This window comes from Ursus arctos, unplaced genomic scaffold (genome assembly GCF_023065955.2).
Source record: "Ursus arctos isolate Adak ecotype North America unplaced genomic scaffold, UrsArc2.0 scaffold_20, whole genome shotgun sequence".
Taxonomy (NCBI): Eukaryota; Metazoa; Chordata; class Mammalia; order Carnivora; family Ursidae; genus Ursus; species Ursus arctos.
The window spans coordinates 50,042,276-50,186,454 of NW_026622875.1; the positions used below are offsets into that span (position 1 = coordinate 50,042,276).

At 41.6% G+C, this 144,179-nt stretch overlaps 1 protein-coding gene across 3 annotated transcripts; it reads left to right on the forward strand.

Annotated features, from left to right (window-relative positions):
• The first annotated feature begins 1,483 nt into the window (after positions 1 to 1,483).
• Positions 1,484 to 104,805, forward strand: SCN10A (sodium voltage-gated channel alpha subunit 10). Of its 3 annotated transcripts, none has more exons than XM_026496747.3 (27): positions 1,484 to 1,753; positions 3,013 to 3,146; positions 6,115 to 6,195; positions 35,483 to 35,611; positions 36,182 to 36,273; positions 38,346 to 38,537; positions 38,961 to 39,027; positions 42,914 to 43,055; positions 43,196 to 43,393; positions 44,110 to 44,280; positions 49,479 to 49,772; positions 52,139 to 52,250; positions 61,667 to 61,905; positions 64,084 to 64,257; positions 75,207 to 75,566; positions 77,091 to 77,537; positions 78,911 to 79,051; positions 80,700 to 80,823; positions 81,875 to 82,029; positions 85,157 to 85,330; positions 89,436 to 89,558; positions 90,796 to 91,080; positions 91,817 to 91,870; positions 92,719 to 92,856; positions 95,220 to 95,324; positions 100,575 to 100,845; positions 103,598 to 104,805. In XM_026496747.3, exons 1-27 carry the CDS (start codon positions 1,484 to 1,486, stop codon positions 104,803 to 104,805), a joined length of 5,880 nt encoding a protein of 1,959 aa, XP_026352532.1. The 3 variants fall into 3 exon arrangements, with proteins under 3 accessions (XP_026352532.1, XP_026352533.1, XP_026352534.1); XM_026496748.3 differs by having other exon boundaries at positions 78,914 to 79,051; XM_026496749.3 differs by lacking the exon at positions 49,479 to 49,772.
• Positions 104,806 to 144,179: the final 39,374 nt, after the last annotated feature.

The window sequence follows — 144,179 nt, forward strand, 5'->3', positions numbered from 1 at the left end:
GATCCTACTCTGATCTTGTAACCCTGACCTTCACTCCATCTCACGTCTACAGTTGCAGTGGCTTCCACTGCCTCTCAAAGGTAGAACACCTTCAAAAGCTTCAGCTATGAGCCTATAAAATGCCACTTCCTAGATCTCACCTTAGACCTATTGAATGAGAATCTCTGTAGGTAGGGGCCCAGCAATCTGTATCTTAACTCACACCCCCTGTGACAATGACACAGCTGGTGCAGCACCACACTGTACACTGGCATTTAAAGATCACTGCACTAGAGTAGGTGGGAAAACTACATTATCCACAGAACTAGTGGTGACTGCAGAGAACTAAGAGGATGGATGCCTGTTGCAGAGCTTCAGATCTAGCTTCCCTAGAGTAAGTCAGGAGAATGCCACATAGATACTGCTCTATCTACCTGTGATGGCGAGCCATCCTGTTTGCTTCCAGACTTGTGCTAGGGGTGTTAAGGGTGATAAGCTTCCTGAGAATATTGTAGCCCATAGAAAACCTAGTCACTGGGGTGCCTTCCAATCTTTGTATGGACCACGGTGGACCAGAGTGCCAAAGACCCTGTCTGGCAGCATTAGAGACCAAGTATTAGATCAGGATTTTACAAACTTATGAACAATTTTTAAATCATCATGACCTGTTAAGTCATCAATAGGCTGTCAGAAAATGTGGGTGCACTTAGATTAAAATAAACAGCAAGAATGGGCTCGTGAATCAATCATTTGAAGAAAGAAATAATCAAAATTTTTTCATATGATTTTTTAAAGAAAAACTTTACATTAGAAGAAAGAGCAACCAATTAGGAAAATTAAATAATGTATTTTATTAAGAACAGAAAAAATACAAATATGCTACCAAGCTTAAAGCATTCAGCAGACAGCACACTCTCAGCTGGCTGGTACTGGGCCTTCTCCTCTCGCTGTCATGTCCAGGAATGGCTGTCACTTCTTAAAAGCATATCATTGCATAATAAAAGAACAAGAAAAATGCTAATGCCTCCCATACTTTTTAACAAATGCTTATCAATGGGGGAAATTTTACTAGCATTGTTTTTGCCACAGACCACACGAACTAGTCTTTGATGAATGCAGGAGAGTACTTGTTGCTCAGTGGTCCTAAAACTGAGAAGAGAGGGCAGTATGGCTAATTCTGGTGGTAGTGATGGTGGTGGCGAAGGAGCAATAGATGAAGGAGCCATGCCATAGAAGCTCATGGAGAACATAGCTCAATCCCAAGGTGCCCGGAGGAGGATGGAATAAACAGCCTTCCCCCAAGAGTGCCACAGGGGCAGTGAGACTCTGGGGAGAGCTCAGTGTGAGTTAAGGAGGGAACTGGGGGAGGGAGGGTCTGTTCCAGCAAGGAAGTGTGAGTTAAGGAAAGAACTGGAGGGAGAGGGCCAGTGGGCAGGCTGTTACCTCTCTGTGGTGGTGTCCACTCTCATAAGAGTATAAATTCTTCCTGAAGAAGAATGAGAAGATGGAATTCCCCTTTGGGTCCCTGGAAACTACCAACTTCCGTCGATTCACTCCAGAGTCCCTGGTGGAGATTGAAAAGCGAATTGCCGCCAAGCAGGCAGCAAAGAAAGCCAAAGATAAGCACAGGGAGCAGAAGGACCAAGAAGAGAAACCTCGACCCCAGCTAGACTTGAAAGCTTGCAACCAGCTGCCCAAGTTCTATGGTGAGCTCCCGGCAGAGCTGGTTGGGGAGCCCCTGGAGGATCTGGACCCCTTCTACAGCACACACCGGGTAAGGGTGATTGCCTGGGAAGGCTGTTCTCAGCTCTGGGAGTGGAAGCCTCTGCCATACTCAGCCTAGGGAGTTCTCCTGACCTGGGTGATGTGGTGGGGAGCTAGACTCAGTTAATGACAAATATATCCAACTCACCTCTTTGATATTGTCTTCACATTTTTATAATATTTATGGTGAGACTAATTAACCTCAAATCCTCAAAAGCAATAATAACTGCTTGAAATTTTTAGAGGTAGTTGGCCGTTCTCTTGGATGACCACTGGCCTAGGATCTCCAAAGATGTTGGCTGTTTTTGCAAGTGGGGAGCAGAGATCCTGAGTCTGCGGGTGGGGGGTAGAGTAGAGAAGGGGAGCAGAAATCAGGATGATTTAATGAGTGGTCCTCAAAGTATAATCTCAGAATCCCTGGGGTTCCCAAAACCCTTTTAGTGGGTTCAGGAGGTCACACAAAACTCTCTCTCTCAGACACACAAACGGTATAAGCAAAAGGATATAAACAGTAACAAAAACTCTTTGGGGTTCTCAATAATTTTTGAGAGTACAAAAGGGCCCTGAAATCAAAATGTTTGAGAACCACTAGTTTAAGTGAGAGCTGTTTCATGACAATTCCCCCATTCGTACTGTGTCTTAGATGTTCCACACAGCACCACCACCCCCCCAAAAAAACAAAGTGTGCATGTTTGGGAGTTGGGAGGGACAGAAATCATCCATCTCAAATATGGTTTGTAGAGAAAATAAAAAGACATTAAAATGTCTTTTGCCCTTCTCTCATGGGCCAAGGGCCCTCACCTTCCAAGATGCTCAGAGAGAACCAATAGAGAGAGGGCTTAAAAGGGGAGACCTGGAAGGCACAGAGCAGAGGGAGCATCCCAGCACCAGGGAAGATCCACTAATCAGAAGAGGAATTTAATGCAGCCAGAACCACATCCTCCTGCTGCCAGATTCCTGGCCTTAGGGCTGATGCATCCTACCAGGCCCAGGTCAGATCCCCGCCCATTGGGCACTCTCAATGGGCTCATCTTGATGTACAGTCACTGACAAGGTCTGGGGTCTTGCTAGGAGGGTGAGGATATGGCTCTCAGTCCCTGATCCCCACTAACTCTGCCCCTCCACTTGGCTCTCCACTGATGAATGCATGGTTCACAGAGCCCTTCTTGCTCATAAGTCTGAAATGATACCATTCGTGCTCAAAAACATGATTGTGTGAGGATGTGTGCTTCTTACATCAGGACCACCTTCTGCTTTGTTTTGTTGTAGACGTTTATGGTGCTGAACAAAGGGAGGACCATTTCCCGGTTTAGTGCCACTCGGGCCTTGTGGTTATTCAGTCCTTTCAACCTGATCAGAAGAACAGCCATCAAAGTGTCTGTCCACTCATATCCTTTGCACTGGTGCTTCTTCCACATGATTCCTTTTAGAATCAGGCTTTGCCCACCGTGTCGAGTACCTTCTTCAGAGGGTAGCAATATAGGTGTCCTCTAATTGAATCCTGAAACAATGAAATCATTACATTGAAAGAAAAATGTTTGTGGCTTTAATTTATCCAATACGTGAAAGCAGTCCCAAGACAGAGGAGGTGCTCATGAAAGCCACAGATGGGTTTGGGTTCACCTAGACTAGTCTGGACACACCTGTGCGTGCACTACCTAAAAAAATGTCCTTCTTATGAATGAACTTTGCTGATGCACCCTGGCACATTCTTACCATATGAAACCTGCTCATCTCACAACATAATAAGCAATAAGAGGGCCCCAGGGCTTCTTTGGGCAGATGAAATAGGCATGGGTTGTTACTCTGTGCCCTAGCCATGATGAGGACCAGCTCTTTATTGGGCAAAAGAGCAGCACCTGCTGGAAGACAAAGAGGACAGACCACAATGGGCAGAGCGTAGATTGTCTCAGTGGGACCACATTGGTCATGGGCACTGCCAATATCCCAAGTTACCCCCAAATTACTAGCAGGTTACAAAGGTCAGTAGTCGAAAAAAGTTAATAGTTCAAGGTTCATGCCACTGGGGAATATAGTAATGATTAGAGACAAATCGGCCAAATGTCTGTATTACATTAATGGCTTTAGGTAGCTTCAGATTCTGCCTTCAGTTTTTGTTTTATTTTGTTTTGTTTTTCAAGGCAAGCCAAACTAGGACAAAAAAAAAAAAAGACTTTGGCTTGGTTTCCAAGGATCTTCCCTGGTGACTGTCCAAATTGGAAGTTCCTAATGACAAATTCAGCCCTGGCTTCCAGGAGGTTGATTTGCAAGAACAGCCTTGCCTCAGCTGCCTGACAGATGGTAGCCAGCCTCTTCTTGGGAGGCTCCAGTAAAAGGAGCTCTCTCCCCCGACTCTGGGGCAGCTTGCTAGATTGCTGGACAGCACTCAGTGAGCTGGCAGCTCTGGCACCAAGTCAGCTCAAAATGAAACTGCTCTGCTCCATATAGTTGCATTACATTTTCCTTTTACATGTTTTATCTTTATGGCCAAGCAATGGGAGTTATGTTTTCTTAATTCAATCTTGGATTTTCTGATCCTATAGAAGGATATTTAACAATAATAATAGGCTACCATTTGCTAAATACCTTCTAAGTGTCATCACTGTCATAGGTATAGAAACCTTTGAAGAAGGGATTTGCATCCCCATCTTACAGATGATGAAACTGTTACTCAAAGGCATTAAATAAATTGTCCAAGTTCACAGAGCCAGTTAAGAGGTCCTGCCTGCCCCCTGCTTAGAACAGTAACAGCAATAAGGAAGTAGGCAGTTAATGGAAATGAACTGAAGTAATTTATTTTCTCAGTATGTCATCTCTACTTGGGTGTTGTTTTTTTTAATATATCCAATTACATAAAAATTACAAATAAAGAAAAACAGCAAATATACAAACTCCTCTCCACACATCCTGGTTGAGTTATATCTTAATTAACTGTAAGAAACAACTAATTAGAAATAAAATCCCTTTAAAGAACCAAGTGACCAGTGAATATTCTTTTCATCTTGAGATTTGATGAATCATAATTGCTGGATGGAGTCATAACTGGACAGAAAAGCTGTTAGGTGTCTCCTTCTCACAAAAGCCTGCATTTATATATTTAAATCTTATGAACTTGGCAGCTCCACTCCTAAAAGATATTCTTCAAGGTATGGAATTCTCAGTGTCCTATTATTATTATTTCACCAAAATTATATTTCTAATCGAATTTGCTATGAATGTTTCCACAAGTAATATTGTATATAATATATTACTTTTAAAGGTTTGTGGAACTGGAGATATGATTTTAATTTAATCCTTGGGTTAACATTTTCCCCCCATGTGAACACATTTCTTAATTTAATTGCAAGTCAACAGGAAAATGTGGTTTAATTAGCAGAATTTCCCATTTCAAAATAGATGTGTTCCTAAGTAACTGTAAAACAGGGCACATTAAAGACATTTACAGAAAACTAAAATAGATTTAAATACTTCTGCTCAAACTGAAATTATGAAAGATGAGTGGTTCACTCTCTCTGTAGGTCAAGCTTATCTTCAGGCTTTGTTTTTCTTTAGGACATAATTGTTAGGAACCCAAGCTAGTCCTGAGAAAAAAGTCCAGTGGGAGAAATTTCTCTGGGTTTTCTCCACCAACGTTTCTTCCCATCAGTTTACTCCTTTCCACTCACCTTCTTCAGTGTCTCCTTCCCCTTGTGGTAAACCCTTGTTTCAACCTTGAAAATTCTTCTCTCTGGTTAGACAGAGTTCTCCACCCCAGCCGAATTCTATCTGGAATTTTCTCCTTGAGCCAGCATTTTATGGGCCTACCATTCCTAGCCAGGGGCCCCTTTCCTCAATGTGACTGAAAACAATCCAACTCATTGAATTCCCATGGTAGCTGGTAACCCTCCCTTTACCTCTAACTTCCTAGAAGTAGTCTCTTTGTCTTTTAGAAAAAAAAAGAGACACTTGCTGGACAAAATTTCAGGCTATATTGTATAGTGAAGTGAAGGTGTCAGGGCAGAAGGACATTTTGGAGAAGGGATTCTTGTGTCCTTCCATCTTTCTGAGGGTTCTGTTATCAATCTGAGGTCACATCTCCGCATCATAGCTGACCAGGTTGTATGACCTTGGAAAAATTATTTAAGCTTTTTCAGCCTGTTTTCCTAGTTGCAAAGTGTAGATATAATATCTATCCGCAGGTCCAGTTGTATTAGAAATAATGTGGATGAAGTAATCGGCCCAGGATAGGCACTCAGCAGCCGTTATGTGACAAGACCAAAAAGCTGATCCTAGCTAAAAGCTATGAATTTAATCATTCAGCATCAAGGTGATCATAGGTGACATCAGAGAAACATGGCAACTCTCCGCTTTTCCTTAATACAGTCCTCTCAGGTGGTTCAGTTTATTTATTACGGTCACTATTTTGGTCAATTGTGTGGGCATGACCCAAACCGAGCTTCCAGAGAGAATCGAGTAAGTAGATTTGCTGTCACTATCATTCCTGTGCTTCCTCTTTCTGTCCTCCTTCCCTTCCTTCAGTTGGCAGCTTTTTTCTTTTATTTTTCCTACTGGTCTCATTGGAGTATTGCACACATTGGGGTAGTTAGATATTTCCTTCTCTGTGGACTTTGTTCTATAAACATGTGATTTTCAACTTTGGAGAACTATCGATTAGTGGTTCTCAACCTTGGAATCCCCGGGGGAGATTTTAAAAATATTAATGCCTGGGTCTCAGTCCCAGAGAGTCTGATTTCATCAGTCTGGGTGGTCTGGGCAGATGAGCTTCCCCCATCGATCCCCCACATTCACCTGCTAGGCGCACACATGAACCAAGTTTAGGGACAGCCTACTCTGAGAGGCAGGAGCAAAACTGAGTCAAAACTAAGAACAAATGGTTCTGGAGCATATTCAGAAAATTACCCATGAATAAAACTGTTCAAAGTGATCTTAATATTCCCAAGAATATTCTATTTCCCTGGGTTAGCAGACAGAACCTCTGTAGACTTTCCAAAAACACCTGCACCAATACATCCAGGAAAGGTGCCCCCAGCTCAGGGCAAGACTGACATACTTTGCCTCAATACTAGGAACTCTGTAGAACTTTCTTTTTCCACCTTTTAAATTTTTAAAATTTTTTGCTGGTCATAACATTAATACATGCCACAACAGAAAATATAGTTGACCTTTGAGCAACATATGGGTCCACTTTTACATGGATTTTTAAAAAATAAATACACTACAGTACTGTGAATGTATTTTCTCTTCCTTAGGATTTTCTTAGTAACATTTTCTTTTGTCTAGCTTATTTTACTGTAAGAAGACGGTATGTAATACATATAACATACAAAATACGTGCTAATTGACTGTTGAGGTTATCGAAAAGGCTTCCTGTCAACAGTAGGCTATTAGTAGTTAAATTTTTGGGAAGTCAAAACTTACATGTGGGTTTTCACTCTATGGGAGGGGTGAGTGCCTTTAACCTCTGGGTTGTTCAAGGGTCCACTGTACATTGTATTTCTATTAATAGATAAAAGAAAAATAATCATGTGGTCACCTTAACTGATGCTGACAAATCATTCCACAAGGTTTGGTATCTGTTTGTAATTAGAAACACCTAGAAAAGAAGGAATAGAAGGAAATTGCTGCACTCTGCTAAAGAGTAATTACTTTGAAGGAGGTAGCAAACATCATGCTTAATTGTGAGATATGGCCAGCTTTCCCTCTGAGATCAGAATCAAAAAGAAAAAAAGGAAAGATGTCTGTTTCATCAGTTCTATTTAACTTTGTAAAGGAGAGCCCAGCCAGCATAGTAAGGCAAGGAAAAGAACGAAAAAGAATAAGAAAAGTAGCAAAGATGCCATGATTTACAGATAATACAACTGTGTGATACAATAGCCAATATAATCTAGAGATAAACTATTAAAGTTAACAAGACAGTATAGAAAGGTAACTGGGTGCAAGTTAATATACCTAAATTAATTGCATATCTATATACTAGCAACAAACAGAAAGTAGCATGGTTTTTTAAATACCAGTTATGCTGGTGTTTTAAAATATGAAGTATCTAGAAACAGGATTATCAAAGTATGAGTAAGATCTCTACAAAGAAAATTATGAAAAATTCTGAGTAATATTACAGAAAACCCAATAAATGGAGAGATGTATTATATTCCTGGATTCAAAGTCACAATATTATAAGAATCCCCAAAATGACTAATAACTTTAACATATGCCCAATCAAAATCCCAATAGGCTTGTTTTTTTTTTTTAATTACTCAACAACCTGACTCTAAGATTTATATAAAAATGCAAAGAGCAAATTATAGCCAAGACATTTTTGAGGAAGAAAAACAAGGTGGGAGAAGAGAACTCATCCTATGGGATGCTAGGATGTACTGTAAAGCTCTAATCATTGAAATCGTGTGTGACTGGGGTAAGATTAGTCAGATTGGCGGGACAGAATAGTTGGCTCATCAACAGGCCAGTGCACATACAGACATTGAATTTGTGCTGAAGGTGGCACTGTGGAGCAGTGGGGAAAGGGCATTTCTCAATAAATGATGCTGAAGAATTAGGAATCTAAGGAGAAAAATTACTTTGCTCATCACAAGTGTCCTCCTTAATGCCCATCACCCAATAAGCCCCTCCCCTCATCCACCTCCCCTCCAACAGCCCTCAGTTTGTTTTCTAGAGTTCAGTGTCTCTTATGGTTTGCCTCCCTCTTAACTTTCATCTTATTTTATTTTCCCTTCCCTTCCCCTATGCTCATCTGTTTTGTTTCTTAAATTCAACATATGAGTGAAATCATATGGTATTTGTCTTTCTCTGACTGACTTATTTTGCTGAGCATAGTACCCTCTAGTTCCATCCATGTCATTGCAAATGGCAAGATTTCATTCTTTTTGATGGCTGAGTAATATTCCATTGTATATATATATACCAAGTCTTCTTTATCCACTCATCTGTCACTGAACATCTGGGCTCTTTCCATATTTTGGCTACTGTGGACATTGCTACTATAAACACAGGGGGGCCTGTGCCTGTTTGAATCACTATTTTTTATCCTTTGGATAAATACCTAGTAGTGCAATTATTGGGTCATAGGGTAGCTTTATTTGTAACTTTTTAAAGGAAACTCTTTTATGTTTTCCACAGTGGCTACACCAGTTTACATTCCCACCAACAGTGTAAGAGGGTTCCTCCTTTCTCTGCATCCTTGTCAACATCTGTTGTTTCCCGAGTTGTTAATTTTAGCCATTCTGACCAGTGTGAGGTGGTATCTCATTGTGGTTTTGATTTGTGTTTCCCTGATGCCATGTGATGTTGAGTACTTTTTCATGTGTCTATTAGCCATTTGTATGTCTTCTGTAAAGAAATGTCTGATGAATCACTAAATTCTACCCCTGAAACTAATAAGACACTATATGTTAATGAAATTGAATTTAAATTAAAAAAAAGAAAAGAAAAATTACTTTGAACATCCAACTTTATGCCACATGCAAGAATCAATTTTAGGTAGATTAACATCTAAATTTCTTTGTGAAAGACAAAAACAAAGATTTTAGCTTAAAAAAAGAGAATTTCTGCATGCCCTCAGTTTAGGGAGAGATGTATTGCATGTGGCACAAGAAGCAGTAACCATAGAGGAAAAAACTGATACATTTTAGCATGTACAAAAATTAAGTATTTCTGTTCATCAGAAGACAACTTTGTAAGAGTGAAAAAGAAAGCCTACTGAGTTAGAGATACTTGGAATACATATACCTAAAAAGTGATTATATTCAGAAGAGTGAGCCCCTACAAATCAATTAGAAACACATCAGAGCAACTAATTTTGAAATGAGCAAAAAAAATTGTATAGATATTTCAGAAAAGCAGAAACCCAAATGGTCAATAAACATAAAAATATTCTTAACCTTTTTCTTAATCAAGGAAATGTGAATTAAAACTACACTGAGAGATTATTATATATTCCAAGTATTAAGAAAGATATGGAATAATAGAAACTCATATACTGCTGGTGGGAATGTAAATTTGTACAAACTCCTTGGAGATCAGTGGATAAAATTAAATACAGGTGAAGACACACATATACTGTGATTCTTCTTTTTTTAATGTTTTTTTATTATATTATGTTAGTCACCATACAGTACATCCCTGGTTTCCAATGTAAAGTTCGATGATTCATTAGTTGCGTATAACACCCAGCGCACCATGCAATACTTCCCCTAATTACTACCCATCACCAGCCTATCCGATTCCCCCACCCCCCTCCCCTCTGAGGCCCTCAGTTTGTTTCTCAGGGTCCATAGTCTCTCATGCTTCATTCCCCCTTCTGATTACCCCCCCTTTCTTTATCCCTTTCTTCCCCTACCGATCTTCCTAGTTCTTATGTCCCATAGATGAGAGAAATCATATGATAATTGTCTTTCTCTGCTTGACTTATTTCACTTAGCATTATTTCCTCCAGTGCCGTCCATGTTGCAGCAAATGTTGAGAAATCGTTCTTTCTGATAGCTGAGTAATATTCCATTGTATATATGGGCCACAACTTCTTAATCCAGTCATCTGTTGAAGGGCATCTCGGTTCCTTCCATGCTTTGGCTATTGTGGACAATGCTGCTATGAACATTGGGGTGCATATGGCCCTTCTCTTCACTACGTCTGTATCTTGGGGGTAAATACCCAGTAGCGCAATGGCTGAGTCATAGGGTAGCTCAATTTTTAACTTTTTAAGGGACCTCCACACTGTTTTCCAGAGTGGCTGTACCAACTTGCATTCCCACCAACAATGTAGGAGGGATCCCCTTTCTCCACATCCTCTCCAACAATTGTTGTTTCTTGCCTTGTCTATTTTTGCCATTCTAACTGGCGTAGGGTGGTATCTCAGTGTGGTTTTGATTTGATTTCCCTGATGGCTAATGATTTTGAACATTTTTTCATGTGTCTGTTAGCCATTTGTATGTCTTCATTGGAAAAGTGTCTGTTCATATCTTCTGCCCATTTTATGATTTGTTTATTTGTTTCTCACGTATTGAGTTTGAGAAGTTCTTTGTAGATCTTGGATACCAGTCTTTTATCTGTAGTGTCATTTGCAAATATCTTCTCCCATTCTGTGGGCTGCCTCTTAGTTTTTTTGACTGTTTGCTTGGCTGTGCAGAAGCTTTTTATCCTGATGAAGTCCCACAGTTCATTTTGTCTTTTGTTTCTCTTGCCTTTGGAGATGTGTCATGAAAAAGGTTGCTTTGGCCGATGTCATATAGGTTGCTGCCTATGTTCTCCTCTAGGATTTTGATGGATTCCTGTCTCACATCTAGGTCTTTCATCCATTTGGAGTTTATCTTTGTGTATGGTGTGAGAGAGTGGTCAAGTTTCATTCTTTTGCATGTAGCTGTCCAATTTTCCCAGCACCATTTATTTAAGAGACTGTCTTTTTTCCACCGGATGTTTTTTCCTGCTTCATCAAAGATTAGTTGCCCAAAGAGCCGAGGGTCCATTGCTGGGTTCTGTATTCTGTTCCATTGGTCTATGTGTCTGTTTTTGTGCCAGTACCATGCTGTCTTTGTGATCACAGCTTTGTAGTACAGCTTGAAATCTGGCATTGTGATGCCGCCAGCTTTGTTTTTCCTTTTCAACAGTTTCTTGGAGATTTGGGGCCTTTTCTGGTTCCATACAAATTTAAGGACTATTTGTTCCAGTTCTTTGAAAAATGTCATTGGTATTTTGATTGGGATAGCATTGAAAGTGTAGATTGCTCTGGGTAGCATGGACATTTTAACTATGTTAATTCTTCCGATCCATGAGCATGGAATATTTTTCCATCTTTTTGTATCTTCCTCAATGTCTTTCAAGAGTGATTTATAGTTTCTAGAATATAGGTCCTTTACGTCTCTGGTTAAGTTAATTCCAAGGTAACGTATGGTTTTTGGTGCTATTGTAAATGGGATGGATTCCCTAATTTCTCTTTCTTCAGTCTCATTATTCGTGTATAGAAATGCAACTGATTTCTGAGCATTGATTTTGTATCCCGCCACATTACTGAATTGCTCTATAACTTCTAATAGTTTGGGAATGGATTCTTTTGGGTTTTCCATATAGAGTATCATGTCATCTGGGAAGAGAGACATTTTGACTTCTTCTTTGCTGATTTGGATACCTTTTATCCCTTTTTGTTGTCTGATTGATGTTGCAAGGACTTCTAGTACTATGTTGAATAATAGTGGCGAGAGTGGGCATCCTTGTCGTGTTCCTGATCTTAAGGGAAAGGCTTCCAGCTTTTCCCCATTGAGAATGATATTTGCTGTAGGCTGTTCATAGATGGCTTTTATGAGATTGAGAAATGTACTCTCTATTCCTACACTCTGAAGGGGCTTAATCAGGAAAGGATGCTGTATTTTGTCAAATGCTTTTTCTGCATCAATTGAGAGGATCATATGGTTCCTGAGTCTTTTCTTGTTGATATGATGTATCACACTGATCGATTTGCGAATGTTGAACCATGCTTGCATCCCAGGTATGAATCCCACTTGGTCATGATGGATAATCCTTTTAATGTACTGTTGGATTCTATTAGCCAGGATCCTGTTGAGGATTTTGGCATCCATATTCATTAGGGAAATCGGTCTGTAATTCTCCTTTTTGATGGGGTCTTTGCCTGGTTTGGGGATCAAGGTAATATTGGCCTCATAGAATGAGTTTGGTAGCTTTCCTTCTGTTTCTATTTTTTGAAATAGCTTTAGGAGAATAGGTATTATTTCTTCTTTGAATGTTTGGTGGAATTCCCCAGGAAAACCGTCCGGGCCTGGAGTTTTGTTATTTGGAAGGTTGTTTATCACTGACTCAATCTCTTCATAATTAATTGGCCTGTTTAAGAAATCAATTTCTTCCTGTTTCAGTCTTGGTAGTTTATAGGTTTCCAGGAAGGCCTCCATCTCTTCCAGATTGCTTAATTTATTGGCATATAGCTGATGATAAAAGTTTCTAATAATCCTTCCAATTTCATTGGTGTTGGTTGTGACCTCTCCTTTTTCATTCATAATTTTATTAAATTGGGTCCTTTCTCTTTTCTTTTGGATAAGTCTTCCCAGTGGTCTGTCAATTTATTGATTCTCTCAAGAATCAGCTTCTAGTCCTGTTAATCTTCTCTACTGTACTTCTGGTTTCTAATTCATTGATTTCTGCTCTAATCTTGGTCAACTGCTTCCTCATGCGTGGATTAGGCCTGTCCCTCTGTTGCTGTTCCAGCTTCTTGAGGTGAGAATATAAAAACTGCATTTTAGATTTTTCTATTCTTTTGAGTGAGGCTTAGATGGCTATGTATTTCCCCCTTAGGACTGCCTTTGCAGTATCCCATAGGTTTTGGACCATTGTGTTTTCATTCTCATTGGTCTCCATAAATTGTTTAAATTGATTTTTGATTTCCTGGTTTATCAAGTCATTCCTGAGCAGGATGGTTCTTAGTCTCCAAGTGTTTGAGTTTCTTCCAAATTTTTCCGTGTGGTTGAGTTCCAATTTCAAAGCGTTGTGGTCTGAGAATATGCAGGGGATAATTTCAATCTTTTGGTATTGGTTGAGACCTGTTTTGTGTCCCATAACATGGTCTATTCTTGAGAATGTTCCATGGGCATTAGAATAGAATGAGTATTCTTTGGTTCTGGGGTGTAGTGTTCTATATATATCTATGAGGTCCAACTCATCGAGTATGGCATTCAAAGCCTTTGATTCTTTGCTTAGTTTTTGCAAGGGTGTTCAGTCTATTTCTGATAGTGGGATGTTGAGGGCCCCTACTATTAATGTATTTTTATCTATATGTCTCTTTATTCTGGTTAAGAGTTGGCTTGTGTATCTTGCTGCTCCCCTGTTGGGGGCATACATATTTATAATTGTCATATCCACTTGTTGGATACATCCTTTAAGAATAATATAGTGCCCTTCTGTGTCTCTAACTATAGTCTTTAGTTTAAAATCCAATCTATCTGATATGAGAATTGCTACCCCAACTTTCTTTTGAGGTCCATTTGTGTGAAAGATGGTACTCCACCCCTTTACTTTCAGTGTGAATGTATCTTTGGGTTCAAAATGAGTCTCTTATAGACAGCAAATGGATGGGTCATGTCTTTTTATCCAATCTGCAACCCTGTGGTGTTTTATGGGAGCATTAAAGCCATTCACATTGAGACTGAATACTGAGAGATATGATTTTAATGATGCCATGTTGCCAGTAAAGTCTTTGTTTGTATCGGTTGTGACTTTCTGTTCTGTATCACTCTTGGGGCCTTTTTACCTTTATAGAACCCCCCTTAATATCTCCTGTAGGGCTGGTTTTGTGGTTACAAAATTGGTTAATGACTGGCGATTCTGGAAGGTCTTTATTTCTCCATCAATTCTGAATGACACCCTTGCTGGATAAAGGATCCTTGGCTGCAGTTTTTCTCAGAAAGAGTTTTAAAAATGTCCCCCCCAACCCTTTCTCTCATTCCAGGTCTATGTAGACAGGTCTGATGTAATTCTGATATCTTTGCCTTGGTACGTGAGAAATTTCTTTGCCCTAGCCACTTTCAATACTGTATCCTTGGATCTAATATTTGCAAATTGCACTATGACGTGACGTGGCGTAGGTTTGTCATGGTTGAGCTTGGGAGGGGTCCTTTCTGCCTCTTGGACACGAATGTTTGTTTCCCTCGCTAGATTAGGGAAGTTTTCAGCTACAATTTGTTCAAATATCTCTTCTAGACCTCTGTTTTTCTCCACCCCGTCGGGGATGCCAATGATTCTGACATTGGATCGTTTCACTGAGTCAGTAATCTCCCGTAACCTACATTCGTGGGTGTGGATTTTTTTAAGTCCAGCTTCTATTTTCATTTTTTCTTCTACTAACCCATCCTCCAATTCACTAATACGTTCCTCTGCCTCATTTACACTGGCCGTCAGAGCCTCTAGTTTTGACTGCATTTGGCTCATAGAATTTTTAATTTCTGCCAGATTTGCTCTCATTTCTGCTCTTAGAGATTCTATATTCTCATTAACATTTTCGTTAATACTTTTTTCAAGTCTACACATCATCTTGACCATTGTTACTCTGAATTCTATTTCTGATAATTTGGTTATATCCATATCTATTAGTTCTGTGGCAGAGGCCACAGACTCATTGTCTTTTCCTGCTGGGGGGATTTCTCCTACTCATCATTCTGATGAGGAGAGGTTGTGGGGTTGTCCAGAGCCCAAATTATTGACCAGGACCCAGGCCATGCACCCTTGTTTTATAGGGGTCTTAGGGATGTGGGCTTCTTGATTTTTCAGCCTGCCTTCTGGGGGAGGGGCCTGCCGTGCTGATACTCAGGCTACCCCTTTTGGGTAGAGTCTCTGTGTCTCCTGGGAGGGGAGATGGGGATGAGCATACTGTGAGCCGGTATTTCCAGGCTTTTGTTCTCTGGCAGGTTTCCCTGGCAGTTTGCTGTGCCTTTTCTGAGAGACAGCAGCAGTGGCCGAATCTCAGCGTCTGTCACAGAACAGAGGGGATCACGGGCCATTCTCCACTGATGATCTGACCACTTTAACTCTGTTTCTGTTGGTGCTGCTCAACCCTGCAGCGTCCCGGGATGTGCTCCCCACACCTGGCGTCCCAGCCCTCACTTCCAGGGCCAGCGCTTCTCTGTCCTTTGTGTTTCTAACACCACCAGCTGCCAGCTGCAAGCTGCCCCTGCATGCTCCCGGAGCTCCTGGTCTCAGTCTGGATCCAGTGAGCACACCGGAGTCCCGAGTTCCGTGAGAAGTCTGGTGGCACGCGCTCCCTGCTCACGGTCACAGTCTGTTTTCTCACGGGTGCCATCCGTGAGTCTGCCCGCTCCCCCGTGCAGGTGGCTACCGCTTCCCAGTGCCCAAACGCGGTGGCTCCCTCCCCTTTCCATTTATCTTCCGATATCTGTGCGTGGTTTCACGGCTCCCCACTTCATACCTCAATACTCAGCGCTGGAGATGTTCATTTGTAGAGGTCCAGATGTATCTTCCTGTGTCTCAGGCTGATTCCGTGGATGTTTAGGCTGGTCTGGTACCTATCCAGCTCGACTCAGGGGACCGGCTACATATACTGTGATTCTTAATTATACCCTTAGCTCAACAGAAATATGTGTGGGCACCAAAAATACAACTATGAGAAAGATTATGAACAATGCCCATAGAAGCCCCCAATTGGAAACAGTCAAATGTCCAAAAATTTTTGAATACATTAAATATTTCTCTTACATTCTTAAAATGGGATAATGTACAGCAATGAAAATGAATAAACTGTAGTTCTACAAAACAAGGATGAAAAAAGCCAGACACAAAAGATTGCATAAGTATGACTCCATTTGTGCAAAATTCAAAAACAAGCAGAACTTAACTATTTTGTTTAGAGATTCTTACTTAGGAGACAAAAAATGTGAATAAAACCTATAGGGCAGAGGAAGGAGGACATAATTGGGAAAAGGCTTGTGGGATGACTATAATGTTCCATTTAGTGACATGAGTAGTTGTCATATGGCCACTATGGACTGGATTATGTCTCCCAAAATCCACGTATGGAAGGCCTAACCCATATGACTATACTTGAGAAGGGGCCTTTAAGGACGGCACTATGGTTCAATGAGGTCAGAAGGGCAGAGCCATGATCCAGTAGAACTGGTGTCCTTGTAAGAAGAGGAATGGGGAGTCCAGAACTCTCTCTGCTATATGAGGGCACAGCACAAAATCAATCCTTAGCAAGCCAAGAAGAGGGCTCTACCAGAGCCTGGCCAGGAAGCACCCTCGTCTCCAATTTCCAGCCTCCGGAACTGTGAGAAGTCAGTTTCTGTGCTTTAACCATTCAGTCTATGGTACGTTGTTATGGTAGACTGAGCTAATATACAAGTGTTCATTTTTCAGTGAATTTGTGTTTCACGTGCATTTCTATTATGCACATTACATATCATAATAAATAGCTTAAAAACAAAATGATTTTTTAAAAAGTGGCCATTGCATAAAATGCAGACTACTGAAAAATATAAATCAGAAGAGGAGAAATCACTGTTGGTTTTTTTTTAGCTAGCCAATTTTTAAAAATTTTTTTATTATATTATGTTAGTCACCATACAGTACATCCCTGGTTTCTGATGTAAATTTCGATGATTCATTAGTTGCGTATAACACCCAGTGCACCATGCAATACGTGCTCTCCTTAATACCCATCACCAGCTTATCCCATTCCCCCACCCCCTCCCCTCCGAAGCCCTCAGTTTGTACTGTTGGTATTTTAGCTTATTGTCCTCCCTCCCTCTCTTAGTCGCTCTCTCTCAATCTCTCTCTCTATGAAGATCTAATTGGCTTTATCAAATGATTCATGCAGCAGGCAGCAGCCCATCTAGCAAGTAGAGAGGCATTGAGAGGAGTTTTACAAAATGGAAGAGTTTTATAGGTAGGAGGGTGGGGGCAAGAAAGTTATTACCAAAGAAAAGGATTCTTCCAGAAGGGGCAGTTTGCTAGGGGAAAAAGCAAGGTATCTTCTCAGGCAGATTACCTCATCTTTCTTTGGGGGATGGAGGGGACTCAAGTGACAGACTCTTTGATGCCAATGGAAAGAACAATTTCCTGATTGACCAGTCAAGGCCACATTTTCAGGAGAGGATGAAACTGCCAATAGATTGGGTTTTAAGCCCCCGTTTGGGAACTAGGTCTAAGTGACACCATTTTGGGTCTGCAGTTTTCTTAACTATATATAAGCTGAGATCATATAGCATGTAAAATCTCTATCCTTATTTTGAACTTTTAATGCAAAGCATTTTCTCTCAAAAGTAAGAGTTATTTGGGGATTCTGGTTAAATATGGAAAATAGCATGCATATGTTTTACCCCAACCCTCTCAGAACGCCAATAAAATGACAGCATGGGAAAAGAACGGTATAAATATACAAGAACAAAGAGAAGGAGAAAGAAAAGCGCAGAGGACAAAGATGTCATAACAATCTCAGAAGGCCAAAAGTGGGCGGGGGACTGGCAAATGACTCAGCACACCGGGACTTGTTAACTGAAATGCCTGCAGAGAGGGATAAAAATGACGATCAAGGCATTTTACCTCTAAAACCTCAGAGACCCTGAAAATGTGGACATGATACAAATAATAATAAGAGGAAAGAGGAGAGAACGTGGGAGCAGAGTATGCTCACTTACTGCTGCTTCTATAATAACAAGGAGTTAAAGAGTATTCTTTAAAGTAGATAAATCAAAGAATGGAAAATAATTATATTTAATGGTACAAAGGTTAGCCCAAAAAAGATACAACTAAGTACAATCAGATGATGCATAAAACAGGGGCGCCTGGGTGGCTCAGTCATTAAGCGTCTGCCTTCGGCTCAGGGCGTGATCCCGGCATTCTGGGATCAAGCCCCACATCAGGCTCCTCCACTATGAACCTGCTTCTTCCTCTCCCACTCTCCCTGCTTGTGTTCCCTCTCTCACTGGCTGTCTCTCTCTTTGTCAAATAAATAAATAAAATCTTTTTTTTTTATTTTTTTATTTTTTATTTTTTAATTTTTTTAAGATTTTATTTTATTTATTTTATTTTTATTTTTACCAAGGGCAATACATTACACAGTTCTAGTTATAATTATGAATTTATACTTATAAAGACAATCTCTAGAACTAAAATAAAAACTATTCTAAATTTAGAATCATACACACACAAAAAGCAAATAAAACATACCAGACAATGAAATAGTTTTTAAAACTATTAAATACACAACTTAAAGTTATATATACAAAGATCAAACAATTCTATCACATCAATAAATATAAATGGATTGGACTCATCTGTTTAAAAAAACTCATACATATTCATATATAACAAAGCAATATCCAACTTTATGTTGAACAAAAATACACTGCTCCAGGTCTTATGGAAAGGTCAAAATTAAAGAATGGACAAAGATATAAGCCTAGGCATATAGGAAGAGAGCAGGAAGTCAGATTTAAATATTGAAGAAGGTAGTGTTCAGGCCCAAAACCATTAAACAGGATAAAAGTGACACTTTGTAATGCTAAATAATCCAAAATAGTAACATATATCTTTGCAATAAATAATATGGCAACAATGTTTATAATTTGAAAATCATAAGAATATAAGGATAAATGGACAAACACATTACAGGGACCAAAAAGTGTAATTAATTTCTTTCAGCCCATGACAAATCAAGTGTATAAAAAAGTATGTAAAGATATAGATGACCTGAATAATTAATAAGACACATCTGATTCATCTATATCAAACTGTATTCCCTAAAAAATATAGAATATACCACCATACAAATTGACCAAATATTAAATCACAACAAAACCTAAGTTCCAAAAAGTAAAAATAATACAGGAAACATTCTCTGATCACACAGTGATAAAGTAAAAACAAAATTAAGAAAAAAAAAAGAAAGCCCTTTCCATTTGGTAATGTTAAAAACCTTTCAACTCTTTTTTTTTTAAAGATTTATTCCACAGAGATAGAGACAGCCATTGAGAGAGGGAACACAAGCAGTGGGAGTGGGAGAGGAAGAAGCAGGCTCATAGTGGAGGAGCCTGATGTGGGGCTCGATCCCATAACGCTGGGATCACCCCCTGAGCCGAAGGCAGACGCTTAACCGCTGTGCCACCCAGGCGCCCCAAAAACCTTTCAACTCTTAGATTAAAAAAAATACTACAAACTAAAATTATAGAATTTCTAGGGAAGAAAAAATTTAAAAAGCACTTTAATCAGAACCTACAGGGTACAGTTAAAGATGTGTTCAAGGGATAATCCATAGCATTGAAGCAGAGAATATTTATTTCAGGACAAAATGAAAAGAATTATTTAAGCACCTAGTATAAAAAATGAAAAAGAACAATAAATGAAAGGAAAATGGGAAGAAGAATTATTAATTTCAAAGAAAAACTTAACAAGTTAAGAAATAGAAAAACAGGGTCACCTGGGTGGCTTAGTCAGTTAAACATCTGATTCTTGATTTTGGTCAGGTCGTGATCTCAGGATCCTGAGATCAAGCCCCACCTTGGCCTCCATGCTCAATGCGGAGTCTGCTTGGGATTGTCTCTCTCCCTCTTCCTTTACCCCTTCCCCTGCTCATGCTTTCTCTCTTTATCTCTAAAATAAATGAATAAATAAAATCTTTAAAAAAATAGAAAAACAGTAGAACTAATGAATCCAAAAGCTGTTAAAAAATATACGTGCAAGACCTTTATTACTGAAAGATGACAAAACACAACAGAGAGAAATTTTAAGGTATCAAATAAATTTAGTGATATCTTGTGTTCAGAGATTAGACAACTCACCAGCTGTTAAAATGCCATTGCTGCCCAAATTAATCAACAGATTCAATGAAATCCCAATGAAAATCCCAGCAGCCGATGTTCTGTAGAAATTGAATAGATTTCACTGACATGGATGAAGCAAAATTTATTTAACTCTTATCCTATTGACAGGCATTTATGTTGGCCCTAATCAACATAATCCTCATATTCTGTGATCATGATTCTTCAGTGAGTATCCTTCCTTACACACACATCTTTGAACAGATAACACGGGTACCTGTGAGAGATGAATTCTCAGAAGTGGAGTTGCTGGGTTAATTTTTGAAATATTACCAAACTGTTTTCCAAAGCTGTGCCAATTTCCATTCCCTACTACTAAATTCATTCTTTATCAGGTTTTGTATGAACTGAATTGTTGACAAAACTTTCTTTATAAACACACTTTGAAAAAAATATAAAAGATAAAAAATCTACTTATCTGGTCTCATTTCTAGAAATGCATGTGGCAGGTACTGGATTATGTTCAGCATCTTTGGCCCCATTAAAATGATCAGATTCCAGATTTTATTTTTGAAAGTCAAACTGATAACAGCCATTGGTTGTTTACTATGTTGCTGGGAGCCCAAAGGAAAAGGGTAAATGTCCCTGGCGTAGTCTGGGACTACAAAGATCATGCTGTGTATTCTTGAGTAGAAATGAGATCGTAGCCAGAGAAGAATCAGAAGCCAGTCCTATCACCATGTTCTTGATACAGTGCTTTGGACACAAGCAGTTCCCATCCCTTATCTCCCCTCCCAGCCATGATAGCTCCCTGAAACATTAGCTTTGCACTGCTACCTTCTGGTAAAGATAGGTCCTTGCCTCTCTGCCTGCCTGCCTATCTGTCTGCTTGTGGGAAGACTTCATATACATATTTCATTTTTAAATCCTTTCTTCGGCTCCAAAAGAAACTAGAGATTTACTGCAGCCAAAGAGGGGAAGAATAGATCAGATTGGGGCTCAGCTGGAGATGAAAAATGCAGAGGGATGTCCTACCATCCCCACCCCTTGAGCTCACAAAGAATAACTGAAGGAATTCTTTGATGGCCCTAGGACACCCATCACTAACCATACTGAGAATCTGGAGAAACACATGACAAAGTACTGCAATTTGGTTGCAGAGAAAAGCACAGTAGAAAGATAAATGTTTTCTCACCTGGAAAAGAAACATGAAAAGAAATGGAACCTGTGGCACACAGGAGAAGGGGTACTTGGCACTGCATGCATGAAGTACTGTTTTGTATCTTTTTAAATGTACATGAATGACATCATATTGTATGCATGCTCTTCCTGAAGCTTTTTAAAAATCAACATTGTGTTTTTGAGATTGGTCTAAGTGGATACATGTAGACTTATTTCATTTATTTTTTACTGCTATATAATATTCCATAAAGGTTTTCTGAATTTTCTTCTAAAAGTCCTAATATTTCTTTCTACATTTAGATATTTCATCCCCTCTAGAATTTAGTGTGTAGGCACATGGCTAGAGATAGGCTTCTGGTATTTTTCTGTATGGATTATCCCAACACCATTTTTTTAATAATAATTTTTTATTATGTTATGTTAGTCACCATACAGTATATACTTAGTTTTTGATGTGATGTTCCATGATTCATTATTTGCCTATAACACCCAGTGCACCATGCAATATATGCCCTCCTTAATACCCATCACTAGCCTATCACAGTCCCCCACCCTCTTCCCTCTGAAGCCCTCAGTTTGTTTCCCAGAGTCCATAGTTTCTCATGGTTCATTCCCCCTTCTGTTTACCACCCCTTCATTCTTCCCTTCTTTCTCCTACCCATCTTCCTGCTATTTCTTATGTTCCATAAATGAGTGAAACCATATGATAATTGTCTTTCCCTGCTTGACTTATTTCACTTAGCATTATCTCCTCCAGTTCCGTCCATGTTGCAGCAAATGTTGAGAAATTGTTCTTTTTGATGGCTGAGTAATATTCCATTGCATATACGGACCACAGCTTCTTAATCCAGTCATCTGTTGAAGGGCATCTCGGCTCCTTCCATGATTTAGCTATTGTGGACAATGCTGCTATGAACATTGTGGTGCATATGGCCCTTCTCTTCACTATGTCTGTATCTTTGGGGTAGTGCAATTGCTGGATCATAGGGTAGCTCTATTTTTAACTTTTTGAGGGACCTCCACACTGTTTTCCAAAGTGACTGTACCAACTTGCATTCCCACCAACAATGTAAGAGAGATCCCCTTTCTCCACATGCTCTCCAACATTTGTTGTTTCTTGTCTTGTCCATTTTTGCCATTCTAACTGGTGTAAGGTGGTATCTCAATGTGGTTTTGATTTGAATTTCCCTGATGGCTAATGATTTTGAACATTTTTTCATGTGTCTGTTAGCCATTTGTATGTCTTCATTGGAAAAGTGTCTGTTCATATCTTCTGCCCATTTTTTGATTTGATTATTTGTTTCTCATGTATTGAGTTTGAGAAGTTCTTTATAGATCTTGGATACCAGTCTTTTACCTGTAGTTTCATTTGCAAATATCTTCTCCCATTCTGTGGGCTGCCTCTTAGTTTTTTGGACTGTTTCCTTGGCTGTGCAGAAGCTTTTTATCTTGATGAAGTCCCACATTTTACCTTTTGTTTCTCTTGCCTTTGGAGATGTGTCATGAAAAAATGCTGCTGTGGCCAGTGTCAAAGAGGTTACAGCCTATGTTCTCCTCTAGGATTTTGATGGATTCCTGTCTCACATCGAGGTCTTTCATCCATTTGGAGTTTTTCTTTGTGTATGGTGTGAGAGAGTGGTCAAGTTTCATTCTTTTGCATGTAGCTGTCCCATTTTCCCAGCACCACTTATTGAAGAGACTGTCTTTTTTTCACTGGATGTTTTTTCCTGCTTTGTCAAAGATTAGTTGACCATAGAGCCGAGGGTACATTTTTGGAGTCTCTATTCTGTTCCATTGGTCTATGTGTCTGTTTTTGTGCCAGTACCATGCTGTCTTTGTGATCACAGCTTTGTAGTATAGTTTGAAATCCGGCAACAAGATACCCCCAGCTTTTTTTTTTTCCTTTTCAACAATTCCTTGGCGATTTAGGGCCTTTTCTGGTTCCACACAAATTTAAGGACTGTTTGTTCCAGTTCTTTGAAAAATGTCATTGGTATTTTGATCGGGATGGCATTGAAAGTATAGATTGCTCTGGGTAGCATAGACATTTTAACTATGTTTATTCTTCTGATCCATGAGCGTGGAATATTTTTCCACCTTTTTGTGCCTTCTTCAATGTCTTTCAAGAGTGATTTGTAGTTTCTAGAATATAGGTCCTTTACCTCTCTGGTTAAGTAATTCCGAGATAACGTATGATTTTTGGTGCTATTGTAAATGGAATGGATTCCCTGATTTCTCTTTCTTCAGTCTCAGTGTTCATGTATAGAAATGCAACAAATTTCTTTTTTTTTTAAAGATTTATTTATTTATTTATTTGACAGAGATAGAGACAGCCAGCGAGAGAGGGAACACAAGCAGGGGGAGTGGGAGAGGAAGAAGCAGGCTCATAGCGGAGGAGCCTGATGTGGGGCTCGATCCCACAATGCCAGGATCACGCCCTGAGCCAAAGGCAGACACCTAACCGCTGTGCCACCCAGGCGCCCTTGCAACTGATTTCTGAGCATTGATTTTGTATCCCGCCACATTACTGAATTGCTCTATAAGTTCTAGTAATTTGGAGGTGGAGTCTTTTGGGTTTTTCATATAGAGTATCATGTCATTTGCGAAGAGAGACAGTTTGACTTCTTCTTTGCCGATTTGGATACCTTTTATCCCTTTTTGTTGTCTGATTGCTGTTGCAAGGACTTCTAGTACTATGTTGAATAATAATGGTGAGAGTAGACATCCTTGTCGTGTTCCTGATCTTAAGGGAAAGTCTTTCAGCTTTTCCCAATTGAGAATGATATTCGCTGTAGGCTTTTCATAGATGGTTTTTATGAGATTGAGAAATGTACCCTCTATCCCTACACTCTGAAGGGTTTTAATCAGGAAAGGATGCTGTATTTTGTCAAATGCTTTTTCTGCATCAATTGAGAGGATCATATGGTTCTTGACTGTTTTCTTGTTGATATGATCTATCACACTGATAGATTTGTGAATCCCAGGGACGAATCCCACTTGATCATGATAGATAATCCTTTCAATGTACTGTTGGATCCTATTAGCTAGGGTCTTGTTGAGAATTTTGGCGTCCATATTCATCAGGGATATCAGTCTGTAATTCTTTTTGATGGGGTCTTTGCCTGGTTTGGGAATCAAGGTAATACTGGCCTTATAGAATGAGTTTGGTAGTTATCCTTCTGTTACTATTTTTTGAAACAGCTTCAGGAGAATAGGTATTATTTCTTCTTTGAATGTTTGGTAGAATTCCCCGGGGAATCTGTCAGGCCCTGGACTCTTGTTTTTGGGGAGGTTTTTGATCACTCCTTCAAACTCTTCATAATTAATCAGTCTGTTTAAATAATCAATTTCTTCCTGTTTCGGTCTTGGTAGTTTATAGGTTTCCAGGAAAACATCCATTTCTTCCAGGTTGTTTAATTTATTGTCATAAAGCTGTTGATTAAAGTTTCTAATGATCCTTCCTATTTCATTGGTGTTGATCGTGATCTCTCCCCTTTCATTCATAATTTTATTAATTTGGGTCCTTTATTCTTTTGAATAAGTCTGGCCAGTGGCTTATCGATCTTATTTATTCTTTCAAAGAACGAGCTTCTAGTTCTGTTGATCCGCTCTACTGTGCTCCTGGTTTCTAACTCATTGATCTCTGCTCTAATCTTGATTAACCGCCTTCTCGTGTGTGGGTTAGGCCTGTTCTTCTGTTCCAGCTCCAGCTTCTTGAGGTGAGAATATAAAAACTGCATTTTAGATTTTTCTATTCTTTTGTGTGAGGCTTGAATGGCTATGTATTTTCCCCTTAGAACTGCCTTTGTGGTGTCCCATAGGTTTTGGACCTATGTGTTTTCATTTTTGTTGGTCTCCAAAAATTGTTTAATCTCCTTCCTAATTACCTGGTTTACCCAATTATTCTTGAGCTGGATGATTCTTAGTTTCCAAGTGTTTGAGTTTCTCCCAAATTTTTCCTTGTGATTGAGTTCCAATTTCAAAGCATTGTGGTCTGAGAATATGCAGGGAATAATCTCAGTCTTTTGGTATCAGTTGAGACCTGTTTTGTGACCCAGTATATGGTCTATTCTGGAGAAAGTTCCATGTGTATTCGAAAAGAATGAGTATCCTGTTGTTCTGGGGTGTAGTGTTCTGTATATATCTATGAGGTCCATCTGGTCCAGTATGTCATTCAAAGCTCTTGTTTCTTTGTTGATTTTCTGCTTAGGTGATCTGTCTATTGCTGAGAGTGGAGTGTTGAGGTCCCCTACTATTAATGTATTATTATCTATATGTCTCTTTATTCTGGTTAAGAGTTGGCTTGTGTATCTAGCTGCTCCCCTGTTGGGGGCATAGATATTTTTAATTGTCATATCCACTTGTTGGATACATTGTTTAAGAATAATATAGTGTCCTTCTATATCTCTAACTACAGTCTTTAGTTTAAAATCTAATCTGTCTGATATGAGAATTGCTACCCCAGCTTTCTTTTGAGGTCCATTGGAATGAAAAATGGTTTTCCAACCCTTCACTTTCAGTCTGGATGTACCTTTAGGTTCAAAATGAGTCTCCTGTAGACAGCAAATGGATGGGTCATTTTTTTTTATCTAATCTGCAATCCTGTGGCATTTATGTGACCATTTAGGCCATTCACATTGAGAGTGATTATTGAGAGATATGATTTTAATGATGTCATGTTGCCTGTGAAGTCTTTGTTTCTATAGATTGTAAATCTCTGTTCTGTATCACTCTTGGGGTCTTTTTACTTTTATGGAACCCCCCTTAATATTTCTTTTAGGGCTGGCTTGGTGGTTGCAAATTCCTTTAGTTTCTGCCAGTCTTGGAAGTTCTTTATCTCTCCATCAATTCTGAATGACAGCCTTGCTGGATAAAGGATCCTTGGCTGCATGTTCTTCTCAGTTAGAGCTTTGAAAATACCTTGCCAACACTTCCTGGCCTGCCAGGTCTGACGTTATTCTGATATTCTTCCCTCTGTATGTAAGGATTTTCTTCCCCCTGGCTGCTTTCAATACTGTATCCTTGGAACTAATATTTGCAAATGCACTATGATGTGATGTGGTGTAGGTCTGTTCTCATTGATCTTGGGAGGGGTCCTCTCTGCCTCTTGGACATGAATGCTTCTTTCCTTTGCCAGATTAGGGAAGTTCTCAGCTACAATTTGTTCAAATATCTCTTCTAGACCCCTCTTTTTCTCCACCCCCTTGGGGATGCCGATGATTCTGACATTGGAATGTTTCATTGAGTCAATAATCTCCCGTAATCTACATTCTTGAGATTGGATTTTTTTGAGCCAAGTTTCCATTTTTACTTTCTCTTCTACCATCCCATCTTCCAATTCACTAATTTATTCTTCTGCCTCATTTACCCTGGCCATCAGAACATCTAGTTTAGACTGCATTTGATTCATAGCACTTTTAATTTCTTCCAGATCACTCTCATTTCCACCCTTAGAGATTCTATATTCTCGTTAATATTTTCGTTCGTATTTTTTTCAAGCCTACACATCATCTTGACCATTGTTACTCTGAACTCCATTTCTGACAATTTGGTTATATCCATATCCATCAGTTCTGTGGCAGAGGCCACAGTCTCTGTGTCCTTTCTTTGCTGAGGGTTTCTCCTCCTCATCATTCTGATGAGGAGAAGTTGCAGGGATGCACAAAGCACAAATTATTGACCACGACCCAGGCAGTGTGCACTTGTTTTATAGGACCTTAGGGATGTGGGCGTCTTGATTTTTCAGCCTGCCTTCTGGGGGTGGGGCCTGCCATGCTGATACTCAGGCAACCCTGTTTGGGTAGAGTTACCCTGTCCCCTGCAAGGGAGGATGGGGATGGGCACAATGTGAACCAGTATTTCTGGGCTTTTGTTCTTTGGCGGCTTTCCCCGGTGGTTTTCTTTGCGTCTTCTGAGAGTCAGAGCAGCAGTGGCCATATCCTAGCCTCTGTCTCAGAACAGAGAGATCGCAGTCCGCTCTCCACTGAGCTCTCCTGGCCACTTTAACTCTGTTTCCATTGGTGCTGCTAAAAACCCTGTAGCGTCCTGGGATTTGCGCCCCACAGCCACTCTCCCAGCCCTCCCTTCCAGGGCTGGCATGTCTCTGTCCTTTGTGCTTCTAACACCACCAGCCACCCCTGGTTCCCGTGTGTACTCCTGAGCTCCCTGTTTCAGTGTGGTTCACGCCCTCTCCAGAGCGACGGTTTTCAGTCTAGTTGTGTGCACTCCTGAGCTCTTGGTTTCAGTCTAGTTGGAGTGTGCACTCCGGAGTTCCGGTTTTCGGTCTGGTCACATGCACGCTCCTGAGCTCCCAGTTTCAGTACGGTTCCAGTGAGCGCTCTGGTTTTCAGTCTGGTCCCACACACGTTCCCAGGCTCTCGGTCTCAGTCTGCTTTCTCCTGGGTGCCAGTCCCCGAGTCTGGCCCACTCCCCAGTGCAGGTGGCTACTGCTTCCCAGCGCCCGAGCATGGCGGCTCCCTCCTCCTTCCGTTTATCTTCCAATATCTGTGCACGGATTCATGGCTCCCTGCTTCGTACCTCAATACTCAGCACTGGAGATGTTCATTTGTAGAGATCCAGATGTATCTTCCTACGTCTCAGGCTGATTTCATGGGTGTTCAGGATGGTCTGGTAGATATCCAGCTCAATTCAGAGGACCAGCTGAAAAAAGGGTCCCCTACTCCTCCACCATCTTTTCCCCCCTCCCTATTCCTTTAAATCTTCCCAACAGCATTTTTAATGGATCATTGTTCCCTGAGTGATTCCTTCTACTAACTGTTATGCACCAGATTCTCATGCATACTCAGGTCTGTTTCTCCCAGTCATTGATTTGTTACTCCATCAGTCAACACCACACTGGTCTAAATGCTTGGTAATAAAATTTGACCCGTTGATGAGAACACCCCTCCTTATTTGTCCTCTTAAAAATTATCAGTTCTTCCTTCTCTACTTTTCTATATCAATTTAAGGGTCATATTTTCAAGCTTTTTTGTTACAAATCTGCTGAAACTTTGATTGTGAATCTACTGAATTTATTTGTTACTACTGGAAGAGTTGCCACATTTATGATATCAAGCCTTCCCTCACATCATCATGGGATATCTCCCAATTTATACAGGCCTTTCTTTTATATTCTTCTTTAACAGGATCTTATGTAAAGTTCTTACATTTCTTATCCCTAGGTACATTATCATTTTGGTCACCCTTTCAGTATTTATTTTTATTGCTAAAATACATTAGTGTTATTAATGTCTACATACTGCTTTTGCACCAGTAACCTCACTGAACTCCTGAGCCAAGTTCAACATTTCTCTATAAATTCACTTGAGTTTTCTATTTAAACAATTATATCATCTGCAAATAATGATGAACTTGTTTCTTTCTTTATGAGTCTTATATGACTTGTTTGTTTTTCCTATCTTGTTGAACTGGCCAGACATTCAGCGCATTGCTGAATTAAAGCTACAATAGTGAGCATATTTCTTTTGCTCTTGATTTTAAGGAGTATGCTTCTAATTTGTACTATTATCATGATGACTATAAGATTCTTATAATTAGCCTTTATCAAGTTATGGAAATTTCTTTCCACTCTTGGTTTGTTAAGAGTTTCATTATGAATGGATATTGGTTTTTATCAACATGTCTATTTCATTAAGATTATCATGTGGTCTTTCATCTGTTAATATAGTAGGTTACATTAATAAATTTTCCAATCTAGTTTTAATAGTTCCAGCTTGATCATTGCTGGATTCAACTTGCCAGTATTTCATTTGATCTGTCTTGGTAAATGAGGCTGACTTATAATCTTCTCTCATAAATTGTCCCTTTGGGTTGCTTTTTCACATCTCTGCCTCACTGTCTTCCTTCTGTATGTTCCCTGGAAACTCCAAATTCTTCTCACTCTGTTTTGCATAGTAATTCAGGTATCTCCCTACCCTATAATGTTTCTCAGTAAGTTATCCAAGGATCTCTTTCAGTCACTAGTCTCTCAGTAGCCTCTAAATCATTTGACAGATACAGAAGGAAAAGCAATGCAAACCTTTCATGCATAGATAATTTAAAAATCTGAAATGTAAGATTGATCATAATTTTCATAGAATTTCTGGCTTTTTTATGTTATTAAAAGCAGTGTATGTGTTTCATGGACTGACAGTTCATACTGGTTAACATGAAGTTAATAATCCTAACATGAAGTTAGGATAACGTAGTTTATCATAACTAATGTGCTTTATTGTCACCCAACAGTTCCTGTTTACATTTGTTAAACTTGAATTTGACACTGTTACCATTGCATTGTCACTGTCACAATTGTCACTGTTACCATTGCATTGTTACCATTGCATAATATCATATTTAAAAAAGTGAATCATTTCAAAAGTGATTTTCAGAAATACAACAATGGTGAGGAAAATAGAAAAGTAAACCTTGCAATATGAAATAAGTTCACAAATATAAATAATGAATGGACACTGCCATAAATACAAACTTGAATCTGAGACAAGTGGACAATGGATGTGGATAATCTCAAAAAGGCAGATAAAAAAATAAACAAGATGGGATAGGCCCATGATGGGTATTAAGGAGGGCACATATTGCATGGTGCACTGGGTGTTACACGCAAGTAATGAATCATGGAATTTTACATCAAAAACTAGGGATGTACTGTATGGTGACTAACATAATATAATAAAAAATTATTATAAAAAAACAAGAAAACAGGCAGCGTTACAATGAAAATGGATCATTGAATGTGATTGGATCGATGAAATTTTGTCCTAGCACCCCGTTTATTATCCACTCATAACATTTTCATCAAATAATAATATACAGTTACCAAAACTTCCATATTATTTTCCAATAAAGTTAATCAGCCTCGCTTTTAAACCAGTTGACTATTTCTAGTACAAAAACAAAATTAGGCTTTCCAGTACAAATTATCAAAACTTGATATTAAAGGTTGAAAAGACATGAAAACTATAGTGTCCTCATTCCTCCTCACAGGAAAAATGAGTACAGTTTTGCCCTTGCTTGTAAGACATGAAACCAGCTTCCAAATCAATGACAAATATTGTAGTTGGAAAGAAAGCAGGAAACAATTGGTGGAATTGTTTCATCGGAACTATGGGATTTCTTATAATGTGACTGGCATTTAAAATCAATGACTATTATGTATGTAAACAAGCAGACATTTTATTTTACAGTTTAATAAAACTATGGATATATCAGTTTTCAGTATACACTCACCATACATGTGAAAGAGAAGTGCTCAATGACTTTTTGTCTTATTTATCATGAAGCTAATTTTAAAAGAAGAGTTTTCTGGTTTAATTAATTAAAGATTAGCTTGTAAACTTAAAAATGAATATTAGCTTGTGCACCAAGGTTCATAGCAGCATTATTCATGAGAGCCAAAAGTTGGAAACAATCCAAATGTCCATCAACAGCTGAAAGGATAACAAAATGTGATAGATCTATTATATGGACGATGGAATGTTATTCAGCATTAAAAATGAATGAGATTCTGACACACGTTACGACATGGATGGACCTTAAAACATTATGCTGAGTAAAATTAGGCAGATACAAAAGGACAAATTGTATGACTTGTCTGATTCCACTTATATGAGGTACCTAGAATAGGTACCATGGAGGCAGAAAGTAGAATTGAGGTTGCCAGGGAATAGGGGAGGGAGGACTGGGGAGTTGTTTGATGAGTACAGAGTTTCTGTTTGGGATAATAAAGAAGTTCTGGAGATGGATAGTGGTCATGATTGCACAATACTGTGAATAGACTTAATGCCACTGAACTGCATACTTCAAATGGTGATGGCAGTAAATTTTATATTATGTATATTTCACCACATTCGGGAAAGGAAAAAAAAATACGTTGAAGAAGCTCCAGCCATGTGGTCAGCAAGGAAAGACATCACTATACAAATGAAAGATGTTGCTTCCAAATACACTATGTACCTCATTTGTGGAAAACAGTGGGGGTTGATTGCATGCCTTCAGACACTGAATTGCCTTTGAGGGACACGGTGGATATTGTGAATACAAACTGACCGTGGCCACTTCATATGAGTCTCCTCAGCCTACAGGGCTGAGATGAAAGTGTGTATAAAATGCTGCTTTCTCACACTGAATTGCTGTGAGTGGCAAACAGAAAAGGCTTATAGTGTTTTAAAACAAGGAATGGAATCTTTTAAAATTACCATTTCTGCTAATACACATGGTGTGCCTCAGCGATACATTCAGGATTTTGAATAGTATGGATCTTTGACTTTGGGGACTAAACATCAGGATTTTTTGATGATTAGACACCAGGATTTCTTAAAACTGAACAGTGGGGCAAATGGCTTGATGGCTGAGAGTTTGACTTTTTCTCAATACCCAGTGATTTTCTTGCTCCATCAGGAATGTCTTTTGCATATTAAAAATCACATCCAAATATTGCAACAGAACAAGAAGATATACTTTGTGAGCCAAATGCCACCAGAAAGAGGATGTGACTCTGTCAGCTACTGTCCCCCGAGTTGAGACCTTTAACCCTCCAGCTTTGGGGGGTGCTAAGCCTCTACTCATGTCCTCTAGTGAAACACTGAAAATAGTCCTCAGAACTCTCTTCATAATTTCTGGATCTGCATTTGATCTGAAAAGCCAGAAATACCCGTCAAAGCTTCCCAACAACCTATAATTCTGAGTTAAGATTTTCTAATTTAGAAAACATAAAGAGCTGGGGGGGGGGGAACCAACAAGATATGAAAGCTGACAGCTCAAGCAGCCATCCAGCCAGATATAGATTTCTTCGTGAATAATTTCAAACACTATTTCCCTCTCGCAGATATGAAAAGACATTACTGCTATTTTCTTTTTAATGTGATTTTTACTTTTATGTAAGATACACAGGTTTATGGTTTAAAAGGTCACAGAGTTCTACAAAAATTCTAACAAAACAACAGCTTCATGCTTCTCATCTCCTCACCCCCAATCCTGTATTTCCAGAGGCAAGTGCTCTCAGCCTTTTTTTTACCTCTTTATTCTGATACTTCCCTCTCTCTGATAAGAGAGAGTACTATATTTTTTATTCTTCCACTTTAGATATTATCTATTGGCTTTCTGTAACGGAAAAAAAAAGAATTAGATGCATGTACCCACACACAATTCCTCTCACACTTCGTATTGTAGTTATCATTTTGGGTTAGGTATTCAGACGATACATACGTCATCTGACTACAGACATGATTACGTAATAGTATTGCATGATTACGTAATAGTATTGCCAAGCAAATGACATGACAGCTGTGTCATGCAGTGTTCTTTGATTACATCCTCCTTTTTGCTTTCTCTGGAGTTAATAAAGCTTTCATTGCTCCATTTGCTCTGTTCTCTATGTCTTTACCCTAATTTGTTCCCAAACTCTTTTCCGAAGGTTTAATCATTTCTTCAATATAGTCAAACATATCAGGCTATCTATCAATTTCCATTTTTCTTGGGAAATCACTCCTGGAGTCCTCCATCTCCCGACTCAATATGGCCTAGGTGTTCTCACGGCATGATGCACAGCTCTTTTCTGGAGACTTTCCCTTCCCCATTTTCTTTTGGATTCCATTTGTCTCTTCCCTGCATCCCCAGATCTTCCTCTTTATTGATTACTTTCTTATTTGGGTGGAGTATCCTATGGTAACTTTCTTAGAAGGATAGATGGAAAGTACATTTTCTGAGACTTGGCATATCTGTAATTGTCTTTATTTTGCCCTCATCATAACAGTTTATCTGGGGAAGAAATTCTATATTAGAAATTATTTCCCTCAAAATTTTGAAGGTATTTGTTCTATTGTCTGATACCTCCCAAGGTTGCCATTGAGAAATCCGATGATGTTTTGATTCTTTTTTTTAAGATTTTATTTATTTATTTGAGAGAGAGAAGAGCGTGAGAGAGAGAGGGAGAGAGAGAGAGAAAGAGAACAAGCAGGGGGGAGGGGTAGAGGGAGAAGCAGGGAGTCCGATGTGAGACCCGACCCCAGGACCCTGGGATCATGACCTGAGCCGAAGGCAGACGTTTATCCACCTGAGCCACCTGGGCACCAGATATTTGGATTCTTAATCCTCTGAATGTAACCTGTGAATTTTCACTCCCTCAAAAAAAGTTAGGGCCTTCTGTCTGTGTACAATGTTCTGAAATTTGGTGATGTTATGCTTGGCATTCATTCATTTTCCTGAACACTTCTGGGTGTTTCTAACTGAATACTTAGATCCTTCAGTTTGCAGAAATTTTCTTGAATTATTTCTTTGATAATTTTCTGTAGTCTCTTTGTCTATTTCTAGATCTCCTATTGGTCAGGCATTGAATCTACTGGTCTGACTCTCTAATTTTCATGCTTATAAACCAATTCTCATCATTTCTTTTGGTCCTACTTCCTGTGAGATCTGTTGACCGTTATCTCCAGCTCTTCTATTAATGTTTTACTTTTGCTATCACATTTTCATTTTCAAAAGTTATGTTTTATTCTTTGAATAGTCTTTACAGCCTTCTGTTCTTGTTCTATGTATCCCATATCTTCTCATCTCTTAACTCTCTAAAAATATTCATGATAATTTTTTTTTCTAACTTTTATTCTGATCCCTGCGTTGTCTCTTGCTTTTCTTTCTTTCCTGTTTGATTGCTTTAGTCTTTGGTGTTAGAAGCATCCTTCCAATTCCTGATGTTCATTGCCTAGCCATTCACCATCTTCTGGGGCTATTAACCTGACTAGCCAAGCTTCTAGAAACTAACTGAAAGGCAGGAGGGAGTAGGTGGGTGGGAAGTTTGCCTGCCTTTCAGTGTATAAAGTCTCCTTTATACTTCTGTTTCAGCATGCAACTCTCTCTCCCTCTTGTTCAACTCTTGAAAGAATGAACATCCAATCTATCTCCAGAGCAGAGGAGGTAGTTCTTCACTGAATGGGTTCCTCACTTGTAAAGACTTTCAAGCAATATCCAGCCCACCTGACAACCATTCCCCAAACCCCACTTTCAGAGGTATTTTGTGTCTCTAAGTCCTAAGCAGTCCTGCAATGTGAGTTGGCTTGCTTCTGGGAATTCTCTACTTCCCAACTCAGGTTTTAGCTTTCTTGGGTCTGCTCTGTCAGTTACTACCCATTCATCTGCCCCCTAGTTCCAAAATGCTGTTGTGTTCTCCATTATCTTCCTCCTAGTGGGTTTATGCTTTTTAAAAAAGGAAAAAGAAAAATCCTTCTACTAACATTTAAGAAGGATTTCAGACAGGGTAGAGGTAAATACATATGTTCAATCTGCCATATGTAATCAAGTCTTTCCATTTTTAATACCAGTGTTTATGTTTATGATTTTACAATTTAAAAAATTGACTGTACCCAAAATCGTGTGTGCATCTGAATCCCTTTGGTTCTGGAAGGGTAGTTCCCTCTGGCTAGCAGCATTAGCATCAGCTGGGAATGTGTTAGAAATGGACATCCTTAGGCCCTATGCTTGATTTACTAAATAAGAAACCCTGGGGATAGAACACAGAAAGCTATGTTTGAACAAGCCTTCCAGGTGGTTCAGATGCTTGCTAGAGTTTGCAAATTCCTGCTGTAGACGACTGAGGGATTCTGAACATTTGAGAAACACTACCTTACTCTCAACCTCAGCTCTAGATCTATCTCTTCACCTCCAAACCCACAAAGTGCCCAGCAGACTAAAAGGACTATTTGAGATGACTTCCTCTGGCAAGACCCATCCTCCAGAGAAAATGTTTATGGATTTATATGCATTTTTTCTTCCATAACACCTAGTTGTTTCCTGCCTTATATGGTACTTAGACTGGGATTCCTGAGTCCAAAAACACTTGCAGACCTAACATGGTGGGAGAAGAAAAGAGAGTTGGAAGTAAAGAAGTTTGGAGAGGAGGGACATAGCAGGGCCTCTACCTCTTCCACATGTCAGCCAACCATAGGTTGGGAGAGGAGCCTTCAGCTACCCTCTGGGCACCTCAGGGAACAGGAGTATCCTTGTTCTGAACCTTCTGGTGGTTCTGCACCTGCCATTGCCCTCTGCCCACCTTTCAAGCCAAAGATGCTGCCAACCTTCTCAGCTGCACACATCCATCCCCATCTGTGTGACTTCTCTGAGTTCCCCAGTCTTGCCTCCTTACCCTAACTTTTTCCCTTTTCCCACCTTGCTGATGATCTTTGCACATTTCCCTATGGAGCCATCCTAGTAGCTCCCCTCTGAGCTCTCTCTATGGCACAATTAATACTCCTTTCCACCTTCCCTCCTAGGTATGTCTTCACTGTCATTTACACTTTTGAAGCCTTGATAAAGATACTGGCAAGAGGATTTTGTTTAAATGAGTTTGCTTACCTGCGAGATCCTTGGAACTGGCTGGATTTTAGTGTCATTACCCTGGCGTGAGTATTTCTCCATGCTGATGTGTATGTCTGCATGGGGCTTCTGGGTGGCTCACACTCTGGGGATGTTTCCTCATCTCTATCCAACTTCCTCATATGAAACTGCATGGCCTGGGGTTTCCCTGCTTTTAAGTGTTACATTGAGGGCCACTTTAGGATTAGTCTCATACCTTCAGGTAGAAGTCAGAGACCTCAACTCTGAGCTGATAAACAGGCTGTCAAAGTGAGCAGACAAGGCTCAGCCTTGCACAAACCTGACCTGAAAGTCTTTGCCTGAGGAACCAGTGTCTGAGAAGACTGATTGGCCAAGCCCACACACTTGAACACCCATCCATACATGTAGTACAGAGAGCCCTCAGAATCATAACATATCTTCTCAAAGGAGCCATTTTAAAAGCTATTGCTATAATTAAATCAGTGTGTCAGTCTATAGGTGGAAGTGCCATTAGATTTTGTGTCTATTCTGGGTCCTTCTTAGGCTCTTGTTACCCAAAATTGTCCTTATTTATGCTGCATACATTCCCAGGACCCTCTCCTTGCAGAGATACTGACCAACTTCTGGTCCTACAGATACATTGGTGAAGCAACAGATCTCCGAGGGATCTCAGGCCTGCGGACATTCAGAGTTCTCAGAGCTTTAAAGACAGTTTCTGTGATCCCAGGTGAGCTGCTTTAACCATTACATGTTTTCATAGAGCATATGCTGGTTTACACAACCGATTGTCCTACTTTGATTTTTGCATGAGTCCTATAAAGTTCCAGGGCATGAACTATTGTCCCCATTTAAAAGACAAAGAAACTGAGGCCCCACCACTAATTAGGCAAAGTGTGACCTGGAGACCTAGTGTCCCAATTCTTAGGCCAGGGCTCTGTGCACAATACCTCATGACATCACCATCAATAAATGACAAGAAGGTCATGTCCCTGTTTTATGTTCTTGTTCTGGGGTTCAGGCAAGCCTCCAGTTGGAGGTTCTCATTTATACCCTAAACTAAAGGTATAAACTTGGAAATAGGGAGGAAGGGAGTAGGCAGTACTAAGCTCTAGTGAGTGTCTTTGCCATTTCCAAATATCTGAAAGCTTGAGCCTCAGTCCTGTCTTTGGACTCACAGAGGAGAAAAGAATTGGGCAATTATTGATTACAAAGAATTCAGAAACAAAAGTGTTCCACCAGAACTTATCTTATTGGGCCTTCAAGACTTCTGTTGTCACTAATATCTCAGGGATACACCTTACCCCTCACTGGGTCGAGGGAAAGGATGGTGAGGCCAGAGCCCAGGCAAACCATTGAGACAGCTTCCAACTTGTGGCTTGATGGATTATCTCCCTTCCCTCACCCCTGACAACCCATGCTCTCATCTGGAAAACAGAAACACTCAAGCCATGGGGGAAGTCCTTTCTACCATCCTATGTCTGGCTCTGCAGGGAAGGATTAGAAAGCTTTTGCCAACTTCCACTGGACAAGCTTCCTTATGAAGAGAGCCATAGCAAGAAGGAGTTAATGATGCCACTTGCTATCTCTCTCACCTACTTTCAGCCAGGAAGACCCTGAGTCTTGTTTATTAAGACCTGTCCAGTCCAGACTCCCTCACCAATCTCATCTCATTCCTGTACCTGCCTTGCATCATGTTCCAGAATCTGCCTGTGGTTCTACAAATAGTCCTTGTCTTTGCTCATCTCCCAGGCTTTGGCCATGCTGCTTCTCTACCAAAGAGTCCTTCCTCTCTTCATTCAACTCATACTCATTCCTCAGGGTCTGCTAAGGTCTGACCTTCTCAAGGGACTCCCTGGTCTCTCCCAGCTTCCCCACATTCCACCCTATCCCATCCCCAGCCTAGGCTTCAGTTAGGAGTTGCTCCTATGTGTGCCAACCTGCTTAATAATGCAATGGCATTTCCCCTCAGTTGTTAACTCCACAACATGCCCTTGCCTTAGCCCCCTCCTCAGCTCCCAGCCCAGGGACCAACACAGCTAGTACTCAGTAGGTTATTTGTTAACCAAAATGACAAGACAAGGACCAGTCTCAGACTGCTTCCCTGTTCAGAGCTCTTTCTTCTACCTATGAATATGCACTCTGAAAGAAGCTGATATCATTCTCCACAGCCACAAATCCTCCCTCCTTAAACAAGCAGAGCCCCCAACTCTACTGCCAGCTGTGCTTGTCCAAATATCTCTCGTGGTCTCATTCTATTGCTGCGTTTGTCTCTCTGTGTCTTTGTGTTTCTCTCTTTCTCTGTCTCATTCTGTCTCCCTTGCATATCTCTCTTTCTCTCTCTCTTTCAACACACACACTGAGGTCCATGTGTTTCCATCCTCAAGCTGCCTCCCAGGACTGAAGTGAGTGTAGAAAAACAGATGTCAAATTACTAGAATCAAGTGAGTAGCCTTATATCTAGCATAGTGCCTGAAATGTAGCAGGTACTCAACAATTATTTTTTAAATTGAACTGCTACTGCCATAAGTTTATTAGCTTTACAACGATAAAAAAATACATCACCTGGGTCTCAGTTGTCTCATCCTTACAATGGAACAAAAATCTCTGCCTCCACACTTAGGGTTATTGCAAGGTTCAAATGGGGAACCGCACTTGGAATTGTCCTAAAGTTTGTAAAGTACCTCACACCTACGTGTACTGAAAGGATAGGATGGTTAAGATGCAGACATGCCAGGCACATGTGTGTGCTCTATTGTGGTACTTCATCCATGTGGGAGTATTGTTGTTATCTTCCTGCAGGACTGAAGGTCATTGTGGGAGCTCTGATCCACTCGGTGAGGAAACTGGCAGATGTGACTATCCTAACTGTCTTCTGCTTGAGTGTCTTTGCCCTGGTGGGCTTACAGCTCTTCAAGGGCAACCTCAAGAACAAGTGTGTCAAGAATTGTGCAGCTCTCAACGAGACGGGCAATTACTCCTCTTATGGAAAACAAGAGTGGAATTTCTGCCATAGGGACAAAGGTCTGGTTGGCAAGGATTGTGAAGCCCCTGTATACCTATATATAAATATATTTTGATTCCTCTTTCCTGCTGAAATGCTTCTCCTGAGCTGTTTTACTTTTGGGTCCCCATTTTCTGTTGTCCAATGTTCTTTTTACAAGGAAATGAGCTATGAATCTAGGGGCAAATCATTCTGCTGGGGGAGGCTCAGAGCTGAAGTTACTGCTCAGCTTTTCTCTTCCCAGATGGGATTTTACCCCTTCCAAATGTCCCAGCATGCCTACTGAGAGCACATAGCCAAGGGAACACACCTTGCTCAGGAAGAAAACTTAGGAGGTGTTGCCTCCACCATATAAGGCTTGAGCTAGAGGGTTCAGAACTATATTCATGGCTTTCATTTCTTCCTTTCTCCTGCAGATTTCTACTATAATAAACCGGGCACTTCAGATCCCTTACTGTGTGGCAATGGATCTGATGCAGGGTGAGTGCCCAACCCATGATAAAGCATCAATGCCCAGCAGTCCTCTCTCTTTGTCATTATCATTTTCTGGAAAGATACTGGTTTGCAGACCCCAAGGATGATGTAGAAATGAATAAGTCATGGCTTTTGTCATCCCAGGCTCATGGGGAGGGAGTGTAGGAGTTAGCTTTTGCTATGTAACAAACAGACCCAAGATTTTGTGGCTTAAAGACCAGCCATTTATTTAGCTCAGGATTCTGCACATTAGCATGTTGAACTGAGATCAGCCTGGTGTTCTGGCATTGCCTAAGCTTATTCATACATCTGCAAATAATGGACAGATTAGCAAGTGGCCAGCTGATCTAGGACAGTCTCAACTGGGGCAGCTTTTCTGTTCCATGTGGTCTCATCTACCAGTGGGCTAGCCTGGTCTTGTTCTCAAGGGCAGAGAGAGGGTTCCAAGAGAAAGAGTGGAAGCGTGCAAGGTCTCTTGAGAACGAGGTTCAGAACTGGCAAAATGTCACTTCTACTGCATTCTATGGACCAAACCAAGTCACAGGCCAGCACAAATCCAAGGGATGGGGAGATAAACTCCACCTCTTGACTGGAGGAGCAATAGCAATTTTATAGCAAAGGGGTATGGATACAGGTAGGAGAATAGTTGTGGCCATTTTGGCAAACAATCTACCCCAAGAAGAAACAAATATATATTAAATATGTTTTGTGTCAAATGTTCTACATTTAATCATCACAACTACATCACATGGGTTTTGTTACCCACACATGACAGAGGAAGAAATACATGCATCAGACTTTGCCATTTCAAATTCTTACAGAAGCCAGATACATAACAAATGAGAAGATTAGGCTGGGTGGGAACCAGGTGATGATAGTTTGTGCCCCATTTAAAAGGGCCAGCCACTGCTAGACCCAGCTTTTGGTTGCCACATGAAAATGTGGGTCCACTGCTTCCAGCTCTTCTAACTTTTAAAAAAAGAAAGATAAGAATTCAGATTTTTATGTGAAATCTCCCAACTACAAACATTGGCTACCAATTCCAAAAAATGTCTACATATTGTGGGCCAAACAAAATATTTCTGCAAGCCAAATTCAGCCTGCAAGCTGCCAGTTTGTGAGCTCTGATGCATATACATGAAGATGCTACCCTGTGAAGAAGCAGTGCTATGCTAGAGGCTCCATGGGCTGAGGAGACACAGTGAGGTGATGGTGGGAGACAGGGCAGGAGGTCAGGGAAGGTTTTCCGGATGTGGTGGTTGAGGTGAGCACTGAAGGACAGGCAGGAAGTGTCTAGTTTGGTTGAACAAGAGATACTTTGGATGGAGGCCATTCCAGGTGGCAGAACAGAATGTGAGACAAACCAAAGGGGTAGGTGTCACCTCCAGCTTGCCTGCTGCTTTGACCACTGGAGCAGGCATGAACAGAAAGAGTTCAAGCAACAGATCAGCAATGCTCATCTTTCCCATTTCCATGTTTGGGGGTCTGGAGCCCCAAGCCCATATGACCCCACTCCCTGAATGGCTAACAACCCCAGATTGCCCAAGTGGAGCTGGGTGGGACCTGTATGGAGTTTTGCCTTAATCAGCTCACTAAACAATCTCAGACAGAGCTGAGAATTTGATCAACACAGGCTCCTTGGAGCGCTTGGCATTTCATTCTTTGGTTCAGAGATAGGGCTGTTCTGATGTCAGTTTGCCTTTAACTTAATCTAGACCAAAGGCCCCCTCAATGTCTTTTTTCCTGTCTGGATAATGGCATTTCTCATGGCAATGGCTCCAGAGTAGCCTAAGCACTATCTGTGGTAAAGTTATGGGGTCCACCAATGGCCCCACAACCAAGCTCCAAAAGAGGCCAGACATCCTGCGGGCAGGTCCTGGCCAGGAAATAAAGAAATGGATAGGGGGAATGAAGCATGAGAGACTATGGACTCTGAGAAACAAACTGAGGGCTTCAGAGGGGAGGGGCATGGGGGAATGGGATAGGCTGGTGATGGGTGGTAAGGAGGGCACGTATTGCATGGTGCACTGGGTGTTATACGCAACTAATGAATCATGGAACTTTACATCAAAAACCAGGGATGTACTGTATGGTGACTAACATAATACAATAAAAATATTATTATTTAAAAAAAAAGAAATGAATAGGGCTAGGATGGCAAGGGAGGCCAGCTCAGAATCATGGGCAGAGTAAGCCCTAAAGGGCATACTGTGAAGATGGAAACTGAGACCTGTGCTGGGCCACAGAGAAGCCAGAGCCCTGAGCTAAGGCCCTCACTGACCAGTAGCACTGTGGGAGGAAAGTCCGGGTCTCAATGTGGAGAACAAGTACTAGGAAACAGTTAGTGATTTCCAGCATTCTTTCACATGTATTCTTCCACTTGGTCGCTTTAGGTTAAAAACAGCAGGAATTTTAATTTGCAATTAACATATAATATTTACTGTGCTGAAGGCACCATGCTAGAAGCTTTGTAGTGTGGTCTCATTTACTTCTCAGAGTAGTTCATTATTGATGTGTATGTAGCAACTATAGTGGGGTTTAATGGAAGACATGGAAACAAGGCTACCCTCGGAGTTAACTAGCAAGCCTACAGGTAATGGGTTGACTAGCTCTTTCAGAGAGCAACTCAAAAGACTGTCTGTCTTTAAATGTGGGTCTAGGAACTCACAAATATCCAGTCAAGATTGAAGGAAGAATTGGGATTGATTATAGTCAAGTTGCTGGGACCCAAATCAATTGTATGGGTCCCAGGATTGTGTGTTTGCGTGGATGTCTGGAATAAGGACAGCCCCAGAGATTGGTGTTAGTAGACATATGCTGGGGTAGTAGAATCCCAAACTACAAACAAGGTATTACTGTTTTCTCAGCAAAGCCATCCCATTGGGGTAGGTGTGAACACCTCACATGCCTTTAACTTAGAAATACTTCTTGACATCAACTTACTCCCTTATCATGAGAGAGTGAAGAGTCAATCCAGCACTGACCACTCCAATACTCACCATGTGGTCATCTTCAATTTGACCTTCCTTCATAAGTCAGTCTTCATAGGCTACTTGACAATTATATTTCTCCTTTTGAATAAATACATTGGCATCTTTGGGGCTTTAAGCAACTGCCTTCTTTTCTCTGAACCTCAGCTTCCACATCTGTAAGAAAGGATGGTTCAGATGATTAATTTATAGCATTTGTAAAGCACTTAGGAGAGAGAGAGAGGCACACAGTAAGTGCCCAGTAAGTGGAAAATGTTGTTTTCATTGTTATATATAATTGGTGAGTGAACTTGACTAATGTGAGTCTTCCTTTGATGGACAGGTTGGCAGATGATGCCAAATGGCTCAGGTTTTAAGTCTGCATTATTGATACTGACTCTCCCTCCCCTGGTGTGAACCTGCAAAGAGTTTGCCACGTTATGGGATCATATCTGGGCAATCAGCTGGCCTTCCCAGGCCACTCCCCTCTGCATGAAACTCTGAAGTGAAAGTATTATCATCCCCATTTAAGTGGGCAAGAGGGGGGCACCTGGGTGGCTCAGTCTGTTAAGCGTCTGCCTTCTGCTCAGGTCATGATCCCAGAGTCCCAGGATTGAGCCCCATGTAGGGCTCCCTGCTCAGCAGGGAATTTGCTTCTACCTCTGACACTCCCCCCTCTCATGCTCTCTCTCTCACTCTCTCTCAAATAAATAAAATCTTTAGAAAAATTAAATAAAAAATAAGTGGGCAAGAGGAACTGAGCCTTAGAGAGATCAAGGTCATCCAGCTAACAAGAGGGAAGCCAGGCCTTGAACTCCAATCTTTGACTTCAAACCCTATGGTCTTCCTATAGCCCTGGGCTACCTTGCCCCCAAGAAGCAGGAGGGCTATGCAATTGATGACCTTCTCTATTCTTGCTGCAGCCACTGCCCTCAAGGTTATCTCTGTCTTAAAACATCTGACAACCCCGATTTTAACTACACCAGCTTTGATTCCTTTGCTTGGGCTTTCCTGTCACTGTTCCGCCTCATGACACAGGATTCCTGGGAACGCCTCTACCAGCAGGTATTGATCTGCATGTCGCCCTACAGACTTGTTTGGAAACTGGGGAGTCAGATGCATGCCTGAATTTTTTCTGGAGGAGCCTGGCAATGTCAGAGGCCCATAAACTCTGGATACAGATCTCCTTTCTCTTGAATCTGCAGACCCTGAGGGCTTCTGGGAAAATGTATATGGTCTTTTTCGTGCTTGTCATCTTCTTGGGGTCTTTCTACCTCGTCAACTTGATCTTGGCTGTGGTCACCATGGCATATGAGGAGCAGAACCAGGCAACCATTGATGAAATTGAAGCCAAGGAGAAGAAGTTCCAAGAGGCCCTTGAGATGCTCCGGAAGGAGCAGGAGGTCTGTGAGGGGTGGATGTTTTGTGAAGTCTGTTGCAGGCTGCACATTCTTGGGCAGAGGTATGGACAAGCCACTTAGATTAAGGCTGTCATTCTAGGGAACTGTAAGAAGATTCATTGTACCTTAAGGACCTTCTTAGGTCAGGTTTTCTTTAAAAAGAACCTGATGAAGATCTTGTGCTAGTGATTTACTGAGGGGTGCTCTCAGGAAAAGGAGAGGGAAGGAAGTAGGATGGGATAGGAGAAGAATTAAACAAGAAAGTGGCCTCAGCTAGAGATGACCTTCAGCCTGATCGCATGGGGAGCTCTGGGGCATGCCTTGTACCACAAAGTTAGCTGCACCTTGAAGCAAGAGGGCTGGCTTTTTATACCCCCATACCCACCCCAGCCAAATGTACAGTCAAAGGAAATATTCTACAGATTGCTGTAGCTGTGATCCATTAGCAGCTAACACTCAAGCGCTAAAGATGAGTATACTGACCTGGTAAAATGGATTTGGGCAGGGCATCGTCAGGGCATACTACAGGGTGTGAATGAAAGAGATGACCCAGAGGTGGATCTTCCTGCCATGCCTCAATCCTACTACCACCCAGGTTCTAATCCTGACCTCCTCTGTTTTAGATGCCCTCACCTCTGTGACACCGCATGTGTAAGGGACACATTCATGGTAAGCTCAATCACATATTGCTAGCTGCAGCGGCTCTTCTCTCTTTTCAGGTGCTGGCAGCGCTGGGGATTGACACAGCCTCTCTCCATTCCCACAATGGATCACCTTTAGCCTCCAAAAATGCCAGTGAGAGAATGCACAGAATGAAACCAAGGGTGTCAGAGGGCTCCACAGATGACAACAAATCACCCCAATCTGATCCTTACAACCAACGCAGAATGGTAAACAGCTCAAGTTCGTTCTCTAAGGATTACCCACCTTTGCAGCTACTATGGACAATGATTGGAGTGGGAAGATGTTTGTAGCAGGGAAACAGCTGGAGGCACAAAGATTAGGAGGATGTTATAGTAATCCAGACAACATACCGACCCCCCACCAAATGGTGGCCTAAACTAGGACAGGGGCATTATGAATATGAAAAAGGGGTGGATTGTGACTTTTATTGGGGGTAGGGGACAATAAGACTGAAACTGTGGAATGTGGAAAAAGGAGAGAGGAGTCCAAAATGACTCCCAGTTTCCAGAACTGGGTAATTAGATGTGTGGTGATTCTAAGGCAGGAGCACTGGAGGAAGAACCCAGGTTTGTAGGGAAAGTGGTGGACACGCTGACCTTGAGTTGTCCATGGACCTGTGGACATTAAGGGTCAGCTTCCTTCTAACACTCTGATCTGCAATTCTGTCTGAGGTGCTGAAGTCATTTACAAACTTTTTTCTGACCTCATGCCTTGGGCCCCACAACCCAAACCCTCACCTATTGTTGGCAGAGAGTAATCCAGACCCATCTCTGTGATGCAGTCCAGCCTAGGAATAACTTTAGTACCTCACTTCACACCCTGTAACAGTTCTGTTCACCACCCAAACCTTCTACATCCCACTCCAAGATTCCCTGTACTTACTAAGTTTCCTCCCACCACCTCGCTCTCCCTTGAAAGTCCTGTGTACCCCAAACATGCCCTCTCCAGAGACCTAAGTGATGATAACCCCTTTGTGGAAGAGTAGTTCCCACACTAACAGTATGGGAAAGGGGATCAATGTGGCTATTTTTCGGGCCTCTTGACCCTCACTTCCCTCTCAATCTCTTTTCCTGTGCTCATCTGAAGGATGTTCTACTTTTTATAACACAGTCTCTACAATCCCCAGACTTATATGTGCCTATATGTACACAGACATGCTCACATGCACACTGGTCTCAGTGACATACACCCTTCAGCATTTATCAGATCTGTGCCCTTGCCTTCTTTGCTCTGCCTCTTTTGAGCAGCACCTGGCATGCACAGGGTACAGATCAGAAGATGTTTGAAAGGGGATTTGACTAGGGCTCTGACAATCACAGAATAGGATGAATCACAGCTTCCTTGGAAATGTCAATGATGCTGTGAATTGGGCTTAATTCCCCTCATTCAGTCATCCCCACATAGATTAGCACCTAGATATCCAGTAATTGTTTGGTGTGTATGTGCTGGTCTCCCCAACTAGATTTACCTTCAAATGGACAAAAGAGGAGCTGTGTCTTGTTAATTCAACAATACTAGGTGCAATGGTGTAAAGAGATGACTAAAACATGGTCCATTTCCCAAGGACTTTCATTTGGTGGAGGAGACAGATATAAAAACAGCTATGTGTTACATACTATATTAGGGAAACATATATTGTGTTTTGGGGATAGAAGAGGCACCCTTGCTTATGGGGGTAGAAGTGTATCAGGAAAGGCTTCATGGGAGGAGGAGATAATTGAAATGAATAGTAAATAGTGAGTAGGGGTTCCTCCAGTAATTGAGGACTGCAGGGGAGGGAAGGAGGAGTATTTTTCAGGCCTAAAAGAAAACATGTATGTGCAAAGGCAGGGAAGCACTATTTGAGTACTTCTTTAATGCTCACTAATGGATTGGAATTCATTCAAGAGGACGTTCCCTTCCTCTTTTCCCAGGTATGTTCATGTAGTAAATAGACTGTAAGCAGTTTTTATATAAAGTCACTTTCTAACCAGCAGCAATGAGTGAGAGGTTGGGGGGTAGCAACTAGGAGAGACACAGCAAGGGTTTCAGGGAAACTACAAGACACCAATTGGTCTGCTTGGATGATGCATTTTAAGGTAAGTCTAGTGCTTAGATTCAGAGGTCATTGACCACCATTTGTCAAATAGTTTAATTCTGAAATATTAACTGGTGGCCAGGAAAGCACTGCCTGTCAAATACGGAACCAAAAATCTTCTTAATTTCTTCATTGGTTTGCTTATAACTCAGATGCAAATAACTCAGCCATCCCTTTATCAAAAAATTTTTTATTATGTTATGTTAGTCACCATACAGTACATCCTTAGTTTTTGATGTAGTGTTCCATGATTCATTGTTTGCATATAATACCCAGTGCTCCATTCAATACGTGCCCTCCTTAATACCCACCACCATTGGGATAGGCTTCCCAATCCCCCCCTTCCCAATCCCCTCTGAAACCCTCAGTTTGTTTCCCAGAGTCCATAGTCTCTCATGGTTCATTTCCCCCTCTGTTTACCCCCCTTCATTCTTCCCTTCCTTCTCCCTGCTATTTCTTATGTTCCATAAATGAGTGAAACCATATGATAATTGTCTTTCTCTGCTTGACTTATTTCACTTAGCATTATCTTCTCCAGTCCCGTCCATGTTGCTGCAAATGTTGAGAAATCATTTTTTTGATGGCTGAGTAATATTCCATCATATATATGGACCACATCTTCTTTATCCATTCATTTGTTGAAGGGCATCTCGGCTCCTTCCACAATTTAGCTTTTGTGGACAATGCTGCTATGAACATTGGGGTGCATATGGCCCTTCTCTTCACTACATCTGTATCTTTGGGGTAAATACCCAGTAGTGCAATTGCTGGGTCATAGGTTAGCTCTATTTTTAACTTTTTGTGGGACCTCCACACTGTTTTCCAAAGTGGCTGTACCAACTTGCATTCCCACCAACAGTTTAAGAGGGCTCCCCTTTCTCCACATCCTCTCCAATATTTGTTGTTTCTTGCCTTGTCCATTTTTGCCATTCTAACTGGCGTAAGGTAGTATCTTAATGTGGTTTTGATTTTAATTTCCCTGATGGCTAATGATTTTGAACATTTTTTCATGTGTCTGTTAGCCATTTGTATGTCTTCATTGGAAAAGTGTCTGTTCATATCTTCTGCCCATTTTTTGATTTGATTATTTGTTTCTCATGTATTGAGTTTGAGAAGTTCTTTATAGATCTTGGATACCAGTCTTTTACCTGTAGTTTCATTTGCAAATATCTTCTCCCATTCTGTGGGTTGCCCCTTTGTTTTGATGACTGTTTCCTTTGCTGTGCAGAAACTTTTTATCTTGATGAAGTCCCACAAGTTCATTTTTTCTTTTGTTTCTTTTGCCTTTGGAGATGTGTCATGAAAAAATGCTGCTGTGGCCAATGTCAAAGAGGTTGCAGCCTATGTTCTCCTCTATGATTTTGATGGATTCCTGTCTCACATCGAGGTCTTTCATCCATTTGGAGTTTTTCTTTGTGTATGGTGTGAGAGAGTCGTCAAGTTTCATCCTTTTGCATATAGCTGTCCCAATTTCCCAGCACCATTTATTGAAGAGACTTTTTTCCACTGGATGTTTTTTCCTGCTTTGTCAAAGATTAGTTGACCATAGAGCTGAGGGTCCATTTCTGGAATCTTTATTCTGTTCCATTGGTCTATGTGTCTGTTTTTGTGCCAGTACCATGCTATCTTGGTGATCACAGCTTTGTAGTACAAATCTGGCAACGTGATGCCCCCAGCTTTGTTTTCCTTTTTCAACATTTCCTTGGCAATTCGGGGTCTTTTCTGGTTCCACACAAATTTCAGGATTGTTTGTTCCAGCTCTTTGAAAAATCTCATTGGTATTTTGATTGGGATGGCGTTGAAAGTGTAGATTGCTCTGGGTAGCATAGACATTTTAACTATGCTTATCCTTCTGATCCATGAGCATGGAATGTTTTTCCATCTTTTTGTGTCTTCTTCAATGTCTTTCATCAGTGTTCTGTAGTTTCTAGAATATAGATCCTTTACCTCTCTGGTTAAGTTAATTCAGAGATATCTAATGATTTTTGGTGCTATTGTAAATGGAATGGATTCCCTAATTTCTCTTCCTTCAGTCTCATTGTTCCTGTATAGAAATGCAACTAATTTCTGAGCATTGATTTTGTATCCTGCCACATTACTGAATTGTTCTATGAGTTCTAGTAATTTGGGGGTGGAGCCATCCCATTTTTAATAAAGATTTGCCAGATCTGCTCTTTTATTTCAAAAGTGGGAAGGATTTGTGGATTTTTTATGAGTTCCATAACCCTTGGACATATATTCTAGGTAAAGAGTGCCCTGTTTATAATACTGAGATTGCAATGATAGTTGCTGGACAGGATTGGGCTCCAAATAATCCAGAAAGGAAACTTCAGTTCTGTGGGATAGGAGGGTAAGTAAGGAGGATTCCAACAGACAAGATGCCCCAACTTTAGTAGTTTAGTTAATAGAAGGAATTAAGGAAAGGGGAAACATTCAGCAGTATGATCAGAGTTGCTGGGAAGTCAGTGTGTATATCTTCAGAAATACTTCATATGGCCTAGGACAGAACTGGTAACTTGTGGTCAAACTCCCATGGTGGTCGTGGGTAGTAGCCAACCCAGGCTCCAGGGGCTCTAGGCCTATGAATTAGCTCCTTTCCTCTGGCAACTATGAGCCTCATAGTTCCCTCAGCGGGAGATTTTGATGGGAAATGTTTATTGATTTGGAGGAATGGCATTATTCTTCCAGGAAATTAGGCTCTAACTCTCCCTTCAATCTCCCCATTGTTGACTATTCAAAGTTTGCCTCAAGGGATCCTGGAAGCTCATTACATTACAAAGCTCTTGTCTCCTCTTTTGTAACACAAACTCTCAAGTTTATGTAGGCTGGATCTAATGAATTGCAGAACCTAATTTTCAGACAATAAAGGGCACTTGTTCATTCAACAACCATTTACCAGGCTTGTTCAGTACTGGTGTGTATAATAGTCTCCTTAGGTCTCAGCTTTACATGTGGAGCAGGGAATTTAAGACAGCTTTGTCCAGCCCTATGGGCAAATGCTGGTAAAGAGCTGATCCTTCCGGGTGACAAGGTTGTCTTCTGACATTCTTGGTCCTCATGACCTATTTGCTGATCTTAAGCACCTTATAATCTCTCATCTCTCCTGGCCTTTTCCCAGGCTATGTCAAAAATATTCTTCTCCCCCATTCTCTTCCCTTGTTTACCTAGAATACCCGTTAGATCTATGTCTTTAATTTTCTTCTGGAAGTTCATGAGAATAAGGGCAGGGAAATGGGAGTGGGTGGTGGAAGTGTTGAGGTCCAGATATGCTTCCAAGCTCAGCTTCCAGTCTGTCTTTATTTCTTGCTCCTTTGGGGCAATGCCCAGTCTTTCCTAGGCCTCACCTCTGGGAGACGCAGGCCTAGCCATGGCAGTGTGTTCCATTTCCGTGCCCCTTGCCTGGATACCTCATTCCCTGATGGGGTCACAGATGATGGAGTCTTTCCTGGAGACCGTGAGAGCCATCGGGGCTCCCTGCTGCTGGGTGGGGGTGCTGGCCAGCAAGGCCCCCTCCTTAGGAGTCCACTGCCTCAACCCTCCAACCCTGGCCCAGGACATGGAGAAGACGGACACTCTACATTGTCCACTGGCGAGCTTGCCCCTGGGGGCATCGAAGTCTCGGTAAGTTTGTCAATGCTCCAGACTCTTGGGCTGCCCTTCAGGTAGAGGCCAAGAGATCCTGAGTGTCACCCATGAAAGCGTCCTTTAGGCAACACTGTGTCCAATATTTCCCAGCTACCCTCATTTTAGAGACAGGGCAGGTGAGAGCCAGAGAGAGGTATTGGTTTTACCTGAGGTCAAACAGGTTTTCTGGTTTACTCTGCAGTACATACATACAAATTATTTTCCAGTTGATGCCATTTTTTCCCCAGTGTTCTTCTGTCCCCACTCACTATCACTGCTTTAGAGATAGGCCTGCTTGTTCCCTGGATGAATATGAGAAAAATGGAAAGTTCTCTTTCTGCCTGTAGCTCTGTGCAAACTATGCTGGGCTTAGTACATGGGATCCCATGAAATTCTGGGAGGTGCCCTGGACAGATATTAGCAGAAGCAAAGTATCCCTTGCTTTAGTCAGAGAAGCAATAACTTGCCAAAATGTACAAATTAGGCAACAGCAACTAACTGGCAAGCACTCGTAATAGAATAATGGCAGAGTGCAACGGCAAACCAGGGACTCCTTATTAGATTGAGAGCTGTGATTTAATTTGAGCTCTCCCTTTAGTTTCAGTAATGATGCTTCTAGTGTTTTTCATTTGCCCTCTCTGTCTAGCCAGGGACACAGAGCAGTTTACAAACAGACTTGTAAACTGACAATGATATGGCTCTACTGACTTGCATAAGTCCTACAGGGTTATCTTAGCTCCATCTCTGACTGGATGCCATGAGATCCCACCAAGAAACAGATGAACCACTCCAATGCACAAGTGGGGAGAGTTTATTAAAGTGTTTACAGAGGTGCGCACTGGGCTCTGAATTAAGGAGGGACGTGAAGCACCTAGAGAAGAGCAATAGTGGGGTGCTGTTACATGCTTAGCCTCAAGAGGTGGGAGGAAGGACCAGAACCAGAACCCAGCAAGAGCTGGGTGACCCAACAGAACCTGTGAACCAGGTGGAAGATCACAGCCACTACCCAGAAGGGAAGAAGCCAGGTGGCATCCTACTCCTCTCTCCTTCCAGACTCTGATCTTCTATCTGTGCTTCCCATTGGCCAAGCCTGACCAGACGGAAGGGTGAGGATGATGTTGCTTGTATAGACCACCCTTCCCAGGCGCAGAACAGGGAGAGAAGGTGGAGAGTGGGTTTCCAGGAGCCAAAGGAGAATCACCAACACAGAGAGGTGCTTTAACACTCTAGAAAATACCTCACTCAAGAATTTCTCCCTAAATTACCTCTCCTAGATAGTCTGACTTTCATTCATTTTAGTTAAATTACTTGACTAGTGCAAGATTAACTCTTTAAACCCTTGTGTCACATGGATGTGGGTTTCAATCACAGGTGTGCCACTTCCCAGTCAAGTCACCCATAACAAGTCCCTTAAATTCTTCAAGCTCCCAAGTCTCCCATTAAAAAGGTTTCTAAGTAGCTGAAGGGTTCAATAGAATCATAAAGTGCCTGTATTGGTACACACGTGTCTGACAAATAACAATAGCTACTAGCATCTCTTGTTGAGTCCTCATGGTTGAAAACTTTCTGAAGGTTCTTTATATATATTAAGGCACTTACTACTGTATACCTATGAGCTTCCCCTATGGCAGGTGCTCAATAAATGATTGTCGGATTTGGATTCTGAATGGCTGTGCAGCGCCGAATCAGCTGCTGTGGGCCCCACATCCAGGGTAGTGTGTGACTAAAGTTAGGGGTATGGAACCCAAATGGAACTACCAGTGAAGGCCCAAAGAAGGAAGACTCAAAGGATTGTTTCAGATAACTAACACTGGCAAATCAAGACACACAAATATTCATTCAGCAAGAAAAGGACTGTGTGGAGTTTATAATTGGGTTGTATACTGGGGAGGGAAATGGGCCTATTAGAAGGGAGGTCAAGAAAGCTTGTCCTGGAGAGGAATTCTTTGTGAACTCCATATGCACGGCACAAAGTCTTGGAATGACTGCCTGGTCCAAGGCTCCTGCAGCTCCAACTTACCTTGGGTAGAAACCTCAGAGACCCTTGAAATAGCCCCATGCCCCACCCTGGTGCCCAGGGACCTGTCCTCAGGCAGGAGTTTGCAGAGCCTCAGGTGAGCCCGGGGTATAGTGTTAGGTACAAACCTAGATGCACCACCAACTCTGTGTCCTGGTCTTCATGCCTAAGCTCTTACCCCAAGTTCAAGAAGCAGCCCATTTCCCAAAGCACAACTGCAGAGGACCATAGCTTCACCAGGCAACTTGTGACTACACAAGACTGGAAAATAAAAGGCTGAGTGACCTGACTTTGCCCCTGATGACTTCAGGTTGGGGAAGTAGTCTGACTGTTTGTGTCCCAGCAGGCATTTGATGCAGGACAAAAGAAGACTCTCTTATCAGCAGAATACTTGAATGAACCTTTCCGAGCCCAAAGGGCAATGAGTGTTGTCAGCATCATGACCTCTGTCCTCGAGGGTAAGTACCTCTCATTAGAACACCCATCCACTGTGCTACAATGAGTCTGCATTTGAGCAGCAGAGGAGATGCCCCAAACCTGTGCCAAAGATGTCACCCGTCTGTGTCCCGGGATCCTAAATACTGCTCTTTGTTATGCCCTTGGTCCCATCACCCTTTATCGATGTTTTTTTTTAATATGGATAATTTTTTTCAAAAATAATAGGGTCCAATGAGTTTTTAATGCTCTAGTTTCATCTCTTGTTCAAATTTATATCTGCTTTATATGTATTCACAAAACTAAATTTGAGAAAGTGATCTGGCAGACACCAGAGAATTTCAAGCTACCTCAGGTATGCAAGAAATTTTACAGTCCTTAATTTTCAAATACAGCAGAATTATCCTGTCATTTTTCATGGTTGTAACTTTTATGGTTATAACTTAATTTTTGTCTCAAGCCCCCATTATGCTGAGCATTGGAAGATAATTTAAGTAAATTAATCAGTCAATTTAACTAAATTCTTGTTAATTCAGGGCTCCATCAATCAGATGGGAATCCACTTAGCCTCCTCAGGGATATGTTCCAATTGCTTATACCAAACCAGGAGCTGGAGGAAGACAGTGACACTGGTTCCCAGCCCCCTGACACTCAAGTTTCCAAAGAGCATGACTGCATCCTCCTTACCCTGACTATGAAGCTTGTCTTCTTGTCCAGCCTTTATTTTGCATCAGGATATGGAAAATATAGCCTTTGTCCTGTCCACTTACTTGCCTCCTCTGGACAAATTTAACATGTACTGGGCTGAAGGAGGGAGAGGGAGTTTGGGTGCTGGTGTGTTTCTGAGAAAGGGCTCTCTGTGTGCTCCCCTCCCAGTTCTGGGCTGAATCCTAACTGTGAGGGAGGGCATGACGAAACAAAAAAAGGGAAACAAACAAAAAAGATGTTTGAGGGATTTGAAAACAGAACCAATCTATGTCTTACTTTCTAGATGAAGCGAGAGGTGGCAAGTCTTAGGAAAAAACCCACATACCCAGCATGGCACAGAAACTGTACAGTAGAGCAGGCAGATAGCCCACCTGGGTAGAGAAGGCCTGAGGTAACCCCAGAGAGTGCCCTGTGGCCTGCATGGCAGGAGAGTAGCTGGATGATGATCTTGCCCTCGTTGAGGGCTGGAGAAGGAAGTGAGTGAGAGGCAAAGATGGAACAGCCATTGTGGCTGCTCTCCCACATGGGACCTAGGATGACTCGTAAAATACACTGGGCAATGACTAAGGACCAGCTCAATACTCCACTTTTGGTGAACCCTGGACCCTCCAGAACTCAGACACAACTTCAGATAGTGAGGTAGTAGCAGATGTTGAATTAACTAAAACAAGATCCCCAGGTTGGGGACTTCCAGTATATACTGAATTCAATTATGTGGCGGGGGGGGGACGTTTAAGTTACATTTCTTACATACGTGGATTTGTGTTTTGTGAAATGTGTACACATTTCAGTAACAACAGTGTGTACATATTGTACATATTCTCTCATATTATCTTCCCTCGTTGATCATTATTTAAAAATCACTTTTCATTTTAATAGTGTCTGTATGCCTAACATTTTTCATGGCTGTGTAGAATGTAACCATGCTGCTATGCCTGTGATTTTTTTTGTTGGCCAGGTGACTTGCTTGGATTCTTTTTTCTTTTTGCCATTAGCCATCAAACAGTTAATGTTAAATACAAACAGTTTGCTTTTTCATTTATTCTCCAGAACTATCAAGCTTCCTCCTTTTTTTTTTTTCATTTATTTACTCTTCAACAAGCATTTGTTTAGCATAATGTCTGGCATTATTCTGGTGCTGGGAATTCAGTGGTGAACAAGATAGAAGCCTACACACATGGAATTTACATTCTGGGGGCCAGGGTATACAGATACTAACTACAAATAGATATTCAGGTAGTGATAAGAAGTAGGAAAAAAAAGTCAGGAAGGAGATGGGGAATAGAAGACTATAGAGGGGCTATTTCAGATAGGGTGGATGCAGAAGACCATTTTCCTTAAAGAGACCAGAAATCTGAATGAAGTAAGGGATTCAAACTTATGAGAACCTAGGGGAGAGAGTTCCAGACAGATGAATGGTGAATGCAATGTATTTTGCAGGAATGAGACAAGAATTAACAAAATGAGTGTTCCAAACACATCCTAACTCAGGTAAGAACAAAAGAGGTCTCAGAATCCATGAGAAGTGACAGAGGATAGTAGTTAAGAACATAGACCTTGGAGCTAGACTGCCTGAGTTGCATCCTGGCTCTGCCACATAGGGTAAGTTATGCAACTTTGGAGCTCCATTAACTGCTCTATGCTTCAATTGCCTCACCTGCAAAGTAGTGAGAATGTATTTATCTTTTAATGATTTTTGAGGATTGAGTTAGCATATGTAAAGTGCTTAGATCCACAACTGACACTTAGTAAATGTTCAGCAGGTGTTGGCTATTCTTATTTACTCTGTTGTAAACAAGGGCAGAGATGTGTCTGTTTTGCTCACAGTTAGAGTTCCAGTACCTGGAAGAGCGGTGCTTGGCATATGGTTGGTTTTCAACAAACAGTTGTTGAATGAATGGTAAATGAGAGTGATACACAAAGGTGACATTTGGGGGTGATGTTAATTATAATGACCTGAACTGATAAATAGGAAGAGAATAAGGAATGGTCAGATATCCTGAGGTAGGACAGACTTCCCTTAAGGAAGATGCTGTGAGAATAGACTAGGAAAAGCAAGAGACACACTGACATTTTCAAGAGAATCTGGGTAAAGAAAATTTCAGATTAGGGCAAAGACGTCAAAGTTGTTTGAGCATAGGGCAGATGACCTCTGATCTTCTCTGGTCGGACATTATACCCACAACATTCACAGAATACATGAAGGGTGCTTGGCACTGTCCAAGTTGTGATGGAATTTACAGAGGCCATCTTTTTGGGAGTGATTGTGCCTGAGAAAGTTTGGCCCAAGCCAATAAGAACATGACAATTCATTGAGCTCAGAGCATGTGAACCATCTATGCCTGGCACACAAACTAAGACTTGACAGTTTTCTAGACCAGAAGACCAAGAGCAGGAGCACAGCAGTAAGCACAACCCAGGCTCTGCCCTCATGCTGAGTGGGAGAGAGGGACTTGGAACAAGTTTTTACTAGGATGCTGAGTGTCTTGAAGGAGAAGTGCAAAATGCTAAAGGAAATATGGTAAGTTTAGCCTGGAGTTAGGGAAGTATTCCAAGCAGAAAGGACAGCAAAATATCTGAAGCAGAAGAGAGCATAATATTTGAAGAAATGGAAAAGGCTGATGTGGAGGGAACACAGAAAGCAAGGAGTAGAGGGGCTCAAAATAAGGCTGGAGAGATGGACTGGGGCCAAACCCACAGAATTTCCTATACCAAATTAAGGAGTTTGGACTTCATCCTAAAAGCAGTGAGGTGCCATTAAAGGATTGGAGGCAAGGGAGCTACATTTGCATTCTGTAAAGGTTACTCTGAATACGTGTAGAGGATGGAATTAAGAGGGGAAGAATGTTGGCAAGGAAACCAGTTGGGAGGAAACCAGCTGAGAGATGGCAGTGCCTGGTCTCTGGGGTGGTAGCAGTAGTAGTGATGGGAAATGGGAGGATTAAGAGCTATCTGAGAGACATAAGATTCAGGACTTGGTGGTTCACATGGTTCTGGCATAAGCAACTGAAGGGATACTGGTGTAATAGCTCATAAAAGGAATACTTTAGGGGGATTCACTGGGAAAAGATGCAAGAAAAGATCATGAGTTGAGTCTGGGACATAGTGGGTTTCAGGTGCCTTTGGGACATTTAGGTAAGGATTTCCAGGGGGAAGTCAGATTTGCAATAAATGGGTCTAGAACTTAGAAGATGAGGGTGACCTAAAAATACATATTTGAAAGCTGTTTGAATGTAGATGTTAATTTTGGAAAGGTGCAAGTGGATAAGATGACAGGGGTATTGAGTAAGAAGAGAAAACCTGGGACAGAGTTCTAAAGAAACTACAATGTTTAGTGATTGAACAGAAGAGACAGAACCAGCAGAGGAAGCTGAGAAGCAATGTCCAGGGATAGGAGAAGATCCAGAAGAATACAGCACAAACCCAGGGGTCTGAATTCCTTCAGGAAGAATAGAAAAGTCAAAAGAGGCAATGCTGTAGAAAAATCAAGTAAGATTAAACCCAAAAAGAGTCCAGGGGCTTTAGTTACAGGGATGTCTTTGGTGATCCAAGAAGTGAGGATTGGAGGAGTAGGGGAGGAGGTTGAAGGATGGAGTTGTGGTGGGAGGAGAAGGAGATATTGTAAATAGACAACTTTTTCAAAAGTTTGCCTGTGAAGGGGAGGAGACAGTAAAACACCAGGGCATAAGTAGCATTGTTTATTTATTTTCTTGTATGGAGTTTTTTTTTTTAAAGTATATTTACGTGCTAATGGGGAGGATCGGTGAGAATGGGAAAGACTGAAGATAAAGGAAAGAGAGAGAATATTCAATAGATTCCTGAAGTGGCAGGAGAGGATGCACAAGTGGAGAGTCTTAATAGGAGAAAGGGCATCTCTAATTGTAGCAGAAAGAAAGAAAGAAAGTTCTTTCTGGATTAGCTTTCTGCAGGAGATTCTTTTAGGGGAAGAGCTGTGATAATGTTCCAAGCTAGCAAGTGCATGGTTCTCTTAGACTCTGTATCTCCCCAGACATTCAAGATCAGCGACATTAAGGCTGTTTACAAGGCTGAGTCTTTTCCTTCCTGCCTCACAGACAGGCGCTTCCTGCCATGATGGCGCATCTGCAAGATTTCTCATGCAACACTGCTTCCTGTGCTTTTTAGTGCCAAAATAGGTCCAGGGAAGTGCCTGCTTTTGTTTCAACTAGAGATCATTGATTTTGCCCCCAGGGTATGCCAACTGCTTTGCCAGTTTACATATCTATCATTTCAAGTGTCCTGTCAGAGCATTCTCCTGTACTCTGACTGACCTGTGCTATATTTGCTAGCCTTTGCACATAACTTAGGATTTGAGTTTTACAGATGTTTCCTAGTTTAATCAAAAATAGAGTTTGCATTTCTATTTCTCAGGTTTGATGCCTTTAGTGGTTTCTGGAAGTAGAAGGGCAGCACATTCTTCTTTTTTAATTATTTGGGAAGATTTTTTTCAGTTAAAAGGTATAGTTGACAAAACTGTAAGATATTTAAAGTGTACATTGTGATGATTTGATACATGTATACATTGTGAAAGGATTTCACTACCTAGGTAATAAAAACATCTGTCACACCTCACAGCTTCATCTTTTTTTTTTTTAAGATTCCACATAGAAGTGATAGCATGTAGTATCAGTATTTACCTTGCTCTGTCTGACTTATTTCAGTTGGCATAATGCCCTCAAGTTTGAGGGCAAACACCAAGATTTCCTTCTTTCTCATGGCTGAATAATATTCCTGTGTTGGGGGGAAGGGTGTGTATAGGTGGGTGGGTGGGTCTCATATCTTCTTTATCCATTCATCTATTAATGGACACTTAGGTTGTTTCCGTATCTTGGTTATTGCGAATAGTGCAACAATAAACATTGGGAATGCAGATGTCTCTTTGAGATAGTGATTTCATTTCCTTTGGGTATATACCCAGTGATTTCATTTCCTTTGGATATATACCTTTCCTTTTTATTACCAGGTGTGGAATTGCTGGATCACATGGTAGTTCTATTTTTAATGTTTTGAGGAAACTCCATACTATTTTCCATAGCGGCTGCACCAGTTTACATCCCTACCAGCAGTGCACAGGATTCCCTTTTCTCCACATCCTTGCCAACACTTACTAGCTCTTGTCTTTTTGATGACAGCCATTCTAACAGGTGTGAGGCGATATCTCATTGTGTTTTTAATTTCATTTCCCTGCTGATTCGTGCCGTGAGCACCTTTTCATGTACCTTTTGGCCATTTGTATGTCTTCTTTGGAAAAAATGTCTATTCAGTTCCTCTGCCCATTTGAAAACCAGATTATTTGTTTTTTTTTCTACTGATTTGTATGAGTTATTTATATATTTTGGATAGTAACTCCTTATCAGATAAATGGCTTGCAAATATTTTCTCTCATTCCATAAGTTGCTTTTTCCTTTGCTGTGCAGAAGTATTTTTAGTTTGATGTCATTCTATATGTTTACTTTTGCTTTAGTTGATTTTGCTTTTGATATCAAATCCACAAAATCATTACCAAGAATTTGCATTTCTATTTCTCAGTCTCCTGGAGGCTTTCATTGATTTCTGGAAATAGAAAGAGCAGCACATTCTTTGCTCCATTATTTTAAATAAAATCTCTATCAAATTTTTATTTAGAACATTTTTGTTTGAATAGGCAATATGTTATACAGGATTTAAAACATACTAAAGGGCATATAAAAAGGGGAAAATATTCCTCTGTCTACCCAACTCTCCTTTCCAGAAACAATGTCCAAACCAGTTGTTTGGGGTTTTTTCCCCCAAAATATTCTATTATGTTCAGTCAAAAATATATAGTCTTTCTTCTCCCTTGCAAATGGTAGTATATCGCATATGCTATTCTGTGCCATAATTTTTTTCAATGATATGTTTTGAAAATCATTCCACATAAGTACCCTTAAACTTTCCAGTAACTGTTAGTATTACGTTATATAGACATACCATAATTTAGTTAGCCATCCCCTTCTTGATGGGAAGTAAATTCTGTGGTCACTATATTACTTTCTACATGTACAATATAGGTTAAATGCCTCTAAGTGAAATTGCTTTGTCATAGGGGGTAAGCATTTTTAGTTTTGAACAATAATGGATGCTCTGCGTAAATATATCAACTTTCACCCATCCAAGCAATGGATGTTACTGGCTTTCAACCCACACCCTCCCGAACACAATTATTAAACTATTTTATCTTTGCAAATCTGATCCATGAAATAATATCTTAGTATAGCTTTATTTTGCATTTCTCTTATTTTTAGTATTATTCAACATCTTTTTAAATATTTATAAACCATTTGAATTTTCCTTTTAGAAACTGTCTAATCATTTTTCTATTGGTTTGATCTTTTTCTCATTGATTTTTAAGAGTTCTTACATATTAATGAAATGAGCATTTTGTTTATAACATGAGCCACAATTATTTTTATCAGTTATTTTTTTACTTTATTTGACAAAATGTTTTGAAGATTTTAAAGGCTTACAGAGATTATAAGTCATTACAACAGTGTGATAGTTAAATAGTTAGGTCTATAGAAAAGAAATGGACACTTGTATATGAAAGTATATGGGCATATATGGAAATAACTAATGACCAAAATGAAATTTCAAATCCTTTGGAAAATGAGATATTATGCAATAAACAGTGTTGATATAAATAACCAGAGGTTGGAAAAAAATAAACTGGATTAATATCTTAATCCTTACCCAAAATAAACTCCAAATGCACTAAAATTTTAAGGAAAATGTAAAGCTGCAAATGAACAAGAAGAAAATGTGAATAGGTATTTTTTAAATCTTGCAATGAGAATGGCTTATATGCAAGGCATGAAAGCAAGAAAACATAAAGAACACTATGGATAAATTTGACTACACATAATTTTTTATTTACCTATGGGAAAATAAAACAGCAAAATTTGGGAGCATAGATTTATTTCTATAAATTTCTTTCTTTTGAAAAAGTATATATAGCAAAAAAATTCATACTACAGATGCATATACAATGAAAATTATGTCTCTCTCCTACTAAAGATTCTTGCTGCTCCCCAGTATCCCAGTGTGCTCTCTCAGTTTATCTTGTATCCTTCATGCAATATTCTATGCATTCACACACACACACACACACACACACACACACACACGTCACATATATATAAAGTTTTTTTACATCTCCATAGATAAATTTGCCGCATCTTTTTTCATAATGGACTTTATCAGTTGTTTCTGTTATTGTTATTATTATTATTATTATTATTATTATTATTATTACAATGGACATCATCTTTCTTTGCCATGTAGGCTGGCATATCTGTAGAGTGCTTATCCTAAAGCTATATAGGTGCCCTCTGTTGAGGTGGCCCAGCTGCACATCCACATGGAGATTTAGTAGAAGCAGCTAGAGATGAGCCTGGTGCTTAAGGAAAAATCAGAAATTCAACATATAATCTGGGGGCAGATAGCTTGGCAATGTTTTTTTAAGACTATGGGGCTCAATGAGATTACCTAGAGAGAGAAAAAAAGAAATATCGAGGAGAGAATGCTTGAGATCTCCAACATTCAGAGGCAAGAAAAGGAGAGACAGGGACTGAAATTGAGAAGAAGCAGTCACTGATATGGGAGAAAAACCAAGGGGTTGTGATGTCCTAGAAGCTAGACAAAGAATTTCAAGCAGAGCATTACAAATTCTTTCAAATGCTGTGAGAGGCAGAGTGAGGGGATAACTAGAAATTGATAATTTCAATGTGGAAGAGGTAAAAAGCCTGATTCCAGGGGTCAGGGAGGGAACAGAAGTGAGAAAGTAGAGAAAGTTAAGTGTAGAAAACTCTTACAAGGAATTTTGCTGTTAAGGGGACAGTAGATGAGGAATAACAAGGTTTCCAGGGAGATCTTTTGAAAAGTGGAGATACACTTAAAGCATGTTCATGTGCTGATGGGAATAGTCTAGAGGGCAGAGAAAGGGGATGACACAGGTCTTGAGCAGGAACACAGGTAGGAGTAGAGTGAGCTCATGTGCTGGGCAGGGTACAGAACACGGGGATGGACTTGCAGATTCCTTGGAGACTCATCGAAAGGAGGAAGGGAAAGTTCTTTTGTGAGCGATTCTATATTCTGAGGGAAATCAAAAGGAGCTGGTCAGCAAAGAGTGAGTAGATAGGGAGAGGTTGGAGGAGAGAGGGGAAGTGAGAAATGTTAGTCTGGAAGACTGAAGTAGTGTACAGAAATGGAGAAACATGGCAGGATTTCTGGATTGTGACAAGCTGGGACTTATGAATCACTAGTGGGGCCAGTCAGCATGGTTGTATAGTTTTTCTAACCAGTTTTACCTGGTTCGGTGTAGGAGCAGAGGAGTCTGTATGTTCAGGGGAGGAGAGGAGTGGAGAAGGGCAAGGGAACTGAGGGTGTCTGCAAGGGGGTATATAGAGGGGTGGACATGAAATCTAAGCCAGGTAAATTGAGAACTGAGAACATGACATAGATGATGGGCAGTTAAAAATGTAGGGTCCATGCTTTGGGGGACTGAATGGGGACAGAGATTGGACTGCACTTGCTGGACTGAAGGAGCTCAGAAGGTAGGAAATGGTCATCAGAGCAAGGTGTTGGGGTGGAGACTGCAAGTGATACTAGTATTGACAAGGTCTAGGGGATGGCCAGGGGATGGGAGTCTGAGGGGATACATGGCTGACACCTGTCATCGACCACACCTGTGATACAGAATTCGAGGAGTCCGAACGGAGGTGCCCGCCCTGCTTGACCAGCTTGGCTCAGAAGTATCTGATCTGGGAGTGCTGCCCCACGTGGGTGAAGCTCAAGAAGCTTCTCTTTGGGATTGTGACGGACCCCTTTGCGGAGCTCACCATCACCTTGTGCATTGTGGTGAACACAGTCTTCATGGCCATGGAGCACCACGGCATGAGCGCTGCCTTCGAAGCCATGCTCCAGATAGGCAACATTGTGAGTGCACTGGCAGCCTTTGCCCAGCTGTCATGGGGGGGAAGGGGGCTTTGGGTGGGTTGGCGGTGTGCCCTCATTCATTGGAGTGTTGATACAGCCAGCTGAGAGCAGAGAGGTAGTGTTGGGGATGTGGTAGCACTGAGAGCAGGAAGTCAAGTCTGGAGAGCCAGGCTGTGCTGGTGTGAATTGCTTTCAGACAAACCAGCGTAGGGAAATGGACCTAGAGAGTCATGACAGAGGGGCAGTTAGCTCCCTCTTTATAGAACTTAGGTCAGGCCCTTGAATTCTCTGGCTCTCAGCTGCCTCTACGTTGAAATTAGGATAAATGTCACTTTCCCATTTAAAGACAGCCTATGGACTTGCAAAGTTTCCTCCTAATTCTATTGTTAATGATTACAAAACACAATGGTGGTGGTTTTTCAATGATGTCATTTAAGGGCAGACAAAATGTGGGAGGGGCAAGGAAGGCAATGGGAGGGAGGGAACTTGGAGGTGTGGCTGCTATTGTAAGAGAAGCACCAGGGAGTCAGAACTTTTCTTTTGTATCTGGTTTGTACAGGATGCTGCTTTAAGTTGTCCTCCATTATTTTTTAGTATTATTTGCTTTTAACAAGATAAAATCCATACTGGACTTCGCTACATGGTAAGCAGAAGCTAACAAGGTCAGGATCCTGCCTCCATGTCCATTGCAGTATCCACCCCATTAGAAGTGGCCTATTTGGTCTGCCAGGATCGTCCAGCGCTGCCAACTCCTCATAGGCTGCAGTAAGGGTCTCAGGGGAAATGTGACTACTCTTCCCTAGAAACCTCCCTTTCTCCCAGAATCCAGAGACATGAAAAGGATTCCAGCAGGTTCTGGGACACTATGGAACCAGCATAGCATGCGTTATGTTTTGGCAGCACCTGAGCCAAGAGGCCGCATTCTATTTAAAGTTGATATGAAGAGGGGAAGTGGAAAGAGAAGGAAGAGCCTATTTCCAAGAAGTCAGCATAGACCACAGAGGGTCTTATGGAAGAGACCTCAAAGCCCACACTCATTTTACAGCTGGAGAAGTTGTAACAAGAAAGGAAAAAAGGCCTTTATCATTGAGACAGAGCATAGTGCCTTGTTTTAAAAAGAAAACAAGAAAGGCAGGCAGAGTTTGGTTCCTTGTGTTATTTCTATGACACAACAATGCTATGAGGCTATCACCACCCTCACAGCCCCAAAGAGGGCACTGAGACTAAGAGTGATTGAGTATCCTGCCCAAGATGGCAAAGCCCGTGATGATGGAGCCAGCTGACCCAGGTCTCAGTAGGACACAGAACTTCAGCCCTACCCCACCACGCCTTACTTGTCTACAAAGGCATTCAGTACATGCTCTTTGAATTACAGAGTTGCAGTCTGTGGCATTAGGCAGATCACTTAAACTCCCAGGCTTTCCTTCTGTGTAAAGGGGATGCAACCACCTCTGTTTCCCAGGCTGGTGTGAGGCTTTGCTGAGAGCAAATGAGACAATAGCATCCGACCCTTCTTCCTTACTTGTCTCCCTTCCCTACTCCTTTTCCCATGACCTGAGCCTGGGCTTGACCTCTCTCAGTGTCAGAATCCTATCCTGTTTAAGACAACTAAAGACACTCAGAACTGAAAGAATCTTAGAATTTATTGTTATTGTTCTAGTTTAACAGCTATTATTTATTAATGAGTTACTGTTGTCCAGGACCTTTGCTAAGAACTGTGTATGCATTATCTCATTTTATGCCCATTATACAGATGAGGAAATTGACTTGTGTCCGATTTCACAAGCTCGGACATGGCTAATTAGATTTTTATCGGGGTCTGTGTTGCCCCACGATCCAAGCTTTTGAACAACTGAACCAGATTGACTTCTCATTTAGATAATTATGTAATAATTATTATCCTAATGATTATCCACTTCTACCACCATATGAAAACACTGAAGCATGGGTTCTAATGCGTATCTCCTAAGCAGTGGTCCAGAGGTTTCTCTGTGCTGTCACACTGAGTGTTCCCATCCCCAGTCCTTCAAGAGCCCACAGAGTATATATAAACTGAAGAAAAACAAAGCAAAATGATTCGTTATTTTGTTTTTAAACTAGACATTTCCCTGTTTCCCTATTTGTCATTACCCCTTGACTCCACAAACCCTGCTGATGGATCCTTGTTTCCAACCACAGGTCTTTACTGTGTTTTTTACTGCTGAAATGGTCTTCAAAATCATTGCCTTCGACCCCTACTATTACTTCCAGAAGAGGTGGAACATCTTTGACTGCATCATTGTCACTGTGAGCTTGATAGAGTTGGGTGCAGCCAAGAAGGGGAGCCTGTCAGTGCTGCGAACCTTCCGCTTGGTAATGTTCTCTCTTGGCAACCTGGGGAGACTTCCTCCACATTCAGGAAGCCACACCCCTGGGAACAGATACTGTCCTTCGGGGACCTCAGCAGCCAGCAAACTCTTCCTTTCCTATTCCTGTGTGGAGGAGGCAGGGCATGGCTCCAGTGAGCTGGAGACTTGGTCCTTTCTACTTACTCAAAGTGGGTACATGACTTCTCATCTCCCGGCCTGGGCCCCTCTCATGGGCACTCTCCTGCTCACTTATCAAATAACAGTAACAATGATAATCATCGCAGCTACTGCTTCTTGAGCACTGACAATGTGTCAGGCACAGTGCTACCGCCTTGACATAACGTGGTTAATTTACCATCCTCGGTATTCTCTCAGTGCCAACTAAGTGTCCAGATTTGGAGAGAGAGGACAGAGTGAAGAGAGAATGCCCAGCAATCTCACCACATCCACTTCTAGGCCAGAAAGTCTGTTTAGGGCCCTAGTGTGGGAGCCAGCAAAGCAGCACTGAGCTCCCCGACTTGGTTAACCTGCAGTGGGTGGGGTGGCAAATTCAAAGGCCCGCAGGAATCAAGCAGGTGATGACGTAAAGCTGGCCAAGCAAAAGATCTTGGCACTGGATATTTGTCTCACATACACAGGTGGGCAGACCCAACACAGAGCACAACTCCAGGGAGGGTCATTTACATTGGAGTCAGGGTGACTTATGCCAAGGAGGTGACCCTATCCATTATTGTCATAGTTTGCAACTTTTCATGCGAAACAAGAAATCCAGATTTTAATAGTGGCTACTAATCCAATTTTTAAAAAGGCCCTCTAAAAGTCAAATGAAGCACATCCTGGGTAACATTACCACCAGTTAGTAACATCTTTCTCAGATGATGTCTCTCATTGTCCTATGGAGAAAAGGGCATAGTGGGGCTACAGGGCTCTTTACCCATAACCTGGAAACTTGAGAAGATTGGAATTAAAACACTTTTTTTAGTGTTTTAGAAGGACAGATTTTTAGAAGGGCATTTTTAGAACGATAGATTTCTCTAAATATCTAGAAAATGATGTCAAGAGGCAGTCCTGCTAATGGTCCGTGTAAGACACCCATGCACAAACATTGAGGGAGTAAGACTCCATACTCCCTATGCCCTGGGAGGGCCTGAAGTTAGTTTTCTACTAAAATATGAACATTTTTGCACACTTGGGGCAATACAAGCTTGGTGTTTTCAAGTCTACATGCCTCTTTTTTTTCCCATGAAGGCTGTATTCTCAAACAACCACAAATAGGCAGTTTACACCATAGCTTAGGCCTACAAAATTCTCCAGGCACTTGCCCCTCTGCCCCCACCTTCCAGATCCTGACATGCTGCTCATCTCACCATTCCCTAACGATGGCCACCACCCTCATGCTTCCCTGGGGGACTTTAGTCCTCGTCCTCCACCATCTCCCCATTCCTCATTACCTGACTTAGATACCATGGTCCATCAGTATTATTATACCCTTGAAAGAAACTCAACCAGCTTTTGGCTCTAGCCCTTCACATTTTTGTATTTGGCAAGTTGAAGCCAAATATTCCTTCTGCTGTGCCTAACCCTGATCTGTGAACATTACCACAGAGAATTCACACAGCCCAGATCATCAGTTTCATTGTTTTTATTAATAGACTTTATTTCTTAGAACAGTTTTAGATTTTTCAGAAAAATTGAGCAGACAGCACACAGAGTTCCCATATACCTCCCCTGGCCAATCACACGCAGTTTATCCTAGCATTATCATCTTACATTGCTTACAAGTAACTCTTCAGTGGTCTCACATTGCTTTGAGGACAAAATCCAGAGTCCTTGTTATGGTCTCCGAAGTTTGGCATAATCAAGACTTGCTTACCTCGGCAAACAATCTTTTGCCCACTTTGCTCCAGTCAGATAGGACTCCTTTCCCTTAGTCACACTCAACAGAACTATTCCTGCCTCTGGTCCTTTGTACATTCCTTCCCTCCGCCCAGGATGCTTTTCCCATCTTTCCTTAGATCATTCATTCTCATTTCTCCTGGTTCAACCCACACATCCCCTCCTCAAAGAGGTTTTCCCCAGCCACATCATCTTAGGTTGGATTCTCCCATCAAATTAACCTGTTTTACACAGTTTACAATTATCCGTGAGACAAAACCCAGGGTTCCCTTGTCTACCATTCTATCCCAAAGCCCAGCACATAGTAGGAACTCATAAACACTTGTCGATGGAAAGAAAGAAGGAGAGAAAGGAGGAAAAAAGGAAAGAAGGAAGAAATTAAAATGTTGAGTCTTCTTTCTTGCTTTTTGCTCCCTCTCAAAGTAGCATTGCCTCCCTTCCCATCGTTGAACTCCTGGCTCCACACATCCACTGGTCTGTCCTTGTAGCAATACCACATGTCTTAAGTACTACAATTGCCTTGAGCATGTCTGTGTCTGTAAAGCAACTTGTTTTACTTCTTCAAGAATATCTCAGCACCTCCATATTCATTTTAGAATCAGCTTGCCAGGTTACATCCCCACATACACACAAAACTGTTTTTCTTTTCTATTGGGACTGTAATAATTGATACATCAATTTGGGAAGAAATGTAACCTTTACATTATGTAGTCTTCTGACCTATGAAAACAGCACACTCTCCATTTTTTTAATCTTTTAATAGTTGTATAATCTCTCCCTAAAGTTTTATAATTTTTTCCATAAGGAATTTTCTCCATCTTTTGTTAGATTTATTCCTAGATATTCCCTAGTTCATTATGCTATTATAAATGAAATCGCTTTTTAAAAGTCCTTTTCTGAATTTTTTTTTTGCTATCATTTTGCTACTTAGTACTTTTGTATCCAGAAATTTCTTATTAATTCTGATTTATCTATATAATCTTTTAAATTTTTTAACATAATCATGTCATATGCAAATAATGAGTTTTGTTTCTTTTTTTCTAATGCTTATACCATTTGGTTTTTTAACTATGCTGTTGTGATGATTAGGATGTCCAGTATACTGTTGAAAGGAAGTGTTAATAGCAGACATCCTTGCTGTTTTCCTGATCTCAAAGAGAGTGCTTTCAGTATTTCACCGAGTCTCATATTTCTTTTTTTAAAGATAAAAAAGAAAACTTTATCGGTTTAGGAAGTTCTCTTTTGTTAAGAATATTCATCATGAATGGATGTTTAATTTTATCAGACAATTGTCCTGCGTGTATTAAGATAATCAAATGATTTTTGTCCTTTAATGTGTTGAAGTGGTGAATTATATTAATTGATTTTCTACTGTTAAGTAAACTTTGCCTTCCTCGGATGAACCCAACTTGATCATGATACATTTTTTTACACAATGGAAGATTCAGTTTGCTTACAATTTGCTTAAAATTTTTGCATCCGTATTGATGAGTAATATTTGGCCTGTAATTTTCCTTCCTACCTTGCACTTGCCAGGTGTTAGCATCTAGGCATCAAGGTTGTGCTAATTTCCATAAAAAAAGATGAGAAATAGTCCTCTTCCTCTACACTCAGTCTTTGGGTAAGACTGGAATTATTTATTCCTTGTAGCATTGGTAGAATTCACCAATGAGGCCATTTGAGGTCAAGATATTTCATGACTGAATTAATTTTCTTACTGGCTGTGGAACTAGTTAGGTTTTCTGTTTCTCAAATTGGTTTTGGTATATTTTTCTAAAAATGTCCCTTATCTAAATTTTCAAGTTTTTTGGCATAAAGTTGTGTATGCTATGCCATTATATTTTAAGGGTCTATATCACCTGCACTTATGTTACCTTTTTCTTTCTTTAAAAATGGTGATTTGTGCTTTCTCTTGTCCTTATTAGCCTTGCCAAAGGTCCTCAATTTAATTAGTCTTTTCAAAGAATCAACTTTTAGCTCCTTGGTCTCCTCTCCTTCATTGATGTTTTCTATTTCAAGTAATCCTGCATCTTATCTTAATTACATCCTCCGTCCTACATATTTTATGCTTTTCTAACTTCTTAAAATGGAATTTTCAACCTATTTTCCTTTCCAATATATTCATTGAAGACTTCATTTCCTTCTAAGAACTGCTTTAATATGTAGAATTTTCCTTATTGTTTCATTCTAAATATTTTCTAATTTCAAATTTGATTTCTTCTTTGACTCAAAGGTTAATTAGAAGCATGGTTCTTAATTTCTGGTTATCTTTATGCCATCGAGTTCTAACTTAATTGTATTATAGTCAGAGAACACACACTGCATGTTTAATGCTTTGAAATTTATTGTGATTTTCTTTTGGCCCAGCGTGTTGAAAATGTTCCTTATGCACTTGAAAAGGTGCCTTCTGCAGTTGTAGAGTACAATAATCTGCATATATCCATCGGGTAGAGAAAGTTCATTGTGCAGTCCAAATATTCTAAATCTCTGCTTATTTTTGTCTGCCTGTTCTAGCAATTACTGAGATGGTAGTGTATAAAAATATCTCCCACTATGATTATGGCATGGTCTGTTTCTCCTTATGGTTCTATCTTGAGGCTGTGTTATTAAATGCATACATATTTTAAGTTGTTTTATCTTCTCTGTAAAGTGAATCTTTTATCAGTAAGAATTGACCTTCTTTCTCCCTAAAAAATGCTTTTTGCCTTAAAAAATATATCACCTGCCTCATAGTAATTAAATAACTCTGTTTTCTTTTGATATAGAATTTGATGATGTATCTTTACCCATCCTTTTTCTTATGACCTTTGTATACCTTTAGGGTTTTTGTATGAGTCTTGTAAATAGCATAGAGTCAGATTTTGGATTCTTATTTACTTCTGACAATCCAATCTTTGTCTTTTAGCCCAAAACATTTAGCCCACTTACTTTATTGTGAATACTGATATGTTTGGATTTTATATCTATCATTATATTTTGGGTTTTCCATGTGCTTCATCTGTCCTAGTATTTCTGTTCCCTCTCGTCCTCAGTTCTTTTTTTTTTTTAAGGTTTTATTTGTTTGTTTATTTATTTATTTGAGAGAGAGAGAATGAGTGGGGGTGGGGAGGTAGACAGAGGGACAGGGAGAAGCAGGTTCCCTGCTGGGCTTGGTCCCAGGACCCAGGGATTGTGACCTGAGCCAAAGGCAGACGCTTAACCGAGTCACCCAGGAGCCCCTTCTCTTCCTCAATTCTTGATTTATTTTGGACTGTTTAGTTTTTCCTGTTCCATTTTCCTCCTTTATTGGTTTGCAAACCTCTCTGTTTTTATTTTTTGAGTGGTTACCTTAGAAATTATTTGATTAAAGTCAAAAGTTAGCTAAAACCTGAACTTTCCCAGACCACTTTTCACTTGTTATTCCTTCCCAACTTACTACGGTGATAAGCATTTTAATTTTATCTTGTTTTTAAAAAGCTATATGATTTAATCACACCTTACTATTGTGTTGAGTATTTTAATTTTATCTTGTTGAAAAAAAGCTATGTGACTTAATCGATGATAAATAATTCTAGCTGTTGTACAAATAATCCATCGCTTAACCCAATCAAGGTTTATTTCTCACTCATGTCACTGTCTGATCCAAGCCAGTCAGCTCCAGGTGGGACTCCTTCAAGAAGTGACATTGCCACATTCAAGGAAGGTCCATACAATCTTCAAAGCTTGCCTCCTGCTTGTGGAAACATGGCCAAGGCTTGCTTTCAGCTTTAAACAGCCAAAGGCTTTTTCAATCAGGGCTTGTGGTTTCTTTGGCAATGTAATACCTTCAAAACTTAGGTGACTTCAGACCTCTCTGTATCCTATACTCCCATAGCGCTGTCTTTGACAAAGTTCTCAATTCCCCTTTTTTTTCTTTGCTTTCTCATCCCCATGCCTTTCTCTCTCAACTGGTGGTTCTCACATGGTGGCTACAGCATCTAGACAGTCTTTACTAATATTTGCTTCATTTAATTTGAAAAATTTTACTGGCTTTCAATACTTAAAGACTTGATCCTATTGCTTAACTGATTGGGATCTAAAACAGTGTACTTTCCTGAAACTTCAAGGCTCTAAATTTCTGGATTCTATTTCCTTTTATTTCTTATTAATCAGCCAAATATTCTCCAAGCTCATCTCTTTCTTATAACTGCTTGACAAATGTAACAGACTACAACTGACCCACAATACTAAGGTTCTGTTTTATAAACCCCTCCCCTAGGGCTACTGGCCCATGAGGCTCATGATCTGCCCCAGAATTATCGCAGGCAATAGTTCTGCCATTGCAATACAGATCAGCACTTTCTGAGCCTTCTTCTTTTTTTTTAAATAATATTTTTTTATTATATTATGTTAGTCACCATACAGTACACCACTAGTTTTTGATGTAAAGTTCCATGATTCATTATTTGTGTATAACACCCAGTGCACCATGCAATACGTGCCCTCCTTAAACTACTTCTGTCTCCATCTGCATTCCATTAGCCAGAATACAATAACATGACCTCAACTATTTGCAATTAAAGGTGAAAAACAGTCTTCCTTGGTGTCTGAGAGGAGCAGAAGTGAATGGTGACCATACAGCCCGTCTCTGCCATGCCCCATGAGACTTTATTGTTGTATCCACTCAATACTTGTTTAGATTCACCTTCATGCTTAGCATATCCTTGCTCTTTTTACATTCTTGCATGTGGTACTTTCCCTCTGCCTGAAGTAGATTTTTTAGAATTTAAGTGGGTGTCTTCTGGCAGGAACCTCTCTCAGTTTCGTTTATCTGAAATTTGCCATTCAGTTTGCCTGTGTCTTTAAGAGCAATTTCTAATGGATATAAAATTGTAGTTGATAGTCACTTTATCCCATTCACTGAAGATATTATTCCACAGTCAGTGTTATAGCCTCTATTGTTGCTGATGAGCAGTCAGCTTTCAATTTAACTGTTGTTCCTTTCTGTCTGGATGCTTTTAAAATCTTCTCTTTGTCTTTGCTGTTCTGTAATCTCATTAACATGTGTCTAGGTATGGGTTTATTAATTTTTTCATTTATAATGCTTAGGATTCTTAGATTTCTTGAATCTTCAGATTTGTGATTTTCTTCAGTTCCAGAAAGTTCCAAGACATTATATGAACAAATCTAGCCTCCACACAACTCTTTTTTTCTCTTGGACTTTTATTAGATGTATATTAAACTCTCCCACTCTATTCTCTGTGTTCTTATGCCTTTTGATATTTTCCATCTATGAATTTCTGGGCTACCTTCTGGATAATTTCTTCTGATATATCTGCAGTTCATTAATTCTTTCCTAAACTGTATCACATCTGATGTGAAACTCCTCCATAGAGTTTTTAAATGTTGTGTTATATTTTTCATTCCTAGAAGTTCTACTTAGTTATTTTTCAAAACTTATTATTTATAGTTTCTTGTTCTCTGCACGTATCTTCCAGTTTGTGTTTTATTTCTTTAAGCATATTATATCTAATTATACTGTTATCTTTGGCTAATAATTTTATTACCTAAGGAAATTGAATGGTAGTTTCCTGGATCTCACTCCCTCGTGATGCCTCATTATTATGTATTTGTTTGTTTTACTGCAACTTTAAGACACTTTTGGGTGGGGGTGCTTTGAGACCTGGGATGCTGGTTTCTTCAGAGAGTATTTGCTTTCACTTCTGCAAGGCACTTTGTAGGTTTGCTCTAAATTAAATTCTCAGCTTGAAATAACTTAGTAGTGTGAATTCTAGCCAAAACCCTGTGTGAGCACCACTATGGGGGGTCTAAATTCTCAGTGTCAATTTCCCACCCTCTACCTGGACCAGACATTTAATTTTCCTGGCATTATTCTGGGTTTATTTCTGGTTTGTTCTTACATGGAAATTAGAGCTCTTTGGGATCTAGTCTTAAAGGGGGGAGAAATTCCTGTTAGACCTTCTACCTTAGACAGGCCTGAGATATGTTTCCTGCTCTTCGTGCTTCATGAGACCATTAAAACCTATGCTAGATTCACTTGGTTTTGCAAATGTGTTCAGAGAAAAACCTAGCATCAACAATCTTTATATATCTGAATTTGCATATTTATTTAACTTCTGGCTTAAGAATTTACTTAATTTATTGATAGATCATCAACACAGCTTAGATTTTACTATCCAGTACTTTAAAAGATTTTATTTATTTATTTATTTATTTATTTATTTATTTATTTATTAAGAGAGAGAAAGCCAGAGACAGAGCACAAGCAGAGGGGAGGGGCAAAGGGAGAGGGAGAAGGAGACTCCCCACTGAGCAGGGAGTGCAATGCAGGGCTCAATCCCAGGACCCTGAGATCATAACCTGAGCCAAAGGCAGATGCTTAACCAATTGAGCCACTCAGGCACCTCATCCAGCATTTTTAATAACTTTTTGATGGAAAGGCAAACCCAAAGGGGACCCAGTATAGTCTACCATATTACCCTGTCTATTGATATTTGTCACAAGGTCTACTTCATCACCAAGTGGTGACCTCCCCTGTAGAGGACAGACTTACCTTTAGACTTACTTTTCATTCTATTCTAAAAGTAAAGCATCCGAATTAATGTAAGTTGAAAATATAGAATTAAATTCTGTATTCTATATTCTATAGAATAACTCTAAGATTCAAGATATTTGGGATTTATTACCAAACAAATATGTCCATGTTACCAACTTGGTTTATTTCCTTCCAGTCTTTTCCCCTTTAAATAGAAGTTTTTATATTATGAGATTAACTAGAGAAATGGTTAGTTAAATATGAAGAGATATTCAGCAGCACTTAAAAGCAACAGTTTATAAATCTTATGTGATATTATAAAGAAATTCTTCTTGAGGGGCACCTGGGTGATTCAGTTGGTTAAGCACCTGCCTTTGGCTCAGGTTGTGATCCCAGGGTCCTGGGATCGAGCCCCACATCAGGCTTCCTGTTCATCAGGGAGTCTGCTTTTCTGTCTCCTTTTGCCTCTCTCCCCAGCTTGTGCTCTCTTTCTCTCACTCTCTCTCTCAAATAAATAAAAAAATCTTTTTATTTATTTTAAGCAGGGGAAGCACCAGAGGGAGAGGGAGAAGCAGGCTCCCTGCCTGATGTGGGGCTCAATCCCAGGACCCCGGGATCATGACCTAGGCCGAAGGCAGATGCTTAACAGACTGACCCACCCAGGCACCCCTAAGTAAAATCTTTAAAAAAATTCTTTTTGATGTAATGCTAAGCTGGGCAAAGTGCAGAGAAAGCAATTGCATGGGGGTAGAGGGTGAGATTCTCAGAAATCACGGACGCATGTGAGTCTGCTATCCTGGACTACTCACTCTAGGCACCAGCAAGAGCCAGCCAGCTCATTCGGGGGTTCTACAGCAGACACTCTGCAAATGTGTGTTGACTGATAGCTAACACTAGGGGCCCCCAAACCCAGATATCTCTAGAACAGCAAGTAAAGGGATCTTGTTCTCTTGCCTTCTGTAAAGACAATACAAGAATTCATAGAGGACCACTTGATTCATGCCCTCTAATGACAATTACACACAATTTGCTTGCAGTTTAACGTAAGCTTAATTATGGACAAAAAATTGCTACCTAACAGGACTCTAATATTAATTACTAAACTCCCCACCCCCACCCCAACTAACTAAGGAAACAGTGGAAACTTCAATTCGATTAAGGTGAGAGTCAATGCCTGGTCCTTTGCTCATGACCAGTGAGCATGCCCATGTGTCCCTCACTGTCCCCAGCCATGCCCCACGAGGGCCTACTCCAGTCTCTGCCTTTGCACTTATCCAGAGTTTACAGTGAGAGTGGAAACCTGTAGTAATGATGTTGCTAAGGAAACTTGGCATTCTCCCAATACCCTCCGCAAAATGGCTCCATCTAGTTTCCAATGCTCAGTGTTTGTTTGGGCTGATCTGCTGCCTCTGTGTTTAGTCTACAAAACTGGTGTTTTAGGCTCTGCTTCCAATTCGAGGAGAATAACTTCCAGGTTAGGTCTAAGGTGAACATAGACCACTGCACACCTCTCCCCACCATCACAAAGAGAGGTGCACACCTCTCCCCACCATCACAAAGAGAGGTGGGAATGGGACTTCCTGTATAAGAGGATTAAACCTCCCTTAGAGCTTACTGCTGTGTGGTTGCTTAAACTATTGTTGCACTGTTCTGTTTAGCATTGCATCTTAACCCCTAGGCCAGAGCCAGATTCTTACTAGTGCTCCATAAATACCCATGACAGCAGAACCCAGATATTTCTTTCTAACAAATTAAAGAACCACACAAATGTATTTTTTAAATGTCTATACATCTATATTCATAGTGTTTATGCTCCCTTGTGGGACTTAGCACATTTGGGTTTACAACAAAGGCTTTTTGGATCTTTGCCTATTCTTCGTAACTAAGCCATTAGTTCCATGAGGGCAGGAGCCCACATATCTCTTTCTGTACACCCCACAGGTTCACACAGTGCCATGCACATGCATGGCTGGCATTCAATGATGTGAATAGTTTGGTTGGTCAACTAAACAAACATGTGAATGCTGAGTCCATGAAATCATATACTTGCCATTTCAGAGCTGGTGGTGTTAGCAGATGCTGTCTGTGGCCCCAAGATGAGAAATGCCTTAAAATATGTTTTACCAATACCTCTCAAATACAGTGGGTCCTGATGTCCTTGCAGAAGACTAAGCTTACTTCAGGTCAAAAGTGGGTAATTCTCACTTATTTGTGAGCTCCATCATATCCCTGTAGAATAGGCCAACATTCAGGAAGCCTGTGGCTACAGAATAGAATACATATGGCAAGACCACCACCCCAGTATAAAACTCCTGACTGCCACAGTTGCTGAAGCATGTTGATACATAAAGACTCATACAAGGCTGGTCATATTTTTGAGTAACTGATGACAAAAAGAAAGGTCTCTAAAAGCAGCTTCCTGGGAGCACCCCCATCTTAATGAAATGAGTTATGTTGTGCTTTTCCCTGACCCTTGGTTTCAGGTCAAGACTTGAGATGATGAGAACAGTAGCCAGGACCTGACAGTCTCTGTTTCTCTGCAGCTGCGGGTCTTCAAGCTGGCCAAGTCCTGGCCAACCTTAAATACGCTCATCAAGATCATCGGGAACTCTGTGGGGGCATTGGGGAATCTCACCATCATCCTGGCCATCATTGTCTTTGTCTTCGCTCTGGTTGGCAAGCAGCTACTCGGGGATAATTACCGTGACCACCGGCGTAATATCTCCGCACCCAATGAAGAATGGCCACGCTGGCACATGCACGACTTCTTCCACTCCTTCCTTATCGTCTTCCGGATCCTGTGTGGAGAATGGATCGAGAATATGTGGGCCTGCATGGAAGTTGGCCAGAAATCCATATGCCTCATCCTTTTCTTGTCAGTGATGGTGCTAGGGAACCTGGTGGTAAGTGCTGAGCCCCACTGGGGGCACTGTCTTGGGGGCAATGGAGGAGACTTCTGGGTTATCCTAAAAAGCTTTAATATTGCACACTTTTATGCCCCCATCATACCTCCCTGACTGTAAGTCTTCAAACTTTGCAAAGTCATGTGGGGCATGTTCTAAGAACTGTCCCTTGGGAGGTAACCTGACTTGCTGGCATGAGCACATAGGAGAGGGATGAAAAGACCTGTTTAGAATCCCAGCTCTACCACTGGTAAGGCATGACCCAGGACAAGAGACAATCTCCTCTAGCTTTAGTTTCCTTAAATCAAGAAAATAGTGCTTATTCATAGGCTTACCCAGGGAATTAAATTACAGGAGATGACATAGGCAAATTGCCTAGTGGAGTGTCTAGGCCACAACAGGAACTGAGTAAATGTTAGCTATTAGTTGTTGAAGAAAAATTTCATTCCCCACTCTAGAGGGTCTCAGAAGATATTTTTCTCCAGGGGCATGAGAGCTGACTGATTTCTCTAAGCTGCACAGGTCCTAGCTACAAGCAGGAGGGCGGGCACGATGAGACAAGATGAAAGAGAGAAGCTGGGTCATGGACAACATCCAATGCCACAATGTCAATAATAAAATCCACTCGCACATTTGGGGGAGCCCCACTGAAGACTTTCCTGCTGGTTGGCCTCAGCACCCCTTCTCTATCCTAGTTGGCCCCTTGCCCTCAGCTTACCCCCACCCACTATGGTTCTGGGCACCCTTGCTATACCAGCGCTGGCTGCAGTAGGGGGACATGTGGACCCTCAGAAGTCCCTTTCTTACTGACCTGAAAGTCAACCAACTTGGATTCTTTTCCTATAAGAGTTTTACAGACACGAGAAAGCTAAACCAGGAGAGAAGAAACAACAAATCCAGACTTTTCGGTCGTTCCCACCCGAGTCATGGAGCCAAAGATGCCTTTCCCTCCCATTCCTGAGTTAGGGGGTTGGCTAAAGAGCCTTTCTTCCAGGCTGAGCTCAGCATGCCTGCCAAGCTACAGGGGCTGCTCACCCTCAGGCAGGAAGTTTCCCTTTTTGAGCTCAGGTAGTTTCCTCTTCACAACCACTCTAAGTGGGAGGGAGTCCCACTCCCTGCTCATGGGAGAAGAACATGAAGTTGGAAACAGCAAAGAGATTGCCCAGGATCCCAGAGTGAGGAAAAGAACCCAGGGCTTTGGCAGATGACAGTGGCCCCAGGGCAGACCCGTAGCTATTCCTCTCCATTATCCCTGAATGTCCCTTGGTTCAGGAGGGGTGATCCTTCTTTATGGCAGAGAATGTACTTCCAAGCCTTGTCCACATGAGGCAGATCACTTGAGACATCCCCAAGAACTCCCCTCAGTGGCTTTCAAAATGTCCATTCCCCCAAGAGGGAAAGCACATTGGGGTGCGGTGAGAGGCTCAGGTGTGGTTGTCCTGCCGTCTGGTTGCCAACTTGGCAGACTATGGAGGAACTCAGCTAGTTGGTCGAGGCATCTTTGTTTCCACTCCTTCTCTCCAGGTGCTCAACCTGTTCATCGCCCTGCTACTGAACTCCTTCAGTGCCGACAACCTTGCAGCTCCAGATGAAGATGGGGAGGTGAACAACCTGCAGGTCGCCCTGGCACGGATCCAGGCATTTGGCCATCGTACCAGGAAGGTCATTTGCAGCTTCTTCACCAGGCCCTGCCTGCTGTCCTGGCCCAAGACAGAGCCCCAGCTGGTGGTGAAACTCCCACTCTCCAGCTCTAAAGCTGAGAACCACATTGCTGCTGATGCAACTGTGGGGAGCCCCAGAGAGCTTCCAGTGTCCAGAGGCCCAAGGGATGACCACAATGACTTCATCACCAATCCTAACATATGGGTCTCTGTGCCCATTGCCGAAGGCGAATCTGACCTCGATGACCTGGAGGAGGATGGTGAAGAGGATGCTCAGAGCTCCCAGCAGGAAGTGATCCCTCAAGGGCAGGTGAGAGTCCTCCCATGGGACAGCCTCAGGGCTGGAGTGACAGGGACAGAAGGGAAATTAGAATAAGGAGGTTTTCCAACATCAGGACTGGCACAACTTTGATGAGCCCCGGGCCCTTGATGTCAGGAAGCAAAAATCATGCCAAACTTTCTGGAGGAGGTGGCATTTGAGCAGGGCCTGGCAAAAAGGGTCATAATTCCCCAGGCAAGCAAAGAGCAGGGGCAGCACATTAGTCCCAGGCCACTTTGAGGGATTGTTTTTCAATCTTGGGATTGTCTTTCACACAACTGCCCCCCTTGCTTTGCCCAACTCAGGCTCTGTGCCTAAGATGCTAACGAGACTCCTCTAAGAACTAACAAGACTCCTCTAAGAACAGATGTTGTCCAAGAGCAAGATTCGTCTGATCTTCATCATCAGAAGCCTAGGAAGTCCTGATCATTATGTGACTCATTTATCCAGCTTTTCCCAATAAAGGATGTCACAGGGAAATGACACTTGTTCTTTTTGGCACCAAAGAATTTAAAGCACATTTAAGCCTTTTGGTAATATGTATTTTTAAAAATACTTTGCAGTTTCCTCCGACCTTAAGCTGATATATCAACCCTCATTGAGCTCTTCTCAGTGACTCAGGCATGCACTTCTGCACAATATGGGAAGGCAGGCGTCCCTGTGGGGTCTGGAGACAGGCAGGGCTGCTGGCCAGGCCACTAAGTGGCCTCAGACAGCTGTGCTTTGAGTCTGTAGCTCTACCGCAGCCTTCTTTCCCTGCAGCTGTCACTTCTCTTGTGTTCCAGCAGCTGCTATTATCAGCTGCCATATTTTACATGCCTTTGTATGGGTGATAGCCGAGGGCAGGGCATCACCATCCCCAGAATAAAGGACGTGAACTCTGTGATGACTCTCTCCACTCAGAGGCATTTTCAGATACCTTGGGGTTCTTGGGGGGGCTTCAGATGGCCAAGTTTGCTATTGCTCTGACCTTTGGACAAGTAATAAAGGTCATGGCTAACATCTGTTGAGCCAAGTACTTCATGCCAAGTGTTTTACAAGCATTCACATATTTAGTAATCAAAATTACTGAATAAAGTAGATCTTGCCTTCTCAATTTTACAGGTGGGAAAAATGGAGATCAGGTTAAATTTATTTGCCTAAAGCCACATAGCTTGTAAGTAATGGAGCCAAGAGTTAAACAGATCTGGTTATAGAGACTCCAGGCTCACTTCACATAAGCGTGTGTGTATGGATCCATGTATGTATGTTGCAGGGATTAGGTCCTTAGCTCTGGCAGACTATGAGGTGCAAGAGCTCTTCAAATTGAGAAGCAGTCAGCTGAAGGCGGGCACAGGTGCCCCAATGGGACCGTCTCTCACTAGCAGGAGCAGCTGCAGCAAGTCGAGAGGTGTGAGAACCACATGGCACCCAGGAGTCCAGGCTCTGGAATGTCCTCTGAGGACGCAGCTTCCCACGTGGGTGAGAAGTGGAAAGACAAGACTGCTGCCCAGCCCCCTGCAGAGGTAGGTATGTGAGCTTCCAGGAGAGGTTGAACAGCCTGCCAGACACTGACCGGTGGGATGGTAGGGACTGGAGGGTGGGGCTGGTTGGGAAGCGGTGTTTAGACTACCGTCAACCACATAACCTCACGTCTCATCATGAGAATTATTAAGGTCCGTCCTAACCTCCAGGCTGGACAGCACGATTTCAGTGGAAAGAAGGGCGTTCCATAAGTTGGGGGTAGGGGATGACGAGGATGAGATCCTCAACCTCTCTGAGTCTCGTCTTCATCTCTGAAACTGAATGGTAATGCCTACCTGATAGGATTCTTTTGCAGCTTAAATGAGATGCTGCTTGTCAAGTGTTTAGTTCCTGTCTAAAAGGGAGTAAGTGCCCAGAAAATGACAGCCAAGAAAAAAGGGAACAAAAGACAATGCACAGAGCAAGTGTCTTTCTGAGCCAGCAGATGAAAGTAAGAGTCTCTCGTGGGTGAGGAAGTCTTCCCCGTGACTCCCCCGCCCCCACTCTCTTTTGTCCACATCATTTTTTTCCAGCCAAAAACATTCTGGTACTCTGGAGAGGCTGTCTGTAGTGAGTAGTGTACTGACAGCCTTGTACAGACTGAGCAGGAAGCAAAATTGGGGTGTAGGAATGTCATATAAGAGGTAAAAGGAAACTTGGTGGTTTCATTACAAATCTTTGAAGAAAACAAGTTACAGGGAAGAGGCATCTAGAAAGATTTAGCGTCGTTAATACCACTGCATTAAATTCAGGAATTTAACTTGACACCTAGCTTCTGAGAGCTGACGCCGTGACAGGCACCGGGTGGGGCAAAGATAAGGAAGACATCGTTCATGCCCAAAGTTATCACGCCCTTCAGTCTGAGGAATGTCAGCCACTGGCTGTGTGCCCCTGGGCAGGGATGACCACAGCAGGGTGAGAGGAGAGGCCCACTGAGATGGGGTTGGGGGACCCAGGTGAACAGAAGCTGCTTGGTTCCTGCTGGGCGAAGGTTGCTGCCTTCTACACGTGGACATCATGTTTCCTTCAGAGCATTCTCAGGATTCCCCGGGCTAGTTGTCTCTACTCAGTGTTTTCAGTACACAGCTGCTGGGTATTGGTTTTGGTTTTGGCTTGGTTTGGTTTGGTTTTTTTGTCCACGACCCTGGCCAGACAGAGAAGGGCTGACAGTGACAGATGGGGACCCACCCCACCATTTGGGTCCATTAGCCAAGCTATCAGGTTTACTAATATGAGAGCAGCTTCAACTCCTAATTGAATTCATCTGGAGACGTTATAGGGCTGGAGCTGCCAGGAGGGCAGCAGAGCCCCTGCAGCACTGCTTCATGATTAAATATTCAAGCCCAGTGAATGCCACGAGTCTTTATGGGTGTAATTACGGTGTCTCGGGCCCTCGCCAGCACTCCATCAGAGTCCTGGAGGTTTAAAGCCTTGCACAGCTAAACCTCTGGGGCTCCGTAGAGAGCATCACTCTTCTGGGCCTCAGCTGGCAAGACACCAAACACACAAGGATCGCTGTGGTGGGTCCAGCGCCGAGGGACTCTCCCTGCATCTCAGAGCCCTTGGCAGCACGGACCTGCAATGACCGTGTGCAGACTCACTGGGGCCCTCAGACAGCGGGGTTCACTGCCCTGGGCTTCTGCCCTGCAGGGAGGGGACGATACGAGCTCCTCTGAAGGCAGCACAGTGGACTGCCTGGATCCCGAGGCAATCCTGAGGAAGATCCCTGAGCTGGCAGATGACCTTGAAGAACCAGATGACTGTTTCACAGAAGGTAAAGCGGTGGCCACAGGCCTCCTCACGCTGACATTAATTTGGGCCAGAATCCCATTCAACAAGCTCTTATCCGGGCACCTGTGTGTCCAGGGCCCTGGCCTGGGGTCTACTGGAGACAGACACAAGGGGCCCCTTGCTGCCTCCTCCCCAAGCCGGAGGGGCCGGCATCAGACACCAACACCACGCTCACAGCAGCCTAGTGGGGCCATGTCAGACACGGCCACCAGTGCTGTGCCTTCCTCCTCACCAGCAAAAACACCTCACTGAGTTATAAACCAGGCCTCTTGAGGTTGAATAGGATAAAGGTAAACACTCTTGTTTGGGGATGCAAAGGACCCAGCAGAGGGCCAGGCCACATCTGTGTCCCTCAATCTTTGGTGTAACTCTGAAAGGCAGAACAAATGTCCACAGCCATAGCACCCTGAACGCACCCCATCTTGTCCTAAAGGCAGAAAATGTATCTTAGTCTGTTTTCCCTGCGTGTTTAGAATAGAGGGGCACATTGTGTTCTCACTCGATCGGCCTGCAATAAGTGGATATACATAGAGTTCACACTGTGAAAGTCATTGTGGCTTCAATAATAAAAAATCTATGAGTTAAAAAGCAACAACTCGTCCTTGAGTTTCCAGTTCCACCCAATGCTGGGCTGGACTGGACCCAGGCCCCAGCCCAGCCATGTGGGGGCCTCTCAGGTGAGCAAGGGCACAGAGTATAGCCCCTCAGACAGCACTAGGTCCAGGCCCCATGGCTTGTCAGGCTTCCAGAAATGGGTGAGCATAGGATAGGGGCCACCAGTATCCTCCCCAAGAAGGACGATAATCGGGGAGGAGTTGAGAGTGGGTGAGACCAATGGTAGGGAGGAACACCCGAGGGGCAGGATCGAGAGGCTGCCTGAGAGGGGTGCACCTTCTCTCATATTCCAGAGAATTCCTTTCCCATGGGGTGGCAAGTGAGTTTCTCAGCAGAATGCTACCCTGGTGGGGGCTAGAGTAAAAATGCTCCTCCCTCCCCAGGGAACATCCCTCTCCATCAATCACCTCTCCCGACAGGCTGCCTTCGCCGCTGTCCCTGCTGTAAAGTGGACGCCAGCAAGTTCCCATGGGCCATGGGTTGGCAGGTGCGCAAGGCCTGCTACCGCATTGTGGAGCACAGCTGGTTTGAGAGCTTCATCATCTTCATGATTCTGCTCAGCAGTGGGTCTCTGGTAAGTGGAGGCGGGGTCTCTATCCCAAATCCCTCCAGATCAGGCCTCTCACAATCTCAAGGCCCTGGAGCTGCAGCAGTGAACTCCCCTGATTCCTAGCCTGAAAGCCCCCAACGGATGGCTGGCAGAAGAGCTTCAGCCCAGCACACAGGCTCCTTTTAGCAGCAGGGGAGGGTAGGTGCTTGCAGTCCCCCGTGTCCCAGCCTACTAAACCTGATTGCAAGGATTCCAAGCAGTGAAGGCATGCATCCCACTTTATAGAGAGGGAAACTGACACTCAAAGGGCCTGAGGCACTTGCCCATGTTTACCCAGCTTGTCAGTAGCAAAACCTACCTCTGCCCTCATTTGATCCCAAAGCCCCTGCTTTCTACCCCCTGGCCTCCCAAACATTGGCCTTCTCTGAAGGCCCAGTGCAAGGACCTGCCCTCCTTCTGTCTTATCATGCCACTTGCAAATACTATTACTTGTTCAAAGCTCACAGCAAATCATTATATGAGCACTTCTCTTACCCGGGGAGCTTGTTAAAGGCAGATTCTGAATCAGAGCTGGGGGAGGCCTGAGAATTGGCATTTCCAACAAGCTCCAGGAGATGCTGATGCTGCGGGTCTGAAGACCACACTTTAAATAACAAGGCCTTACAGGCATCGAGATTCTGTCTTAGGAGACACTTCCTTAGCCCCTTGCTGAATGGCCAGCTTTGTAGGACAAGGAAGGATGCTTCCGATTGTGCCATGGCTTACGCTCCCTGCACAATCTCAACTCATCTTCCCAGTGGACCAAGGTAGATGTAGACACAGGAGGGGACTCGTCATCCCCAGTTGTCTGCCTCTGATGGATGAGGAAGTGGCAGTCCAAAGACATGAAGGGGCCTGCCTGGGGTCCCAGCTAATTAGTTAAAGGGAGGATGAGAAGCCCTCTCTCCTGACTCATGGCTCCAAGTGTTTTCACTTGTTTTGCTCTGTATGTGTCATTTACTCCCTAAAAACAATCTACTGGATATCTGGGCACCTACTTAAACACCAGATTTCCCAGGAAGGGTGCCAAAACCACTCAGTGTATGGCCTCAGCCTTGGGGAGGAGCAAAGGCAGGTGAGAAGACATGATCTGGGTAGGGGGGTGGCCAGAGGGGCAATGGCACTAGGCTGAGGGTGAAGAGAGTCTCCGGAAACAGGGCTGCTCTGCCACCATGGGGGAGGGGAGGATGTGGCAGCATCCAAAGGTGCCCACTGCTGGCACAGGGTGGCGATTGTCCATGGCCCTAGCCAGCTCTGCACAGCTCTGGTGTACCAGCCACATTGCCAGGCAGGAGGGGGCTGGGTGGTGAGTTCTCCTACCCTCCCCTCTTTCCTGTCCCCCTTGATGAGAACAGTAGTCACATTTGCTGTTGACAAGGTGCTTCCCTCATTACCTTCTCCGCTCCTGTCTTTCCCCATGGGCCTCGTCTCCTCATTTCTCTTCTTCATGCTCCCCTGCTCCTTTCTTTCTTTCTGTTCCCCTACTCCACTCACCCCAGCTGCTCCCCTCCCTCCCAGCAGGGAGCGCAGATCCTGTACCAGCTGCTGGGCCCTCACCTCCCCATCTCCTTTCCCAAGGGACTGAAAAGGCTGGCACCAAATTTAGTCTTCCTTATGCTTTTACTTTGAGTACTTAAAAAAAAAATAACATGAGTTTTCATCTGACAAAGTAAGGTGCAAAAAAAAAAAAAAACCTTGGAAATTATGGGAAGATGCAAAGAAAAAATATCACCCATTTTCCTATCACTCAAAGAGAATCTCACTTTGAAAACATTTTGGTATACTTCCTTCCCATCTTTCTTATGCATATAATACATAAATATTACAAAACTGAAACCACATTTATGCATTCTGTAATTTCTCAGTAAATTCTCACAGTAAATATACTCCTACTATCTGACTTGGTGGCTGCAGTGCATTCCATTACGGGAATGCACCACCATTTATGTAAATAATCCCCGTGTTTACTTCTAATAAGCACTGAATAGCCTATGTTGTCTCCTTTGAGGACATTGGCTTCTTTCCTGTCTTGGGTCCCATTAGAAACAGAATCAGAAGCAGGGCTTCTTGTGCAAGCAGCTTATGGAGGGCGTGCTCGGAGGTGGAGCCCGCGAGGGAGGCAGGACAGGAGAGGAGATAAAAGACGCGGCTTCCACGAATTCCACCTCGGCCTGATTCCACAGGAGCTATGAAGCATAAAGGGTGCCCCAGAGCTGTCCCACCTTGAGGCAAAGGGGGCAGTCACTGGCTGCGGCCACCCCCAGGCCAGACATTCAACGTCCTAGGCATTACTGCAGGTGGAGGCCGTTCCCCTCAGCCCAGGGAGGTCCTCAGGAAAAGGCAGCATCCACCAGCTCTTAGGACCCAACCTCATAGCAGCTGGGGACGGCTGCACTGGCTCCTCTGAGCGCATCTGGCTAGGGCACCAAGAACATCTAGTGCCCTTAGGCTAAATTCATGAAGGCAGAATTGCTGGTTCCTGAAACCTTTGAGTCCTCTTGCCAAATTGGTCTCCCAAAAGACTGAACTGGTTTTCAGCCCCCAGTCAGGTATGAGAGGAGCAAGTTCCCTACAGCCGCAGCAACCCTGGCCTTACCCTGGTTCTTTTCTATCTTCACCAGTCTCATAAGAGAAAAACGGCATCTTCTTTTCATTTGAATTTCCTTAATTACCAGTGAGATAGAACATTCTTTTTCAGAGTTTCATGGGCAATTCTTACTTTCATTTTTGTGAACTGCCTGTGAACATCCTTTGATGCTGTTATTTTTAAACCAGTCGCTGTTAGGATCCCTTTGGTTCACTTCCAAACCCCAATTTGAGAAGGTTTCCTTTCTCCCTTGCTTTCAGCTCCCCTGCAAAGAGTAAGCCAGGCTCTGGGCCCCGTTGGCTCTAGGGGGTCCTGATTTGTATGTCATGGTGTCTCCTCCACTATCCCACTGAACCCCACCCCACACACACACCCTAAGCAGAGAAAACAAAATGATACAGGCAAGCTGGTTCCCAAAGTCCTCCCAGGGGCTGAGGGCAGGGCTGGCGGGGTCCTTCCTTATCATTGGGCACCAGTGCTGTGGGTCCAGGCAGCCTACCATTCTGCTCCCTTTCTTCCTTCCAGGCCTTTGAAGACTATCACCTTGACCAGAAGCCCACGGTGAAGGCCTTGCTGGAATATACTGACAGGGTGTTTACATTTATCTTTGTATTCGAGATGCTGCTTAAGTGGGTGGCCTATGGCTTCAAAAATTACTTCACCAATGCCTGGTGCTGGCTGGACTTCCTCATTGTGAACGTGAGTGGCTCATTGGCACACATGGGGTTTGGGGTCCTCACCTCTGACAGATGGCTGCAACTAGCACAAAGGAAGCTTGTGACCTTTCCTCCCGGGTCACCCCAAAGAAGAGTCTTGAGCACCTAGCAAGATCTCTGAGAATAGCCTGCACACTGGGGAATGGTAAGATCAGACAGTACACGATTCTGGCACAGTGGTGATACTCAGGTGAGTCCTCAGTTTCTAGACCACATCCAGAAAGACCACGAACTGCCCTCTATTTTACAGCCAAAGCAAGATGACACATGAGGCTCTCAAGGGTCTTACGACCCTGCATCCTTTGACAGGGTTTCTGGACCAAGGTAAGCCAAGGACAGCACAGCCCAGAGAATCTTCCCACCTGCTGATTCAGTGGTCCTCAGCCCTGGCTATACTTTAGAATCACCCGGGGAGCTCTTAAAAACACAATGAACCAACATTGCTACTCCCAGAGATTCAGATCTCTCTGGTCCCAGGTGGAGCCCCGGCATCAGTATCTTATAAAAGCTCCTAGTAATGTCCAATGTGCGTGCAGCGAGATTAAGATCACCGATCTTGCCCCACCAGCTTCTCCCCAGTGGCACTAAAAGGGACAGAGGGTCCCTTTGGAGAGATGCTAAGTGGAAGCATATGTGTTCAGACTCACACTAAGGTGGGGCCACTTACCGCTGCACGAGGGGATTGACCAAGTGCCTCCCACATGCTAGACCTGTGATTCCTCACTGCTGTGAGGAGACCATCCTCAATGAAATCTCCTAAGAGCCTTCCTAGCCCCCAAAAGCCAGGAGTGGTCTCTCCGTCATCCTACACATGACGATCCTCCATCTCTGTCCAGGTCTTTGCCCTCTTGGCTTTGCAGGATGGCTGCCTGAGTTATTTGCTCACTGAGGCACAGCTGAGGGTCCCCACAGGCAGAGGAAGGCTCATGCTGTGTTTGTCTCTGCCTCCCACACTCCAGCAGCCACCAGGACCAAGGTCTGCACATCACAGGTGTCAGGAAATGTGTCTGTATTCAGTGCTCGCCTCCTGAAGCTGGATGGGGTCCAGTACAGAACATTCTGTCCAGCCTCCTGTGCTGGCAGGTCCCCCACAGCAGGTCTGTGTACTCAATTCTCTTCTTTCCTGATACCAACGTGCTGGCAGCATCAGGACACTGTACCACAGGGATTAGCTGTGAGGCCTGAAATCTGAGTCACAGGTGTAACTTTGTGCATATAAAATAATTATTTATAAATGAAGGAAAAGTGTTTTATTCTGGCTTCACACCCATTGGGGCACAGTCACTTTTACCTACATGCATCTCACTCGTTTAAGTCCTGATCACCTTAAATGCTCACCCTCTCATTGCATCGATTTTCCTAATTCTTCCTTCTGATCATCCATCCTTCCTTCCACATATCCCTCCTTCCATCTACCCAGCCATTCACCCTTCCTTTTTCCTTTCTTCTAAACATCCATTCATCTTTATTTCTTCCATTTATCCTGTCAGTCCTCTCCTTCCTTCCATTCATTCTCATTCTTCTTTCTCTCTTCTCTTCTGCCTATCCATTCATCCTAACTTTCCTTTCATCTGTCTATCAACTGGTCCTTAATCCTTCTATCTTTCTATCTTTGGTTCACCTTTCTGACTATTCAATCATCTAACCTTCTATTCACTCATTCATATGCCTCTGATGCAAGCATCCTCCTAGCCATTCATTCTTCCATCTTCCCATTTTTCCTTTAACCATCCACCTATCCTTCCTTTTTTTAAAAAAAGATTATATTTATTTAATTGAGAGAGAGAGCTCACATGTGCACAAGAGGGGGGAGGGACAGAGGGAGAAGGAGAAGCAGACTCCCTGCTGAGCAGGAAGCCCAGTGTGGGGCTCTATCCCAGAACCCCAGAATAACCTGAGCTGAAGGCAAACCTGTAAGTGACTGAGCCACCTAGGTGTCCCCATCCTTCCTTCATTCCACCCATCTGCCCATTCAGACATTTTCCTTCCACTCCTCCACCCAACCAATCAACCTTCCATCCGTTCTCTAATCTCTTCCATTAATTTATTCTATTGAATTCTTTCCATTCATCCATCAGTCATTTTACCCAGCCATGCATTCTTCTCCCTTTCATCCATTCCATCCATCCAATATGCTATACTTTATTTTATCCTTCTTCTTTCTTTCTTCCTTCCTTCAACTGCCTGTCTTATCCATCTTTGTATCTTTTAATCCATTAATCTAACCATCCTTCCATCCATCTTCCTTCCTTTTCTCCTTCCTCTCATCCATCCCAATATTCTTCTATCTTTTCTTCAATTTATAAAATGTTTATTTATGACTACTGAATATATGAAGTGCTCTAGGAGAGGCAGAAGCCAAGAAATAAAAACTCCTTATCTCCAGGAGTTTGTGCTACAATCTTTCAGCAGATAAGACACACAAAGAGAAATAAACCTATTATAAGGGGGGTGAGCACTGCTGGAAATAATTAGGGTCTTAGGGACACAGAGACATGAGCCTGTGGGGGTGGGGTATTTGGGAAGGCTTCATATAGGAAATGACATTAAATGTGAGGCTTAAAATGAGCAGGAACATTAAGGTCCAAAGGGGACTGGGGGGTCAATTTTAATTAAAAGATGACCCTGAGCAAAAGTACAGACACAGGTATATTTAGGGAATAATTTTATTTGGATAGAATATATGAGTGAAACGGCTGAAAAAGTAGTCTGCAGCTAGACAGTACAGGCTAAGGAATCTGGAACTTAACCTGAGAGTGATAAAACACCAGTGAAGTCTGGGAGTAAGAGACACACATGATTATAATCAAACTTGCATTGGAGAATGGATGCAATACTAGAGACCAGTTGGCAGGCTAACAGCCCAAGCAGTGGGAGTGAAGCTGGGTTTGGGTGGAGGGCTTTGATGGAGAGACCCCAGACCCTGATTGCTCCAACTATAGATTTTGCACATGAGGCAGCCTTCCCAGGGGGCTGAGCAAAAGATTGAATAGGGTCCAGCATGAAACTGGCCCCAAACCTCCCCACCCTTTGTCAGCCAGACAGCTGGGTGCCACCTGCTGGTGTCTGGAGCCCTGCATGAATGAAGAAAGGGTTTTTTTTTTCCCATTCCAGTTCTTCGTCCTGGTGGAATAAGCCACCCATTCAGAGAATAGGCATTTTTTGAGACTCTAGCACCCAAATGTAGATCCCTTCTTTTCTGAGAGTCTGGTGTACCTCCCCACCTAGCTGCCAGGATAAGCTAAGCCTGAATTCAGCCCACCAGTCATGGTGCAGTTGGGGTCTTCTAGGATTGAGTCACAGTCTCCAGCAAGCTCAAGCCTATGCACATGGTACCACCCTGGCACCTTCAAAGTTCCTGGAAGTTGTGACCATTTGTCCATGTCAATTTGTGTCCTTTACAGTCCTTGGTCCAACACTTTTAAAAATGTCCAACAGGGAATCACAACCCAGTCGTTATATCTCAGCCATCTGTCAAAGCTGGATTTCATGGACCCATGCCACTCACTCTTCCTTTGACTCCCTCATTTTATACAGGGGGAAAATATTACCTGGACTAGCAAAGCACTGACCCAAAGCCACACAAAAAATAAAAAAAAATTAGGGGTTGAGAGGAAACTAGACCCCACCGAGACCAGGACTCTTTGCCCTCCACTTTTCTGAACAAATACAATTAAGACTTACTTTGCATTCGTCAAAATAGACTTTCGGCATAACCCCCATGAAGGAAATCATCTCTTCAAGTCTCTGAAACTCAGAATTTCAAGGCTATTGAAGTCTGGCTGGTGACCCTGGAAGGGAAAAGGAAGGTTGATATAATACACTGGGAGCTTGACCACCCACAGACCACAGCATGGTGATGTGGAAGACTGAGTTTTTCTTTCCCAGAGGTTCAGAGAAGTGATGAATGAAATCTTTAATAAGGGAAAGAAACTGAACTCTCTCTAGACCTTTCACTGGAGTTCAAAATAAGATGGGAGCCAGGATGATGGCTTGGACAGGGTAGGGCGTGGGAGGGATTTCCTGTCTCCTTCTACCAGGACCTTCTGGAACCTAGAGTAATGCTTTTGTTCTCTGCCTGCACTCAGATCTCCCTGACAAGCCTTATAGCGAAGATCCTGCAGTATTCTGATGTGGCATCCATCAAAGCCCTTCGGACCCTCCGTGCCCTGAGGCCCCTGCGGGCTCTGTCTCGATTCGAAGGCATGCGGGTAAGATCTATCTCCAAACTGCTCTGGTCTACAGCATTTGGTACCGCTTCCCCCCTCCCATGCCCCTGAACCTGAGCTCTGGGCCTACTCCAACAGGTGGGCTCTGGGTTCTCGCTTCCCACTGGGACTTTGGTGGCGCTGCTGTGTCCTAATGCCCTGGTTTTCCTTCATGTGCCTTTGTGAGCACTCTTTCTTTCTCACCTCAAATATCATGTCTATCAGCACTCAGACTTACACTCCCCTGCTCGTAGTGAAGTGATCCTGCTTCTACATCTCTTACCTCCCTCTCCCTACCCTGCCTACTGTCCTTTTTGCCAAAATCTCGGAACACCGCAAACCCTTCATTTTTCCAAGACAAATGAGCCTTTCCTCTGACACTCCATTTAAATGTGGTGGCACCATCAGCTCAGCACCATGGCCACCATCCACTGGAATGCATCCTCTCTAACATAACATAGTCGTGGGGTCCTATGGATTCTTCCCTTTCATCCACCCCTTTCCTTGCCCATCACTGTCACCTCCACATTGCTCTCACTGTCTTCTTCATGATGGAATGCTCACAAGCCATGCCCTTGAATTACTGGGGGAACAAGGGACTGCTAATTTGTCCCCCCCCCCATAATTACAAAAGGCTCCAGGTACTTACCAAAAGTGAGGTTTTGCTTTCTTCTACCATTGACTCAAAGAAGAATCCTATCTTCAAAAACACAAGTGGACTTCAAAAATTCACCTGTACCTTCACAAACACTAGGAACTTACAACTGACATAGTTTGAAACTGTTTTACCTCTAGGTTGCTGCTTTACAGATGAGCAAGTTAGTGAATATGGATTTCGATTTTCACTGATTCTTGACCGAGGCATACCTTGAGCTATATTTTTAAAAGCCCTTTTAAAGCAGCATTTAAGAAGAATAAAGCAAGGTCCTAGAAGTCTGTATACGCAAGCACAACACATGCACTCACCCCTAAATGAGCATGTGTGTACTATAAGTTCATCCATCTCCTCAATCTTGGGGAAAGACCCTAACACCTGCCCAGAATGAAGTTAGGGAGAAGATCTAAACCCATCTTCAGCTGCCCAGTGCCTCTCAGTCTTCTGAGTCTTAATTATTGCCCTAATTAACCCACTTCTCCAGCTGCTTCCAAAGGCCACTGGCTCATGAAGCTGACTGAGTGAGTGTAGACAGAAGTGGGATCCAGCAAGTAGGATTCCAGATCCTTTTACCTTTCCCCCCAGGTGGTGGTGGATGCCCTGGTGGGTGCCATCCCATCCATCATGAATGTCCTCCTCGTCTGCCTCATCTTCTGGCTCATCTTCAGCATCATGGGTGTGAACTTCTTTGCAGGGAAGTTTGGGCGGTGCATCAACAAAACCAATGAATACCTTTCTCTTGTGCCTTTGTCTATCGTGAATAACATATCTGACTGTAAAGATCAGAACCACACTGGCAGCTTCTTCTGGGTCAACGTGAAAGTCAACTTTGATAATGTTGCAATGGGTTACCTAGCACTTCTGCAGGTGGTAAGTCCTGAGATCAACCATGTTTCTTCCTTTGGTTACGTGATAACGTGGAGGGTCTGGGGTCTTCCAGAAGTTGCTATGTAGAGACTTTGCAAGGGATAGCAGTCAGTGTGAGCTGAAGTCACTCTCTATTCCTATAGACTAGCATGAGGCTAAAGGGCCTTACCAATGAAAGTAATGTCACAGTGGTGCAATTAGACAAGTGTGGGCTGGCAGCATAGAATAAAGGGATGAACCTGCAAAGAAATTTTATCAGATGACAACTTAGAATTCACTATTTGTTCAAAATAGACATGATATAGCCATCTGTTCAGTCTTCTGCAGATCCTCTCCTAGATGGTAATAAATTGTGTTCCAGGTATATTGTAATGATAGAAAGTGCTGGTGGTGATGACAGGCAAACACATTCACACTCCCATTCATTCATCCATACCTTGCCTTCATCTGCTTGTTCATTCAGTCCTCCATTCAATCAGGTGTTGATGCAATTGCTTATACATTTGTCATGCAGTTACCCACACCTTCCTACATCCCACTGTTTGTTCATGCATTGGTTCAACAATAATCCCTGAGTAGCTGTGGTGGGCCAGGCACCGTGCTTAGCCCTGGGAGATATAAAGAACTGCCTCCAGGGGGCCCATGCTCTATGAGAAAAACAGACAAATAAGTGAATCAAAAACAGAGTTCAGTGTAGATAATGGGCAGACACTGAGTGGCCTCTGCTCCTTGTTTCCAGGCAACCTTTAAAGGCTGGATGGACATCATGTATGCAGCTGTTGATGCCCGAGATGTGAGTCTCAGCCTGCTGTGCCTACTGCCTTCCCCTTGGTGCATCCCACTCACATCAGTCTATTTGAAATGGACTGACAATGGCTTTGGTGCCAGAAAAAGCAGTCCCCCCATAGCCTGGCCTTATCCCTCCCTGGAGCAGTGTCCAGCTGGCCCTATATTGAATGTATAAGCCAACCTCACCTGTTGCCCTACCAGGCATACTCCCCAGCTTTTCAAATTCTTCTGCTCACCATTGAGGAAAATATCAGATAACCTCTTCAGGACTGTGTGTGAGGGCACTCCCTGGGCAGAGGCAGGAGCAGGGTGTGGCTACAACAAGGGTATTGTTGCGGCAGCAGGCGGAGGAGATGGGTGCTGCTGAGGAAAGACCCTTTGCTGCTGTGGCAGAGCTAATGCCCTGCCCCAACCCCCTCAGCCCACCTCTTGAGTTCACTCCCATGCTGTGCTTCTGATTCTCTGAGACTTGACTTTCTTCAATGCCTCAGAGCTTGCTCAGCGGCTCTTCCCCAAAGGACAGGGGATCGAATGTCCATAAGGTCAACCCTCACAGAAGTTTGGGGAGTCTGCAGATAAATGCTTCAGCTTCTCAATCCCTTAGAGGCACAATTCTGGTGGATTGTACACAGTTCATTGGAGAACCCCAATAGGATGGAGCACCAGTTGCCCCCCAGTGATCACATGCTTAACAACACCCCCTTCGGCTTTTCTCCTGCTTACCCTCTCTCTTCCTCAGTCCTGCTTCCTGACTCCCAAATAAACCATCCACCCATACCCAGGTCCTTGTCTCAGTGATGAACACAAACATACACCCACCTGCTCCCCATGCCTCACCTTGTCTGTTCACAGGTGAACTTGCAGCCCAAGTGGGAAGACAATGTGTACATGTACTTATACTTCGTCATCTTCATCATTTTTGGTGGCTTCTTCACACTCAATCTCTTCGTTGGGGTCATAATTGACAACTTCAATCAACAGAAAAAAAAGATAAGTGGGGCTCAGATGTTTCCACAAATCTTCCATTCCCTGTCCTCTGACCTTATGCCTAAAGCCAACATTATTCCAAGCCTTCATGTCTCACCAGGAGCCCAATTTTGGCCTTTAACACCAATACCCACCTTTGCACCCTGATTGCAGCCCTCACCCCTGCCTGGTGTCCTAAGGCTCCTGCTGGAAGAGCTGCATTTCTCTGTGTCAACAACATCCTCACTTCAGTCAGGGTCCCCTTCCTCTCTCACAGAGGGCCCAGGTCTTCCCAGCTGGAACCAGGTGTGCTGGGTGTGTCCCAGGTGATCCTTTGGAAACATCAACAGGGAAAGAAAGGGCTCCAGTACTTGCTGCCTCTGTCTGGGCCTTGACCCCTGAAGCATTGAGTCAGAGGGCCTCAGCAAGGGCCAGAGCTCCAGTGTTGGCAGAATCCCAACCCTCCTTGGGTTGGGGAGGAAGACTCTTGCATCCATGGATGCTGACTCTGATGAATATGAACCCAATACCGAATAACCTCTCATATTTACATTAAAATGTTAGGGCATTAAAGGTGTAAAACACTTTCTTGCTACCTTCTATTAATCCTTTCATTTAACACCCTCCATTCCTTTGAAGCAGACAAAGCACCACTTTAGACTAATGTAAGCTGTGATCCAGAGAAAAAAAACAGGGTCGTATGGATAAGTCACATAGCATGGCACTGAGAGCCCAGCATTGGTTTTGGCACCATACAAACTGGGGTTGCATTCCCTACTCAACCACTCGCTAGATGGCTGACCTGGCAATTTTTAAAAACTCTCTGAGCCTCAGCTTTCTCATCCATTCAGGGGAGTTAATAATAACCTACTCACAGGATTCTGGTGAGGGGAAAGTAAAAGCCTGTACAAGAAGCACCTAGTTTAGGGGTGCCTGGGTGGCTCAGTCGGTTAAGCATCTGCCTTCAGCCCAGGTCATGATCCTGCGGTCCTGAGATCAAGCCCCCACATTCAGCTCCCCACTCAGCAGAGAGTCTGCTTTTCCCTCTCTCTCTGCCCCTCCCCACTGCTTGTGTTCTGTCTCTCTTTCTCTCTCCCTCGTTCACTTTCTCTCTCTCTCTCTCAAATAAATAAATAAATAAATAAATAAATAAATAAATAAAATCTGTTAAAAAATAAAAGAAGCACTTAGTTCAGGACTGAGCTACTGTACTATTATAATTTAGAATAAATATCTAATGGCATGGGCTTCTCACCTATAGGAAGTCCTTGGCCAGAGTTCTGGAGATAAGAAGTGGGCAGCGCTTCTCTGCCCCAAAGGGGCTCAGCAAGATAGCTGTGAAGTGCTGATCAATGTCCTCAGCACCCTAGGGGGCTTTGAGACCACTCAAGCAATCCCTTTTCCCATTGTATAGATGAGGAAACTGAGACCTTGACAGGGAGTTGGCCATATGAAGTGATAGAATGAGGTAAGCCAGTGATGAAGTTGGAGGGGGGACTATATTTGCTGACTCCTTGCCCAGAATTTTCAGTGTGGCCCCACCCAGTGTTCCCAACCCGCTGCCCTTGCCCCACTGAGATGTCTCTCCCTGGAGGCTCTCTGTATCCACAGATTTTCTAAAATCTCCTCTCAAATCACAGAGATCTCAGCCCATTTCCCCAGCATTTGCAGTGAACTAATTTACACAAACATGCTATGGAATTAGGAAGTTTTCAAATTATGCCAGAAAGTGAAAGGTGAGGGGTTGAATGAAGGAGGTCTAGAGGGTCCTCAAAGAAAATCCAAAACTAAGGGAGGAAGACATTTCCGATGGTGGTAATTCTGGCACTCTAACAGCAGAGGGCAATGAAATGGCAGAGCCTCAAAAGAACCAATCAAAAGTTCTCCAAGGACCTTTGGATAAGGCAGTAACTGTCCTTAGCTCCTCCTCTCCAGGAAGGTGTCAAGGGGCTAAATCTCAAGGTCTTGAGGGAAGCTCTTACCCCTGGCAGGAACTATGATTCCAGCATCCCAGTGGATTTGACTAAAATGATCAAGCTGGATTCAAGGCTCAGATTTAAACTGATATTTACCGTCCCCTTAAGTTCTGCTCCCAAATTCTTCCCACTCTCTGCCCAAGCAACACCTCTGGGTTCCTGAAGAGGAGAAACAAACAGGCTTTGTTCCAGAGACTCAGGCAGAAAGTCAGAGCTGGGGCTCAATCTCACCCACTCTGTCACTAGTTGTGGCACCTGGGCAGGACCCTGCTTGATTCTGGCCTTGACATGTCTTTCGGCAGAGAAGGGAGAAGGTGGAGATGTTCTTCTTCTCCAGCATGCTCTGATTTTGGTATCTCTGGGAGTTCTTGCTGCTTTAATAACAGCAGTGTGTGTTATCCTCTCCTGCACTTAGGGGGCCAGGACATCTTCATGACAGAGGAGCAAAAGAAGTACTACAATGCCATGAAGAAGCTGGGCTCCAAGAAGCCCCAGAAGCCCATCCCACGGCCCCTGGTGAGCCCCAGAACTTTCCTGAAGCAGAATGTGTCTGGAAATCCAACCGATAGCTTATGCTTATGCTGGTTAGGGGTTGGCCAGTGCTTTCTGTGAAGGGAGACATCTGGGTTGAATTTGGGGATGAGGTAATGAGAGTCCCCAGGCCCAAGGAATGAGAAGTCTGAAAGAAGGAACTCTGGTCTTCTGGGGTGAATATATCTCCCAGTTACTCCCAATAGATCTGTTTAGGGAAGTACTGAGTTCCCCAACCAGTTTAGGGTTCAATCACAGGATTGGGAGCAGGTTAGGCTAAATGATACTAAAGGTGGTAAGAGCTCTGAGATGAAGTGTTTGTGTGGTTATGCATCATGATCTAGGTTGCAGTGATCTAGGTGCAGCTCCAGCTTCACCCTACATTCCACCCCATGCCTACAGTAGACAGACAGGAAATAGTCAAAACCCAAGCCCCTGGGATATTGGCCCCAGTCATGGTCATGGTCAATAGGAACCAAAAGTCATCCCACTGTTGTGTTTAAAGATTGACCAAAACTTAGAACTATACTCCATTTTGATTCCTTTATTCACAAAAACCCTAAGAGACATGCCCTTTTATTCCCCCATGAAACGCAACACCTAACCATATATATTATCACCTAAGTTCTTCTCAGTCCTCCACCAGAAGATGGAAGATGTCAAACCTCTAGTTGGCCTCTGTTGAGAGTGGATGAACAGGTTTGGGAGAGTATTGCTATGTAGGAAATGTACAACGGAACCTCTTCCAAGAATTTCTGAGCCATCAGAATGGAACTGACATCTTGTCCCTTTACATAGCCTTTCTGTGGTTAAGATGCAGTATCTGTGAAGAAAGCTACAGGTGCTGTCTAGGACACAATGCCATTAATCCTCCCCCCACCACCACCACCAGGGCAAAGCCTAAGGACCTACAGCAAAGGAGAGGACTTTTTCCTAGAATTAAGGAGATATGTATTCTGTTGGCCAAGGCATTAGGATTTCTAAATCAAAGCATGAGTTTTGCATAAGTTACTAAAAACTTCATGAGCACATAATCTTGAAAACATTTATGGGAGAAAAAAATGCTATGACCTTTGGGTATACTTTACTTGGAAATAGTGATCATACATGTATCGCTATGCTCAATTCTGATAAGAAGTGTTACAATGAGGGGTGATAGGACATTCAGATCTCTGTAGAGGCAGAGATTTCCTTCCAAATCCCCCATCAAGATAACTAGGGTTGAGTGAGCCTTAAGACTCAGGGAGTACCCCTCTGTCAGCCAGTCCAATGGGCAGGAGCAGGCTCAGAATTAAAAGATATAGGTAAATGGCTGAACCCAACCAATTAGCGTCAAGTCAGGGGAGGAGGATCCTGAGACTTACAGAGAAATAAGCAGCTGAGTCCCTGCTGGCCTTCACTGGTGGCTGGACTGATGCTGAATCTACACTTGAACCAGACACTAAGGGGTCTGTGCTAGGGACAACCCTTGGCAAAATCACGACAATTGTTAGGACTTTGCCCTACACACTGCTCAATCTCTCTAAACATCTCAGCTTCTCCCCTTTTAAAAACGAATCCCACAGGCCACCATAGCTTCCTCCTTTCAAGGAGGACAATTCCACTGAGATAAGATGAGCTGCATTTCAAAAAGGGACCCTGGAGAGGACACTATCTTAATACAAATGTCAGAACCTAATGTTGAAATTCCAGGCACTGCAGTAGGAGTGGAAGTCAATGGTTGGGCAGGAAGATCTATGACAAAAGCACCATTTCTGCTAATTAAGCCATAAACAAGACCTGGCAATGGGGGAGGCCCACCACATGGATAAGGGAAGTGAGACCTCACAGCCCAACTGTGTTTCTGAGATTCATCATTCCTTTGGATGGGAAGGGGGTGTATTACTAATTAGCTATCAATACTGTCCTAGCTTTAGTGGAAGAATGTGGCTCTCTCCTTAATACTCTGTTCCAAGCACAGCCAACATTTTCCCCCTTTGTTCCCCTTATCATAGTTGAGGCAAAGCTGGAACATTTAAATAAGACTTTGAAGTCTTACGGGTCCCAAAGGGGAAACTAGCAGAACAGGGGCCCAAACAGCAACTGTATATGGCTGCTCTCCAGGATCCACAAGCCTTGGCCCATCCTCACTCTTGGCCAGCATCTATCTGGCAAGCAACATCTTGGCACCCACCACCCAGTGGGACAAGCCTGATCATCTGCCTTCCTCAAAGTCCAGAGCCAAGAAAGAAACACAAGCAAAAAGAGATATTCCCACTCCTACCTAAGACTCACCTTCCCAGATTCAGCTCTCTTTTCACTAGATTATTGACACTGAAATGCTCACCTTCTTCCTTTAGCAGTCCCAACAGGTTGAGCTGGTCAGATAAGCTCAGCATTGACACAGGAGTTCTGCCCCACAGGTTCATGGGTGCCATTTCACAGCAAGGCCAACCTGGGATACACATACACACTCACACACTCCTCCTCACCACTGGCAAAGCTCAAGTTCTAAGTTGTATGCTTCATCCATAACAAAGACTACAGCTTCCACAAGTCTGGGAAATTTTATTCTATAACATTCTCTGCTGTAGAAATTACTAAAAGCAGATTTTACACACTTCATTTTGTAAGGAAATAATGGGCTCTAGAATATCACATCATCAGTCACACTTCATCATCTGTAAGAGCACTGAAGTTTGCAAAGGAGTGAACCCTGCCCACAGGTTAAGCTAAGAGCAGCCAGCAAGCTGCTCCTTTCCCCAGCATCCAAATATCCAGAGCAAACTCAACCCCCACAACTTAGTAATGCCACCTGCTCTGTTTAATTAGAAGTTGTGTTTACCCCCCCTTCCTTCTTCCCTTTCTTCTCCTACCAATCTTCCTACTTCTTATGTTCCATAAATGAGTGAAACCATATGATAATTGTCTTTCTCTGCTTGACTTATTTTGCTTAGCATAAGGGGGGATAAACAGAAGGGGGAATGAACCATGAGAGACTATGGGCTCTGGGAAACAAACTGAGGGCTTTAGAGGGAAGGGGGTGGGGGATTAAGATAGGCCAGTGATGGGTATTAAGGAGGGCACGTATTGCATGGTGCACTGGGTGTTCTATGCAAGTAATGAATCATGGAACTTTACATAAAAAACTAGGGATGTACTGTATGGTGACTAACATAACATAACAAAAAATTATTATAAAAAATGGAAAAAAATAATTAGAAGTTGTGTGGTCATGATGGGCTTTTATTTTTTCACCATTTTCAGTGATGAAATGGAAGTTATTAGTGGCTCTTCAATACCCCTCCCACTCCAGAAAAGACATGGGCCAGCAGTTATGCCCAGAGCCAGACCCACCTGGATCTGATTCTTTGCTTTAACCCAACAGGGTAGCAACCTCTCCCCACCAGGAAGAAAAAAGCTAGACCCAACTTCTGTCACAGCCCTTCTCCCCACTGTCTGCTTTGTAGCTCCTGTGAGCTCCCTGGTGAGACTCATGACAGGGTCCTCTTTGCCTCTACTTATACAGAGCCCAGCACATAGTGTACATTCAGTAAGTGCCCGTTGTATACAATAGAGTAGTCTTCTAATTTTATTTGAGGTGTGGGTAATTCAGAGCTGTCCATTCTGTCATCCATTTATTCATCTATTTATTGAGCATCTATTGCATGCCAAGTACTCTGCAGACACTGGGGATAGATCAGTGAGCAACACATACAAAGTTCCTGCTCTCAAAGAGACTATAGTCCTGTGACATAGGGGAAAAATAGCAAAAATCACACACATACCAATTCACAGGTTGGAGAGATTCCTAGAGAGAAAGAATGGGATGAAGAGCAAAGGGTGCTTAGGACAAGGGAAAAAGAAGAGCCAGGAAGGCAAGAAAAGAACCAGGGAAGTAAGGCATGATGGAGACTCAGAAAGGAGAGTTTCAAGGTGGCAGCAATGCCAAACAGGTGTCTTTGGACTTACATTCTGGAGGTCATTGGTGATCTTAAAGAGAACCATCTCAGTGGCAGGATGGGAACAAAAGCCAGGTGAGGGTGAATCGAGGAGTGAGTGGGAAAAAGTGATTGCACAAAATGCCTTCAAGAACTTGGCTGTGAAAGTGGGGGGAGAAGTACGGCGATAGCTGGAAGAAGATGTAAGGTTCAGGAAGATTTTTCTTTAAGATAGGAACAGCTAGATCATTAGAGATTTAGCTAAGGAACCAAGAGATAGTAGCAAAGAGTGGGCAAGTCTAGCCAAAAACCTCACTCCTCAGTAATGAAGCTGAAGGACCAGGAGGTTTGTAGGTGGCAGCAATGAAGAAGAGGTGAAGATGAACTACCTAGAAGACACAAGCTTCAAAGGAGGAGGGTTTTGCAAGATGCAGGAGGAGCAGAGGTCCAGAAGTTACAGTGGGAAACAAGAAGGACTCCTGGCCTACCCTCTTGCCCTGGAGTGGGGGGAAATGAGCAGCCACTGAGTTTGTAGTTCTTGAACTCATGTTATACAGGCACAATGGGAACACAATGTTAAATAACATATGGTGCCATCCTTAAAAGACCTCACTATGTAGTAGAGAAGAAAAGCACACATGAAATGCTAGAACTCAAGACTTACTATAAAGGCTTTGGGAGGAAAGAGGAAATAGGCAATGTGGTGTGATGTGATTAGGTGATTAGGGAGATCTCCCTGGAAGGAGTGGGGCTTAAGAAAAGTGGATCACTCAAGACTATTGGGATTCAGATAGCAAAGAGATGGGATGGGAAGAACTTGCAAATGGTGCACCAGCAAGGAAAAAGTGCCTGGTGACTTCAAGGGGGTGGGAAAGGCAATGAGGAGAATCACTGAATTGAGGCACTGAAGTAGAATCAACCAAGAATAAGATTTTGGAAGGAGTTGGGGCACCTGGGTGGCTCAGTCATTAAGCATCTGCCTTCAGCTCAGGGTGTGATGCCAGGGTCCTGGGATTGAGCCCTGCATCGGGCTCCCTGCTCCACTGGGAGCCTGCTTCTTCCTCTCCCACTCCCCCTGCTTGTGATCCCTCTCTCGCTGGCTGTCTCTCTCTCTCTGTCAAATAAATAAATAAAATCTTAAAAAAAAAAAAAGATCTTGGAAGGAGTAAAGACAGGACTTGGCTTCTGTTTGGATGTGGTGTGAGGAAGATAAGAGAGAGATTTTAGGAAGCCATCTATGGAGAATACAGCCTCTCCAGATGCCTCTTGTATGTTGGCCAGAAAGGCCCTGATGGACCATCTCTTGTTTTCTCAGAACAAGTACCAGGGCTTTGTCTTTGACATTGTGACCAGACAAGCTTTCGACATTGTTATCATGGTCCTCATCTGCCTCAACATGATCACCATGATGGTGGAGACTGATGAGCAGAGTGAAGAAAAGACAAAAATTCTTAACAAAATCAATCAGTTCTTTGTGGCTGTCTTCACGGGCGAGTGTGTCATGAAGATGTTCGCCTTGCGGCATTACTACTTCACCAATGGCTGGAATGTGTTTGACTTCATCGTCGTGGTCCTCTCCATTGGGAGTAAGTGGGCTTACACGTGGTGGGGAAGCCCAGCTTCTACTTGGGGTTGCTTGGGGTTTTTTTCAAAACCAAGAGGGCAACAACAAACTTTTTCAATATACATTATATGTTAGAGGAGCCTAGTATTTGCTGCTTTCCGAGAGGAGGAGATTTAAAATGCCCCTTGTCCTCTCTGTGAAATGGAGAGTTTCCATTGGCCTTCCCCATGCTGTCACAAAATGTTTTTAGGCACTTGCTGTGTGCATAGCCCATTGCCTGAACTTTGGGGCTGATAGGGACAATCACTCCTCCAGAGAATATAAGATGATGGAGTTTCCAGTGGGCCTTATCTTGATGGTCTTCAAAGAGGAGAATGGGTGATATGATGTGAGGTGAGTCATTAAATACTTTCTGGAAAAGGAGGTGGTTGCCAGAAGAGTGATCGAAGACTAAGAGTGTTCAAAGGAGATTCTTACGTCAAGGATCTGCAATTAAATCTTTATATAACTGTCCACTTAGGGAATGTGAGTGATAGACAAATCAAAGGATCCATGCCAAGAGATCAATGCTCTTAGAGGCTCTGGGTGTTCGAATGATAGGCCCAGTATTTGGGGGCCAATGGGTGTTCAGAGAAAACTTACAAAGTCAGAAGCTAAAGAAGGGAATAGAGCCACCACAGTTGAGTGCTTGCTGACTTCTGAAGACGGGGCTAGGCTCCTTGGATCTTCACAACAGCTCTCTGGAGGAGTGTTATTATCCTCATTTTATACATTTAAAGTTGAGCCTTACAGCTTAAGAAAATTATGTAAGGTCATACAGTTTGTTAAGGGTAGAGCTGAATTTAGACCAGGCTAATGTTCTTCTAATAAACTAGCTGCCTTCTACCAACAACCAAGAGAATGCCTTTAGCCTTCTTGTGCTTTAGGCAAAGTTTGGCCCTACAAAGGCCAAATCCCAGTGCACCAGCTTTACTTTGCATTATAAATATATCCTGACCTGTTATATCATGACCTGCTTACTTTTCATGTCAGAGCATAGCTGTAGATTTAATTTTCCATTGATTTACCATCAAGAGCTAACAGCATCTAAATACGACTTGGCAGCACTTAATCAATCTCCCTGCCCTGGTGCTGAAACACAGCCTTGGGTTGTTTATTTGTTTGGGAGGTTTACGTTTGTTTTTGTTTTCTGTTTTGTTTGTTTTCCTGTTGCTGCTGTTTTTTTTTTTTTTTGTAAGAGGTTTGTTTTGATTGTTTTCTTTCCAAAGTGAGAAATACTAAAGGTCATTTTGACTTTATAGTAGAGAAAAGAGCTTGCTTATGTGACTTCCCATATCAACACTACAGAAATAAAATATACTCAAAGTACTCCATTCTATGATGGGGACACCTTAACTACCAGCTCCTATGACCTACACAGCAACACCATCCACTGGTTAGAAACCAGTCATAGAGACAACTGGAAAACAAGTAAAAGAACCCACCTCTTCATCCTTCTGCCCTCCCTCTCTCCCTTCCTTCCTTCCCACTAGCAAGGCATGTATTGAGTATCTAATTGCTACAAGTATGAAGACTCATACTCCCTAGAAGTATTATGGAGACTGGTTGGCTGGCAGAATCTCAGTAGATTACACAGACACATAACACACTGTGGAAAAATATCCCAGTTAAACTTGCTTTAAGAGAGGGGCTTTCATAAAGATTTTATAATACAATATTATAATCATTTCCCAAATCTCTTCCCCCTTCTTTCCTCCTTCCAACACAATACTGTGACCACCCATATTCATATGACAAAAGACAAGTAGGGGAAAAGGGTCAAGGGAACCCTGGCAAGGAGAGAGAGCTTACCACCACACCCCTCACCATTTGTCTTGAGAGGTTTTGAATCCTGTCTGACCTAAAGGCCTCACCCAATCTCTCATGGTCCCAATAGGCATCCACAGCCTCAAGATCAAGCTTTACAAATCTTCAAGTTAGATATCATATAGGGAAACATGTACATTCTTCATCTTTCCAACTTTCTTCATAATTGGGGGTTGGCAGGCCATAACTGACCCTAAAAAAGCCCATCTCCAGGCCCTAACATAGAGTTCAAACACAGCTAGAGATGAAAGAAACAAATAAAAGCCATTATGCAGACAGCTGGCCATTCAAATCCATTCTACTTTAGCTGTCAGCAAGTTGCCTGACTCTTCAGGCCCCCTTATAATTAACACCAGGCTCTGTACAATTATCCATAGGACCATGTGCCAGGAACTGAGTCAATCTTCACAGTAGGAGATGGGGAGATGAATCACAGGGGATCCTGGCCTTCACAGAGCACAGGACCAGGGAAAGGTGGAGGAAAGACATGTCCCAATGCTGAATTCTCAGGGAAGAGTAGGACCTGTGTCATAAACAGAAACAGACAAGACCTGTGAACATGTGGAATATGGTGCAGCCGCTTGCAGATAAACTAGGCTGCAGAAGATAGGGCTTTGAACATGGAGGTTGACTAAGATGAAGACATTCCGGGTGGAGGGAAAGAAATATAAAAGCATGGTGGGAAGCATGGGACTTACTTGAGAGGGAAAAGTTTTATGCAATGAGCACATACTGAGCCCCTACTTTATGCCAACCACCATGCAAGGCTTAGAGGGTCCAGAGTCCTTGAATACAGATGCTCACGTGAAGATCCATACAGAGCAGAGATGAGAGAGTGTGATTGCAGCCAGCTTTGTCAGGGCTCATGCTTGCAAGTACTAATTAGATCATTTCTCCCTCCTCTACAGGCCTGGTATTTTCTGCAATTCTTACGTCACTTGAAAATTACTTCTCCCCAACGCTCTTCCGAGTCATCCGCCTGGCCCGAATTGGTCGCATCCTCAGGCTGATACGAGCAGCCAAGGGAATCCGCACACTGCTCTTTGCCCTCATGATGTCCCTGCCTGCCCTCTTCAACATAGGACTGCTGCTCTTCCTCGTCATGTTCATCTACTCTATCTTTGGCATGGCCAGCTTCCCCCATGTAAGTTGGGAGGCTGGCATTGATGACATGTTCAACTTCCAGACCTTCGCCAACAGCATGCTGTGCCTCTTCCAGATCACCACATCAGCCGGCTGGGATGGTCTCCTCAGCCCCATCCTCAACACAGGACCCCCTTACTGTGACCCCAATCTGCCCAACAGCAATGGCTCCCGGGGGAACTGTGGGAACCCAGCTGTGGGAATTCTCTTCTTCACCACATACATCATCATCTCCTTCCTCATCGTGGTCAACATGTACATTGCAGTAATTCTGGAGAACTTCAATGTGGCCACGCAGGAGAGCAGTGAACCTCTGAGTGAGGATGACTTTGACATGTTCTATGAAACCTGGGAGAAGTTTGACCCAGAGGCCACTCAGTTTATTACCTTTTCTGCCCTCTCAGACTTTGCAGACACCCTTTCAGGCCCCCTCCGAATCCCAAAACCCAATCGGAATATATTAATCCAGATGGACCTGCCCTTGGTCCCTGGAGATAAGATTCACTGTTTGGACATTCTTTTTGCCTTCACTAAGAATGTTCTGGGAGAATCTGGGGAGTTGGACTCTCTGAAGGCAAATATTGAAGAGAAGTTTATGGCAACTAATGTTTCAAAAACATCCTATGAACCAATAGCAACCACCCTCCGATGGAAGCAGGAAGACATTTCAGCTACTGTCATTCAAAAGGCCTATCGGAGCTACGTGTTGCACCGTTCCACGATAATCTCCAACCCCCCAGGTGTGCCCAGGGCTGAGGAGGAGGCTGTGTTACCCCCAGATGTTGTTGTATTCATGGCAGATGAAAATTGCACACTCCCAGACAAATCTGAAACTTCATCTACCACATCTTTCCCACCATCCTATGACAGTGTCACTAGAGGCCTTAGTGATCAAGTCAACATGAGCACATCTAGCTCAATGCAGAATGAAGATGAAGCTACCAGTAAGAAAGCAACTGCCCCTGGGCCCTAACGAGGACACTCAGCATGGACCTAACCAGTTCTGATGTGACCTTCTGCTCTGTGATAACTCTTTCCCACTAAAGGTGTCACCCAGTTACCACCTCACCAATGCATGCCACCAGTCACAGTGTCAGAACTGGGTAGAGAATGCATTTGGTGCCCACCTTTGGAGAAGCCCTCAAAACCAACAGGAGTCAGAAGCCAAGAGCATCTCCACTGTGACTACCCTTTTGAATTTCAATATCAGATGATGTATTCTCTTACTTTCCAGAAAATGTCCCTGGTCCTTTCATTTTAATTGTGACCAGAGCTTACATTTACTGTGATAAACTTCTCAGGACCAGAACTTCCAAAGATATACGGCAAGGATGTTGCTGAAGGTCCAAGTTAGTCCTCTGTGAAACACCACAGAGATTGACAATGTTATTTAGGATTTTGCATGACTGCATGTTGAGACCTGCCAGACAGTTTCTCCTGCCCAAGGTAACACCTGTGGTCTATGTAATGAAAGGCCTTTGAGATATCCATTAAAATTAATATTTTTAAAGGTATATCAAGACCAATGTTACATCTTAAAGCATCTTTTTTTAAAATTTTGTGATACTGACATGTGTCATAAATCACTTCTTCATTTTCAACATTCCTGATATTATTTTGCAGTTTGAGCTTGAATCTGGGTGGATCAGGAAAGAGCACTGTCCTGAAAGTTTGTTCTAATCCTAAGTATTCTACCAACTGCCATGCTACCTGCACCACACTCTTTCCCCTCTGAACCTCAGTTTCCCCACTTGTAAAAGTGGTGGGAGGTGGGAGACAAAATGGACACTACAGCCCTTGCATTTCTTTTTGTAGAACTCATTGGTGCTCTGCACCAATTTAGATAAGGAAAACACTCTCTCCTGAAGGTACAATGGCCAGACTTTTCTGCTGTGTAACTAAAGAGGTAGCTTTTCCAGAACCTGTTTCACATCTCATAGTCAGATTTTAAGAAAGATGGTTTTCACATTCCCCTTGGGCCAAGATTCCATAATTAGTATAATCAAAAGAAAAGGGACATTTTGAAAAAGATGATCTGAAAGATAAAAGGTATGGTCAATATTTTCTTAAATACATCCTACCAATGTTATTAACGACACAGTCTAAGCACAGGCACAGTCTAAGCACAAGAGATGATGGAAACTAAGCCCCAAATGATCGATTGGATTTATGCAATGAATGAAGAAATGGTTGTCAGAAAAGACTATTCAGGCCAAAGAATGTGGTGGGCCTTAAGATGAAGGAAAGCAAGGATTTTGTGTGACAACATAGGACATAAAGGATCTTAATGACAGCCATGATCTTCTATTAGCCTTTGGGACATTTCCTGCCACAATGACAAAGATCAGGTCAATTTGTTGACATATTTTTGATCACTTCATAAGATTTCCCATTTATATAATTACAAAGCCTAGAGACTAGTCCACCATACATAACTCATGGGTACAGATTTTCTGAGGTCTTGATCTCCTTTCTTTGTCATTGTTGGCCCATCAGAGACTGAAAAGTCTGTCAAGATGTTTGTTGGGATTTGTCAGCACCCACAGATGTAGGTTAATAAGACAATGATGGAATAGCTGAAGGCTGGGCTGTCCCAGTACAAATCAGATGTTCTCCAGATGTGTGGTTTGTATCTTAAGGATGAGTTAAACAAAATGGTTCTTCCTCACTGGTTCCACTGAACAAAGGAGAACAGATGTTGATGGTGCCACTTCTTCAACATCTAAATCCCATGCAGTCAATGAAAATGCCATCTAAGACAGCTGGATAGACAGAGAGCTTGGGGACTGGCTTATTTTTACATTATGTGGAAGAATTAAATGTACCCAATCATCGGACTAGTTTTATTAACTAGGTGATATTTTTCTCAAAGATATTCTTGATACATTTTTTGCCCCAGGCTATAAGTTGAATTGTGCACTGTCCCCCCCTCTCCCCCCCTCCCGCGCCAAAGAAAAGATATGTTGAAGTTCTAACCCATGGTACCTGAAAATGTGACCTTATTTGGAAATAGAGAGCAGATGAATCAAATTAAGACACAGTCATGCTGGATTTAAGTGGGCCCTAATCCAATGATGAATGTCTTTAAAACATGAGGGAAATTTTGACATAAACACACAGGGAAAAGAAAGCCATGTGAAAACACATACACACACATTGAGAAGGCAGCTTTGTGAAGACAGAGGCAGAAATTGGAGTGATGTGGTTGCAAGCCAAGTATTGCTGGCAAGTACCAAAAATTGGAAAAGGGCGAAGAAAGATTCTTCTCTGGAAACTTCAGAGACAGCATAGCCCTATCAATATCTTGATTTTGGACTCTAACCTCCAAAACTGGGAGAGAATACATTCCTGTTATTTTAAACCACCTAGTTTGTAGTGCTTTGTTACAGCAGCCCTAGCAAACTAACACACCCCACATTTTCTTCCATACAGTTGCATTTCCCAAATTATGATGGGAACCACTGGAAAAGTGATTCAATATACACAGCTCGCATTGCACAGAGTTTTCAGAAATTTATTCAGTGCAAATGCAGGCTTAGCCCTTGAAAATTTCACTAGATCTAGTTCCAAAGTTCATCTGGTGGTCCAATTACAAGATAGGAGCAAATCTGAGAGGTCCAGGGCAGATGGAGAGTCAGAGCTAGCTTCTCAGCCTTACCCATAGGAGATGGCACTGGAATCTCTCTGGCCCAGATTATGCGAGTATACTTAAGTGCTGAAGGGAAACAAGAGACAGAACAGTGGTGTTAACTGTATAAATATCTGGAACCTGCAGGATCCTTAAAATGTCTCCACCATAAACACTACCCTGACTTTTTTTTAAAGATTTTATTTATTTATTTGGCAGAGAGAGAGAGAGCACAAGCAGGGGGAGCAGCAGGCAGAGGGAAAAGTAGGCAGAGAGAGAAGCAGGCTCCCTGCTGAGCCCCTCCTCCATCCCAGGATCCTGGGATCATGACCTGAGTGGAAGGCAGATGCTTAACTGACTGAGCCACCCAGGCACCCCCTGCCCTGACTTTTTAATCCACTAAACTGTGTAACAGACAGACATAGACAGCCAAGAACATTCAGGAACATTCAGCCAACACAGATGGGAAGGTGTAAGCAGAGTCTTGGTTTACCAGAACATTTGCCTTAGGTGAGGTCACGTTCCAAAGCACTGGGGATGTAAAATTAGTAAGATACATCCTCAGCCTGGAGCTGATCACAGGCTGAGGTTTAATTTAAAAAAAAAAATTTAAATCCCAAGATTTCCAGCAGTTACAAGCTAGGTTATTTGAATCACCCCTCCTATTGAAAACAATGAAAATGCTAGATAAATACTAGACAATAATAATAGGTAAGTTGATGTGAGTCGAGTAAGGGTTTTTAAGCTTTACTTTTATTCAAAAGGAAAATAAAAGTTTGTATTATTATTAGACTTTGATAAGTTAAGTATTCATGAATTAATTACTAGGATTGTCACTAGTGAACAGAAACAGAGTATATTCCAAACTAGGATGGGAGAAACATGATAATAAATAATTAGACAATCAAAAGAGTAAGATAAGAAGGAAGATCAAAGAGAAATATAGAACAATAGGAATGAGTACAAAAGACAGAAATGTAGTATATTTGAACACAAATATATCAACAATTGAACTAAATGTAAATGGACTATATGCTGCAAAAAAATCAGCAAAGATTGTAAGACAGAATTTTAAAATTCCAATAAATAATGTTTGTAGAAAGAAACAACTAAAACCTAAGATTATCAAAAAGATAAAAAGAGGGGAAAATATATACCATGTAAATATTAAACAAGTAGCTGCAAAATACATGAGTTTTTTTGTGGTTTTTTTTGTCAAGTACTTAGGGAACATTTACAAAAATAGTCATTGTAACTAGACATAGAATGAGGTTTTGAAAGTCTTCAAGAAGTTAAAAGCATATAATGTGCTTTCTGACCATAATCTGATTTAGCTGAGAATCAATAACGAAAGGAAACAGACCAAAGCATATATGGACACTTAATATATGACAAAGATGGCATAACATAGCAGTTAGGAAAAGATGACATTTCTACAAATGGTAATAGGAAAATAGTGTTTTCATGAGAAATAAAACAAAATTGGACCCCTACCAAAAATTTACTTAAAAAATCAATTTCAGGTGTACCCAAATATGTAAGGCAAATCTATAAAGCTTTTAGAAAATAATAAAGGAAAATATCTACATGACCATGGAATCAAGAAAAGACTGATAAATTTGACCACATTAAAGTTTAGAACATCAGTTCATTAAAATAGATCACTAAAAGAGTGAAAAAGCAAACTTCATAATGGAAAAAATATTTAGAATGTTTAAACCCAACAAAAGTCTAATATTCAGAGGAAACTTTTATTAATTTCTACAAATCAATACAAAATAGACAACACAGTAGAAAAAAGGCAAGGGACTTAAAAAGGCATTTCACAAAAGAAGTAACCTGAATAATCAAGAAACATGAGGATGCACAACCTAATTAGTAATCAGAGAAATGCAAATTAAAACCATAAGGAAATACCACTACACATTATCAGATCTGCAAAGCTTTTGGAGTCTAACAAATATCAACTGTTGGCAAAGATGTTGAGCTACAAGAACTGCACCACTGGAAAGTGATTAAATTGGCACAATCATTCTGAGAAACAGTTTACTAGAAAACTTGACGATACATATACCCATGACTCAGGTTTTCCACTCTAAGGTATGGAGAAATCTATGCACGTGTACTCTAGGAGACATGTACAAGAAAATTTCTTAGCAACATTGTTCATAATGGACCCAAATTAGACACAACCTAATGTTCACCAGCAGCAGAATAAATCAATATATTGTGGTGTATTTTTACAAATGTAATTTTATGCAGTGATGAAAATGGATGACATATACCTACAGATGAATCTTAGAAGCATAATATTGAGTGAAAGAAGCCAGACATAAAACTACATATACTATGTGATTAAAAGAGTTTCAAAAACAGGCAAAAGCAAATATATTGTTTAGGAATGCATAAAGAAAGCAGATTGCCATATAAAGTTTAGGGTAGAGGTTCCCACTAGGGGTAAAGAGGCATTTGTGACTGGGTTTTTGGCAACATTCTAATTCATCACCCAGGTGGTTCTCTTTGAGTGTTGCCTTTATAACTAAATGTTAGGATAAACATGTATGTCTAACATAATTTTCTGTGTGTATGTTATATCTCACAATTTAAAAAATTAAAGACTTAGCTTAGACTCCCCTTCCTCTTCACAGAAGTAGTTACTATCTGCTACTTTAAATCATGGTGTTTCTATCTTGGACTTCGATTATCTGAGCTGAATTGTAAAAGGAGGAGTAGGAGTTCAATAGAGGCATACCTTGTTTTGTTGTGTATCACTTTATTGCATTTCACAAATACGTTTTTTTATAAATTGAAGGTCTGTGACAACCCTGCATCAAACTAGTCTATTGGTGCCATTTGCCCAATAGCATTTGCTCACTTCAAGTCTCTGTGTCACGTTTTGGTAATTCTCACATTTTAAACTTGTCATTATATTTGTTATAGTGATCTGTGATCAGCAATCATCGATGCTACTATAGTAATTGTTTCGAGGTGCCCCAAACTGTGCCCACATAAGGCAGCAAACTTGATAAATGTTGTGTGTGTTCTGACTGCTCCACCAACTGACCATTTCCCCCATCTCTCTCCCACTCCTCAAGCCTCCTCATTCCCTGAGACAACAATATTGAAATTAAGCCAATTAATAATGCTTCAGTGGCCTCTGAATGTTCAAGTGAAAGAAAGAGAGAGTCACATGTCTCTCACTTTAAGTCAAAAGCTAGAGATGATTATGCTTAGTGAAGAAGGCATGTTGAAAGCCAAGATGGGCTGAAAGCTAGGCCTCTTGCATCAATCTTTCAGCCAAGTTGTGACTGCAAAGAAAAAGTTCTTGAAGGAAATTAAAAGTGCTGTTTCAGTAAACACAGGAATGATAAAAGAACAAAACAACCTTATTGCTGATATGGAGAAAGTTTTAGTGGTCTGTACAGAAGATCAAACCAGCCACAACATTCTCTCAGGCTCAAGCCTCATTCAGAGCAAGGCTCTAACTCTCTTTAATTCTGTGAACCCTGAGAGAGGTGAGGAAGCCACAGAAGAATAGACTGAAGCTAGCAGAGGTTGATTTGTGAGGTTTAAGGAAAGAAGCCACCTGCATAACATCAAAGTCAAGGTGAAGCAGCAAGTGCTGGTGTAGAAGCTGCAGCAAGTTATCCAGGAGATCTAGCTAAGATAATTAATGAAGGTGGCTACACTAAACAACAGATTTTCAATGTAGATGAAAGAGCCTTCTATTGGAAGAAGATGCTGCCAGGACTTTCAGGTGAGAGAGAAGTCAGTGCCTGGCTTCAAAGGACAGGGTGACTCTCTTTAAGGGCCGATGCAGCCAGTGACTTTAAGTTGAAGCCAGTGCTCATTTGCCAATCCAAAAATCCTAGGGCCCTTAAGAATGATGCTCAATCTACTCTGCTTATGCTCTGTAAATGGAACTAAAAGCTTGGGTGAGAGCACATCTATTTACAACACAGTTTACTGAATATCTTAAGCCCACTGTTATGACCTACCGCTGGAAAAAAAAAGATCCCTTTTAAAATATTACTGCTCACTGACAATGCACTTAGTCACCCAAGAGCTCTGATGGAGATGGACAATAAGATGAATGTTGTCTTCATGCCTACTAATACAACATCTATTCTGCAGTCCATGGATCAAGGAGTAATTTTGACTTTCAAGTCTTATTATTTTAGAAATACATTTTGTAAGACTATAGCTGCCATAGATAGTGATTCCTGTGGTGGATGTGAGCAAAGTAAATTGAAAACCTTCTGGAAAGGATTCATCATTCTAGATGCCATTAAGAACATTTGTGATTCATGAGAGGAGATCAAAACACCGATATCAACAGGAATTTAAGAGTTGATTCCAACCCTCATGGATGACTGAGGGGTTCAAGACTTCAGTGGAGGTTGTACTTGCAGATGTGTTATAAATAGCACTAGAACTAGAATTAGAAGTGGAGCCTGAAGATGGGACTGAATTGCTGCATCTCATGGTAAAACTGGGATGGATGAGGAGTTGCTTCTTATAGATGAGCAAAGAAAGTGGTTTCTTAAGATGGAGTATACTCCTGAAGCTCTTTCTCTCTCTCTCTCTCTCAAATAAATAAATGAATCTTTAAAAAAAAAATGGGGCCCCTGGGTGGCTCAGTCGGTTAAGCATCTGACTGGTGATTTTGGCTCAGGTCATGATCTAATGGGTTGTGTGATCGCATCAAGCTCCACACTCAGTGGGGAGTCTACTTGAGGTTCTCTTCCTCTGCTTTTGCCCCTCCCCTTATTCCCCCACTTGCACTCTCTCTCTCTAAAATAAATAAATAAGTCTTTAAAAAAAAGATGGAATATACTTCTGGTGAAGATACTGTGAAGATTGATGAAATGAAAACAAAGGATTTAGAATATTATATTAATTTAGTTGATAAAGCAACAGCAAGATTTGAGAACACTGGCTCCAATTTTGAAAGAAGTTCCACTGTGGATAAAATGTTATCAAACAGTATCGCATACTACAGAGAAACCATTCACAAAAGGAAGCCAATAAATGCAGCAAACTTCATTGTTGTCTTATTTTAAGAAATCACCACAGTCACCCCAGCCTTTGGCAACCACCAACCTGATCAGTCAGTGGCCATCAACATTGAGCAAAAAGATGACTCATTGGAAGCTGGAATGATGGTTAGCATTTTTTAGCAATAAAGTATTTTTAATTAAGGTATGTACATTCTTTAGACATAATCCCTTTGCACACTTAATAGACTGCAGTATAATATAAACATAAGTTTTATATGCACTGGGAAACCAAAAAATTCATTTGACTCACTTTATTACTGTATTCACTTCATCTTGATGGTCTGGAACCAAACCTGCAATGTCTCTGAGGTATGCCTGTAATGAGTAATAAGAAAGGAAATTTTAAAGAAAAGGAATAGCAAATGCAAAAGACAAAGGAGATGGGATGTATAGTTTGAGTAAATGTAACCAAACTATTGTGAACCAAGCGCAGCAGAAAATGGAGGAGTGATATGATCTTAATGGGGATGAAATTTTGTATCTCTGTTCTTTTGGAAGGCATCATGGGTGATACTAAAATACTTAACAACCTGCTTGGCACAGGGTACCAACCAGGACTGACCATATTGCTAAATAGGCTTCTGGTGCCCTCCCCCCAACGTTGTGCCAGGCACTAACACTTCAGTTGTTGCATCAAGGAGAAGTTTAGAGGGAGGTCCCAAAAGAAAGACCAGAGAAGCTGGGGAAGAGGTAAGGAACACCTGAGGCAGCAGCTATTTACCAATCAGTACAGAAACACTTTGTTTTACCTGTGCCCACTGATGGAATATTATTAGCCCTGGTTGCAAGTGACAGAAATCCAACCCAAATTAGTTTATGGGAAAAAGAGAAAAAAATCTTCATCTACTAAACAGGAAGCAAAGAGATACAGTTGAATCCAGGCCTATGTGGATCCAGGAGTTCAAAGGATGCATCAGGATATTATCTCTCTCCTTCCAGGTTCTGCTTTCTTCTGTATTAGCTCCATTCTCAAGCAGGCTCTCTCCATGTGGTGGCAAAAGATTACTCTGCAAGTCCTTTACATCTGTGATATCAGAAGGGAACAAATTGAGACAATAGTTCTAGCAAAATTCCAAGGGAGGAATGTCTCTGTCCCAGATCATATCACATCCCTTTCCTTAAACTAACACCATATCCAGACATGCAATTCATTGACTATTCCTAGATCATATGCTCACCTTGGAAGCCACAAGCTGAGCTGGGAACAGTTCCCAAATAGAAAAGTTCTGTAGTCATAAGAAGAAAGAATGGATGAAAACAGGCTAAAACAATAGCTGTCCACTCTGTCCACCCCTGAGCCACCCGATATCAATACGCGTTCTACTTTCCAGACATGCAATATCAAAAACACCTTCCTAACATAATGTAGCTACCTTACATATAACTGCACTCTTCTCTTCCCAAGAAAGGCAACCCAGAACTTTGTCCAATTATTGCATCCAGCTTCAATTGAAGACTGTTTGAATAATAGATGAGCAAATCATGCCAACTCTACTTTCAAAACATATCAAGGCCTTTAAATTTGTGTGGAACCAGAAAAGGCCCCGAATCACCAAGGAATTGTTGAAAAGGAAAAACAAAGCTGGCAGCATCACAATGCCAGATTTCAAGCTGTACTACAAAGCTGTGATCACAAAGACATCATGGTACTGGCACAAAAACAGACACATAGACCAATGGAACAGAATAGAGAACCCAGAAATGGACCCTCGCCTCTTTGGGCAACTAATCTTTGATAAAGCAGGAAAAAACATCCGGTGGAAAAAAGACAGTCTCTTCAATAAATGGTGCTGGGAAAATTGGACAGCTACATGCAAAAGAATGAAACTTGACCACTCTCTCACACCATACACAAAAATAAACTCCAAATGGATGAAAGACCTCGATGTGAGACAGGAATCCATCAAAATCCTAAAGGAGAGCATAGGCAGCAACCTATATGACATCAGCCAAAGCAACATTTTCATGACACATCTCCAAAGGCAAGAGGGGACTTCATCAAGATAAAAAGCTTCTGCACAGCCAAGGAAACAGTCAAAAAAACTAAAAGGCAGCCCACGGAATGGGAGAATATATTTGCAAATGACACTACAGATAAAAGACTGGTATCCAAGATCTACAAAGAACTTCTCAAACTCAATACGTGAGAAACAAATAAATCATAAAATGGGCAGAAGATATGAACAGACACTTTTCCAATGAAGACATACAAATGGCTAACAGACACTTGAAAAAATGTTCAAAATCATTACCCATCAGGGAAATTCAAATCAAAACCACACTAAGATACCACCTTATGCCAGTTAGAATGGCAAAAATTGACAAGGCAAGAAACAACAATTGTTGGAGAGGATGTGGAGAAAGGGGATCCCTCCTACATTGTTGGTGGGAATGCAAGTTGGTACAGCCACTTTGGAAAACAGTGTGGAGGTCCCTTAAAAAGTTAAAAATTGAGCTACCCTATGATCCAGCCATTGCACTACTGGGTCTTTACCCCAAAGATACAGATGTAGTGAAGAGAAGGGCCATATGCACCCCAATGTTCATAGCAGCATTCTCCACAATAGCTAAATCGTGGAAGGAGCCGAGATGCCCTTCAACAGATGACTGGATTAAGAAGCTGTGGTCCATATATACAATGGAATATTACTCAGCTATCAAAAAGAATGATTTCTCAACATTTGCTGCAACATGGACGGCACTGGAGGAGATAATGCTAAGTGAAATAAGTCAAGCAGAGAAAGACAATTATAATATGGTTTCTCTCATCTATGGAACATAAGAACTAGGAAGATTGGTAGGAGAAGAAAGGGATAAAGAAAGGGGGTAATCAGAAGGGGGAATGAAGCATGAGAGACTATGGACTCTGAGAAACAAACTGAGGGCCTCAGAGGGGAGGGGGGTGGGGGAATGGGATAGGCTGGTGATGGGTGGTAAGGAGGGCACGTATTGTGTGGTGCACTGGGTGTTATATGCAACTAATAAATCATCGAACTTTACAATAAAAAAATAAATAAAAATAAATAATTAATAAGAAAAAAACAAAAAAAAAACATATCAAGGAGGGGAGGGGTTAAGATAGGGGAAGATTAGGGGACCCTAAGCTCCTCCAATCCCTGTAATTCAGCTAGATCATTATCAAAGCATTCTGAACACCTATGAAGTCAATCAGAGATCTGAGAAAAGAAATGCTGCAATTCTACAAATAGAAAAGCGACCACTTTTTGGAAGGTAGGAGGTGCAGAGACTTGAATCAGGGCGATAAATTGGAGGATATGGCAGTGGGGAGGAAGCCAGCTTAAGGAGGTTACCACAAAGTATTATAAGAAACAGAGTGCAAAATTAGAACTTTTAGAAATCTGCTACAGTGGGGGATGTCCCTGGCTTAAAGGTGGTCAGGTGGCAAAGCAGGGTGGAATCCCATGTGGGACAGAGTGGTCTCAGGATCCCCAGGGTCACAAGAAAAAAAAGGGTGCCTGAGTGAGGCAGGGTTCCCAGGCATCAGAGTGTGGAAGCTCGCTGAAAATAGTCTAGGCACTGGCTTTCTGCTCGGTGTTGCCATAAACTGTGAACCACTGCAGTCACACGACTGCTCTCTGATCAGGGGCCCAGCAAAAGGAAGAAGCACAGGGAGACCTCCCTCCCTCCCCTGGGAGGAATACTGTGGGTCTGAGCCACAGGAGTCTGGAAATTTTGGCAACATGAAACTCAGTCACGTGCCTGAGATTAAAACACTTGGTCATGGGGCTAGGTGAACACAGAGTTCGATGAGAATCTAGGGAAACAAAAGTGATTGACTGCTCTTCTGTGAGGGCTCACTGAAGAGTGGGGGAGTGTAAAATTTCAGCTCCGGGGCTAGAGTTTGGGGCATTGCCATTTTCATCCCCCACATCAATGCCCAAAGCCTTCAGGGTGCAAAACAGTGCCACATAGTGCAATCTGGAGCCACTTACACTGAGCCTGGCCCCCTGACAAGGGAGGCACAACTCCACCAGGGCAAGGACACTTGAGAATCAGTGCAACAAGCCCCTCCCCCAGAAGACCAGCAGGAATAACCTGCTAACACCAAGTTTACCGACCATAGAGAACTGCAAAACTTCAGTTCTTGGGGAAAACAGTATATAGCATTTGGAAGTTTTTAAATTATTCTTTGGTCTTTCAGGGTTATTTTTTTCACTTATTTTCTTATTTTTTCAATTCTTTTTTAATTCTTTTTTAATTTTTATTTTTATATATACCTTATATACATGTTTTTCTTTTTGGTTTCCATTCGTTTTATTTTATTTTATTTTACTCTATTTCTGTATAAATATATATGTGTTTCTTTCTTTCCTATTTTGGGATTTCTTTTAACAAGCAGACCAAAATGCACCCAGGATCTAGTATTTTGGGTTTTTTTTTTTTTTGGTTTGATTTTTTCTTATTTTGTTCTGTTTTTGTTTTCTTCTGTTTTGTTTTGTCTTTTTGTTATTGTTGGTATTATTGTCTTTTCTCTCTCTTTGCTCTATTCTTTCCTAGACATAATGATGAGATGGAGAAATTCACCACAAAGGAAAGAACAGGAGATAGTACTCACTGCCAGGGATTTAATCAATATGGATATAAGTAAGATGTCTGAACTAGAATTTAAAACAATGATTACAAAGAAACTAGCTGGGCTTGAAAACGGCATAGAAGACACTAGAGAATCCCTTACTGTAGAAATAAAAGAACTAAAATCTAATCAGACCAAAATTAAAAACACTATTACTGAAATGCAGTCAAAATTGGAGGCTCTAACAGCAAGGGTATGTGAGGCAGAAGAGAGAGTCAGTGATACAGAAGACAAAATGATGGAAAATAAAAAGATGAATAGAAGAGAGAAAGACAACTACTGGATCACCAAGGGAGACTTCAAGAAATCAGCAATTCCATAAAGTGAAATAACATCTGGCTAATAGGGGTCCCAGAAGATGAAGGGGGGGGCAGAAGATTTATTTGAACAAATTATAGCTGAAAACTTCACTAATCTGAGGATGGAAACAGGCATTCAGGTCCAGGAGGCACAGAGACCCCCCTCAAAATCAATAAAAATAGGTAAACACCTCAACATATAACAGTGAAGCTTGCAATTTCAGAGATATTTTCAGAAAGCAGCTCAGGACAAGAGGTCCTTAACCTACAAGGGTAGAAACATAAGGTTGGGAGCAGACCTGTCCACGAAGACCAGAAAAGACTGGCATGATACATTCAGTATGCTAAATGGGAAAAATATGCAGCCAAGAATACTTTATCCAGCAAGGCTGTCATTCAGAATAGGAGGGACAAAGAGTTTTCAGGACAAAAAAAACTAAAGGAATTTGTGAACAAATCCTGCAAGAAATATTAAAGGGGAGCCTTTGAGCAGAGAGGAGTCCCCAAAATAACAAAGACCAAAAAAGGAACAGAGACAATTTACAGAAACAGGGACTTTACAGATAATACAGTGGCACTAAATTCATATTTTTCAATAATTACTCTGAATGGAAATGGACTAAATGCTCCAGTCAAAAGACATAGGGTATCAGATTGAATAAAAACAAAAAAAAAAAAAAAAAAAAAAAGACCAATCAATATGCTGTCTACGAGAGACTCATTTCAGACCCAAAGACAGCTTCAGATTGAATGTGAGGGGTGGAGAACAATTTATTATGCTAATGAACATCAAAAGAAAGCTGGAGTAACAGTCCTTATATCAGACGAACTAGATTTTATTTTATTTATTTTTTATTATGTTAAGTTAACCACCATACAGTACATCATTAGTTTTTGATGCTGTGTTCAATGATTCATTAGTTGCGTATAACACCCAGGGCTTATCACAACACACGCCCTCCTTAATACCCATCACCCAGCTACCCCATCACCCCACCCCCCTACCCTCTGAAACCCTCAGTTTGTTTCCTAGAGTCCATAGTCTCTCATGGTTCAGACAAACAAGATTTTAAACTGAAGACTGTAATAAGAGATGAAGGATGCTATATCATAATAAAACAGTCTATCCAACAAGAAGATCTAACAGTTGTAAATATTAATGCCTCTAACGGGAGCAGCCAAATATACAAACCAATTAACAAAGTCAAAGAAACTCATTGATAATAATACAATAATAGTAGGGGACTTTAACACCCCACTCACAGCAATGGGCAGATCATCTAAGCAGAAGATCAACAAGAAAACAAGGGCTTTGAATGACACACTGGGACCAGACAGATTTAACAGATATATTCAGAGCATTTCATCCTAAAGCAACAGAATACACATTCTTCTCAAGTGTACATGGAACATTCTCCAGAATAGATCACATACTGCGTCACAAATCAGGTCTCAACTAGTACAAAAAGATTGAGATTATTCCATTCATATTTTCAGACCACAATGCTTTAAAACTTCAAGTCAACTACAAGAAGAAATTTGGAAGGACCACAAATACATGAAGGTTAAAGAACATCCTACTAAAGAATGAATGGGTCAACCAGGAAATTAAAGATGAATTTAAAAAATACATGGAAGCAAACGAAAATGAAAACATGACAGTTCAGAACCTTTAGGAAGCAACAAAGGTGGTCCTAAGAGGGAAGTATATAGCAATACAGCCCTTCCTTAAGAAACAAGAAAAGTCTAGGGGCGCCTGGGTGCTCAGTCTATTGGATATCTACCTTCAGCTTGGGTCATGGTTCCGGGGTCCTGGGATCAAGCCCATGTCATTGGGCTCCCTGCTCAGTGGGGAGTCTGCTTCTCCTTCTCCCTCTGCCCCCCCCCACTAGTGTTCTTTCATGCACTCTGCATGCTCTCTCTCTTTGTCAAATAAATAAATAAATAAATAATCTTTTTTTTAAGATTAAAAAAAAAAAGAAACAAGTCTCAAATACACGACCTAAATGTACTCCTAAAGGAGGTGGAGGAAGAACAGCAAATAAAGCTTAAATCTAGCAGGAGAAGAGAAATAATGAAGATTAGAGCAAAAATCAATGATCTGGAAATAAAAAACAAAACAGTAGAACAGATCAATGAAACTAGGAGCTGGTTCTTTGAAAGAATTAATAAGATCAATAAACTCCTGGCCAGACTTAGCAAAAGGAAGAGAGAAAGGACCCAAATAAATAAAATCATTAATGAAAGAAGAAAGATCACAACCAACATTGAAGAAATATAAGCAATTATAAAAGAATATTATAAGCAATTGTATGGCAACAAATTAGGCAATCTGGAAGAAATGGATGCATTGCTAGAAACATATAAACTACCAAAACTGAAAAAGGAAGAAATAGAAAACCTGAACAAACCCATAACCAGCAAAAAATTGGAACCAGTAATCAAAAATCTCCCAAAAAACAAGAGTCCAGGGCTGGATGGCTTCCTAGTGGAATTCTATCAAACATTTAAAGAAGAATTTTTTAAAAAAATGAAGGGGTTTTGAATTTTATTAAATGCTTTTTCTGAAAAAAAATAAAGAAGAATTAATACCTATTCTTCTGAAACTGTTTCAAAAAATAGAACTGGAAAGAAAACTTCCAAACTCATTCTATGAGGCCAGCATTACCTTAATCACAAAACCAGACAAAGACCCCACCAAAAAGGAGAATTAAAGACCACTATTCCTGATGAACATGGCTGCAAAAATTCTCATCAGTAGGGTCCAACAGTACATTAAAAGGATTATTCACTGTGACCGAGTAGGATTTATTCCTGGGCTGCAAGGGTGGTTCAACATCGGCAAATCAATCAATGTGATACACTACATTAGTAAAAGAAAGGACAAGAACCATATGATCTTCTCAATAGTTGCAGAAAAAGCTTTTGACAAAATACACCATGCTTTCTTGATAAAAACTCCCTGCCTTGTAGGGATAGAGGGAACATCCCTCAATATCATACAAGGCATATACAAAAAAAACCCACAGCGAATACCATTCTCAATGGGGAAAAACAGAGCTTTTCCCCTAAGGTCAGGAACACAACAGGGATATCCAATCTCACCACTGTTGTTCAACATAGTACTGGAAGTCCTAGCCTCAACAATCAGACAACAAAAGAAAATAAAATGCATACAAATCAGCAAAGAAGTCAAACCCTCACTCTTTGCAGATGACATGGTACTCTATGTAGAAAACCCAAAAGATCCCAGCAAAAAATTGCTAGAACTGATACAGGAATTCAGCCAAGTTGCAAGATATAAAATGAATGCACAGAAGTCAGTTGCATATCCATACACTAACAATGCGAGAGAAGAAAGAGAAATCAAGGAATCAATCCCATGTACTATTGCACCAAAAACCATATGGTATTTAGGAATAAACTTAACCAAAGGGGTAAAGGATCTGTACTCTGAAAACCACAGATCACTTTTGAAAGAAATTGAGGAAGACACAAAGAAATGGAAAAACTTTCCATGCTCATGGATTGGAAGAACAAATACTGTTAAAATCCTATGCTACCCAAAGCAATCTACACATTCAATGCAATCCCTATCAAATTACTATCAACATTTTTCACAGAGCTGGAACAAACAATCCTAAAATTTGTATGGAACCAGAAAAGACCCCAAATAGCCAAAGGAATGTTGAAAAAGAAAACCAAAGCTGGTGGCATCAAAATTCTGGACTTCAAGCTCTATCACAAAGTTGTAATCATCTAGACAGTATGGTACTGGCATAAAAACAGACACATAGATGCATGGAACAGAATTACAGAGCCCAAAAATGGATCCTCAACTCTATGGTCAACTAATCTTCAACAAAGCAGAAAAGAATATCCAAAGGAGAAAAGTCTTCTTAACAAATGGTGTTGGGAAAACTGGACAGCCACTTGCAGAAGAATGAAACTGGACCATTCCCTTACACCATCCACAAAAATATACTCAAAATAAATGAAAGACCTAAATATGAAACAGGAATCCATCAAAATCCTAGAGGAGAACACAGGCAGCAGCCTCTTTGACCTCAGTCACAGCAACTTCTTGCTAGACACGTCTCCAAAGACAAGAGAAACAAAAGCAAAAATGAACTATTGGGACTTCATTAAGACAAAAAGCTTTTGCACAACAAAGGAAACCGTCAACAAAACTAAAAGGCATTCTACCAAATAGGAGAAGATATTTGCAAATGTCTTATCAGATAAAGGACTAGTATCCAAAGTCTATAAAGAACTTATCAAACTCAACACCCAAGAAACAAAAAATCCAGTCAGGAAATGGGCAGAGGACATGAACACACATTTCTGCAAAGAGGACAAACAAATGGTCAACAGACACATGAAAAAATGCTCAACATCACTCATCATCAGGGAAATACAAATCAAAACCACAGTGAGATACCACCTCACTGGTCAGAATGGCTAAAATTAAGTCAGTAAACAACAGATGTTGGTGAGGATGCAGAGAAAGGGGAGCACTCTTACACTGTTGGTGGGAATGCAAAATGGTGTAACCACTGTGGAAAACAGTATGGAGGTTACTCAAAAAGTTAAAAATAGAAGTACCTTATGACCCAGCAATTGCACTCTTAGGTGTTTATCCAAAGGATACAAAAATTGTGATTCAAAGGGGCACATGCACCCCAAAGTTTATAGCAATAATGTCCACAATAGCCAAAATATAGAAAGAGCCCAAAAGTCCATCAACAGATGAATGGATAAAGAAGATGTGAGATGATATAGATATAGATGATATAGATATAGATAGATATAGATATAGATATAGATATAGATTAGATATAGATATAGATATATAATGTGAGATATATATATAATGGAACATTTATATATAATGAAACATTCATATATATATATATAATATTACTGGGCCATCAAAAAGAACGAAATTTTTCCATTTGCAACAATGTGGATAGATCTAGAGGGTATTAAGCTAAGTGAAATAGGTCAGTCAGAGAAAGGCAAATACCATATGATTTTACTCATGTGGAATTTAAGAAATAAAATAGATGAACATAGGGGAAGGGAAGGAAAAAAATAAGACAAAAACAGAGAAGGAGGTAAATCATCAGACTCCTCACTGTAGGAAACAAACTGAGAGTTGCTGGAGGTGAGTGGGTGGGGGGATGGGGTAATTGAGTGATGGGTGTTAATGAAGGCACTTGAAGTAATGAGCACTGGAACTTGTATGCAACTGATGAATCACTAAATTGTACCTCTGAGATGAATAATACAGTATATGTTAATTAAATTGAATTTAAATAAAAAATTTTTAAGAATATTTATGAAGATGAGGCAGTAATGTGAAAATGTTGGCAATCTAATGTTAAATGAAAAAATCAGTATGAAAAATTGCATATGAAGTAATATTACAATGATCTTTTAAATTCTATGCATTAAAAAAAAGAAAAGATGAATACACCAAAAGGCTTTACAATGGTTTTGTTTTGATGATGATAGAATAGATGGTATTATTCTTTCTACTTTGTGCATTATCAAAAACATTTAAAAATTTTTTAAATATTATAATGAAAATTCATGAAAATAGGGATTAAAATTAAAATTTATGTTAAAAAAAAACCTATCCAGGATTTGACCACTTCTTACCACCTTAACAATCAACTTAATCCAAATAATTATCATCTCTCACAAGCATTATTTCAATAGCCTCCCAATTGGTCCCCCATTTCTACTCTTGTCCCCAACAGTCTGTTCTACTCAAAGAGCAGCTGGAGATCAAAATCCATCCATGGCACCTATGGTTCTACAAGTAGATGTCATTACAATGGTTTTACATAATTTGGCTCTCACTCCTCTCTGACCTCATCTCCCAGCCACATTGTCCTTCCACTGTTCCTTAAACACACCAGGCATGTTCTTGCCTTGGTATAAAGGCTTTTGGAATTTGCTTTTCCCTCAGCCAGTATAACCACATGGCTCATTCCCATACTTTCTTCAGTTCTTCTCTGACCAACCTGTCAAATTACGAGCTATATCCGTAGCACTTATTGCCCTCCCAGATATCATGTACTTGCTTATTGTCTGTCTTCCTCACTGGAATGTAAGCTCTGTGAGGGCAAGGACTCTACCTACTTTGCTCACTGATAGATCCCCTATACCTAGAACAGTGTCAAGGTAGATATACAATATTTGTAAAATGAGTGAAATGCTTTCTTCTTGATCAGTCCACAGCTAGCTTCTCACAGCCCACTATCCAAAGGCTAGTCATCTAATATACAATAACATAGGATAAACATTTAGCTCTAGTTAAAAAACCCTATTCAGAAAAAGAAGAAACCACATCCAGAAGTACAAGTCCACAGTATACACTGGAGCATGTACTGCCTGCCCTGACAGTGGAAGGATTTCTTGGTTCTCCTTCTGGGAGAATCCCTCATCCACTCCCTCATGAGAGCATTGAGAAAAGACTCCTTCTGAGGAATGGGCAACTTGTTGCACTTTCTGTTGGCATCGGTGGGCTCTGGAAATTGTCTTCAGGTTTGATCGATCACAAGCCATTATTTGCCTGGACTGAAATCTCTCTGGCAATACAACTCCTTTAAAACAATAGTATGATTTCCATCTCTTGCACTTTACTAACTCAGTAATTTTTGTTGGGTTATGGTCCTTTAGTCTAGACTTGGGACTAGATACTACTGCCTTTTATGAATAGATATCTTGCTCCCCTCCCCCACCCCCACTGCAGTCCTCAGATGAATGGCCTTCATCCTGGCCTCGACCAGCCACTGTACAGAGATATTATTGAAAAACAATTGGCTTGGGTGTGGAGGCACATCTCTTCTGCCCAATCCCAGTCTATATCCCACTGGGCAGCTCTATAAATTGGAATTATGTCTCCTTTGCTCTATAGGAAGTGGAGGGACAGACTCATTCAGGTGGAGAGATAGGGGGAAGGGTGTCAGACTTCTCCCAGCTCTCATTCTTATAGTCATCTCTGTTTCCAATCACTAGTATGCTGGTAAATGCTTAACAATTAGCTCTTCAGGGGAAAAAAATCTCTGATTTGTAGCACTTTCTGATTTATCTGGTATAACTACTCCAACCATGGCCCATGTCAAGCTACTGACATGACATTCCTGAAGGCAGAATGGAGAAGAGATGTGCACAGTCGACTTGAGCCAGTATGAGCAGGCTCCAACACACCCCTGTTTCCAACCATCACACCCCCTCTCAAGCATTATTAGTCTAGGACAGAAATTTGTTTTTCCACCTTCCAAGTCCTAAGACTCTAAGACCTTAGGGTACTAGCCATCACCAGAAAAGGCCTCCCTTCCTGCTTTCACATGGACTAGTTGAGTCAAAATTTGTCTTTCTTTATGTGCCTTTACTAAGCCTGTCGGAAGGAGCCCACAGCTTTCCAATTCCTGGAGTTTTTTTTCTACAAAGTCCCTTAAACTCCTGCTGCAAAGGGCGGGTGATCTGAGTCTCCAGATACAACAAGCTATAGCTAAAAGCATAACAGAAACTTCCAGATTCAGGAGTGTCTGAGTGGTTCAGTCAGTTAAATATCTGACTATTGATTTTTGGCTCAGGTCATGATCTTAGGGTCATGGGATTGAGCCATGCATAGGGCTCCATACTCAGGAAGAGTCTGCTTAAGATTCTTTCTCCCTCTGCCTCTGCCCCTCCCCCTGCTTGTGTTCTCTCTCTCAATAAATAAATCTTTAAAAATCTTTTAAAAAAAAAAGAAAGAAAGAAACTTCCAGATTCAGATCTGGCATAAGAGAGTCTCAGTATCCCACCACTTCTCAACATACCCAATGCCACACTTTAAGGTCTATTAATAGTAATACCCACCTCCAGGTATCACTTTCTATGTTAGTCAGAGTTCTTTGGTTACAAGCAACAAACACCAATTCCAACATAAACCAAATTTACTGGAAGGCCATGGGGAAGCTCAGAATGGAAGTAAATGCTGAATAACCAGCCAGAATAGCAGCCAGGTCTGGATAGGTTTCTGGGCAATAGGCACCAACAGACAATCTCTTCAGGGGGCCAGGACCAATTAGTCCCATCCTTTTTCCCTGTGGGTGTCCAGTCAGGTATTTGATTGGCCCAGCTCCAGCAAGAGAGGGGAAGGGCATTTTGATTGATAGCCCCAATAAGACCCCGGTCAATTACTTCCACCCACCATCATGCTCCCACCCCAGAAAAACACACACACCAAAAACAAGTTAAGGGACCCTTAACAAATAGGAAGAAGTGACTGGGCAGTCAAAAATGCCCAATGAAGTTTACAAATTAGAAGAAGTTTGATTTGTGTGTTGTAGAAATCGCTCTGGCCACAGTGATGAATCATGGAGAAGCTAAAGTTTGGGACAGAGAGATTGGGGAGGAGGTTGTGCCAATTGAGAACCTGTACCGTGGATTTTCGAGTCTCTTAAGCAAATTGACTAAAGTCCCTAAGTATGCTCAGCTAGAACCACTCCCCCCACCCCTGCCACAAATATGGACCAGAATGTCAGCTCCCATCTTCATCTGTAGTGATAGGTCCAAATCCTTTTCCTCCAGACAAATACTTCCTAGATCCCAAATATCAGCAATGCACTCTGTCTCTGGAAAATCACTCATATATTCCCTGAAGTGGAAATATGTCTGAAGTGTGTTCTCTTCAGTGGCCCCAAATGAATCATCATCCAAGAGAGTTCAGGCAGAGAAAGGTAGGGTTTGCCTGTAGACATCGAATCTATACTAAGAAAGTTCATGTTTACTGTTGACCCTTTAAAACACCGGTTCTGATAATAGAACCAACACCAAAAACAAAACTCCATCAATATGATTCACTATGTGAAGAGAACAAATTCTAAAGGAGTATGCATGAAGAAGACTCATTTTTATTCCTGACTAGAACTAATTTATTACTAAAAATGTGGCTGCTCCTGCTTACAGATTTAATCATATTATAAAGCAATATAAAGGCATGTGTGTGCGTGCCTATTGAATAATGATGCTTCCTGTAGTTAGAACAGGGAGCCCCAGAACCACTAGGAGGCTGAAGATGTCTGCAAATGATCCACACAAAAACACTCAACACATCAGGTAAGCAATATGGTGCTCTGGACTGAGCTCTGGAAGAGAAGGCAGAAGGTTCCAATTTTATAACAGGCCTTCCTTTGCTCCCATGTCACCACCTCTCTGAACAACTTTCCTTGTCTGTACAATGGGAGTAAAGATTCCTGCCCTGCAGAACCCACCAAGAAAGTTTGAAGGAGATAAAAATGCTCGCTCTGCCCACTGAAAGAAGCAGAAAAATATCAGAGGAGAAAATCAGAAAACCCATCCTGCCACAATGTGCCCTAGGGTAGTTCACAGAAAAGGCAATGCTGCAGCCCCTCCCCCACCGAGTGTAGCTGTGTTGGGTGGGTAACACTGTGCTTCACATGCAAAGGAGCATCTAACCACATGCGGATTCCTCCCTGGACATATCCAGCACTTTAAATGGTACACAGGCTGGAGGATAGCTTCTCCAAAACCCATTTTGGGAGGCCATGCTTGGATCCCACAATTTTTGACCCTAGAGCAGATAATACACGCTACACCACATTCCTTGCCTCATCTGACTTTGAATACAACCATGCTGCTTTCCACTCTCAGGGCTTTTTCCAAAGTCACTGAGTTTTCTGCACACAGGCACAACAGGCACAACAGCCCAGGTGTGCAGAGAGAAGGGGAGATATTCGCAGCCTTCAGCACAACTCTCAACCAATGCAGGACAAGAGTTGAAAGACCAGTAAATATCCAGCCTTCTAGGCCTCAGAGGGATAGTTCAGAGTGAGGTTGATCAGAGAATCCCAGAAAGTCTGAGCCCTGATTTTAGAGCCAGCTTTTCACAAGACTGAGAGTTAGGACCCCCTTAACTTTTGTGCCTTAAGTGACTCTCTCACCTCACCCTACCCCTGCACTGCCCATTTGCCCCCCGCACTAGCTTTTTTTGGAGTTTCTCCCTTCCTTAGCAAACTCTCTCTGCTTCTTCACTTTTGCCGCCTTCCAAATACTACCTGCCCCCAATTCTTTGTCTCAGCTCCTGATTTGAGGGAACCCAAATTAAAACAAACTCCCAGATATTCCATTGCTCAGAATTAGGAAGCTGTTTTTTCATGCTGTCCACATATCCATCATCCCATCTGCAGGTTTGCTGTATATCATTCCTAGATGAAAGACTGCAGGAAGTGAATCACTTCCCCTAGGTTATGTGAGGCATATACAGGGTCCTACCCAGAAGTGATAATGACATCTCCCTCTTCTAGCTGCCTACACATCACCCCCTGCTCCTGATTGATGATGCTGGTGAGGCTCCTCTCCCCATCCTCTCAAAGTACTACCGAAGATTTTATTTTGGTGGGAACTGCCTTAGGACGATGCGGATCCTTGTGTCCCCTTCAAAACTGTTCTGTGATAAATAAAACATTCATTACATGCTCAAATTTGGGCTTTTCAGAGCATCTTGTAAACTGACAAGATTCTTGACAAGTCTAAAAACACAAATGGCCCCCTTTTTCATCACTGTATTGTACTGGGCATCTAGGAAGTCCACAGTTTGCAACAAAACCCTCAGGTTGGGACTTAACCAGAAGTTGTCATGTGCCTTTTCCTGGCACATGGCATTATGGCACGTGGCACATACTAAGTGGCCATCAGTTAACAATTTGTGTCACCCAAAGCAGCAGAGGACTATGAGAGAAACTTCCTGGTTTCCCCTTTGTTATCCACCCCATAAAAGAAGTCAATGAGCATGTGAAATTCTCCCCCAAACACCAAGAAATAAGGAGTCAAACTGGTACCTTCATTCCAAGTGACATCATATGTGTGGACTGTGATGTCCAACTAACCCACCCACTATCCCTTCTTTGGACAGAGCCTGCACTGTGTTTTACAGAGTTCTAAATCTCTGAATACGAATCTCCTTGAGGAAAATAGAGAGCACTTCCAGCTGTCTTTATTCTACCAGTTGAAACATTTCCTATAGCACCTGGTTCTCAAAATCCCTCCCTGGATCTCTCCCATAGAGAATCTATAACCAAGATAAACTTCTCTTACAACATGATGGGGAGAGGAGTCCTGTGTCAGTCTTAGCCCTCCAAGAGCTGATGTAAAGTCATAACTATATGTGCAAGAGGTTTATTGGGTAAATCTTTATGAAGAATAAAAGGGAGGGAACAGGAGTCTGCAGGGACAGCCTCAGACTGAGATGCAAGTCTGATGCTCTGGAAGGAGAAAGGGAGGGAAGTAAGATTGAACAGGAAGACCCTCAGACTGCAGTGAAGCTGTGAGAGTTGGTAGGGAGTCCAGAAAAAAAGATTGCCCAGTGGAGGTCTATTTGTTGAGCAAGAATGGCCCAACTCTTGCTCCCCCACCATCTTCAGTCATTGGTGGGAGCAGCACAGAAAAAGCAGAGCTTCTGCATTGTGGTAGATACTGAAGGTGCCACAGCTGCAGCCCACCAGAGCAGACATCCAGCAATGTATTGTCTGAGAATCATTAGCCAGATTGGACCAGAAGAGTTGTTTTCTAGTTGGATTTAGCAACACCTCCCGCCAAATGCCTATGGTTTTCATGGGTTGCCCTCAGTACTGTGGAGCAGGGTTTCTGAAGCAGAGGTCCATTCAAGAAACCCCCACATGGTAATTTTGACCTTTCCCTGTATGCAACGTACTCCAAGAGAAGGCTAACCTCCTCCCCTCTTTCAGGGATGTCCTTTCCCCTCTAGTACTATCTACTGGGCTGGGACTAGAATGTGGCAAGCAAGGTGCCCTGAGCATAAAATTTAGGGAAGGGCTCATTCTCAAGTGCTGATCTTGCACTTGCATTAACCCAAGAGTGAGTGCCTCCTTAAATTTTGCACCCTGGCACCTTTTTTGCCTCATCCTAGTCCTGGCCCTAATAACCAGTGCTTCTGATCCATCCACTGAACTCCGGGGTATCATCAACAGTACATCTGAGGTTATTTTTCACCATTCATCAATGCCATGGCCTTGGGCTCACCGTTCCCAACTCTATTCCTATCCTCAGTCCCAGAATGATTTGTCCAATACACAGGTTTCTCAGGCCCAGTGATGATATCCTCCACCCTACATTCACCACCCACTCAGGTAGTCATATTCTGAATCTTGTCATCACTCGTAGCAACACCAATCTCCTAATTTTGCCAACTCTTCCCTCTCCAGTACACTTACCTTATTATTCCCACTGAAACAAGTCTCCCAGTGCTGTAGGTCTTCCATAGGTCTTTGACTTTCCATCACTCCCATTCTCTCCTTACCCACTTTGTTGTTGCTTTTTAAAGATTTTATTTATTTATTTTTAGAGAGAGAGATTGAGAGAGAGAGAGAGAGAGAGAGAGCAGGGGGAGTAGCTGAGGGGGTGGGAGGGGGAGAGGAAAGAATCTCAAGCAGACTCTGAGCTGAGCACAGAGCTTGACGGGGACTCCATCTCACGACCCTGAGATCATGACCTGCGCCAAAACCAAGAGTCGGACACTTAAGTGACTGAGCTACCCAGACGACCCACCTTACCCACTTTGATGTCATGGTCTGGCTTTATACTCACATGTTTGCAAACACTTTCACATTTTTGCCACCTTCTCCCTGCATCCTACACATCTGGTAAAACCTTGAACTGCCCCAGTTAAACCCAAATTGTTACACTCTCTTTTTTTTATTATTATTATATTATGTTAGTCACCATACAGTACATCCCTGGTTTTTGATGTAAAGTTCGATGATTCATTGGTTGCGTATAACACCCAGTGCACCATGCAATACATGCCCTCCTGACTACGCATCACCAGCCTATCCCATTCCCCCACCCCCCTCCCCTCTGAAGCCCTCAGTTTGTTTCTCAGAGTCCATAGTCTCTCATACTTCATTCCCCCTTATGATTACCCCCCCCCTTTTCTTTATCCCTTTCTTCCCCTACCGATCTCTGCTCCTGCTCCAGACAGTTGCTGGTCACACTTCAATTTCATGACCACAAACTTTAGATGGGTTCTAAATACTGTACAATGATCCCATTGCATTTCCCTGGAAAGTTCATTTTCCTTCCCACCAAAATGATATTTTTGTGCTTCTTTCTCTCTTCTTAAATCTCCAACCCTCCTAACTCCTGCTTTCTTCCCCTTCTTAATTCTGTCTCGGCCCCTAACTCTTACTTCTTTATTCAGTGATGCAACTTCGCTTGCATCATTAACTGTCCCTTAAATTGTATTCAGAATGGAAACTGCAACACTTCTGAATTAAAATCTTGGATTTTCCCATAACTTTTCTGATTACTTTTATGTAATAAGAAGTCCATTGATTACTTTAAGTCCAAAAACACAGTTGATTTGATATTTAGAGTCTTGGTCCCATGTAATAGCCAAGGCTTCCAACTTCATTCTTAGTTCTGGCTACTTCCCCTCTTTCAAGTTGAGGCTGCCCACTGCCTGGGAAGGGGGTCTCACTCACTTGCCTTCCCCTCTCTCATAGAGCTCTGTTTGACTTATACAGGGCTTGTGATTGGAGAGACAAGGGAAGTAGAAAATTCTTTGCTTTCTGAGCCTGGGCAATGTTTAAAGACCACTTTTGGGGAGCTTTTATAAGTTCATCTAAAAGTTCTCATTTCTGGAGATCTCTCAGCTGTAGTTCCTTTGTTTGGAGTAATGTGCTCTTCTGCAACTCATCTGCCCACTCACTTCATTCCACAGCCCTGAGAAACCCTGAGGTGGTCCACCTCCAGATTCTGTCTGTTTAGAGGCCCTGCACTAGATGATCTCTCTCTCTCTCTCTCTCTCTCTCTCTCTTTGATAATTCATATTTGATGCAAGGTCCTCTACTGAACAAATTCTGGAAGGGTATGTCTATCACAACTCCTTCAGCTTCTCTGCCAGAAGAGACACAGCCAATCTTTAGCTGTCTAATGTCTCAAGCAGGGATCAAACAGTAGCCACTACATCTCCCATCTACGTGGCTCTCAAAATGGACCTCCTCACAAGGTTCAGATAAAAGACAGGCACCCCACAAAACACCTTTCCAGGGCATTGGTCTCTATACACTGTCTCATACATCCAGTCTCCCCATCAAAGAATCATCCTCAGAAGTCCTTCTACCTTCATCCTGACAGCCTTACCTCTTCATCCCTCAATGTGGGTGGAGTTTAAGAGTCATGTAACTATTTCTTCAAAAATTTGCATATTGATCTAACACCTCACTTCAGCATGTTAGTTCTATTATATTTTGTTGTCTCAATCAACACTTCCAATTGAACATCCTGTTACACTTCACTGAAAGAGTAAAGTTATCAAATATCAGATGAATCTACTTGGCTCTATGAGCATATTCTCTGAATTCCCTGCTCTTAAAATGGAGAGAGTTTCATCTCCAGTGAAATCATTCTGTGCGCTGATCACATTACACCCTCATCCCCACTATGGTTATCCCTTCTCCTTCATCATCAATGTCGTCATTCCCATAAGCCTTCCAGTATGGTCTATATCCCAGCTTAAAACACCAAAGCTCCCTCTCCCTTGTCCCTACATCTCCTTCCTGACCCATCCCCATGCACTCCTTCACAGCAAAATTGTCTAAAGAATTGTCTAGACTCGCTCTCTGCTCACTTAACTCTTGTTTGCTTGGTTGCTTTGGAGGATTCCTTTATTTCTAATTCTTATTCTAACTTTAAGATATAGAGAAAAGCACAAAGAACAATTCCACAGACAACCACCCATTTACCTACCCCTCTGAATAACAAATGCCAATCCTTCAGTGGTTAAGGGCAGGGCTCTGGAGCCAACCTGCCTAGAATCAAATTCAGATCTGCCCACTTGGGACTTCGGGTGAGTTATCTAACCTCTCCTGTCTCATCTTCCTCTCTGCAAAAAGGGCTAGTAGTTGCAACCACCTCATAGTATTGTGAGTACTCAGGAACTGAATCAAAGACTCAGATCTCTGCTTGGAACACTGTAACTGCTTAGCAAATGTTAGCCATCCCATTTACTTCAGATCTCTTCCTTTATTCTTGAAAGAATTCAGACATTAAAGATGAGTTGAGGTGCCCCTTGTACCTCTTCCCAATCTCGTTTTCCTCCCTTCCCAGAAGCAACAATTTTCAGAGATTCAGAGCACATATATTTTTGCTGGGTTTTTATATTTATATTATATAAATTTGTTTAATGAATAAGATACGACATCAGGTATTTTTGTAAAATATGTGTGACATATTTCATTTGACTTTCTGCATCTTACATTTTCTTTCAACATTATTTTTTGAACACATCATTCATTTTAACTGTTAATTATTTTTCATTTTATGAATATACCACAGTCTAATAAACCATTTCCAATTGGTGAACATTTACATTGTTTCAGGTTTTTAGTATTAAAAATAATGCTGCTCAGAACAATCTTATATACACTTGTTTGTGCATATATGCAAAAGTTTCTTTAGGTTACATACCCCTCAAGGGTTGTATATGCTCAAACCAAAGTGTTCAAAGCAAATTCTACCAGTAGTGTAGAAAGTTCCTACTTATCTGCATCATCATCCACACTTAGATGCCAGAAATTTTAATTTGTATTAATATGATGAAATAATAGATCATCGATATTTTAATCATACTTTCCTGGTTCCTTTTTTTTATCACTTAGAATTTTTATTTTGTACCTATTGAAATAGCTCTTTCAGATTTTTTTTTTCCAAATAGTCTCCACACACTGCATGGAACCCAATGCAGGGTTTGAACTCAACCCTGAGATCAGGACCTGAGCTGAAATCAAGAATCAGACACTTAACCAACTGGGCCACACAGGTACCCCTAGATTTCTTTAGACATGGGTTATATATCACTTCTATGAATACATGAAAAAGAGTATGTAAGGGAAACTTTTATACACCTGAAACTGATATAACACTATATGTTAATTGTACTAGAATTTTAAAGAAATGAGTATATAAGCAAAACTAATAATTTAAGTTATTCCTAAAACTTCTTCAGAGTCCGACTTTTCCAAATCATTTTTAAAAAACTTTTTATTTTGAGATAATTGTATATTCAAATACCATTGTAAGAAATAATTCAGAGAAATCCCATATGCCCTTCATCCAGTTTCCCCCAATGGAAATGTCTTTCTCCCTATAACTATACTATTGCACTATAACTATAGTACAATATTAAAAACAGGAAATCTACATTGATACAATCCACTAACTTTATTCAGATTTCACCATTTTCCAAGCCTTCATTTGGATGTGTGTATCTTGTTCTATGCAATTTTATCATTTATAGTGATACATATGACAGTCACAGTGAAGGCACAGAACAAATTTATTACAAAGATTTCTTGTGTTCCCCTTAACAGCACAGTCACTACCCTCTCTAACCCACCCCTAAACTCTGGCAACCACTAATTCATTCTCCCTCTCTACAATTTTGCCATCTCAATAATGTTACTAAATAGAATCATGCAATATGCAGTCTTTGATTGATTAGTTTTCTTTACTCAGCATAATTCCCTTGAGAGCCTCCCAAATCATTGGGTGTATCAATAGTTCATTCTTGTTCACTGCTAAGTCACATGCCATGGTATGGATGTATCACAATTTGTTTAACCATTTACTCATTGAAAGACATCTGGGTTGTTTCCAGTATTCAACTAGTAAGAATAAAGCAGCTATGGGGGTCCCTGGGTGGCTCAGTTGGTTAGGGGTCTGACTTTTTATTTCAGCTCAGGTTATGATCTCAGGATGATGAGCTCAAGCCCTGCATCAGGCTCTGTGCTGGGTGTGGAGCCTGCCTAGTATTCTCTCTCTGTCCTTCTTCTTCTTTTTGCCCCTCCCCCCACCGTCACCCCACTAGCGTGTGTGCACTCTCTCTTTCTTTAAAAAAAAAAGAGTGGGATGCCTGGGTGGCTCAGTCAGTTAAACATCTGCCTTCAGCTCAGGTCATGATCCCAGGGTCCTAGGATCAAGTCCCACATCCAGCTCCTTGCTCAGCAGAGAGCTTGCTTCTCCCTCTGCCTACCACTGCCCTTGCTTGTACTCTCACTCTTTCTCTCTCTTTCTCTGGCAAGTAGATAAATAAAATCTTTTAAAAACATAAAATATTTTAAAAATAGAATAAAGCTGCTATGAACGTTCATGTACAAGTTTTTGTATAAACATAAGTTTTCATTTCTCTGGGATAAATGTCCTGGAGTGCTTCTATAGACTGAATGTTTGTGTCCCTCCAAATTCATGTGTTGAAACTTAATCCCCATTATGATGGTGTTTATAAGTGGAGCCTTTGGGAAGTGTTAGATCCTGAGGGCAGAACTCTATGATTGGGATTGGTGCCCTTATATAAAAGACCCCAGGGATTTCCCTTGCCCCTTCCACCACATGAGGACACATTGTGAAGACAGTCATCAGGAAACCAGGAAGAAAGCCTCACCAGATGGCACATCTGCTATGGCCTTGATCTTGGACTCCCCAGCCTCCAGAACTGTGAGAAATAAATGTCTGTTGTTCATAAGCCACCCAGTCTGTGGTATTTTGTTATAGAAACCCAAATGGACTAAGGTAAGTGCCATTACTGGATGATATAAATGCATGTTTACTTTTGTAAGAAATTGCTAAACTATTTTCCAGAGTGACTACCATTTTACATTCCTACCAGCAAGGTCTGAGTGATCCAATTTCTCCACATTCTCATCAGCATCTGGTGTTATCACTATTTTCATTTTAGCCATTGGAATAAGTATACAGAGATATCTCTCCATGATTTTAATTTGCATTTCCCTAATGATTAATGATGTTGAACATCTTTTCATGTCTTTATTTGCCATCTGTAAATCTTCTTTAGTGAAATGTCTGTTCATGTCCTATGTTCATTTTTCATTTTTTTCTGGTGTTTTTTTCTCAGTATTATTCAATATTTCCATGTTGAAATTTGAGAATTCTATACACATTCTAGGTAGTAGTCCTTTGCCAGATATGTGGTTTGCAAATATTTTCTCCCTGACCATAGCTTGTCTTTTCATCCTCTTAGGGTCTTTGGGACTGCAAAAGTCTTAAATTTTAACGAGATGCAGTTTATCAAGTTTTCCTTTTATGGATCATATGTTTGGTGTCAAAGTCTAAGACCTGAAATCTGACATATTTTTCTAGGGTTTTTAGATCTACATTTACATTTATATGTGTGATCTATTTTGAGTTAATTTGTGGTTTAAGTTCTCATTTTTTTATAATAATATTTTTTATTATGTTAGTCACCATACAGTACATCCCTGGTTTCTGATGTAAAGTTCGATGATTCATTGGTTGCATATAACACCCAGTGCACCATGCAATACGTGCCCTCCTTACTACCCATCACCAGCCTATCCCATTCCCCCACCCCCTCCCCTCTGAAGCCCTCCATTTGTTTCTCAGAGTCCATAGTCTCTCCTGCTTCATTCCCCTTCTGATTACCCCCCCCCTTTCTTTTTCCCTTTAGGTTCGCATTTTTGCCCACAGATGTCCAATTGCCCCAAAACCATTTGTTAAAAAGTCTATCCTTTCTCCATTAAATTGATTTTGTACCTTTGTCAAAAATCATTTGCACATATTTGTGTGGGTCTATTTCTGAGTTCTCTCTTCCATTATGTTGATCAACATTTTGATCCCTCCACCACTGCTACACTGTCTGGATCACTGCAGCTATGCAGTAAGCCTTAGCATCAAGTATGGAGATGCCCCCACTCCTTTTTTCAGAGTTATTCCATATAAGATTTAGAATAAGCTTGTCAATGTCTACAAAAACTATTGCTGAGATTTTTAACAGGAATTGCACTAAATTTGTAGATTAATTTGGACAGAATTGACATTTTTACCATATTGAGTCTTAAAATCCATGAATAAGGTATGTCTCTACATTTATTTAGATCTTCTTGAATTTTTTTACCCACCATTTTGTAATTTTCAAAATCTAAATCCTGTACATGTTTTGTTATATTTATACCTGAGTATTTCATTTTCTTTGGAGTAATTAATAATGATATTGGGTTTTAATTTCAGTCTCCATGTACTCATTGTTAGTATATAGAAATGTAACTGAACTTTGTGTATCGATCTTGTATCCTGCTATCTTGCTTAACTTGTTGATTAGTTTTGGGAGTTTGTTTTTGTAGATTCCTTGAGATTTTCTACTAGACAATCATGTCACCTACAAATAGGGACAGCTTTCTTTCTTTCCACTCTGAATGCTTTTTTGGTTTTTTGGGTTTTGTTTTATTGCCTTATTGTACCGGTTGGAACTTCCAGTATTATGTTGAAAAGTGTGGTGAGAGTGGACATCTTGCCTCATTCCTAATCTTAGAGGAAAAAACATTTGGTCTTTCACTATTAAATAGGTTAGCTGTAGGTTTTTTGGTAGACATTCTTTATCAAGTTGAGGAAGTTCCCCTCTATTCCTAACTTGCTAAATGCTTTTATCATGAATAGGTGTTAGATTTTGTCAAATGCTTTCTTCTGCATCAGTTGATATGATCATAACATTTTTCTTTTTTTATGACTGTTGGTATGGTGATCACATTAATTTATTTTCAAAGATTCAAATTATTTTCCAACCAGCTTTGAATACCTGTAATAAATCATACTTGGCAATGGTGTATAATAATTTTCATACATTGCTGGGTTAAATTTATTAATTTTTTGATGATTTTTGCATCTAAGCTCATAAGAGATATTGGTCTCTTTTTTCTTTTTTTGGTATTGTCTTTGGTTCTGATATCAGAGTAATATTAGTTTCATAAAATGAGTCGGGAAGTGTTCTCTCCTCTTTCATTTTCTGGAAGATATGTAAACATGATTCCTTTTTTAAAAAATGTTGCCATTCGGACTTCCTCTTCTATGGACTGCCTCTTTGAATTTTTTGTCCACTTGCCTCTTGCATTGTTTGTCTTCTTCTAAATTTGTGAGAGTTCTTTATGTATTCCAGATATAAATTCATTGTCTACATTGAAAATTTCTTCTCCTGTCCTATCTTCTCTCTTTCTAGTCTACTTAGAAATTAATTCAGAGCAGCATAATATGGTGGTCATGTATATGGCCTCTGGCACATGACTGCCAAGGTTCAAGCCCCACTTTCCCTACTTACTAGGTCTATGACTATGAGCAAATGGCATAGCCTGTCTGTGTCTTCATTTCCTTATTAACAACATGCAGATAGCAATGGCACAGACTTCAGAGCATTGTTTTTACCATAAATATGTAATAACTAAAAAGAAATTCAAAACAATCACTTGCAAAGAATAAGCCCTCGCCATACATGTTAGTTACTATTTCTTTATTTTTAATTATTTTTGTAAAAAATGAAGATTTTAATCTAAATGTAGTCATATATGCCAATTTTCCCTTTTATGATTTATCTAAGAAATTACTCCTTATATGATAGAAAAAATATTTTTTTCTATGATTCTTCTGAAGGTTTAGATTTTTGTGTGTTTTGTTTTTACATCTTAGTCTCTAATTCACCTGAAATTTTATTCTTTGATATATGAGGTATAGGTCTATATTGGTTAGGATATAGCCTTGGCTGCTGTAACAGAGAGAACCATATTAACAGAGGTTTAAACAGTTAAAGGTTCATTTCCCTGTCACACAAAAGTCCAGACAAGAAGTGTAGGACTGGAAGGTAAGCTCTAGAATGATCAGGAGCCAAGGCTCCTTTTATCATGTTGTTCTGACATCTTCACCATGAAGCTTCCATTTCGTGGTCCAAAAAGGTTGCTCTTGCCCCTGCTGTTACATCCACCTTCCAGCCAGTGGGAAGCAGGAAAGGGAAGGGCACATTCTCTCTAAATGCATAACTGAAAGTTGCCTACATTTCTTCTTTCACAGCCCACCATGCAGCTAGATGTTGCCACATGACTAGGTTCTAACAAGAACACACTCCCTTCCAGGTTCTGGATCTCCATGATAACTATTCATCACAGAAGACCAGTTCTGGGGCCCCTGGGTGGCTCAGTTGGTTAAGCATCTGCCTTTAGCTCAGGTCATGATCCCAGGGTCCTAGGATCAAGCCCTGCATTGGGCACCTTGCTCAGCAAGGAGTCCGCTTCTGCCTCTCCTTCTGCATGCTGCTCCCCCTGCTTGTGCTAGTGCACGCTCTGTCTCTCTCTCCCCCTGTCAAATAAATAAATAAAATCTTTTTTTTTAATGTGAAGAAGAAGAAGAAGAAGAAGAAGAAGAAGAAGGAGAAGAAGGAGAAGAAGGAGACGATGACCAACACCAGCTCTGGCTGCATCCTTGGTCAATGGCACATCATCCACTAAATCACTTCTATAGGTCAAGACTGGCCTACCCATAGTCTCAGCTGATGGCGACCAATTCTGAAGACAAGCTCCAACCCACACTCTATGGTAAATTTCTCGACCACCCACAGGCTGTGTGTTCCTGTGGTAGCCATTATCATCTTCAAATAGCCTTGAGGATGGCATGCTCCTAATAATTTTTTTTCCACTATCCCTCTGTCTTATGGTGGCTGTTTGCCACATCTGCTACTTTTGGATCCTTTAAAGTCTTCTTTACTTCTTTTTAATAGTTAAGCACTTTCTACTAATTCATAATACTTTGCATTTTTCTTATGTGAATAACTAGTGTGGTTTCTGTCTCCTAACAGGACCTTGACTGAAACAGTGGCAGTGTGCCCAACCAAAAATTCTATTATTCTGAAACTAGGAGAATGGATATTGAAGGATAACCAATTATCTCTATCACAGAATTCAGTATTTTTCCTATATTACTTATCATTTGTTCCAATATCATTTTTTTTGAGAGCCATTCACTCCCCAAGTGATTTGACATATATATATGACACCTCTGACATATATAGTATGAAGTTCCTATATATGCTTGGATCTGTTTATGGGCACTCTGCAATCCCACAAACCTACTTCTCTGTCCCTGTACTTGTAACACACTATGTAAATTACTATTTACACTACGTAAATTACTCTACTAACTCTGGCAAGCAGTCTCCCTGGTCTTACTCAGAATTTTATTACTGTCCTGGCCTTTTCATTTTCCATATGAATTTTTGAATTATTATTTGTTCCATAAAATCACTTGCTAGAATATTTATTAAAAATACACTGAATTCATAGATTATTAGGAAAGAAATGCCATCTTGAAAATATTCAGTCTCCCAATCCAATATCAAGATATAGCTATCCATTTATTCAGATCTTTATGTCCTTCAATAACATCTGAAAGTAATTTTCATAAAATACTTGCAAGTTTTTATTATATTTATTCCAAGGAAATATTGTGTTGCTATTATGAAAATATCTTCATTCATTCAGGCTGCTATAATAAAATACCATAGAAGTAGGGCTTATGAACCACAGAAATTTCGTTCACACAGTTCTGGAAGCTGGAAGTCCAAGATCAGGGTGCCAGCATGGTCGGGTAAGGGTCTTCTTCGGGATTGCAGATTTCTTGTTGTACACTCACATGGAGGAAGGGGCTAGGGAACTATTTGGGGTCTCTTTTGTAAGGGCTCTAATCCCACTCATTAGTCTAGGCACATCCCAAAGACCCCACCTCCTATTGCCATCACCTTGAGGATTAGGATTTCAGCATATGAATTTTAGGAGGACACAAATATTCAGATGATAGCAGAAAGGTACACTTTACCTTTTATGAGTACCTCCCATGATATTTGCTATTAGACAGGAATGCTATTGATTTTCAAATGTTGATCTTGTATCTGGAAACCTTTTGAACTCTTATTAGTGCTATGTTTGTCCATTCTCTTAGATTTTCCTTGTAGACAGTCATGACTTTTGTAAGTAAATGTTTTGTCTTCCTTTTAACCCTTCAGCCTCCATTTCCTTTCTTCTCTTAATGCATTGAGGGCCTCTTGAGCGATGTTAATCAGTGGCAGTGAGAGCTGGCATCATAATCCTGTTTCTGATGTTAGCGGACAACTGAGAGAACAGAGTTCACAGGGCAACAACTAACCCAATATCTGGATTGAGACAGGCTCTGTAGGGAAGAACAAGACCTGAGCATTTGTGTAACAGGGATAGGTCCTTCAAATGCCATATAAGCCAGTGAGAAGCTTGAGAGTATAAAGTTCTTGGAGGGGCCCAGAAATAGGGGAGTTCACATCCTCGTGCATCCTTTTTCTCCAGAAACTCCACCTGACTTTCACAAGGAAGATTAGGAAGAATCTTGATAAAGCTCCTTCCCTAGTGCTGGCTGGGTAAGAGGAATAGCAGCCACTGCCAAAACTCTACCCAGACCAGTGCTCCCTAAACACTTCTTAAAAACAAAGCCTTATTCTACAATGGGAAGGTCAAGACATGAGCCTGAGAGCATAGTGGAAACCCATTACAGCTGGGAGACAAAACAAACAGACAAACAAACAAAACTCTATGGGGACAAGGGGGGACAAGAATATGTGGGAGACCCAGCATTCTATGGAGAGACAGGAACAGTTTTGAAGGCTACATTCCCAATATCCAGGTTCACATACCCTCCCAAGACTGAGGCTAAGTCAATACATCAAAGGATGTTTCCCTCCCTGCTGCCACCACCATGCTAGCAAGTGTCCTATAAAAATAACAGTGGAATACAACTGAGAACTGCAGGAAATTGATTCCTGAGGAAGGACAGCACAAAAGGAAGACCTAACGCCAATAGAACAAAGTTTCAAACTCAGCCCAACCACTGATTAGACTGTCACCACCCAACCACAACCACCACATCTAGCTGACAGCCTGGCAAAAGGGGAAGAATGCTCAGCCTGTGCCACTTGGAGTCAATGGTGGCCTACATTTAATAAAGTTGAGATGACATAACCTCCCCAACATAATATTAGGAAGTTCCCTAGCATGAAATGTTGGAGTAGATTTATCATGTGTGACCTGCATATCAGCCCTTTCCAATCTAACCCTCAAAATAGTCAAAGAGCCCTCCCTTCCCCCAGGGCATTGGAAAATACACTAATGAGGGGGGAGAATCAGCATCTTTGAGAAGATCTGTAGTGTCTGTCCTCTGCAATCAGGTATAATGATGGTATATGCTGTCAGCGACCTGGGAGCCTTGATTTCAGTGGAATGATGGAATTCCAGAGTAGCAGAGGCCAAAAGGCAGTGTATAAGTGTCTTAATTAAAAGACAGGGGAGTGTACTTTTACTATAATAGGCAGCAGAGGAGAAGAGGTAATCAAAATAATTTGCAACATAGCAATCATAGAGGATGGCTAATTGATGGGAATGAAATAGATGAGAAGCCTACTAAAATTCATTTGATCTACTTAACAGGAAAAACTCCAGATCCAGTGGCCAGAAACACAACTTGAGTCACTACAATCAAGAGTCAAACCTCTCCTTCTTAACAACTTCACAGACTAAGATCCTTTCACTTGAAGGAAAGACAAATTCTCCTTGAAGAATGGTATTGCAGAGCTCCCATAAGTATATACTGTAAATCTTCTACCAGGCTTTTCTCAAAGGGATCGCAACCATTGACTATAGTAACTGTGCACTGGGAAAAAGGAAATACCCAGACCTTTCAAGGTTACAAAACACTGACTCTGAATCGACACTAATTTGAGGGGACACAAAATGCCTCTACCTGTCAAAGTGGGAGTTTATGAGGGTCAGATGATGAATAAAGTCAAGGTCAAATCATAGTAGATCCTGCAGATTCGCTGACCCATTCTCTAGTTACTGAATCTAGATCTTGTAGTTCAATGTAGTTACTACTAGCCACATGTAGCTATTTAAAATTAAATTTCCATCATCGTTGGAAGTTTTATTGAACAGCACTCATCTAGACCAGGGATTGGCAAATTATGGCCAAATCTGGCCTTTTACCTTTTTCTTCGTTTTGTTTTGTTGTTGTGTTGTTATAGTTTCATTTTGTTTTGTTTGTTCTTTGGGGTTTTTGTGATCTTTTGGTGTAGACTGCAAGCTAAGAAAGGTTCCTACCTTTTCTCTTTTTTTTAACATCCCTAAAATAAATCCCACTTGATTGTAGTGAATGGTTTTCTTAATGTACCATTGGATTTGGTTTGCTAATATTTTTTAGGATTTTTGCAACTATTTTTATCAAAGATACTGGCTTATAGTTTTCTTTCTTTCTTTCTTTCTTTCTTTCTCTTTCTTTCTTTCTTTCTTTCTTTCTTTCTTTCTTTCTTTCTTTCTTTTGTACTGTCTTTATCCAGTTTTGGTATCAAGATAATGCTGGCCTCATAGACTAAATTTGGAAGCTTTTCTCCCTTTTCATTTTTTTTTTTTTGAATAGTTTGAGAAGAATAGGTGTTAAGTTTTCTTTAAATGTCTTCTAGAATTCACCTGTGAAGGCATCTGGTCCTGGACTTTCATTAGTTGGGAGTTTTTCAATTACCAATTCAATCTCATTGCTAGTAATTGGTCTGTTCAAATTTTCTATTTCTTCCTGATTCAGTTTTGGAAGGTTATATGTTTCTAGGAATTTATCCATTTCCTCAACGTTGTCCAATTTGTTGGCTACATTTTTAAAGTATTGAGAAGGAGTATCTGGTACTCTACAAAAAAAGTTTGCTGACCCCTGACAGTTGGAATGGCATAGTTGACAAAAGGCAAAATCCCCACATTGGCTCTTTGAGGGCTATCATAGTAGACAGGGCCAAGTGAAAGCTCCTTGAATTTGCTGTCTTTATCCAGGGAGTAAACCAAAAGCATTATCACACCTCTGGGGGAATTTAAAAGATTATTGCCACCAACAAAGACTTTAGAGATGCAGAGGTAATGACATCTATCACATTCCATTTAACTCAGTAGTTTGTCCTGTGCAGAAGGCAGATGGGTCTTGGAGAATTACTGTGGATTATTGTAAACCTAATCAGAAGGTGGCTTTATGGTAGTTGCTGTTTTACCTGTAGTAGCTTTACTGGAATAAACCAACATAACCCCTGGCACCCATATGTAGCCATTTACCTTGCAAATGCTTTTTCCTCCATATCGATTTGTAAAGATTACCAGAAGCAGTTTGCTTTTACCTGGCATGGCTAACAATACTATTGCACAGTTTTGCCACAGGGCTAATAAACTTGCCTGTTCTCTGCAATGATATAGTCTGCAGAAATCTTTTCATCATATTGACATTCTACACAACAGCATACTTCATTCTTGATATTATGCTGATTAGATCTGATCAGCTGGAAATAGCAAGTTCTTTAGTTGCCTTAGCAAGACAGATGTGAACCAGAGGATGTGAGATAAACTCCATTAAAATGAAAGGACATATAACCTCAGTAAAAATTTCCAAAGGATCTGAAGCATGTTGAGATATTTCCTCTAAGGTGAAATATAAATTGAAATTTTAAAAAAAAATTACAATAGCACCAACATTAAATATTTGGTATAAATATAACAGAATAATATGTACAGGAGATGTAAGTTGACAACTACAAAACACAATGTAAGAAATCAAAGAAGAAATAAATAAATATTCATGAATTGAATTGTTCATGAATTGGAAGACTCAATATTGCTAGGATGTCAGTTCTCCCCCAGACTGATCTATAGATTCAACACATTCTCAATCAATCCCAGTGTAATTTTTTGTAAAAATTGACAGGATGGTTCCAAAATTTATACAAAGAGGCAAAGAAACTAGAATAGCCAAAATATTTTTCAAGAAAAAAAAAGAAAAGAAAAAGGTTGAAACATTCTCATTACCTGATTCATTTACTAAAATCATTAG

Coding starts and splice junctions, on each gene's coding strand:
- SCN10A (XM_026496747.3), top strand. CDS start 1,484: ATGGAATTCCCCTTTGGGTCCCTGGAAACTACCAACTTCCGTCGATTC. Junction 44,281..49,478: donor CTTACAACCAACGCAGAATG/GTAAACAGCTCA, acceptor GGCAATGCCCAG/TCTTTCCTAGGCCTCACCTC. Junction 91,081..91,816: donor ACCTAGCACTTCTGCAGGTG/GTAAGTCCTGAG, acceptor CCTTGTTTCCAG/GCAACCTTTAAAGGCTGGAT.